General features: G+C 43.7%; 2 protein-coding genes across 4 annotated transcripts; one reads left to right on the top strand and one right to left on the bottom strand.

Moving 5' to 3' along the window:
- Positions 1-41,653: 41,653 nt before the first annotated feature.
- Positions 41,654-46,485, top strand: LOC147421238 (uncharacterized). 2 transcript variants are annotated; one of them, XM_086505117.1, is made up of 10 exons: positions 41,654-41,881; positions 42,713-42,768; positions 43,294-43,372; positions 43,485-43,552; positions 43,633-44,091; positions 44,213-44,773; positions 44,883-45,095; positions 45,263-45,406; positions 45,488-46,009; positions 46,330-46,485. In XM_086505117.1, the coding sequence occupies exons 1-10, from the start codon at positions 41,836-41,838 to the stop codon at positions 46,444-46,446; spliced, it is 2,265 nt and encodes a 754-aa protein (XP_086361243.1). In that variant the 5' UTR covers positions 41,654-41,835; the 3' UTR covers positions 46,447-46,485. The 2 variants fall into 2 exon arrangements, with proteins under 2 accessions (XP_086361243.1, XP_086361242.1); XM_086505116.1 differs by lacking the exon at positions 46,330-46,485 and having other exon boundaries at positions 41,698-41,893; positions 45,488-46,203.
- A 20,213-nt stretch (positions 46,486-66,698) lies between these two features.
- Positions 66,699-135,116, bottom strand: LOC147421237 (shaggy-related protein kinase epsilon-like). 2 transcript variants are annotated; one of them, XM_086504750.1, is made up of 14 exons: positions 134,648-135,116; positions 134,136-134,221; positions 133,978-134,021; positions 133,889-133,907; positions 133,758-133,817; positions 133,112-133,384; positions 98,709-98,783; positions 98,546-98,602; positions 77,100-77,240; positions 76,962-77,012; positions 76,788-76,883; positions 67,391-67,474; positions 67,205-67,307; positions 66,699-67,052 (listed from the first exon to the last, which is right to left on the bottom strand). In XM_086504750.1, the coding sequence occupies exons 2-14, from the start codon at positions 134,157-134,159 to the stop codon at positions 66,988-66,990; spliced, it is 1,092 nt and encodes a 363-aa protein (XP_086360876.1). In that variant the 5' UTR covers positions 134,160-134,221; positions 134,648-135,116; the 3' UTR covers positions 66,699-66,987. The 2 variants fall into 2 exon arrangements, with proteins under 2 accessions (XP_086360876.1, XP_086360875.1); XM_086504749.1 differs by having other exon boundaries at positions 133,889-134,021; positions 134,648-135,107.
- Positions 135,117-144,179: the final 9,063 nt, after the last annotated feature.

Raw genomic sequence — 144,179 nt, 5'->3', positions numbered from 1 at the left:
GTAGCCTTCCTCGCTTTGTTGTCGTCAAACTCAAAAGGACCTCTGACAACTACTCGTAAAGCACATTTCTTCTACTCTTTCTTTAAATCTATTTATTTCTACTATTGCTCGTTAATCTCCCTTCACTGCTCTTCTCCAGGAAGCAACCATCAAACTTACAAAACACTTCTTTGCTATATCCTGTCATAAAATCTATTATCTAACCAACCCAAATTATTTTCTCATATTAAACTAGTCACTTAATGTGGGAGAACAAACGGGAACAAGGGTTAGAATATAGACATGTGCTTATGGATCTATCTCAACATGGGGCCAAGGTTAAAGGGGTCCAAATGAGAGATGATATTTCAAAGAGTAAGGCTAGCTAATGGAGCTTAAAAGACCTCAGGGTTAGATTCATTAAAGACCTCCAATAGTTAGTGTAAAAAGCCTTGGACCTTAGGTAAGCTAGGGTTGTGCTTGAGATGGGAACCCAGCCCAAGCTTTTGTGCTTGTCGTGCTTGATGAGTGAGATACTTGAGGTGCTTGTCATGCTTGAGGTGCTAGGATTGCAGTTGAGGTGGGAACCCGGCCCAAGTTTGAGGGGCTTAAGGGCCGAGCTTGTGGTGGGAACAGGTCCAAGGTTGAGGGGCTTGAGGTGTCAAAAAGTCAACAAGTATCCCTACAAGGAGGAGGTGAGCCCTACAATTAGGGGCGTGAGATAGAACACACACACCCTCACACAAGGCAAGCCTAGACCAAGGAGGCAACAAGGACACATGTCAAGCTCCTCTCCATGTTGCCCTCATAAGGTGCCTAGAGTTGGCCTCTCAAGGGATCCAATGAGAAATTAGTTTATTTAATTAATTTTTAAAGCATTATTCAAACTCTCTCTCTCTCAAAGGGGTAAGAAGGACACTTGTCCTAATGCTACCCTTGTTGCTTGATATGCACTAAGCATGTTCCCCGCTGAGCTCCAATGGTGCTCCCAATCCCTAAGCTCTGATACCAGTTGAAGTGCGCGTGCAAGAGCGTGTGTGTATGTGCAACAATAGAAAATAGAGAAGAAGAGATGAGACACAAGTTTGGGTGGACTCCAAACACAACAATAGTATTAGGGCTATGAGTCCTTATTGTTTTATGTAGAATGAATGGTCAGTGTTAATTCCCGGTTAGCCTCTGATTGCCCAACACTCAGGTGCGACACATTGGGCTTTACCACCCCAACAGTTAACAGGCAAAGCAAGTGGCGGTTTTAGTGGAAAACAGGGTAGTGTTGCACAAAAAAAATGGAAGGAGGAGGTCAAGCCTGGGCGAAACAGTGAGGCCTTACAAGCACACGTCTTCAAGCAACGATTGCCACATCACCTAGAGAGTGTTCTCATGTTGCCTTGGGCGAGAAAAGCAAGTGCACATCAACGTTTATAGGGAACTGTAGGTGGCACAATAGAAGTGAGAGAAATCAACTCACGATGCTATTTTTAGGCTCTATCCTTGGTGTGTTTGGCACTACTCGCCTTCGGGTTGCCACATCATTGAAGTATGATTCCCATGCCGATCATCAATTTCAAAAACAAACAAAAGGAAAATTTCATTAAAAAACATTTAAAGGAGGTTACTTTTGAAGTAGATATATGAGAGGAAGTGAAGCTTCTCTCCTTTTCAGCCTCGAAAGGGATTTTTTTATCACACAAGGAGAGGAGGGTAGATTTTGGGGAGAACGAAAAATAAAAGCTTTATTTTTCCTTGTTGTGTACTCAGTAGAGAAAAAGTTATCAAAAACACCTTCAAAGGTGGAGAAAGCTAGCGGGGAATGAGGATTGGGCAGGGGAAGAAGAGACATTCATAGGAGAAAGAAATAGTTTCTCACTTATCATCACTCTTCTTGCTTAGTATACATAATAGCATGGTAATGAAGATATAGAAGATGGCAAGCTTAAGCATTGGAGCATGGCTCTTGGTTGGATTTGGATTCCATAGCCAAGAGTGTTGGTTTAACTTCTCTACAAGCTTGGAGAACGAGATGGAGCTCTTGCACTTTGCACCTCACACAATGAGAGAGAGAGAGAGAGAGAGAGAGAGAGAGAGAGAGAGTGGGAGAGTATACCCCCCAAGCTAGCTGCCTCCTTGCTTTGGTCAACACCCTCTTCTAACACTAGCCTGCACCTGATTGGACCTCCTCAAGCCTGGCCAATCAAGCAGGCAGAGAAGGAGCAAAAACTACAGTACATTTTTGCAAATTTGTTTTGGCCTATCAAAACGTCTTTGATTCAAGACAATTCTCTCGCTAGTTGACCGATTTTTTGTCCTCTTTAACTTTGCAGAAGAAAGTTTTCTCAAAATCTTCACCAATTTTGAGATATGTCACTCAGGTTGCCTGTAGGTCGTGAAGTACAAGCTGCAAATTTTTACAGATCTATTTTGACCTATAAAAATAGCTTATTTCATGTCCATTTCCTATGTTCCTACCTGTTCTTGCATGGTCTATAACTTTGCAGAAGGAAGTTTATGCAAATTTTGCACGGTTTGAGAGATATTCAGTTCAAACAATAGGGTGGTCTACCTTCGTCGGTTCTTTTGCGTACAGGTTTTCGTTGCAGACTCTTTCTACAATCTCTGTCACGTGCATATTTGATGTAAGATCTTGAGGGTCTATTGAATCAAACAAACCGCTACAGCGGTTACATAAAAGGGTTTGTGTGGTTGATGTAAGATCTTATGCGGTTTATGTATTGTGATGGAAATATGCGAAGCCTATTGTTGAGGGTCGTGGTAAGGTTTTATTGGGCTGGAGGATTCTCAAATGTGGAGATCCTTTCGGTGATACAGGTTTTAGAGCGAGCCTCGACATCCCCATAGTTTCGGCATCGACATAAGATGTATGTTTATGTGGTTAGTGCAGTATTGGTGTGCATCTGTTGACCCGCCATTGTTGGCATTGCTATCATCTTTATGGGTATGCATTTGACAGTGTTCAGTTGGTCGGAGACACTCTTCTAGAATTGGAGACACTGACACTGACAATTCTTTGAGATTCTATCTTGCCAGTTTAGCCACTTTGATCAGCTTTTCAGTCGTTGTACACATTTGTTTTGGGTTTAGAAGTCAGTTTTGCAGGGGAGACTCTGCCGAAATTTTTCAAACTTTCTATCATCTTCTTTAGTGCAACAGATCTATCACTTTTGTTCCTTGTCGAGTGATGGCTTCATCATTGGAGAACTCTTTGTTCAACATTGAGAAGTTAGATGGCACTAGCTTCCCATTTTGGAAGGAATAAATTTACAATGTCTTAGTACAGAAGAGGCAGATCCGATCGATAAAGATGAAGGGGATAAAGCTGATTGGCAGGAGTTGGATGAGCTTGCCAAGTCCACCATCATGCTGGCTTTGTCAAAGAATGTGTACTTCAATGTGAACACGGAAAGGACTAGTTATGAGCTATGGAAGAAGTTAAGTGAAATGTATGAGAAAGAGAGTGCAGCATCACAGGTCTATTGGCTGAAAAAGTTAGTTGATTTGAAGATGGATGAGGGCACACCCATGTGCAACCATCTCAATGAGTTCAACACAATTTTCAATCAGCTTTTTGCACAAGGAGTCACTATATAAAACAATAAGGACTCATAATCCTAGTACTATTGTTGTGTTTGGAGTCCACCCAAACATGTGTCTCATCTCTTCTTCTCTCTTTCTCCATTGCTGCACACACACACGCTCTCACATGCGCACTTCATTAACTACATGGGAATCTTCCCCTCTGATGACGTGGTGGCTTGCTCGTGAACTACATGAAGAGCTAAGCTTCCAGTGTTGTACACATTGTGAGGTCTTCTCCCCTTCTTATTGCTACAGATGGGAGCATGGAGGGCCCTGCAAATACCAAGAATAATGTACTGCAAACCATAAAAAAGACTAATCAACATACCTGGCAATCCCACAAGCGCATAATCGCGTGATACACAAACAGAGAGAGATAGAGAGTGAAAGAGAGCAAAAGAGCACGTGCAGATGCACCTCCTAGAGCAGAGTGCTACGTCGGCACGGCAAGAGAGGGGGGAGGGGAGGAGAGAAGAAAGACACGAACACTGGGTGCAATCTCCTCCCGTGCAAGAATGAGCATTTTCCTCTCGCATTATTTATAGTTTCTTCAATGCTCAAAATGAATACACATTGGCCGGCAGGCATAAAATGACCATAGCTCGTATAATGAGCACGTGAGTAATAAATGTACATATCCCTTATCCATAACAAACTTCGGGCTTGGAAAAGCAATTGCCCTCAGTTGTGAGGTACATAAGCGGTGGAGTTGAGTGCGAGGTACAAGACGGTAGGTACATGCCTGCATAGCACAATGAGCAACTAAAAACCAAAAGAGCAACAATAATTAGTAGAAAGCAATTTAAAAGTGGAAAAAATGTGTAACATGTGTATGGTGTGATGGGGTGCATAAAATGAAGTAAATGTGCATAGATATGGAGTGCAACATTGGTTAAAAATTTTGTTCCAAATAGACCACCAGCGGTCACCCTTCCACCTTGCCATACCAATCCATCATATCCTTTCATATCAAAACATACCTAATGTGGTGGGCGAGCTCCACATATAATGTAACCACGGAAAGTCCTACCTTACTAGGTGTAGGCACTCTAGTACACATGTATCGACATCCAGAAAATTTCCATAACAGTATTGCAAAGCGAAAAGTCCTACCTCACGAGACGTAGGCACTGTAATGCACGTGTCAATAACCATAAGTATCCATAACATGGTGTGGAGTGGAGAGTCCTGCCCTCTTCAGGCGTAGGAGCTCTAATATGTGTAGAAATTTTGCCATTCCCATTCTGCCTACCTGATAAGATCCTTGACATAACAATGTACAATGTCTCAACTAGTGTGCTGGGATAAAGTTCAAATCACTAGAAGGAAAATATTGTTGCTCATGTATGAAGCTTGTTAATACAAAGTGCAAAGAATAATGAGAGTTGTGAAGGCTAGTCATCATACAAGTTAACAATCTAATATTACATAAAAAGAGCTTACTAACCAGGGGTAATTGAAATGATTTTTCTAGAGGGATATAATCAACATGGATGAAGAAATTGCATACCGTAAGATTGTCGGATATGTAGCATTGTACTTATCTTTACCTGGAAAAGTATATCTCAAAGACAAAGCACTAAAACAATGTTAAATTTAAGAAAACGTTAATAATTGCACATCAAATGCATTAACATCGTAAACGCCATGAAGGACAAAATTGATGCAAAATTTGGTTGCCAAGAATGAAAGTAGACAACTTGAAGTACAGACGAGCGGATAAGAGGGGTGTTATCTAAATTTACAGGGTGGTTTGCAAGATTGGGATGGCCAGTGGATATTTGTCTTCAAATAAATTCAGGCCACACTCAATGTATAAATGTTAGTATAGGTCAAAAGCAGGTCTCCTAAAGTAGTGGGCTTCAAAGTCTGGTGTAGAGGTAAATATCCTTCAATAAACATAGTCCTCTGCAAAGGAGAATTGGAAACATTGGCAGGGATGTGATACAGAAGAAAATAAATGGAACAATATTGAGTAATATGCAACAACATTTTGACTGACATATAATGTAACATTTAAGACAAGTTGTAGAGCAATCAAAGCGAGAATCGAATTACAGTACATTATCTCTAATGGAGATAAACTTACATTATGGGGATAATGGCTCTTGAAATAATGATGAGAGAGGGATTTTCTTGTTTATGATTATTCACGGTGTTTACAATGTAAGGCATGAAAGTATCAAAATAAATTAAGAGACAACAGGACCAATGAGAAGCAAAATTATTGTTCTATAATTCCAGATGGTCACCATCTCCATCCTCTTTATCAGACAGATCAAGACCTCATATGAAATTTGAAGAGAAAGATGATAATGCTAACTGGATGGGCGTAAATGCCAATGCATGTATTTTAATAACAATAGCAAGAACTTATCAAGTGTATGAGTTTTTGCAGGGAAATTTGTGATTAGGCACTTTGGAAGTACCTAATTTTGGTTGAAAGTTTCATTTAAAAAACTGCTTTCAGCTCAGTGACCATGTGCAACTAGAATGAGCAAAGTTGCCCGGGATAAGCTTCAATTCTAAGGGTGGTTGTGTATGACACTAGTGTCCAAATTATATATGAGCCATGCCTTTTGCATTGTACAAGTACAAGGTAGATGTGTGTTCTGTAATGGTTTTTTTTATATGCAATTAGTGGATTATTATACATTGCATAATTGTCAAAAATATAACATGATTGACGTCAATTAACAAAACATAACAATAGGGGGGTGGCGGGGGGTTGTGAAGAGAGAGAGAGAAATGAAATGAAAGGTTATAGAAACTGTTTTTAAAATGCCAAAATTACCAAAGGAAACAAGGTGAGACAATCCTTGTGGATCTAATACAATGTTTGGGTACAAAAATAGACTAAAATCATCATCGTTGTCATCAATTCCCCTGGATGCCCGACAGCGGGCATTTGTCTAAGAAAGTATTCAATGGTCGTCGAAGAGCTTCCTCAATGTCCACGTCTGGAAGCAGTAGAACAAGGAGGAGGGGGGGGGGGAGAGAGAGAGAGAGAGAGAGAGAGAGAGAGAGAGAGAGAGAGAGAGAGAGAGAGAGAGAGAGAGAGAGAGAGAGAGAGAACCACCTGTGGCTACTGGCAGCAAGGCTCTATGTGAGGAACGAGCATGCAAGCATCACATGTGGTAGCTTAGAGTTGTGGCAAACTGTGTGAATGCGAGGTGAGGGTGCAGGGAGTCATTAGATTCAAAATAAAAATTGAAATGAAATATACTGAGTGGTTGGCAACTATGTGCCTGAGTTGCTATGGGTGAAAAAAAAAGTAATTGGTTGTTGAAAAGGGTAGGGAGCAGAGGAGGGCGAGCCACCATGCACTAAACTTGCACCAACGAAAGTCTCACCTTGAAGCGACCGTCGGTGAGGCTGCTTGATGTGCAAGCCGTCTACTACAGGTAGCTTTCCTCAGACCTTGACCTCTTCACTGCATGCAACTCATGAGGACACCCATCATCTCCTTGTTGCAGCTTAAGAGTATGTGTGTGGGTTAATTTGTATGCCTCTTTGTTTTTGAACAAGAGTATGTGGCCGTACAACAATAACCTTTTTCAACTCATTTTAGAAAGCATGCCAAGTGGAAACCACTTTTCTAAAAAGACAAAGATTTTTTAATCGAAGCCAACTTGCTCTATCAGTGCCCAATCTTGACTCTGTGATGCATCCAATCCCCGCTCGGAAGAAGTCAAATAGCGGTAATCGATTATATTATGTACCTCAAGAGTAAAGTCTATGGACCTATCCTTAAGTTCAATCCTCACAATGTCACTATCACTTTCGATGACTATGAGAAGCCTAGATGTGTATGGGATTTCGCTCAAGCATATCCAATGGTGGTGAACTCAAGTAGGTATACACCCATGTAAACTGCTTTCATGTATTACCACCAATAGATACCTCTCGAGGGGAAGAGTAGTATGAGAAAGAGGATGTAAATCTAACTGCACAAGTAGAAGTTATAAACTTTGAAAGCCGAGAAGTAAGCAAGTACAAGGGTAGAACCGCAATTGTAGGAACCAAGAATTGGTTCATTGGACCTTTTCGCATCTACATACCTTCTTCAAAGTAGCATGTAACCTTTTATCATTTTTAATTGGGAAATTTTTGATTTTTGATATGATTTAAATTGTGTTAAGGTCATAATCTTGAAGTTCCAGCATATGTTTTATCAGTTCTAAGTAACTTGAGCAATGGGTGTGTGTGTGTGTGTGTGTGTGTGTGTGTAGATGACTGGCATTCTACCTTAAAGGATATGGGTGGACTCTACTCTCTAGAGCACCTTCAGATGGGAGTGGAAGTGAAATGGTTTATCACGACCACGCGTGATGGAGCAGAGAATAAGAGGTTACTATCGACGGTTGTATTGTGCCAAATACATTTTGAGCATGGTACTATTACGTTGTGAAAAACCCGGAATTGAGACCGCCAAGGCATAAACCTTCACCTGTGGGGAGTATCAAATGGGTAAAATCCAAGCTAGGAAAGAAATCATTGTTACTAACCAATTGATGTATATAAATGCCCATGAACTTACCCTGAGACCAACAAAAGAGACGTGGATAGGTAGAAATGTACTTTTCTTTAGTAATGGCAACAAGATGCTTCAATATTGTCATGTGTAATGTATAGGATCAGAAGTGTCTAACCAATGACAAAAATTCCTTTAGCCCAGAACCCTAGAAATTATACTTTGACTTATTTCAAAATTCCATAATCCACAACCCACACAATGTAAAGATTTGTACAACGCCTACAACAACCCCCAGTGCATCCCAGATTGTGCAAGCATACAAAGCTGTAATGGAGGGCGAGTTTCCCAAGAACTCTACTTATTTTGATGATTACTTCAGTTACAAAACAGCAATGGTTCATAGTGAAATGGGAGTACCTATTACCAACCGTTCAGTCACGCAAGAGTACTAAGGCTCACATGCCAAAAAAGAGACGTTTCAACAAAATATCATGAAGGATTATTGGGACAATCCATCAAACATACTTCCAGAGTGGAACCACTATGATTCATTAGTCGAAGGATGTCACAATGGTTATTACAGAGTACATTAAGTGACATCAATTATGACTTATTAAAGTGAGATACATTGTAGATTTTTGAACCTCAATTTTCTTTCGATATATAATTGATTTAATTCATCCATTATTTCTTCTACTACTCTCTTGTCTTATTCTTAATTATCTGTCTTATTTTACTTCACTAAGAGGAAATTCAAGCGGAGTAGGATATATTGTACTTAGAATGATCTTGGTTGATATAGTGCAGTAAGTTACCATTACTCCTAGAGGAAATGCGGCAGCTGCTGTCAACGAGCCAATTGCACCTCAACAAACAATCATTGAAAGAGACATCGATGCGATGCGATGCGATGCTCTGCAAGTCTCAACCTGGGAACTTTAGCAGGGAAGGCAAAGATGACAAAGTTCTTGAAGATTGGATTGAGTGTATGAATGATTACTTTGATTTGGCCCATTCATATGCAGAGAACAAGGCTATCATTGCTAAGTTCAAACTAGAAAAGATGGCCAAGCATTGGTGGAGAGACCATTGTACTGAGAATAATGTTGACCCTAATGCAATGACCTGGGAGTATCTGAAGACTTAACTAAAGAAGAAATATCATAACAAAGTATATTACTCAAACCGCATGAATGAGGTTTTTGATTGCACTCAAGGAACTAGAGACCTGGAGTTGTATTATCAACATTTCTTGACTCTTCTCAAATATGCTCCAGCAGGAACGACTCCGAAAGTCAAAGTGGCACAATTTGTGTCAGGATTGCATCATCCTATGAAGACCAGACTTCAGATCCTACAACTTACCAACTTTGCGGATGACCTTCATGCGGGCAAACCTATTGAGCTTAAGTTATTAAACAGTGGGAAGCAAAAACCAGAGAATGCTCCTATTCGTGAAATCAAAAGACATCGTCGTCTTGAGGAAGAACAAAGGTCTGGGAACTCATAACAAAGAAGAGAGAACTTATTGCGTATGAAGGCTAGATGAGATCATCTATGTTATACTTGTTTTGATCTTGACCATCAATCCAGAGATTGCCCATTCAATAATTCAAGCTTCACAGGATTGGTGGATAATTATGAACCCAAATACTTCAATCCAAATCAAAACTTTAGTAAATTTAGACCTAGACTGCCTACAACTCAGTAGAACTTCAACCAAAATCAGAGACCTCCTCAAAATCAAGGGAACTTTAGACCAAGAAACCCGCCTTTTGCGCGAAATGGACCACGCAACAACAACAATGGGAATAATTTTAACACATCAACCTCGTCCAGGAGGAGGAGGAGGAGGAGGAGGAGGAAATCAAAGACCTCGGGGAAAATCCCAAGCCAGCATAGCTCAAGGTACTAGAGGTAGGGGAAATCAAGAAAATGCATATGTTCATGTTGCAATTGAACAAGGAGTGAATGAAAAATTTCCAGGAATTCAAACCTTAGCAGAATATCAAGGTAACCATTTTATCTTATTGACTGATTCTAGAAGTACACATTCTTTCATCTCTCCTAGATGCATTAGAAACCTCATTCTTCTTGAACACCTTGATTCAGACCTTACAGTGGAATTAGCTAGGGGTAGGAAAGTTAAGTCTTCTACTTTAGTGGGTAACTTGAATTTTGTTTTGGATGGTCACAATACTTCAGCTCACTTTAGAATCTTACCCATAGGAGTCTATGATGGAATTCTAGGAATCGATTGGCTTAAGGCCAATGATGCTCACATACATTGTAAAAATGTTTCATTGACTTTCGTAAATGAGCGAAAATCCAAAGTTACAGTTATCAAAACGCGGGCCCCATAGAAGAACATGAACAACATGTATGACAAGTACTTGAACTTCTAAGTCAGAATCAACTTTATGCTAAGCATAGCAAATGCACCTTTTTCAGTGAAAAAGTGGACTATTTGGGATTTATTGTATCCAAAGATGTTGTTTCTATTGATCCTAAATCTGTCAAAGAGGTACGTGAATTTCTTGGCTTAACAGAATGGTATTGTACCTTCATTGAAGGCTATGCTAAGGAAATAGGATATTGTATAAATTGGCTGGTAGTCCTAAGGCTAAACCTTTATCCTCATTGTGATCAAGATAAATAAAGTCATCCTTAGTGAGACCATGTAACCCATCAGTGAAATCATGTCATTAGATGCACATAGGTTCACTAAGAATGTCACTAGGCATGGATATTCATCATTCTCAAAAGAATAAGCTTGTGCAATCAAAGTAGGGATCAGTCGTGGTCAAGAGACGTATCAACCATTCTAATTCCTTTAAAAAATTTATCACACTAGTGTATCTACCAAATCACATTTAGAGGTAAGCACAGGGTAGACCATGTGAAACATTTGAGAAAAGTAAAGAGGGTACCTCTCACCCAAGGTAGGAGTGGATGACTCTGGTGTACTAGCCATATCTGTACACAGATTTTGGTTGGTTTGCAAATACCATAAGGGTTGTGTTATTGTGCATGATGTGTCATTATCAGTTATGGTTTATGGACCAGATCTTGTAGGTTTCAAGATTTTTGTTTGGTGGCTCTTGCTCTTTTACTCTTTTTTTATTATTAAACTATAGGCCTATATATATACATTCCCTAAGATTGGGAGGTTAAGAGGTCAGGGAGGAAGGTTAAGAGGGAAGCAAGCAAATGGTGGATGTTAGTAACACTCCCCCCCTTCCTTGGGTAGATCATACCTTTTGGAAGGATGTCTTCACCTTTTGAAACCACTTATTCCAAGGAGTACTTTCCCATGATCTTACTTGCAAAGCTGCTTTAGCTAATATATTCACAATGGGAAGTGCTAATTCTTTGTTGTTTTTTGGGATAATTCCAGTGGTAGGTGGATGTTGTGTAGAAGCTTGTATTTCTATGGATGAACTACATGAAGAGAAAGAAGCTTCATTTGACTTCCCTGTTCCTGAGCTAGGTGATACAAGTTCTCACTTTGGTACCCAAACTAGCTTTAGCATAGGTGTAGTAGTATTCCATGACTTTTGCCTTTCCACGATCTTCAATTGGCTCCATAGTTATAGGATTTGACTCACATGGATATGTAAGTGACAGGGAAGACACAATTTATGTTTAGGCACCCAGATTTGACCATTTCCATCATAGTAGCTTTGGGTTTCCAATAGTCATTGCTTCCAACGCAATGTTTTCTTACACTTCTTGGGGCGAGTGGGGCGTCTCTTACAACGCTTCTATTTTGATCCAGATTGAGCATCAAAAGTGGTCATTAACGAAGCTTTAGGGACCCGTTTGTATAAAGGGGCCTCATTAAACCCATTCCAAATCAAATCTGTTGTTGCTCTCAATTGAAGCACTAACGACCCATAATTAGTGACTTACAATATTATAGCCATATCAATAGCATTAAGGCTTTCTCCCATTTTGGATAAGATTATTCCTCCTCACCAAAATAGCTTCATCAAAGGGGGATCGATATACGATAACATCTTGGTAGCAATGGTTGGAATAGAATACGTATCATTCACCAAGCAAAAGTGTGTCTTGCTCCAGTTGGATTTAGACAAAGTCTATGACAGAATTACATGGTCGTTCATTGAGGATTTCATGAATGCTATGGAATTTGGGCCACAGGCATGTCGGTTAGCTCTCTCCCTTAGTGCTAGAAGTCATTCTGAGGTTTTTGTTTAATAATAAAATTGTGGACGCATTTGAAGTCAGCAGATCGATCAAGTAGGAATGCCCACTTGCCCCGTTGCTTTTTCCATTGGCTCCCATTTGCTAGTTGCAATGTTTGAAGATAGTGTTGCACGAGGGGAGATCCAAGGACTCTCCCTGCCGACCAACTTTGCAAATGAATCCCTTCTCTTCCTCAAAGCTTCCCCCTAGTTAGTTAGAAAGTCCCTAGAGGTTGTCCAAACGTTCACCTTAGCTCTGGGTCAAAGTGCAATATTAAAAAATCAAGATTGATCTTATTGTCAAAAAATAGCTTCTTCGATCCGTCCTTGTGGACCTGAGAGGTAGTTACCAAAGGTAATATTTTTCATCACCTTGGTGCTTCGCTGGGGGTCGAGGTTAAGCAGAAGCAAATATTCCAATGGGTCTTGGACAAGATAAGGAGCAAGGTGCGACTATGGGAGTATTTATTGCTTCCCTTCTCAAGCAGAGTGAAAGTGATAAATTTGTTTATGCTCCCTCACATAGCCTTCACTAGTCTGCTTCTCAAGCTAGCGAAGTGCAATTGAAAGGATTCCTTGAAATCAGTGAAAATATTCTTATGGAAAAAGAACACCAAAGATGTGCCAAATTTCTAATGGCAATCTCGAAGCAAGACTAGGCAGGGACTATAATGACAAAGGACATGATTGAAAAGGCAAAATTTTCCTCTCAAGGTGGCCAATGGAAAGGCCTTGAGGTGTACAACAAGTTGCTCGCTCCTCGATGGTCCAGACTTAGACTTGGAGGAACAATGGGAGAGTTAGTAGGAAAGTATAGTAGAGCATCGGAGGTGCTGGAGTGAGGAGAGCTAACAAGGTATTTCCAAAACTCCATCAATCGCTGGTCTCCTTGGATTTCTAAAGCAGGAAACATACCCTTCAATTCTTTTTGGAGAGATACAACCAAAAAGATTGAATAATAAAGGACTCATACATTTTGCTCATATATGGGACAAAGATAATAGGAGATGGAAAGTGATAGACCAAGTGGCTTCCCAGTTCAATCTCAGTGGGATAAACAGACTATTGGCCATTAGAGTTTTGGAAGGGTTGCACAACTATTGCATGTTGGTGCGTGAGTCCAAGGTTGTGTGGAAAAACTGGCACTGCCCAAGAGTAGACACTTTTGAAAATAAAAAACCAAGGATGTCTACCTCACTCTTATGGTCTCGTCTGATTGGTTCTCCCCCCTTAACAAACAATGGGGAAAACACTGGCTAGAGGCGAGATGGGTGGCAATTGTGAATAACATATGGATTCCATAATGGCCACTGGCAATGAAGTTCTTTATATGGAAGGTGTTATTGGGGGACTTTGCCAACTGAAGTGAAGATTCATGCCAAAGGGATTGGCTCAAACAGATGGCTGCAAAATGGCTTGTGAGGACCTCCCTCACCTTTTCAAGGAGTGCCCGACTATTAGCGGCCTCACAGGAAAAATGTGCAAGTGGGTTCAAAGGACATGGAGAATAGGGTTCTACAAGAATGAACTATTCCTTAGATGGATGGTGATAAGAAACCAAGCTCTTCTACTATGCACACAAATGGTTAGATTTTGCTACTTTAAGAATATCTGGAAGTCCAAAAATTGTCAGGTGTTTGAGAATGCTCTTGTAACTGCTAGCTTCACGAAGATCGTCCAACAAAGTAAGGAGTTGATTGTCTCCATTGGTAAAAGGAAGGACTCGGATGAGTAGTATATGGCCATCGACACCGTGTTGATGGACTAGAGCCGACCAAAAGATGGGTTGTTGGGTGTCTCTTAGTGAGGCTTGGTATCTGTTTGTTGTAATCTAATATCCCTCAAGGCTTGACACGAGCTTGAGGTTGCTTTGTACATTTATATTAGTGAATACAATACATCCACTCACTATTGTGAGTTTGGGGGGGAAAAAAGAGTGACTCGATCCTTCAAAGAAGTATTATGTGATGAACACGGTAAGCCAAGCCCATTTCCAACCTTTTCTTTGTTGCAAATCTCACATTATGTGAGAGATTATATTATAGAAAAAAATAGATGTGCATGCTCAATCCGAGGCATAGCCAAAAGAATACAGGTAGACATCGAGTTCACTGCCTTTTACACAGAAACATAATCGATAACACAAGTAGACAACAAGTTCACTGCCTTTCACATAGACGCATAACTGATACTTTACAACATCAAAGTAGAGCATAATGCCAAGGACTTTAAAAACCATAAAGAACTACCTAGGGGTGCCACCATGCAAGGTGGACTGCCACCCCGACCCTGCATGGCCACCGAGCAGAAAAAGAGACTGTCAAGCCAAGGGCATCCCAGGGGGGGTCATGGACCTAGGCCAAGCGGCTAATTACCAATGTGGATTGGGGACTCAAGCCAAGGGCTATATATACGGGAGGTTGGGTGGTGAATCCAAGCATGTAGTTTCCTGGGATTCATAGTGGTATCAGAGCTAAAATTAGCCAGGCAAGGGCATGATCTACTATTTTTTGCATGTGCATGCAAGGGATCCCTGGAGTTCATCTCTTGCCAGTAGGCCGGGAACGAAAACAAAGAGGGTAACCCGTGTGCAGGGCCTCTTGAGGCGAGGGAAGGTGGCGGGTCGATCGGCTCCAAACCTTGCGTTGTGGGGCTTGATGGGGTGAGAGGCTGCGAGCAGGAAAATTCGACACTGCAACTCACGCCGAGGAGCACTGCACTGTGCATGGTGTGCACCTTTACCCACTCGGCTGCCTATTGCCATAGCTATTGTGTCGAGCCTTTTCTTTCACACACGACGCCCAAAGGCCCTTGGCGTTAGGGAAAATTAAAGAGTGCCTCTCCTTAGGGCAGGTGCCCACCCCGACAAGGTGACAACAATTGCCAACCTCGGCAAGGTGTCGCATCTTGGAACATCCGACAACTGCCGCTGAGATTGCAGAGAATCCAAAAACTGTAGAGATTTGGTGACTATTGCTCATACGGTTTTCCACAAACTTCTACTTGCACAGTCATTTGAGTGGTACTATTTAAGGCTTGAACATCAATTGTGTTTAATGGAAAACTTGACAGAGCGCATTTGTACTGCAAATCAAACACGGTGATTTCACAACAAGCTTGATATCCCGAATTTGCAACTTTCGACGACCATACGACTGCGGGTATCATTAGCCCAACCACCTACCAACATCGGTGGTGCATACTACGGCTACGAGGATTTTTTTGGAATCAAGGTATTCTTCTTTCTTTTCCTAGCACTGCACAGTCGCCATGGATTCGGATATCAACATGACTTCCGATTTCGAGCACAATACGCTTGATCCTTCCAATGATGGCTCACGGCCAGATACTCTCATGGAGAATACCCGCGAATCTACAGGAGGAGATGACGCTTATGAATTGCTCGAAATCCAAGAATTTCGAGCACTTCAAGCATGCATACCAGTAATGGAAACGAATTTTGCATCTCTAAATGATAATGTCAGTAAATTATCACTTTAGTGATATAGTTTATGCAAAAGCAGGCCAAGGGTCATGTTGACACACATATGCATGAGCACGTAGCCGATCAGGGGCAAGGCCCTTCTGGTCATGGACAAGGTCCATCTCGAGATTCTTTGCACTCTCTCACTGCGAAGAAGGTGGACAATTTGTTGAAAAATACATAGCCACGAAATTTTAAGGGAGAGGACTGAGACCGCAATAAGGATGCAGTGAATATCTTTCTCAGCAAGTGGATGGAATTCACGCCTTACAGAGTACTCTAGATGCAATTAGAGCACTGCAGACAAGTCTGACTCTGGAAGGCAAGGCCTATAAATGGATGTCTCTCAAGGAGAAGAATATCATACCACAAAGTTGGACAGCCTTTGAGGCTATGTGTCGAAAAGAGTTTCTGCCCACGAATGAGGCAGATAGAAATTGGACGGCATGGGACACGGTTTCATGCGCCAACACCCATCATTGCTTGAATATTTCTCACTATCGTGATGTTATCCTCAAGTTGGAAGGGCTAGACACCTTTCAACAAGTACGTGGGTTTATATGTGGTCTGACGTCAGAGCTTAAGAAGCACGTCAAGACTCAGGACCCTAAAACCCTTGAGGAGGCCATAGTGAAAGCCCTTATTCATGATGGTCCAAATGAAAAGAAATCACATAATAATCACGTGCCTGCTAATATACCGGGTAATACACGCACACAACATGGGCACAATAAAAGAAAATTTCTAGTAGCCAATTTTGAAGCAGCTAAAAAACCCAAGGGTTCTCACGCGCCTCTCTCTTCTGAGGAATCTGAGAAGCGTAAAAAAGAGAAGTTATGCTTTCAATGCTTAGGAAGCGGCCATGGCAAAAAGGATTGTCCCAAGGGGAAATCTGTTGCTCAAAGCAAGGAGAAAGCAGTGCACATGGTGCAATTGTTGCCTCTTGAGTCTTCCTCACGTTTCTCCAAGGTGGAGGTAACACACACCAAGGTGGTGCATGAATGTTGTATCATAGCTTCCATGTGGCAACAGACCTTTGGTCCTCATGAGTTAATATGTATGCACGGATCTCTTCAAGGGCACAAGGTGCGTATCTTGGTAGATGACGGTGCTACTCACACAATTTCATTAACTACAAATTAGTGAAAAAACTCAAATTGCCCCAAACTCTGAGTTCCCACCGCTACAAGGTAGCAATGATGAACGGTTATAATGCCGAAGTATGGGATACTCAAGTCAGAGCTGGACCGTTGGAAATTCAAGGCTATTCCACATCCTTGGATTTCCAGGTTATGAATATGGAGCGGGCAGATGTGGTACTTGGTAGAAAATGGTTGCATAGCCTAGGATCATCATTGAAGTGTAGCTACGAGCACAACAGTCTGATGTTTGAATCCCATGCCGCACATGTGTTGTTGTTAGGAGAGAAGGATGTGCCTTTCTCACCACTGATATGTACAGCAGAGCTTATGAAGCTCACTTCTGAATGAAATAGAAGAAGTTTTCTTGTGTTACTCATTGTGTCATTTTCTTTCCAATGTCAAATCTATTGAACATTCCTCAACGCCGCATGCTTCTCTCTCATCTCTTCCAGCAATGGCTACTTCTCAACAAGTAAAGGTTGCTAGTCAACTTAAAAAATTATTAATGGAATTTCATGATTTTTTTCCTAATGATTTGCCATCAAGACTACCGCCGACACGATCTGTGCAACATGGCATCGACGTGGTTGTAGATAGTAAACCAGTCAGTAAACCACCCTACAGAATGAGTTATTCTGAAGTTGCTGAGGTGGAACGTCAGCTTGCTGACTATCTTAGCAGAGGGTTTATTCAACCAAGTTCTTCACCATGGGCTTCTCCTATCCTATTAGTGAAGAAAAAGGATTGTAGTATGCGCATGTGCGTAGACTACCGTGGATTAAATGCGGTCATTGTTAAAAGCAAGTACCCATTACCACGCGTGGATGAGTTGTTTGACAAGCTCACTCATGCTCGCATTTTTACAAAGATAGACTTGCAATCGGCGGGCTATCACCAAGTACGTATTCAACTTGCTGATATATACCCAAAACTGCATTCTGAACAAGGTTTGGACATTATGAGTTTTTGGTTATGCCTTTTGGGTTAACCAATGCGCCCGCAACATTCATGACACTCATGGATAGTGTCTTGAGACCGTACTTGGGCAAATTTGTTATCATTTTTCTCGATGATATTCTCGTATATAGTGCTTCTAAGGAAGAGCACTTGCAACATCTGAGGCAGGTGTTTGAATTGTTACAAACAAATAATTTATATGCCAAAGAATCAAAGTGTGATTTTCTCAAGGAGAAAATTCACTATCTAGGGCATGTTATCTCAGCTACTCGGTTGCACATGGATCAGTCCAAAGTGGATGCCATTCGAAGGTGGCCTTCTCCTAAAAATCTGGAAGAGTTACGAATTTTCTTGGGATTTGCAGGTTTTTATCGAAGGTTCGTTAAAAACTATGCTAATATTGTTGTTCCAATGATGGACCAACTGAAAGGCAAAGGAAAAACCTTCTAGTGGGGGGCCGCTCAACAGCACATTTTTTATACACTCATGGATACATTAGCTGCAACTCCTATTCTAGCTATTGTGGATCCTTTGAAGCCATTCCTTTTGGAAACAGATGCCAATAATCGTGCTATTGGAGCAGTCCTTCTACAGAAGGGGAGGCCAATTGCATTTGAAAGCAAGAAGCTTGATTCAGCGCAACATAATTATTTTGCTTATGAACGTGAACTCTACACAATAGTGTCTATCTTAAAGACATGCGGCATTATTTATATGGAGCTCAGTTTGAGATTGTGTTTGACCATGAAAGCATAAAATAGTTTACACAACAAACAAACTTGAAGGGTCAAAAGCCCAGCTGGGCTGAGATCCTTTAAGAGTATGGCGCCAAGCTCCAGTATCGTAAAGGACGATACAATGTGGTGGCTGATGCTCTTAGTTATATGCTTGAGATCAATCATCTTTTGTTCACGGAACTTCGCAATGAGTTTTTGGATTCTCTGAAGGGAAAATATGAGCATGATGACGCATACTCCAAAGTGTGGAGCCATGTGCAAATGAGAGATCCTTCTCACTCCAATGTTGATAGTGTGTCGTTAACCTCCACACATAGTTCTCCTCCGTCGAGTGATGAACTGCAATGATTGAAGAATTTTTCCATCGATAATGGGTACCTACTCCACAAGGGGAGAGTTTGTGTACCGACAGACACAGACATTCGGTGCCAAATTCTTTATGAATTTCATGACAATCCAAGTGCAAGGCACCCGGGTATTAAAAAAACTTATGCTCTCGTACGATGACAGTTTTACTGACCAGGTTTACTTGGCTTTGTTCAAGATTATTTCTTGCATTGCCAAAAATGTCAAGTTAACAAAGCAGAGCGCCTGAAGGCAGGAGGACTCTTACATCCTTTGGAGATTCCCAATGGGAAACGGGAAACTATCTCTATGGATTTTATTGTGGGTTTACCTGTACGTGGTCATGACTCAGTATGGGTGGTCGTCGATCGGTTGACCAAACTATGCAAGTTTATTCCAACCAAGTCGACCATAAAGACTCTAGAATTAGCTAAGTTATTTGTGGACAATCTGTACAAGTTGTATGGTTTGCCAAGTGACATTGTGAGTGATCATGATCCCAAGTTTAATACTCATTTTTGGAGGGTTGTGTTTAAACGATTGGGTACACAACTCAACCTCAATACAGCAGATCACCCGGCAAACTGAATGAGTTAACCAAGTGCTAGAGGATATGCTACGCGCATACGTTAGCAAGAAACAAATAGACTGGGAAGATATCTACCCGGGGCAGTCACTTATCAAAAGACCCCTATATCACGTGCATTCAAGAGTAATTAATAATACCCCAATATACATACTATACTTACATTGTGAGCCTATTTAAAAAACCCCCACCCCCCTCTGTATGTATACATTTTTATACATTTTGGTCTTTTAATAATCCTCTCCGGTTAACTCACGTGATATCATACACATTCTAAAAAGTGACCGCCCTAGGGATATCTATCTCTTCTCGAGTTTGCTTACAATAGTGCTAAGCATGTCACTACTGGATTTAGTCCTTTCATATCACGGGTTCCTTTGGCTTTTTAAGGTAGGAATCATGCTGTTGAATCCATTTTGAAGGGAATTGCCAAAAAGCTCAATAACAAAGGACTTCAAAGTCTGAGCCAGTTTTGGGATAGCAGCAACCAAAGATGAAAAGGAACATGTCAATTGGCCTCCCAATTCCACCTCTGTAAGACTGAAAGTCTAATGGCTAGTACAACTTTAGAATGACTAGACAGAGGTTGGCTGCCCCTTCTGCGAATCTAGGTTCGAGTGGAAGGCGCGACGATGACCCAAGAATGGACATCCCCTTAAACTGCAAACCAAGGATGTGTACAACACCCTAATGTTCTCGACAGATTGGATCCCCTCCCCCCCCCCCCCCCCCCCCGAACAAGCAGTGGGGCAAGCAATGGCTAGAATCAAGATGGGTGACAATCACAAAGAACATTTGGTCCCCTCTTTTGCTGCTTGGGAAGACGGTTTCCCTTTGGAAGGTTCTGTGGGGGGCCTCACCTACGGGTGTGAAGATACTAGCCAGAGGTATTGGTCCTGATAGATACTCGCAATGCAAAACGGCTAGTGAGGACCTCACTCACCTATTCAAGGAGTGCGCGATGATAAGTGGCATGGTAGGAAAGATTTGCAAGTGGTCAAAACACCTGGAAGATAGGGTTCTCAAGAACAACCTCTTCCTCGGCGGGATGCTTTTCAAGAGCCAAGCACTACTTTTCAGCATGCAAATTGTCAGGAACTGTTGAGTATTGAGAACACCCTAGAAACAACCATGTTCATGGAGATTTTACAAGAAAGCATAGAAGTGTTTGTCACCATAGGGAAACGAATGAACTCTGATGAGTAGAATAGGGCAATTGATGCCACAATGTTTGGATAGTTGTTTGGGTCCTTGCTTGGTTGAGGATAGATCGAACGGGCACCCAACTGGCCAAACACATAGCCAGACACCACATTTGTAGTTTATTATTTTGTCGAGCTAGTGTAGTGATACTCTGTGTAAATCCTAATTCTAGAGTAACAGTTAGTTCCCTGAGTTGTAATTCTGTCATGACAATTGTAAAGGTACATGTAAACGGCCATTGGCCATTTAGAATGCCCTAGGTATAAAGGTCAATAACCTTAATGTGAAAAGAGGCTTATCTTTAGAAGAAGAAGGGAGCTCTGAAAACATACGCTCAAGCTACGAGCTGCTCCAACTTGTAATCATCGCAGTTAATGAATGGGTAATCAGTTTTCAATTTCAAAACTTGCATTGTGTTCCTCTTTCTTTGATCTTTCATTCTAGTGTAAGCATTGCTAGTTTTGTTGTGGTTCGCAACTACGTGTTAGTGAGCCTTAATTGCAAATTTGAGTGCTTAAATCATTGTTTTTAGTCATTTTAACCATAGGAGAATGTTCTTACACCATAGGATGACATTTCTGGCATGTTCTGTTGCAGTTTTCAGGACCTTTTTCATAATGGATTGCGATTTTGATACCTTGTCAAATTGCGACCAAACTTGGTAGGATAGTGCCTCCCTAGGTGTCCTAGACCTCCTCCTAAAGTTTCGTTGCATTTCGAGTCCGCTCGATTACCGAAATGGCGTGATGACCTAGAGCTGTGGGAAAGGACATAGGCAGATTTTCCTGATCATTGAGTGTTGGTTTGCTTGTTGAGCTAGTGTGTTCGCTTGTTAAGGTTCACTTCGTGAGATTGATGATCTCATAGAGTCTCCTTGCCCAATCCGAGTCACTTCCTTGAGTATTGACATTATGTTAGTACCAAAAAGCTATGTTGCAGATGTCCATCTCGTAGTGACCCGCTAACATTGGCGCCGTTTCGGGGATATGATCCTTAGATGGTGAGTGACCTAGTGTGTATTTAGAGTGCTCTTTTCTAAGATTTGTCCTTCCATTCCATTTACACTTTAGCAGTGAAGCAACTAGACACGAGGTTTAGTGCTTGATAGAGTCTAGAAGTCGAGGACTTGCTAGCTCAAGTAAAGAGGGTTGTGAGTGAGATAGCCAAAAGCATTTCATTCTTCGATTTTCTCTATGCTTTTAGAGTGGTGTTCCATTTTCCATTGTGACTTTATTTCGTACCGTTTTGTTTGTTTTTATTTCATGTTTCATTTCAGTACATAGGAGTAGGATAAGTAGAAACTACTGCCATCAAATTTGGGCTAAAAGATTGAGGGAAAAAAAGGTGAAAACCATATCTTGGCAAAAATGACCATAACTCTGAAATTTTGAAAAGTGATCCAAATTCAAAACTTTGTGGATCAAAAACATCAACATACTCTCTAGAAGTAATCTGGAAAGTTTGGTTAGAATCTGTGGAGGAACATGGATCGCAATCCATGTACCCCAGAGACCATTTTTTGTGAAGAGTGATCAGTGACATTGTGCATCAGTGGGAAATTGCTCTGATCAAGTTTGCTTGAAAGAAAAACTCAATAATCACATCAGAATTGATTGTTAGGGCAAAAACAACGAAAACAAGGTTTCATACACAAAATTGGGCAAATCTTGAGATTTTGGGATCCAAATTCAAATGTCTCTCTACAGGGGATAGAGAACCAACAAAACAAAATTCATGAAAAAATGATGCCAAACATGGATCACGATCCATGTACCTTTTTGACATTTGGGGCTAATATTTGACAAGTACATTCCCGATAACTAGTGGAACAACTTTGCCACAAGGGACAATGTCAAAAATTTGAAAAAAAGTTGGTCAAAATAGCCAAATACAAAAACTAGCCAAAAACCGCAGGGTAGACAGAAAAACTCACTTTTGACTAGGAAAATTTTTTCCAAATTCAAAAAGATTTGGGGAAGAGTATCACCATAACATGGACTACAAGTTGACCAGGTTTCATGTGAAAATGAGGTCAAACATGGATCGCGATCCATGTACCTCATTTAAAAAAATTTGAAAAATTTTTGGCTGAGATTTTAGCAATAGGTAGCTGGTACTATTTGGAACAACTTTCCCAAAAGAACCATATGCAAAAAAGTTGTAAAAAGTGGTTAAAGAGCCAAAAATAGTTCATTGTCAAAACTGTCAACAGCAGACTGTAGAAGTCAGTTTTGGCTAGGCAAAACTGATCCACATTCAAAAATTTGTGGATGATCAAGCTACAAACATCATAAGCTATCAATACACCAAAAATTTAGTTCCAAAAGTGGTGGAACATGGATCGCGATCCATGTACCCTTGAGAAATTTTTGGACAAAAACTTTTCCAGGCTATAGCAGAGACCATTGTGAACAAAAGTCCCCAAAAAAAATTTGCCAAAAAAGTTTAAAAGTGGGTGAAAAGAGCCAAAAAAACTACAAAGAGGAAGACCCTAAAACAGACCTAGGGATTGACTTTTGCCTGACCTAAACAAGTCCAAATCACATTAAAACCATATAGCAAGGATCAGGAGACCAAGGGGAAGCTGTGTGCTAAGTTTTATTACCATTTGACACAAAGGTACATGGATCACGATCCATGTTCCTTTGTCACAAACTGATACCAAACTTGCACCATAGCTAGAGGACATCACAAGGAGTCTAGTGATCTTTTCAAAAGTGAATTTGGATACCAAAAACCAAACCAAAAGCCCTGAACTGCCAAGTACTCTGACAAAGTGACAGAACTGACCTAACTTTCAATCCAGAGGTCCATTTAAAAAAAAAAAATTGATACCATAGGATCTCCTAGTCATGCTGAATCTGATGATACCAAGAGAAGTCAATTTGGGCTCCAAACATGGATCGCGATCCATGTACCCATAGTGACACCTTGACCTAAAAATTTCTAGATCAGTAAAGCATACACAAGGAAACATATCCCCAAGTCCAAGTTTGGAAAAAAATTGAGGAAATTTGGGTCAAAAGGGAGCGAAACAGGTGACAGACAAAAAACCGTTGTGCAGGCCTAATGTTGGCTATTTGACCTATCAAACCAAGTCCAAATCCAAAAAGATTTGAGATTTATCTTGTGTACATAGAGTACAACAAGTTGCCAAGAGATCAAGTCCAGATGTGGGTGAACATGGATCGCGATCTATGTACCTCAACTTCAGAATTTGATGAAAATTGGTATATAGCATGCATATGACCTTGTCTACACACAGTCAAAATTTGGAAAAAAATTTATAATTTTTTTTTACTAAGGAACATGGATCGCGCACCGTAGCATAGTTGGGATATCTGACTTGATGAACTTGTAGATATACTTGAGTACATTCCAAATCTCAAGTTTGAGCTAAAAATACCTTCTGGAGACCAAGGTACGAGCCAAAGTTCCTGTGTTCTGGTCCTGAAACTGTTTTGAGTATTGTTTCAAGTGTAGTTCACCAAAATTGCTCTAACTTTTGATAGACAACTCCAAATTGAGTCAGGTATAGCTAGGAAGATAGCTTACGAGTGGAATTTTACCAAGTTTTCTAATTCCAAACTTTTAGGGTATCCCAAGACCAGTTTCCAAAAACCAAAAAAGTCACAAATTCTTGACTTTTGAGGGACATGATCAAGGGAAGCAAGGTATAGGTTGCACTAAGTCAAAGTGGGCTTATTAGGGACTATCTTGAGAGTTTTGAGTGAGCCTTGACAATGACAAATCATCCACCACCAGGGTTTTCTACTCCACTCAGAGACATGAAAACCGCAAGAAACATTGCAATGCCTTCAACAGTGGGATTGGGAGAATACATAGAGGAGAGGCATCCTCTAATCAACAAACCAAATTTGAGATTCATCAAAACCCATGAAGCAATGCAAGTTCTAACGGATTATGCTCATGATGGCTTATATAGATTCACAAAAGGGGATCCATACATCTTCTACAGGTGTGTAGAACCCTATGCTGGAGAGTCAACCACCCATAAAAACCTCTATGCATTTACATATACGGATGCTAATGGAGTACAAGTTTTGATGGTAGATAAGTATGGACGTGAGTACAAACTTGTCGATCCAATTGACTTAAAACGATACACATACAAGGGTACTCCGATCTCTACTTACTTTCATCCAAAAAGAATGCCAGAGTACACATCAAAGAGGATTTCACCGGGATTTTCTCCAAGACGAGAGAAGAGAGCGAAGACATCTTTCCAAAGACCATGAATTGGTTAGATTAGTGATTGAACCACAGCGATTAAGACCATATCAAGTGGCTCAATGTGCTAAAACAAAGTACAATGGGTCAGGGGATCCGTATGCTCATGTCTCACTCTTCAAACAAGTTTTGAGAGTTGAACAGATTGCAGATTTCCATACTCAATATAAGGGATTTGGGTTAACATTGGAAGGAACAGCTTTGACTTGGTTCCAACCATTGAATAAAGATGATTTTCCCAACATAGCACAACTCTTGCAAGAATTTACGGAGGAGTTCTCGAAAAGGGGAATCAAACATAACACGGTGTCCCAAATCTCTGCTTTCAAACAAAAAGCAAACAAAAACGTGAAGGAAGCTCTGCTTCGCTTCAAACAGTACATAGACAGATGTCCTGTGAGAGAGCTATCGCAAGATGAGAGATTATCAGTTCTCTTCATAGAGGGCTTGAGGAATGAAACTCTCAAAAAGGACCTACATTTGAAAGGATGCACGACGTTTGAGCAAGTCACTAGAGAAGCTCTTTATCTAGTTGACAATTGTCAGGCCTACAGAGAGGTGACTGAAGATACAGACAACGCGACTAGTAGTGCCTCATCTCTGAAGAGCATATCAACAACAAAGAGAGATGTTCAAACTCCTTGGGAACCAATCATTGATCGAGTGGTTTAGGGGGTAATTAGAAGAATAAACCAAGGCTACATCCAGAACCCGATTGTACGACAACCTCAATTGAAGAGATGTAATACTCGTGGAGGGGATCATCCCACTTCATGGTGTAGCACTCAACCAAAGCCACAACAAATGCTAGGGCAAAAACCCCATCTTTTGAACGATGGGAGAGTGATAATCAACTACACTCAACCAACGAATGCACCACAACCCGTGGAAAACCAGTACTCCATGGATGCAAATACACTCATGTTCATAGCCAATCAAGAGTATGGTTCAAAGAACATTCTTACCAGACAAGAACAACGATTGGTTGGATCACCAGCTATGAAACAAGAAGGTCCATGCTATGAGTGTGGAGGTGATCATTGGCACGAAGTTGTCCAAACAAGGGTCCACAAATCGAATTATTTGTATTTTGTGTTGTGGAAGAGATCATCTACACCAAAATTGTGCTAAGAATCCAAACTACAAAGGGAAAGCAATAATGAGTGTTGTAGGCGTGATGCCTTCTTCAAGTGGATTCGAGGTAGAACCCACCATTCCTTTAAACGTGATGACTCGAGCTCAAGCTCAAGAAGCTGCCAAAAATAAACCAGCTTAAAAAGCCACGTTTCCTGTTTAAACAGAAATTGAAAACTTATCGGTGAGAATAGGAAGAAAAACATGGAAAGCCAAACGAGACAAAATGAAAACGAAGAGGCTGAAGGAGAAAGCTGCTTTGGAAACTGAACTAAATCAAACAAAAGAACAACTTAGACAAAAGCAACAAAGCAAGAAAAACGCAAATGGACCTAAAGAGTCAAAGACTAACTCGGGAGGTTTAGTCTTGGTCGACAAAGTCTTTGAACCTTTGGATGCGATCTTGAAAGCTTATGATGCTAGGTTAAAGACCAACCAAACCCAAGAGGATAGATGGCTCGTATATCCTCATCCAAGGTATGAAAAAGAGAGGTTGCAAATGTGCAAGGAGCTCATCCACAAGGCCCAAGATCTTGTAGAACCAGTTCCAAATGCTCCGAAGACTGAGGTGCTAATACACGAAAAAATCCAGAAATTGTAAATTCGTGGTATTGTAAACAAAGAGGAAGAACGAGGAGTTGAGGCACCTTTAGATACAAGGGAAGTAGCCAATACCACAGATGGAGTGGGCTCACAAGTAGTGATGCTTATTCCGGAGGTAGAAGAACCGTGGCCACAATCCTTATGGAAATCAATCAAAAACCAAAAAGATGGTAGTGCTACTTTACAGTCAACACCTATCCCTAAGATAAACATGGATCACGAATTTTTCCTAGGAAATATACGATCTCTATACCGGGATGTCGGGTATGTCGCATTTGAAGAGAGCAAACCACATTCTCTACGGACTTTGCCATCTTTTATAGGAGAACTCGAAACAAAATCGGAGGTTAAAATGGTATCTTCTCAGTGGAAAGCCACACCAAAAATGATGGATACCAAGGGCTTGCACGAATTAATGTCTTCTCCTATACAATGCACACTTTATTTCTCAGAGTTGCTAAAAATTAGACCGCGTCTATGGGGCCAAATGGGCAAAAACCTGGAAAACATGGGGTTGAAAATCCCTTCACATGACCAACTTGCAAACAAAAACATGGATGATAGCTCGCCTAAGAAACCACAGACAAAGCCAGTACCAGTAAATAAGGTGGGTGACTACTGTGAAGGAGAAGAAGGAAACACCACTTTACCACTTGAGTACAAAGGCGTAAAGATGGTTGCTATATTAGATAGTGGGGCAGGAATTGCCATAGCAACCAAAGAGATATGGAAAAAATGGGGAAAATCTGCTCTTACGAAAACTCGAATGAAACTGCAATTAGCAGACGGATACGTGGAGAGATTGATATGAATATTAGAACAAATCATTGTTTCCTCGTGTGGAATAGAGTATGAGCATACCTCTGCCATAATGAATTTTGACAAGAGCAACAACTTTGACATCATATTGGGCAGACCATTCATGCGTCATCTCAAAATGGTACAAGATTGGGGCTATGACTATATCTACCTGAGACACAAAGAGGTCACTACGAAAATTAGTGTCAAAGATCATAGTTATAGACATGTAGAGAGAACCCCGGGGGAAAATTTGAACTCCACAATTGATTTCAAAAGCAAAGTGCATATTTGGATGTACGGAGCTCCTAAGAGTGGAAGTCTTAGAAAGGAAGGTTGCATCCTAGAGCGTTCAGTAGAAGATGAAGCTTACATTAAGGAACCATTTCCAGAGGAGTTATTTGAACCCTTTGGATGGGATCACATACCACTCTTGATGTGTGTGTGAATGAGGTGACCCTGACTAAATATTGCAATGAAGATGGGTATGATATAACTCCCTTATTTACAATAAAGGTGCTGAAGGAAGCTAATGAATTTTGTGAGTGTGAAAGAAAAAAGGTGAGACAGATAGCTACATCCTGGAGCATGGTTCCAAGGTGCAAACAAAGGAAGCGGAGCAACCACAAGAATATGTCATCATTGACATACTTGAAGAATCGACAAAAGCTGTTTCAAAGAAGTCGAATCCAGAAAAAGTGCAAATGAAAGCAGATGAAGGAGGAAAGTTTCCAAGTTCAACGACAAATCTTCAACAAACACAAGATCAAGACAAGAGCAGGGATAAGGAAGAAGATCAATTGTCTCCTACGACGATCAAATTCAGCATATGTGGAGAAACATGACTCAAAATCACATGTTCACCTATGATAGATCCAAAAACAACAAAGAATCTAATGTCTTATGATACATAGATAATGGTGGGAAAGCCGTCAATCACCGAGCTAGAGGAGATTGTATACAAAAGTTCAAAAATGTCAACTCCTAGCTTTGGCATGGCAAAAGCCATACTTAAGTTCAGTATTGGGGAGTATAAGGATACTTTCCACATAATTGACTCCCATCATATCAAAGAGAGTCTGATCTTGACAGAAAGCTAGAGCAACATCTTCTTTCGACAACAATCAAAATCTTCAACAACAACAACAGTAAGACTCCACGAAGCTTCTCAAATCCATGCAAAGAAGAAATCACCAACCATCGCGGAAAAAGGTAAATCAAAGGTAAACACTCAAGTATATCAACCTCGCAAGACGACTTTACCTTCAACGACCCTATCAAACTTCCAACTAAGCTTCTACATCAAGAGCCACACCATCAACAATGCAATGGAAACCAAAGCAAAAAGTCTATCAACCAAAGTTTCTATCACAAAAAAGCATACAAAAAAAACCGAAGAATGTTAACCAAGTGCTAGTATCCAAAGAGCACATCCAAGTCAAAGACCCCAGCTTGGATACACAATGCACAAGTTCAATCTCAACAACAAAAAGTGACAGGGTGGGTAGCATCAAATGAGTCAATCACTGCTCAGGGCTACTTCCAAGGAAACACTAATGTTTGGGCCAAAAAGCTTAAAGTAACAGCTTGGATGTACTCACCTCAAGAAAGAAGTTCTACAAGGAGCGATCCAAGCTAGCAACAAAATACAAACAACTCATGCAAACAAAAGAACAACAACAAAAGCCAGAAGAAAAGACCTTCCAAGCGGGCAACATGAAAAGTATGGGTACCAAAGTCAATCGCTAGTCAAATTACCCATGAAAGACAGGTGAAGCAGCGGATGATCCCAATTCAGCTACTCGAAGCACAAGGATTCTATGAAGATAACATTCAAATATGGTTACCAAAAATTGTAGCTCAATCTGGAACAACCAAGATAAATCATGCATCATAAACTTCTACCCCAAAGCAAGCAAAGACAACAAACATCCAACAGAAGCCAATTGCAACCAAGGCTGTTGCAATCTCTAGATGGATACCTCGTCATCAACTACAGAATCAAGGCTTCTACAATGGAAACAATCAGTTATGGATATCAAAGCCTAGTGTCCATCAAGTCATCGAGAAAAAGAAGGTAATGCAGAAGACGATCACACACAGACCAAAGACAAGGTGGGTTCCAAAATCACTCTGGAACAACCAAGATAAATCATGCATCATAAACTTCTACCCCAAAGCAAGCAAAGACAACAAACATCCAACAGAAGCCAATTGCAACCAAGGCTGTTGCAATCTCTAGATGGATACCTCGTCATCAACTACAGAATCAAGGCTTCTACAATGGAAACAATCAGTTATGGATATCAAAGCCTAGTGTCCATCAAGTCATCGAGAAAAAGAAGGTAATGCAGAAGACGATCACACACAGACCAAAGACAAGGTGGGTTCCAAAATCGCTCATGGAAACTCAATCACAAAAAATCCACACATCTCGACAACCACTTCTCATGCAAGATAAAGCAAAGGCTACATTAGTCCCTACACGAGCTGAAGGACTTGTTTCACAAAGCAATGTGAACATACAACAATCAAGTCAAGAGGAGCCAAAATTTGCCAACCTACTCGACAAAATGGTGGCATCCAAAGACCAACACAATGGAAGAGGCCTAAATTTCCAAAACTTATGGAATTGGGTTTCTGGCCTTGAACAAAAAAGTCCAAGTTGCCATTAAACATAAATGGTATAAAAGTCAGAGTCGAGAAGCTAAGACACTAAATAAGCGAGGCGTTAGTCCCAAAACTTCATGTAATATTCTATGTGGTCTAAGCGTCTTAGTTATTCTAGTATTGTTCAAGCTGGAAGAGTTGAGCATAATTATGTTGTGTCGCTCATGCTGGTATAAGTGAGCATAAAAGTTAAAGAAGCTTCAAGCACTAGACAAAACACTCTTAAAACACAACATCAATTCCCTCATGGTCTCAGACCCAAGACCTCACACACCTACGAAGATGGTGAGAGCTAGCGGGGTATGAGAGTAGATTGAGAAGAAGAAGGAGTAGTCTTACGAGAAAGATGTACATCTCCTCACATAATCACTCATATTAGCATAGAATAGCTTAGTAATTAGCATCGTAGAGGAGATGAGCATGCATTGAAGCTTGGCTCTTGGTTGGATTTGCATCACAAAGCCAAGGGTTATTGGTGTAGGCCTCCCTTCTGACAAGCTTGGAGTAGGTAATAAGCTTTTCATTAAAGCTTGAGAATGAGAGGGTGAGTCTTCTTGCTTCACACATGAGCTAGTGTGAGTGTGTGTGGACTAATGCCTTATAAAATTCAGCCCCCTCTCTCTCGTGGTCGACCCCTCTTGTTAATTACTCTTGCTAGCACCTCATTGGACCTCTCCAGGCTTAGCCAATGAAAATTGAAAGGTATAAGTGATCGCCTTCTGACATGTCCCCCATTCCTGTTACCATATACATGTGGTAGTGATGCGTGTGAACACACTAGGACCGCCGGGGCATTTTTTCCCTCTTTAGGAGGTTTTTTCCCCCGTGCATTGTATATACGCCCATCACTCTAGGGCTCTCTATCTTTCCATAGCACACTAAGTAACACACTCTCTATTGTGTGCCTTGAGCTTCCTTTGTCTTCTCCAAGCTGTGTGTGTTTCTCTGCAACCCTAATTCCAACAATTGGTATCAGAGCAGGTCACGTCCTCCCTGGCTTAGTCGCCAGCTGCTCCAGCACACGCCTGCTCACTTTCTCCGATTTCAGTGAGCTTTGGCGAGCGTTCGCAGGTCGACAAATTTTTTGGGATTGCTCAAAGAGCTTGGTCTGCTCAGAATTTTGATTTGGGCTCATTTCGGCCTCCGTTTCCACTACGGGCAGTACTGCACAGGCTATTTCGTCATTTTGTGCAGATTTTCTGTCAGTGCCGTTTTCTGCATAACAGGTGCCTTATAGTCTTCTACGGTTTGTGCTATATAGCACAAGTTGTTCCCACTCCATTTCTCCTATTTTCGGGCAGTTTTCACATCAGGTGCAGCATTTACCGTGGCTGACAACAACAACACAGATGTGTTCAAGATGTTTGCTGCTGAGGACAGGTTGGTTGGGGACAACTACCCTATGTGGGGTTATATGATGCAACATGTTCTTGTGTCAAAAGGTGTCTAGAACATTGTGCAGGGCATTGATCTACGTCCTGGTTCTGAAGATGTAGGCGATATTGAGGATGTTGCAGGTCTTGCTGCAAGGATTGCAGCTGTTAGAGTTGTTTTGCCTACGGCAGAACAAGCTCGTTGGGATGTTAAGGATGCACAGGCTCATGCATTGATTGCGTTGTCTGTGAAGCGCACCATTATTCCTCACATCCGTTCAGCAAAATCTGCAAAACAGGCTTGGGATATTCTAGCAGGTCTTTATGCAAGCCGCAATGAGGCTAAAATTGCTTTGCTGCGTAAAGAGCTAGAGTCGAAGATTATGCATGAGGAAGATGATATGGACACTTTCCTTGCTAGTGTCAAGGATATCATTGAGCAACTCATTTCTGCAGGTGAAGTCATTTCGGACAGTTCCCTTGTGCAGACAGTTCTTGCCTTACCAAATTCCTACCAGACTTTTGCTAGTACTTGGAGACTGATGACCCAAGGAAATCCTGAAGTTGTCAAGTTTGATGCATTATGCACATTGCTGTTGCAAGAGTCACTTTCTAGAAAAAACAGGACTGGGCAACGTGCAGTTGAACAGGCTTTTATTGCTTCTCAAAGAAAGGGTGGTAACAGTAATGCAGCCACTTCTTATGGTTCTGCTGCGAGTGGCAAAAATTCTGTTCCTAATGCTTCTGGTGGCAGCACTTCGTCTGGCAATTCTGGTGATAAGGGCAAAAAGAAGATGCGTTGCCATTATTGTAAAGCCAATGATCACTTGATCAAGTCGTGTCCTAAGTTGAAGGCCAAAGAGGCTAAGAAGAAAGAGGGTGGTTCCACTGCAAATGCTGGTTCCACTACAACAAATGCAGCCATTGTTGAGTCTTCTGTGAAAGGAGATTGTGATGCTGATGTTGATGCAGAATGGGCTTTTAGCACAGAGTGCACTTCCTCTCTGCTGTCCTGTTGCATAAGCCCATTCTGCATCAACATGTGCATCACAGTGGTCCTTCACAGAAGACTCAACAATCTGCATTTGTAGTGGAACCACATTTGCAGTGAACCACGCTCTTTCCATTCAGGTGCCTCTTTGGCCTCACCTTAGGACACACTTGATCAAGTGATCATTGCACTTACAATAATGGCAACGCATTCTTCTTTTGCCCTTATCACCAGAATTGCCAGACGAAGTCTGCCACCAGAAGCATTAGGAACAGAATTTTTGCCACTCGCAGCAGAACCATAAGATGCTGCATTACTGTTACCACCCTTTCTTTGAGAAGCAATAAAAGCCTGTTCAACTGCACGTGCCTAGTCCTGTTTTTTCTAGAAAGTGACTCTTGCAACAGCAATGTGCATAATGCATCAAACTTGACAACTTCAGGATTTCCTTGGGTCATCAGTCTCCCAAGTACTAGCAAAAGTCTGGTAGGAATTGGTAAGGCATCAGAACTGTCTGCACAAGGGAACTGTCCGAAATGACTTCACCTGCAGAAATGAGTTGCTCAATGATATCCTTGACACTAGCAAGGAAAGTGTCCATATCATCTTCCTCATGCATAATCTTCGACTCTAGCTCTTTACGCAGCAAAGCAATTTTAGCCTCATTGCGGCTTGCATAAAGACCTGCTAGAATATCCAAGCCTGTTTTGCAGATTTGCTGAACGGATGTGAGGAATAATGGTGCGCTTCACAGACAACGCAATCAATGCATGAGCCTGTGCATCCTTAACATCCCAACTGAGCTTGTTCTGCCGTAGGCAAAACAACTCTAACAGCTGCAATCCTTGCAGCAAACCTGCAACATCCTCAATATCGCCTACATCTTCAGAACCAGGACGTACATCAATGCCCTGCACAATGTTCTAGACACCTTTGACACAAGAACATGTTGCATCAAATAACCCCACATAGGTAGTTGTCCCAACCAACCTGTCCTCAGCAGCAAACATCTTGAACACATCTGTGTTGTTGTGTCAGCCATGGTAAATGCTGCACCTGATGTGAAAACTGCCCGAAAATAGGAGAAATGGAGTGGAACAACTTGTGCTATATAGCACAAACCGTAGAAGACTATAAGGCACCTGTTATGCAGAAAACGGCACTGACAAAATCTGCACAAAATGACGAAATAGGCCTGTGCAGTACTGCCTGTAGTGGAAACGGAGGCCGAAATGAGCCCAAATCAAAATTCTGAGCAGACCAAGCTCTTTGAGCACTCCCAAAATATTTGTCGACCTGCGAACGCTCGCCAAAGCTCACTGAAATCGAGAAAGTGAGCAGGCGTGTGCTGGAGCAGCTGGCGACTAAGCCAGGGAGGACGTGACCTGCTCTGATACCAATTGTTGGAATTAGGGTTGCAGAGAACACACACAGCTTGGAGAAGATGAAGGAAGCTAAGGCACACAATAGAGAGTGTGTTACTTAGTGTGCTTGGAAAGATAGAGAGCCCTAGAGTGATGGGCGTATATACAATGCACGGGGGAAAAAACCTCCTAAGAGGAAAAAATGCCCCCGGCGGTCCTAGTGTGTTCACACGCATCACTACCACATGTATATGGTAACGGAAAGGGGACATGTCAGAATCGATCACTTATACCTTTCAATTTTCATTGGCGTGTCTAGTTTACATGATGTTGAGGAGCCTCTGTCTTTTGATGAAGCACATAATTCAAAAAATTGGATTGCTGCCATGAAATCAGAATATGATGCACTTATAGAGAATGACACATGGACTTTATGTGATTTGCCTCCTGGCAAAAAGGCCATTGGTACGAAGTGGGTTTACAAGTTGAAACGCAAGCCGGATGGTGAGATCGATCGCCATAAGGCTCGACTTGTTGCAAAGGGTTATGCACAACAAAAAGGCGTAGATTATGAAGAGACTTTTGCTCCCACTTGTCGTATGACTACTGTGCGTTTTCTATGTGCATTGGCAGCTCATTTTGGTTGGGATGTACATCAATCAGATATTGTTACTACTTTCTTGAATGGTGACATATTTGAGGAAGTTTATGTAACGCAGCCTCGCGGTTTTGTCATAAAAGGACAAGAGGACAAAGTGTGCAAATGTAAGAAGGCTTTGTATGGGTTGAAGCAATCTCCTCGTGCTTGGTATGAGAAAGCTGACACTCATTTGGTTAAACGAGGCTTTCGTAACAGTCCAACAGAAAGCACATTGTATGTAAAGCGTGAGGATGATGTATTTCTCATTGTGGTTCTTTATGTTGATGATTTGCTGATCACTGGACCAAATGAGAGACATATTGCTGAATTTAAGGCTGATTTGAATGCTACTTTCAAGATGAAAGATTTGGGGCTGTTGCATCATTACTTGGGTATACAGTTTAAGCAGTGTGATGGTGGTATTGCCTTGTGTCAGAAAAGTTACATAGAGACATTGCTATGTAAGTTTGGACTTGAGGATTGCAAACCTGTTACCACTCCCTGGAAACAGGTTTGAAGTTGAGTCTACATGATGCTGGCGATCCTGCTGATGTCACTCTTTACCAAACTGCTGTTGGCTGCCTCATTTATGTATGCAACACGAGGCCAATATTCAGTTTGCAGTCTCGCAGGTCAGCACATTTATGCATCTCGCAGGTCAGCACATTTATGCATAGCCCAGGGTCTAAGGCATTGGCAGGCTGTCAAGAGGATCTTCCGCTACCTTAGTGGCACTTTACATCTTGTCTTGTTTATCCCAAGGGGGGATCATTGCCGCCAGACTTACATGCTTTTTCGGACTCAGATTGGCCTGGTTGTTTTGACACGCGAGTGTCCACATGGTTTTTGTTTCATGCTTGGCAGTTCATGTATATCATGTTGAGCAACAAGCAACCTACTGTGGCCACTTCGAGTTGTGAGGCTGAGTACAGGGCAGTCTTCACAGCTACGGTTGAGTGTGTAATGGCTCAGAAGCCTTATCAACTTGGGTGTTGGACCGACACTGCCAACACTATCTACACTGACAGTCAGAGCGCATTGGCATTGCGAGAACCCAGTTTTTCACATCTCGCACAAAGCACATTGAGGTGCATTACCACTATGTCAGAGAGGTTCTCAGCAGGAGAGATCAGCTTGGCTTATGTGCCAACACAGGACAACCTTGCAGATCTTTTCACAAAGGCATTTGTCTCGTGAGAAGCTTGAAGCTTTCCGCAAAGCTTTGGCTTACTCCCTTTGTGGACTGATCCTGTCCTCAGGGCATGGCACTTCCCTTTACTCATGTGCCAGCTCTCGTTCACCGCATCACTCCAAGGGGGATTTGTTACCATATACATGTGGTAGTGATGTGTGTGAACACACTAGGACCGCCGGGGCGTTTTTTCCCTCTTTAGGAGGTTTTTTCCCCTGTGCATTGTATATACGCCCATCACTCTAGGGCTCTCTATCTTTCCATAGCACACTAAGTAACACACTCTCTATTGTGTGCCTTGAGCTTCCTTCGTCTTTTCCAAGCTGTGTGTGTTTCTCTGCAACCCTAATTCCAACAATTCCCCTTTTGTGAGAGCTTTAGGTAATTAATTAATGCAACTAAACTATCATTGGACCCCTTTGTCTCCTGGCCAATAGGAATCAGGCAAGCCATTGGGCTGTTGAATGCTCATTGGACCCTTTGGGAGACTGTCCAATAGTCTTCTAGAGAGCTTAATTCTTACTGGTTCTTTTATTAAGTATTTTTAAATTAATTAAACTAGATTTACTCTAGCCTAATTCTCATTGGTCCACCTCCAAGGCCATCCAATAGGATTTGAGTACAACTTGTGGGCATCTGGGCTAGGGAGCTGACATGTGTCCCTCTTTTCCCTTGTGTACAAAGGGAGCTCTTGTGTGTGTGTATGAGTTTCTCTCTCATCCCCTACTTCAAGGGCTCTCCCCCTCCTATGTAGGAACCTTTGAAGACTTTTTGTACACACAAGCATCCAATTTTGCTAAGCTTTGACCATTGGACACAACCTTTGAATTTTGGAACCTTAGCATTTTGGAAGTCTTAATGGGCTAAACCTTAGGGTCTTTAAAGCCCATTGTTGCACATTGCTCTTCTGCAGATGCCCCTCCCTTTGGATCCCTACTGTGGCCGGTCTGCCAGCTTAACCAATATTCAAGCTTTTTCTCCCCTGGTTCTCCCCCATATTAAATGATCAGTTTAACATGAGAAAATCATTTAGGAGAATTAGATATATTCCTTCTACACCAGCAATAAAAAAATGGCTACCCAAAACAATCGACAACGACTTGGAGCAAAAAAATGCAGGTCTTCATATGCTTATCAAGAGCATCTTTTATCTTCAAGGGCAATAACAAACCTCCATAAAAAAATGGCAAGTCAAAGAATGGCCTACAACGACAAGCAATGACAAATTCCGCGAAAAGTGATCAACATCATTCAAAAGTAGCTCACACAGTGCTTCAACATTGGTGGCCTATTGCAAACAACTCAAATTACAGTGGACATGGAAAGCATACCCATCATAAAGTCCACGCCACAAAGAGGATTGGTTCTATAAACTCAAAAACATTAAACTCGTTCTTCATCGTGGCCAAGACTGGCCACAAAGACAAGACTGGCCACAAAGAGAGGAAAAGTTATTTAGATAATCAAAGATCAAGTCACGTATCAACAACATGGCATATATGAATCACTCAAGGAAGGGGGGAGTGTCATCAACACCAAAGCTCTTTGAATCTAAAGACCAAACTTAAGACAAAGATTCAACGATCAGTGGAAAGACGAAGAATGTCATACAAAGACAACGGACAAACAATGATAACTTCAGCAAAAAAGCTCCCAACAACAAAACATAAGGAGTTCCGTAGTGCTGAAGCTAGTGAAGTATTGCAAGTTAATGACAAAGATAGAAACATCAAAAGAACTCTTCACGGAAGATATGAATCACTCAAGGAAGGGGGGAGCGTCATCAACGACAAAGCACTTCCCAAGCTGAAGACCAACCTTGAAGACAAAGCTGAAGACAACCCTACAACAAGACTGCACAAGGTCGTGTCAAGGGATGACACGATTTAGGAAGGGGAGAATATTTTAGGACAGATTGAACGGGCGCCCAACTGGCCAAACACAAGCCGAACACCACATTTGTAGTTTATTATTTTGCCGAGTAAATCCTAATTCTAGAGTAACAGTCAGTTCCTTGAGTTGTAATTCTGTCATGACAATTATAAAGGTACACATGAACCGGCCACTGGCCATTTAGAATGCCCTAGGTATAAAGATCAATAACCTTAATGTGAAAGGAGGCTTATCTTTAGAAGAATAAGGGAGCCCTGAAAACATTCGCTCAAGCTACAAGCTGCTCCAACTTGTAATCATCGCAATTAATGAATGGGTAATCAGTTTTCAACTTCGAAACTTGCATTGTGTTCCTCTTTCTTTGATCTTTCATTCTAGTGTAAGCATTGTCAGTTTTGCTGTGGTTCGTGACTACGTGTTAGTGAGATTTAATTGCAAATTTGAGTGCTTAAATCACTATTTTTAGTCGTTTTAACCATAGGAGAGTGTTCTTAGACCATAGGACGACATTTTTGGCATGTTCTGTTGTACTTTTCAGGACCTTTTTCATGATGGATGGTGATTTTGGTACCTTGTCGGATTGTGACCAGACTTGGTAGGATAGTGTCCCTAGGTGTCCTAGACCTCCTCCTAAAGTTTCGTTGCATTTCGAGTCCGTTTAAGTGCTGAAATGGAGTGATGACCTAGAGCTGTGAGAAAGGACATGGACATATTTCCCTGATCATTGAGTGTTGGTTTGCCTGTTGAGCTAGTGTGTTTGATTTTTAAGGTTCACTTCGTGAGATTAACGATCTCATAGAGTCTCCGTGCCCCATCCGAGTCACTTCCCTGAGTATTGACATTATGTTAGTACCAAAAAGCTATGCTGCAGACGTCTGTCGCGGCGATCCACTAACATTGCTCAAGTAGAGGTCCTTCTCAAAGTGTCACAGGGTGGCTCCCTTGTCAACCGATGTATCTATGGGTGCTGGGAGACGTCATGGCTTGGATCGAGTATGATTATAATTTGTAACTTTTTTGGTCAAGCTAATATAATACACTCAACATTGTGAGTTTTGCCAAAAAAAACAAAGAATGAAATCAATGTGAGTCGTTTCTCCCATAGTGAATGCTCTTTCTAAAAATTATATTGTGAAATGAAGTCACTAGGCATCCAACTTGAAGGAAAGTAAAATGACTCATGTCTCCTGCAATAGCTCTCTCACAGTAGCTACTATAAAAGGGCATAACTAGAGGTGTGAAAGAATTAAAGACGAGCTTACCGCGAATAGTAGGTGGGCCAAAATGTCTCATTAAGTGGAATCTTGCCAAGATGTCTTGGATTTTGAAAGGGAAAAGTCAAGCTACTTGAGGAGAAAAAGGGAGATATGGCATGTGGAGGGGGGGAGAGAGAGGGGATCAGCATTACATGGGTTCTCTATCTCAAAGTGCAGCGTGAGACACACAAGAGAAATCCGCACAGGGGGGGGGGGGGGGAGGGGGGGGGGGGGGGGGAGGGGGTAGTCAGGGTATTGCAGACTGTCAACAAGTCGAGGGTGGGGTGGAAGAATAATCATCGCTCTCTCTCTCTCCTCTTGGCACGTGTGTGTAGTGTGATCAAGATATTTTTCTCTTTGATGTACACATCTCTAGTGAGAAACATCTATGTTTCTTTGTCTACGGTAGGTCCACAAGTGACGAGGGTGGTGGGAGGCCTTGGGGCCGACAATGAGGAAGGGGAGGGAATGCTGTGAGAGTTTGCACATGAAAATCTCTCTCTCTCTCTCTCTCTCTCTCTCTCTAGTCGCCATGGTGCACTGCATGCTAGGCAAGAAGTAGAGCTGCAAGTGCAGGTCCCTGAGAGAATACTCTCGCATTGTATGCGACCATGTTCGAGACAACAAATGTTGAGCAAGCAGGGATGGTGGAGCAGAGGAAGGAAAGGTGCATCCTTGAGAGTGACGGGGTGCAGAGGAGGACCCTGCAGGGGGTGGGAACATCTTCCAAGAGTTCCACAATCTATGGCATGGTATGTTCAAGCAATTCACAAAGGAAGAGCCACTTTGAAGCATCATAATAAATATAATCATGACAATCGAGGCTTGCTCTTTCATGATATATATGGTTAGTGCTCATTGTCATGTTGAAGATCCACATATAGGTAAGTTTTACATGTTTTGAGTTATTATCCATTTACGCTGGGCCACCTCTTTGTATGGCAATGAAGCTTTCCATCAACCACCCCCATCCCTTGACTTCACATTCTTGGATCAAGGAGGAACTTTGACTTTGGCTCGATTGGCCAATAATACTCGGTATTTGTTCTGTGTCTCCTCGCATGACAATACTTTGAGAAAAAAATGTGCTCGAAAGATTTTATTCTTTGGTGAGCACACAAAAAAAAGGCTTAACAATGTGATTGGCTCAAGTGAAAGAAAGAAAAGAACCTTGTGAGAAGAGTGTGGGGGGTAAGGACATTTGTTGAGACAACCTCTATTTATGTTATGTTTAAGTGTTTTTATCAATTACAAATGGGTTCAAAATTGTGAGCCCTCTCTTGTACAAAGTTCTAGGTCCCTTTGGTATCTTCACACATGTGGTAACTAAGTCAAGAGGGATGACTCAAAAGGTAGCTCATCCATCAGAGGAAAAAGATAAATTCTCTCTCTTTTCTTTTCCCTTTGGGTCATAGATAGCATCTCACAAAGGGAGGAGCTACATGTCCAACCTAATGACCAAGACTAGGGTTAGATTGGCTAGACTTAAAAGATTTGAGGCTTTGAGTCATGCAAGCATTTTGTCTCGAAAGATTTGAGGCTTTGAGGCATGCAAGCATTTTGTCTCGAAAGCTCGAACCAATGTAGCAGAAGGAATAATGCCATTCAAATGGAGGATATTCTTTGTTTTAGCTTTGGTGATCATGAAAAAGCTCCTTTGTAAGGAGAGCGCAAGGGGGGTTTATAAACCAAAACTCGAGCGGGAAGGGAAGGATCGTTGGACACACAAATTTTGCCTAGCCTAGCGCTTAGTTCGAACACACAAGAGATAACAAGCATAGTGGATCAAAGAATATAGAGTTTGTCATTGCTTTCATCATGAAATCTAATGTATGTCAAACACCCAATAAAACATGCCTTCTTAGAAGGAAAGAAACCCATATGTTCACACTTATGCTTTGCTCCAATCATCAAACCTAGCGTGTACCACACACTCAAATCAAGGAACGACTCGAGAACAAATATTTTACTATGATCAAAATCTCTCTAATGACTAGGCTCCTTTAAAGGAGCCCCACTATGGCAAGATGAAAGTGAAGGGAAGAATATGGACGTGCCAGGAGTGACACGTAATGGGCTTTTGGGAATAGGAATCAAAATTGTAAAGCTAGCCTAGAGCAATTGAAGAAGCGCGCGCGCGTGTGTGTGTGAGAGAGAGAGACACATAGAAAGGGAAAGTGTGAACGTTTTTGGCTTGAGGATACGGGAAGGCCTTGAGTATAGAGTGTGAGTGTGTGAGGCAAGGGATTCCTTCTCTATCTTATGTGAGTGTCTGGCATGGTGCCAACAAGGGAAGGAGAAAAATCTTGAGAGAGAAGAAGAGCACATACCTACATGATAGGGATCCTTGGGGCACATTTTCACGTCGAGAGAACAACTCACTTCGAAAGAAAACCCATGCATCTACACAATTTTTGGGTTTTAATGCCACTCGATCGTGGGGGCATACTAGAGGTTCCTCTAAGCCGGCTACTAGGGCTCTGTTCTCCGATTCCATACGATATCGAAACTTTGGTGCGAAAAACACGCAAGGAAGGGGGGTTTTTGAGTGACCTACAAATAAAAATCTGTACAATTATTGGATATGAAATTCCAAAAGGATTCTCATAGTCTTTGGGGTTTTAGACAATTCAAAAAAAAAAGAGATATAAAATTAAAAATCCTAATATATTGAATTTGTGCGGGAGAAAAAATGGGAAATGGCTACAATTTTTGTGAAGGGAGAGTTTTAAAGTAGGAGGGGTCTCCACTTGTACGCCCTTTTAGGTCGTCGTTGAGAGAGCGAGAGAGAAAGAGGGTTTTCTTCTTCCCGCTTCTCCACATACACTCACTCCCCCTCCCAGCGCGTGGCGGCCGCTTCTGCTCCTGAAGTCTGCAGCTTCCGGCTCCATTTTCGAGCTCGCCATTGTTCCTGTACCTTGCCCCTCTACAGAAATTCGGCTTATTGCGGCTTCCATGGCTCTGGCTGAAGTGGTGGCCGCGGCGCCTGACTCGGCTCACCGTATCCTTCCGGGCAAGCATTTCCTACTCTTTTTCCTTCTCCGCGTGTTCGGTTGTTGATTTTCCAGCTTTTTCCTGCAATGAGGCTCCAGATCTACTGCGTTTTGCTTCAGTCTCTGTCGTCGACGTGTTTCTTCTTCCAATTTCGTTTGTGGCTTTTCTTGCTGGCATGCTCCTTCATTTCAACTCGGTTTTTGATCCCCTCTGTATTTCGAATTTGTCTTTTCGCGCTCATTTTTGAGGCGCCATCCTAATTTTGTGCAATTTTTGAGGCTCAGAGTCCGAGTGTGCATCGTTACTATTTAATTTTCAAAATTTTCGTGCAGTCTATGGCATATGTTGTCTTTTTCTGCGTGCTATGGGAGATAGTTTTTTTACCCGTGGTTCTTTTACAAGAACATTTTGTTACAAGAAGACTATATTTTTTGTATGTGTGTTTATATTGTCGCAGTAAGTTTTTGACACCCATCCAGATGGAAGATTAGGATTATTTAAGTGGGAGGGGGAATGAATAAGGGCCCTGGTGAAAGGGTCAGAAATGGAGAAAAAGGGGTGCATGGACTATGTGTGAGCCGAAGTTCTTAAATGGGGTTGGTGAGATACTCACTGGAGTTGAATTTTGGATGTGATGGTTTGTCAATGGGAAGTGGGTGGACAGCTGTGTGAAGAATATCGTTTGAAGGATATTATTGTTCTGCCAGACAGCCCGTGCTTATTATTTTTTCATACATGTCCCCGAGTTTTGGATTTGTTGTTGGTTAGGGACTCTTATTGTGGGCATATACTTGGAAACTGTAAGTTTATGAGCTGGCAATTTTCTTAACTTTCTCAGATACAGGTGATCCGGTTCGGACTATGGGTGGTGGTTTCAAAGGGGACCTACCTCAGGTATAGTCTACTCGCTTCAGCTTAAGGGAGAACTAGGATGGATAGGCACTGAAAGTTCTTCCTCGCTGAAATGTACATATTTCTATTGTTCTGTAGTGCAGCAAGGATTTACGTGGTGCCTGAGGCTAGTCATTTTCATTCATGTGTGGGTCTCAGAATGGAAGGGTTCTGTACTTTGCTGTTTGAGCTTTCGGGACCTGAAACTTTGTAGTTCATGACTGTAGTCTAGAAGTACTCTGGAACTATAATAGGTTGGTGTGCTGGAAGAAAACAAGGCAGGCCTTTTTAACATTGACCATTATCAGCAGCACAATTGTTCACTTTTTTGGAGTATAATGAATAGCCTGAGCAGATTATGCCAGTATGAATTTTTACCATGAATTTTCTTACAGTGGGGAATTCTTACTTGTGAAGGCTATGCATGTTATTGGTTCCCACACGCCTAGTTTGACAAGATGGACCCTGCAATGTAGGCAGCGTTTGTTTGGTTGCAATATTTGAAGACCTGCATGTTTTGCTTTGCAGGAACATGTTTCCGACGACAAGAATGGGGATGCTACTCAGTTTAAAAGATTAGATGGAGCAGCTGAAGCGGCCAATGCTGGTAAGTCTACCTGAAAGTGAGGCTACTAGCTGTCTGCCAATAGTTAGCTCTAGTTGTCGCGCCTCTTCCATCGTTGTCATGGATTTAAAGGTGAAGGCTTCTTTCTATGCAGGCTATAGTATACCTGTCTTGGCAAGCTATGATGGAGGTGTGGGATGTGATACAAGACACGTATTCTCTGTAAGCGAGCCTTTCCAGTGTATCTTGTTATGTGCTGTCGTTTTGACCTTGACACAAAATCTCATAGGGGTCTAATGCAGGGCATGCTTGCTGAGAATGGGCAGTCTATGTACTATGCCCCTGGTTATGAGTTTCCACAGCAATCTCCTTATTGCTCACAGCCTCAAGGGGCTTACATGTCAAATATGGGATCTGGAACAACGGGGTACTGTGGACCGCAGTATGGGCCTTATTATCAGCAGGTGCCACCTGGGCTTATGCAGTATTACCCTGCAGAGCAAGAAGTGACGAAGGCTGGAGCCAAGAAGCTGAATGTAAAGGATTGTACCCAAAATGCTAAGGCCAAACCTGGAGTGCCAGGAAAGCCAGGCTATCAGGCTGGACACAAAAGCATACTGCCTGATGCTTCTAATCATTGGGGACTTTACCCAGCAACTGCTAATGGTGCATTTTATGGATCTACGATGGGGTATGACTGCTATGTGCCACAGCAATGGCACTCTTCTATGAGGGGTTTTCAGCCAATACCTTCTCCACAGGTCATTGTTATTTTGGACCTGTTTACAGTGTCTTCATGATGCGTATTGTTTTCTTAGCTGTCTTTGGCTTACGCTCCTTGTCTAATTTTGCCAATGGTTTGTGCAACTGTCATATGAACAGAACATTGGTGCGCATGGGAATGGTGCCCCACCGCTGCCTGGTAGTGGACCTGGACGCTTTCAGAACTTTCCAAGAGTGCATTCTGCTCCTAACATGTCTGGAAGAGTTTTAAAAGGGTGTTCAGTTAAAGGTGGCTCAACAGGGAGCAACTGGAGGGCTAAGGATGTCTCAAAAGGACAGAATAAGGGTGATGGGCCTGTCAACAGTGCTCTTCCAGAGGCCTGTGGTGACTCTTTTCTAAAACCATCAGTAATAGAATCCAAAGTGCTCCCTGTTCAGGAAGGTGGAGAGGTACGTAATCACTCATCGCTCATTCCAGAGCAGCTATGCAGCTCAGTCAACAGGAGTGATTACAACAAGGATGACTTTCAAGTATCGTATGAGGCAGCCAAGTTTTTCATAATTAAGTCGTATAGCGAAGATGATGTGCACAAAAGTATTAAATACAGTGTGTGGTCAAGTACGCCAAATGGAAACAAACGATTGGACGAAGCTTACAGGAAGGCTCAGGAGAAATCAGAGGCACCTTCAACCTTGTGTCCGGTCTTCTTCTTTTTCTCGGTTAGTTATGGTGCCCATGTCTTTGCGTTGAAGTTCTTCATTGACTCAGTGTATATCTGTCGCTAATACTTAGTTCTGGTCTTCACTGCTTAAAATGGACCATTTTCAGGTCAATTGCAGTGGCCAATTTTGCGGGGTGGCTGAGATGGTTGGGCCTGTTGACTTTGGTAAGAACATGGATTTCTGGCTACAAGGGAAGTGGAATGGTTGCTTGCCTGTCAAATGGCACATCATCAAGGATGTGCCTAATGGCCATTTCAGGCACATAATCCTGTCCAATAATGACAATAAGCCTGTGACACACAGTCGTGACACTCAAGAGGTAGCCTTTTGGAGATGTCTTATTCTGTGACTTTTTCTTACCGGATTCTGCGTCGAAAGTTTTATCTGATGGATGCACAGGCCTGCATGTTGAGTAGTTCACAGAACTTTGGTTTGTTTATCGCTTATTTGGGGTTTGAAGTTGTGGTTTACTCCATTTTTCGGCAGGTGCACTTCCATCAAGGCCTTGAAATGCTGAAAATATTCAAGTTTTTTCCCACAAGAACATCCTTACTCGACGACTTTGCATTCTACGATGGTCGACAAAGGGTGTTGCAGGAAAGGAAGTCAAGACAACAGTTGCGGCAGCAGGTATTTTCATCATACACTTGCAGCATTGCAATCGCCAATCTTGTCTAGTAATACAGGTTTGTGTCTCCTCTGTTTATGCAGGTGGTGAGGCAGATTAAAGAAAGAGCTTCTGAGAAGGCCAATATCGTGGTGGATGTGTCTTCAGAGTCTGGAAAAGAGAATAGCAGATCTCCTAATTCTATGGAGAGGACAAGCAATGGCGCTGCTGCTGTCCCAAATCAGGTGAAGGAGAACGGAGGATGCGTGGAAGTTGATAGTGAAAAAGGTACAGTGGATAGGTCCATTGAAGTCGGTAGTGTGAAACCTACAGCAGATAGTATAATTCATAAAGTGGCCGAGCTGAAGGTAGACAATGATACGGACTCCAACAAAACAGCCAAGAGCTGTCCTAAGGATGAGAACATCCAGGAAAGTGTCTCTACCTCTTACAAGCAACAGGAGAAGGTGTCTAAGACGAATGCCAGGGAAATTGTCTCTGATGAGAAAGAGTCCAGCAGCAAAGCTAAGACAGCTGAAGTGAGTTCTGGGGGGGATCAAAACAAGCCTAAGTCAGCTAATGGGGAGAGTGCGACGAATGCGGGGAAAGACGACGCGTCAAGAATGGTAATAAACTACAAGAAGGCCCTTCTAGAAGGCATACAAGGGAAGGTTATTGTATTGGACCAAACTATTGGGGTCTGATCTGCGTGCAGGTTTTCCATGTATGCTGGAGGATGAGAGGTAGTGATGGAAAAGTGAATGCAGATCTTTATATATGTAAAGTTGTAAATTACAGCAGTGAAATCCTGTTTGGTCTACTTGATGCATCAATCAATGCGTGTTGCAAATCCTGTAAGCCCATGATGGATTAACCTTCCTTCAGCTGAAAACCTGCGAGAATCCTAGCATTGCCACTTGCACATATCTTGCTTCTTGTTGTCCAGGCATCTGCCAGCAGTGTCCGGAATGTTGTGGTGAGGGCTCTTTTGACGCCTACTAGGCCTCTTTTTCAGCTTGGTAGCAAGTCTCAAAGCTTTTGTAGTTTAGGTGTCCAGTCCTGATCAATAAGTTTTTGATCCAAGATATACCTGTTTTGAGTACGTTTTGCCTCAAGTCTGTCGTACCTGTGTGCTTGCATGGTGTGCCAAGCCTTGTACTCTCCGGAGAGCATCTTTTGCCTGGATGTGGACTCGTGCTTCTTAATCTCAATTCATGTGTTTTCCTTCAACCATGTCTGACTCAAACTACTACTTTGAGAATGCCTGCGAGACTCCTCAGCTTATTGTCTTTGGAATTTACAAAATTTTATTTGTTTCTGCGGTCTGGCTATCAGCTGTGAAGACTGGTGCCTGCTCTCTGTCCTCCATGGTTAGTTGCTCTTTGTTGTCTGGACCAATTGACACTGATTTATTAGAGTAGTGACTGAGGGCAAATACAACTAATTTGGGTTTGTGTGGGGATATAATGGGTAAGAGTCCTCAAAAGAGCTAAAGCACAAAAGATCCATCGTTGGTAGCCAGTGAACAATCTCCTTCATGGGTGTTGTACATGGTAGGCCAAAGTGTTTTGAAACCTCTGATGCAGCCTCTGTCGATGCTGTGGAGTCCTTGGCAGTCGTGGGTGCCTGGATCTCCCTAGCTCATTCGCTGGACTGATCATCAGCGTGTCTCTTGTGTGAGGAGAATGTGAGCTTTGTTGTGGTAGCTGCTCCTCGTGCTGCCCAGTGTTTGCTTAGAAGTCTTATGATCCGGCTTTGAGATTGGTCGGCCTCTCCTCTCATCGTGCTCTCTCCGTGTCTGCGTGGCTTGAGCTAAAATAGTCCTAGACATCCTTGGTCCTCTTACCCCATGACTGTAGAGAGCGGTCAAAAGCCCTCTCTGAACAGGCAGTGTAAGTGACCTCGAATCTCATAGTAAGCTGGGCAGTGTCATGTGTAGTGCAACTTTGTCTCAGCTAAATTCTCTAATGGGCGGGGCGGGGTAAATGGTTAATGACATCAACAAGTAACATGTATGTGCATTGGCATTGCCTTGAAGAGTGGAAGAACCCAAACTCACTTGTTACGTGAGAGAAGTTGGTGTTATTTCCTACTATTTAAAAAAATGTGTTAACAAAGCGATGCATTTCCATTTCAGGGCACTGAACAAATCTTGTCCAGCCAACATAATAAGTGCTAAACATGACAGCTTAATAAGTATAACAACGTAGTGATGACCTTCGTAAGTACTAGACCGCTTAATAAGTATTAGATCAGCTTGATGATGGGGTAGGGAATGGCCCAGCAGGGACCATTTCCCATAATTCTTCGACCCCTTGGCGACTGGCCAATGCCGGGAGCCATGGGGGAGGAGAATTGTGGTGAAGGACCATTCTCGGCCGTCAAGGCTCGGGGGGAGGGAGGCCAAACGTATTGGACAAGGCAGGAGGACGGTAGGCGGCAGTGGCACAAGTGAGACAGTAGGCGGTGCAATTTATTGACAGCAGGCAGCACAGTTTATTTAGCTCCTGTTAGACGGCATCGGCGTAGATTCGCTGCAGAAGTTCTGATGCTGACAGTCGTACAGTGATTGTAATTCTGGCTGCTGAGCTGCACAGCACTGATTGGTCTGTTGATTGGCTCAGGCGATCGCTGCATAGGCGATGGTGCTCAGATTATGGCCGTTGAGTTGTCAGCACCAGGTTGCATTCCCCATGCTGATGCGCATGCCAGACATTGGCTGCCGGTACTACTGCACCCTGAATTACAGGAGCTGAGGTGGCATCCATCCACAGGTTGCATGGTTGATTCCGCTAAATAAGGTACAGGCGATGGACGGCCAGGATCTGCTGCCCCTTGACCCCCGACCTTGATGGTACCATGAAGTGTTTACTCTTAAGCTGTGGTCTGCTGTTTATCCCCCTCAATGACAGCTACGCCATTAAATCGCCTGGCTCGTTTCAAAGATTGATATAAACTCTTTTGTAACGTGATCATTATATTAGTTATAGTTTCTTTGACGGTACCTTGCTGCATCGACAACTATAGTAATTCTAGAGCTAATGCATGCACCAAATCCCCACTTTTGAAAGTCCTTGCCCATCTGCAGCTCATGTACAATGTGTTGTATGGGAAAATTACCACATTACCCTAGTTTTTTGGGGAATTCCAAAATCAGAGCGTGAAATGTAAAAAATCCCCCAAAAATATTGTACCAATTTTGGATGGATTGCTCCAACTTTGCATAACTTGCTCTTTTGGTCTTCTAAAAGAGGCCTTAGAGGAGAAGAGAGAAAGGGGTACATATTATATTTCAAAGTCTTTTTTGTCATATCTTTAATGAATTCAGGTCAAGCTATTCAGCCCACCATTTCCTAGTTATAATTTAGATCTATCTTTAAGCAATTTTGACTTTTTTTTTCCATCAATGAGTTCACAAATATCAGTGTTTGTGTTTGCAAACAGTCAATTATTTCATCTCATGAGCCCACAATCGCCGTAAAAATTCCTAGTGCTTTTATCTTCTATCAAGGGAGAACCCAAATTCCTTAAGGAGGGAGTCAAACACACCATCACCGATTGCCAAGAAGCCTTCACCAAAAAGAAAGCTTCAAATTCCACCACTTTTTTTAGCATTGGTGCCAACAGATTGCAAGACAGTGGTATACACATATTTCAATTGACTAAGAATTTTTTTTTATAAGCATCATTTGTTTCATTTAGCAATAAAATCGAAGGAATGAAGGATTGCTTATTTGTGTATGCATGAATGTAGGTTCTGTTGATGTGATTGATGGCCATGCCATTAGTGCAATCAATCTCTCATTTTTACACTTTTTCAACACAAAAACAAGTGACAAAATCTTATGTCTTGATACATCAATAAATTACCTTATTATGAATTTATCTTTGAGATTTATGAATATATAGGTTTTAGTTTTTTGTTCTGCATTGGAAGCCTTCAATCTCTTGTGGAAATCCTACTAAGTAGGAGGCATGGTTATTTGGTAAGCTTTTGAAAGTAGAGTCAATGTATAGAGAAAACTATGGCAAACTTTTTGACGATGACACAATCCGTACAAATGTTGTTAGAGACTTAAAACTTGTATAAATATTATGGAGGAGGTCAATTAGACTATTCAAAATATGTAGAAAGGGGGGTCTATGATTGCTTTAGCATTTATAGATAGAGGGTGTGTTAGTGCTACAAGATCTACAAATAGAGGGTTTTGCCTACATGGTTGCATGCAAGTGCCATAAGTGAATCCACAAGTTGAAAACTTGAAGTAAATATATCAATATGCCCTTGAAATTTGTGGAAATTCCTAAAATACCCCTCAATTTTCACCAATTCCCAAATATTCCTCATATTTGAGAGAATTTCCCAAAGTGCCCCTTAATTTTTCCAAAAATTCCAAAATACCCCTTGTCAACATCTCTCACGGTATTCTATCTAGCAACTTCTTGTTGCGGTTTGCTCTTAGATCTGTATTGGTGATCTTGCTTGGGTGGGGTCCTGCTTAGTGGCAGAGGGTGAGTCTCCAGTGGCATCTAAATAGGATGATGGTGGTGGTCTCTCTTATATCGAAGGTGGCTCCCTCATCCACCAACTTATCTTATTATAAGTGGTTTGCTCTTTTTGATTGTTTGTCTCAGGGTGGCTCCCCTGCTAGCAATATATAGTTGGTGATTTGTTATGTATTTGTGATGCCATGGCTCACTCTGAGTATGGCTAACATTGTTGTTACCATATACATGTGGTAGTGATGTGTGTAAACACATCACTAGGACCGCCGGGGCATTTTTTTCCTCTTTAGGAGTTTCTTTCCCCCATGCATTGTATATACGCCCATTCATTCTAGGGCTATCTATCTTTCCTAAGTAATACACTCTCTATTGTGTGCCTTAAGCTTCCTTCATCTTCTCCAAGCTGTGTGTGTTTTCCTGCAATCCTAATTCCAACAATTGGTATTAGAGTAGGTTACGTCCTCTTGGGCTTAGTCGCCAACAGCTCCAACACACACCTGCTCACTTTCTCCGATCTATGTGAGCTTTGGTGAGCGTTCGATTGTCGAAAAAATTTATGGGATTACTCGTAGAGCTCAGTTCGCTGAGATTTTTGATTCGGGCTCATTTCGGCCTCTGTTTTCACTACAGGCAGTACTACACAGGCTATTTCGTCATTTGTGCATAATTTTTTCAGTGCCGTTTTTTGCATAACAGGTCCCATACAGTCTTCTACGGTTTGTGCTATATAGCACATGTTGTTTCTGCTTCGTTTCTCCTCTTTTCGTGCAGTTTTCACATCAGGTGCAACATTTACCATGGCTGACACCAACACATATATGTTTGCTGCTGAGGACAGATTGGATGGAGACAATTATCCTATGTGGGCTTACATGATGCAACATGTTCTTGTGTCAAAGGGTGTCTAGAATATTGTGTAGGGCATTGTACATATTGTTTCTGACGATGTAGGCGATGTTGAGGATGTTGCAGGTCTTGCTGCAAGGATTGCTGCTGTTAGAGTTGTTTTGCCTACGACAGAACAAGCTCGTTGGGATGTAAAGATGCGCAGGGTCATGCGTTGATTGTGTTGTCTGTGAAGGGCACCATTACTCCTCACATTCGTTCAACAAAATCTGCAAAACAGCTTGGCATATTCTGGGTGGTCTTTATGCAAGCCGCAATGAGGCCAAAATTGCATTGCTGCGTAAAGAGCTGGAGTCGAAGATTATGCATGAGGAAGATGATATGGACACTTTCCTTCTGGTGTCAAGGATATCGATGAGCAACTCATTTCTAAAGGTAAAGTCATTTCAGACAGTTCCCTTGTGCAGACTTTTCTTGATGCCTTACCACACTTTTAATAGTACTTGGAGACTTATGACCCAAGGAAATCCTAAAGTTGTCAAGTTTGATGCATTGTGCACATTGCTGTTGCAAGAGTCACTTTCCAGAAAAAACAGGACTAGACAACGTCGTGCAGTTGAACATGCGTTTATTGCTGGTCAAAAAAAGGGTGGTATCAGCAATGCAGCCACTTCTTATGGTTCTTTTGTGAGTGGAAAATCACCTGTTCCTAATGCTTCTGTTGGCAACAATTTGCCTAAAAATTCTGGTGATAAGGGCAAAAAGAAGATGCATTTCCATTATTGTAAAGCTAATGATCACTTGATCAAGCAGTGTCCTAAGTTGAAGGCCAAAGAGGCTAAGAAGAAAGAGGGTGGTTCCACTGCATATGTTGGTTCCTGTGAAACAAGACTGTGATGCTGATGTTGATGCATAATGGGATTTTAGTACGGAGTGCACTTACAATCATGCTGTCCATGATGCATGCATGTCAATTGCTGCAGATTCACATGTGTGGTATTTCGATAGTGGTGCTACAAAGCACATTACCTCACATCGTGAATTGTTCACCTCTCTCAAGTCTGTCCCTCATGGGAATTCATTCACTTGCGCCAACAATGCCTCTTATCCGGTTCAAGGAGTTGGAAAGATTGTGCTTACTGCTGTAAATGGCAATTCTTTCACACTTGTTGATGCACTTTATGTACCTGGGATCAAGAAGCGTCTTTTGTCTGTATTTGCACTTGCTAGACTTGGTCTTGCAGTCAAATTTGTGGATGACAGATGTACTGTACATGATCTCAGTTTCGGTGATAAAATTGTTGCATCTGGCATTTTATGTCGTGGGCTATATAAGCTCATTTTGTATGCTTCAAGTGTGGGTTAAATTTTACAAATGCAGTTGTGGATTCAAAGGCTATTTCAGATGCAAAAATTTGGCATGCACGTTTCTATCATCTGAATTTTGCTAGTTTGCTGCGTTTGCAGAAATTTGATAGAGTTGCTTCTTTGCCACCTCTTGAAGCACCTGTCAAACATGTTTGTGAAGGCTGTACTTTGGATAAGATGATGCAGCATTCGAAGTTTTCAAAGGATGGTTCGGTTAGGGCCACAAACAGGTTGCAACTTGTGCATAGTGATGTTTGTGGACCCATGTAAACTCCATCCTTGGGAAATTACCTTTACTTCGTGACTTTCATTGATGATTACTCCAGGCATGCATGGTAGCGAAGTCCAAAGTATTTTTGTGCTTTAAACAATTTCTGGCTATGGCTGAAAATGTCTCAAAATGTACTATGAACACCCTCTGTTGTTCCGATCGAGGGGGGAGTATATGTCTCATGAATTTAATGCATTTCTGGCTATTGGTGGGATAAAACACCAATGTATAGTGCCTATATGCCTTGGCAAAATGGTGTTATTGAGAGGAAAAACAGGTCACTTACGAAAATGGCAGGATGTATGGTCAAAAGTCAAGCTTTGCCACATTCGTTTTGTCTTGAGGCCATCATGTGTGCCACTTATGTACTAAACAAGTGTCCTATGAAATCTTTGCAATCTATTACTCCATATGAAGCATGGCATGATAGAAAGCCTTCTAGTGAGCACATGCGTGTTTTTGGTTGTTTTGCATATGCTTTGGTGACACAAACACATCGCAGAAAATTGGATGATAAGGATGTCAAATGTATTTTTGTTGGTTATAATGCTGAAAGCAAAGGTTGTACAGGTTGTATCATCCACAAACAAAGCGTATTCTGGTTTCACAGGATGTTGTGTTTGTGGACGATTCTATTCAGGCCTTGCTGTCATGTACTAGAGACAATAATGTAAGCTCACAGGACATTTATGACACTTTCTTGCCTCTTTTCAGTGGTGGAAGTACGAATGTAAATTCCAATGAGGAAAATGTACGGCCTATGGGAGTTTCAAAAAATGTTACAGATCAACCTATTACTGCTGTAGATGTACATGATGTACTTGATGAAGAAAGGGCTGAAAATGAGTAGGCTAGAGGTATGCCAAAATGAGTAGGCTGAAAATGAGTAGGCTAGAGGTATGCCAAAATGGATGGTGCATACATTGTGTGACAGTAAATTGGATGCACCTTTGTCTAGTCGTACTCGTTTAGGCTCTCACCATGCATCATATGCATCGGATTGTTATGCTTTGGCTGTGTCTAGCTTACATGATGTTGAGGAACCTCTGTCTTTTGATGAAGCACAGAATTCAAAAAATTGGATGGCTGCATACAATCAAAATATAATGCACTTATAGAAAATGACACATGGACTTTATGTGATTTGTCTCCTGGAAAAAACGCTATTGGTACGAAGTGGGTTTACAAGTTTAAACGCAAGCCGGATGGTGAGATTGATCGTTATAAGGCTCGACTTGTTGCAAAGGACTATGCACAACAAAAAGCATAGATTATGAAGACTTTTTCTCCCACTTGTCGTATGACTACTATGCGTTTTCTATGTGCATTGGCATCTCATTTTGGTTGAGATGTACATCAATCAGACATTGTTACAGCTTTCTTGAATGTTGACATATTTGAGGAAGTTTATGTAACGCAGCCTCACGGTTTTGCCAAAAAAGGACAAGAGGATAAGGTGTGCAAATGTAACAAAGCTTTGTATGGGTTGAGGCAATCTCCTTGTGCTTGGTATGAAAAGGCTGACACTCATTTGATCAAATGAGGCTTTCGTAATAGTTCAACAGAAAGCACATTGTATGTAAAGCGTGAGGGTGATGTACTTCTCATTGTGGTTCTTTATGTAGATGATTTGCTGATCATTGGACCAAATGAGAGACATATTGCTAAATTTAAAGCTGATTTGAACGCTACTTTCAACTTGAAAGATTTGGGATTTTTGCATCATTACTTGGGTATAAAGTTTAAGCAATGTGATGGTGGTATTGTTTTGTGTCAGAAAAGTTACATAGAGACATTGCTATGTAAGTTTGAACTTGAGGATTGCAAACCTATTGCCAGTCCCATGGAAACAGGTTTGAAATTGAGTCTTCATGATGCTGGTGGTCCAATAGATGCCTCATTTATGTACGCAACACGAGGATGGATATTCAATTTGTAGTCTCACAGGTTAGCAGTTTTATGCATAGCCCAAGGTCTATGCATTGGCGGGCTATCAAGAGGATTTTCTGCTACCTAAGTGGCACTTTATATCTTGGCTTGTTTTATCCCAAGGGGGGGATCATTGCCGCCAGACTTACATGCTTTTTTGGACTCAGATCGGGCTGGTTGTTTTGACACGCGAGTGTCCACAAGTGGTTTTTGTTTCATGCTTGGCAGTTCATGTATATCATGGTTGAGCAAGAAACAACCTAATGTGGCCACTTCTAGTTGTGAGGCTGAGTACAGGGCAGTCTTCACAACTACGGTTGAGTGTGTATGGCTCAGATGCCTTATGGCTGATTTGGGTGTTGGATAGGACACTACCAACACTATCTACACTGACAGTCAGAGCGCATTGACAGTTTTGAGGAACCCAGTTTTTCATGCTTGCACATTGAGGTGCATTACCACTATGTTAGGGAGAGGCTCTCAGGAGGAGAGACTAGCTTGGCTTATGTGCCAACACAGGACAACCTTGCAGATCTTTTTACAAAGGCATTGTCTCATGAGAAGTTCGAAGCTTTCCGCAAAGCTTAGGGCTTACTCCCCTTTGTGGACTGATCATGTCCTCAGGGCATGGCACTTCCCTATACTTTATGTGCCAGCTCTCGCTCACTGCATCACTCCCAGGGAGGATTTGTTACCATATACATGTGGTAGTGATGTTTGTGAACACACTTAAGACCGTTGGGGAAATTTTTCCTTCACTAGGAGGTCTCCCCCCCCCCCCCGCGTGCATTTTATATTCGCCCATCACTCTAGGGCTATCTAATCTTTCCATTGCACACTAATTTATATACTCTCTGTTGTGTGCCTTGAGCTTCCTTCGTCTTCTCCAAGCTGTGTGTGTTTCCCGCAACCCCAATAGCAACAAATTAAATACATCAAAGGATGAAGAACCAAGTCAACATGAAGGAATATAGCCTAGGAGTTCATGCAAACAAACAAGAGACCTTAAAGATGTATCCGACGAGTCTTGAAGAAAAAGTGAGATTGAGAATGCATAGCAAGGGAGCACTATGCAGGAAATATGTGTCTTAGTTTACAATCGTGGCCCTTGAGGATTAAAGAATACCTCTTAGGAGCAAGGGAGAAAGGAAAAGTTTCGCCTAGAGTTTACAAAAAAGTGTAAAAATAACTTAAATTTTCAAAATTTCCTCTTTGAAAAAGCATAGAGAGAGATTGTGTATGGTTAGAAAAATGACTTTTCCCAAAGAGTGCAAGGGAGTTAAGAGGAAGGTAGAAAACCCAGGGGGGTTCACAATGTAGTTTTGATGGTATCACCTGAGTGCAAGGGGGGGGGGGGGTTTTGTGTCGTGTTGTGTTGTAGGGGGAGCATAAGCATATACAATGGGGGACGAGGATTGGGGCAAGAGGAGGGGAAGATGGAGAGGACAACCCTCAAATCTTGAAAATACCCTAAATAACTTATTTTGAATTTTAAAGGCCAAAAGACAATTAGTAATAATTTGAAGTTCCTCGTGTCAGTTTTTGTAAAAAGAAGGGGTCCTTGTGTTTTTAATATACTAAACTGCAATGCCTCCTAGATTCCGAGCTATTCTAGAAGAAAATTGATGATATTTTGCAAGTTTTATCGACAAACGCTTTAAATTCCCATCCCAAAATTGAGAGAATTTTAAGTGTGCCCTTTTTTACTTTGGTCGACATTAATCTGCAACAAGGGGTAGGAAAGAGCATTGCCATCAAATTCCTATTGGCCATCAATGCTACTACCAGCCATTCACAGCTCAAATTTAGTGCCTGCAGGGGCCCGTTCACACGTTACCAAGAAGAATGGCATGCTGAGGTTTATACAAGATATGCAAATAGTGAACAAGGTGACCATCAAAAATGTAGTTTAGATAGGTCCTGTGTTTGAAAAATTTGGAGAGACTTTTGCAAGTAGAGCTATCTATTTGATGGGAGAGTTGTAATCAAGCTACGATCAATTTCAACTAGCTATGGAAAGCAGAGACTTGGGAGTGCAAATCACATAACAAGGGAGTCAAGCATTTCATCACCGAATGCCAAGAAGCCTTCACCAAAAAGAAAGCTTCAACTTCAACAAGCACACGAGATGCACCCCAAAACTGAAGACAAAGGTTGCAGGCTGTTATGGGATCCATGCCCCATCGACAAGCCCCACATAACTGCTTGATTCTGCCACGTAATAACAGAGTCCGCGAGCAAAATTTGGCCAAGAACCGGCCTCCATTTTCATCCCAAGGGGAGGTGGAGGGACGACCACTTCCACAGCCAAAAAGTGTGAGCCTGCATAGTGCACATAGCTGTAAGGGAGGGTAACAAGGTCCCCCCCCCCCCCCCCCCCCCCCCCCTCCGGACCATCCCCCGCCCTCACGGCCATAGCCTCCGAGCAACCATTTCCCTCCATAGCACGCAATTACTCCCTGCCATAGGCGACCCTGCAAGCTCCTTAACTCTGACCCCTCGCAAGCTGAATGGTCAGCGCGTCGAGGATGGCGCAGAAAAGCATGAACCCTCCAGAAGAGCGAACTTTCTCCAATTTTTTTTTTTTTTGCCCAAGTAGAGGGTGGATTTAAGAAATCATCTTCTCTCTCTACCATTTTGAGAGTGATGGAAAAAAAAAAAAAAGAAGGTGCAGTGGCATTAACTCCCCATAGTCAATATCTACCCTTTTTCCTTGTCCACGCTACATCATCAAAAACGTGCATAACCAATAGCCCAAAAACGACTTAAAAATAAAAAACAAATCACTTTGATCCATTTTTAGTTTGAAACTTTTCCACAAGTCTTATATACATGAAAAAAATCTTTTATGGCTAATTTTCTACATTTACACATTTTAATAGTTTTATTTTTTTTTATCCATTTTAAAATGTCGAATTCAAATTTGAACACCTCCCCCTCCCCCCCTCCTCAGGAGTAAGTGGCACGGACATGAGAGGGTGAGATCTACGATCGGGGAATTGTGGGTCGTAGATTTTAGTGACGACACCGAAAGTAATCTAAGGTACTTTAGTTTATTTTTTATAATTAAAAAGTAAACTAGGATGCCCTAAATTACTTTCGATTGTCGCCCTTGTGCATACATGTTATAAGTAAATTAAAATCTTCACGTTTCACAACGCGCACATGACGTAGTGGTTAGGGTGTGCGTCTCTCATGAGTGAGGTCACGGGTTCAAAATCCACGTGGGTACCCTAGTTTACTTTCAAAACTCGGGTACCTTAGTTTACTTTCAAAAATCGGATACCCTAGTTTACTTTTTACAAAAATAATTTAAGGTACCCGCATTCCAGATCTACGACCCACAATCCCCCGGCCGTAGATCCCACCCTCTCATGCCCGTGCCACTTAGTCCTGAGTCCCCCCCCCCCCTTTCTCTCTCTCTCTCTCTCTCTCTCTCTCTCTCTCTCACGTGCCCCCTTTCCTTTCCTCTTAGAGCTTGCCTAACCTTCTATTCTTGGACGTAGTAGAGCTTATACACTACTTTGCCTCTATCAACCTTCTTTACTATACCTTGTAGGTTGATGCTTCAAATCCATGATTATGGGAGGTAAATGATCTAAGGATAATGTATATTTCCACATCTTTTCATCCAAATTGGATTAAAGTACGTGGAAATTAGTACAACATAAACTTAGAAGGCTTGTTTATTATAGAATTTTCAAATGTTGAACTCATACATGTTTTTGTTTTAGCAAAGTTGTAAAAGCAAGGCACGTGATGAGGTGGGTTCTTATGATGTTGGTTGAGTAGCCTTCATGTCAAAGGCTAAAGCTATTGGCATAATGTGACCCCGCCAAGGAATCATAAATCCCTTTTCAAGCAATGCCATTGTTTAGTGAAATGTACTTCCCACTACATCAAGAACCACCGTGCTAACATGGAGGGAGTCCTAGTAGGGAAATAAAAAGCTTCCCATGAGCAAGACACCCTTTCCTAGCATGGGGACACCCTTATCAACAATATTATAATGTGATAGGTCACCATGAGCACACCATATCATAGATTGGATGCCAGAACTATGACATCACTGCCTCTTGCAAACTCTTCATGGGTGTCTCTTGATCAAACTTATTGAGAAAAAAATCAGACTCTATTGTTTGTTGCAGTGCAAGAGCACTCTAGCTCTACCATATTTTGAGCTTTGTGGGAACTTTGATTAGATGTGTAAACATCTAAGTTAATCTCTGTTTTGGCAATATTTTACATGAAAAGACATGCTACAGTAGCGGCCAATCAATTTACTTCTATTTTGGAATAAGAAGACATGCTAGAGTAAAGGCCAATCTATAAATTATTTTTAAGGAGTAAACCTCGGTGAAATTCCCATTGTACACGTGGCATCAAAATAAAGCATCATGTTGTTGAAATAAATGTGTTGCTTGACCATAGATCAAGGTCCCATTTTCACAATTTCTCTCCTTGATTCCTTTGATTTTTGTCACCGGAGCCTGGGAAGGAAGGGGGGAGGGGGGGACAAATTTTGGAGCCCCCCTTGATTGGGTTGCTCGAGTGTGGTGCCCTCAAAGCCAAGTATTTGATACATATTTGTGTATAATTTCTATATAAATCTGCCCCAAATTTAGAGTAAACTCATTTTTTCTTGCATGAAACTTTTGGCAATTCTTTCAGAAGGTCTTCGGTTCACTTTTTATATTTGAGAGGAAATAATAACAATCATGGTGTGCTTTAATGAGGAAGGCTTATATGAGCATTGATCACACCAGATAACTATGCAAAAAACCCCACGGACTCTTTGAAACCGGGATCCATCATGCCCAAGCTTAGTTGTGCTAGCATCACGTGTGCTTGGACTGGTGCCAAGAAAAAGGCATGGCCACAAGGGAGTGCCAGATGGCTAAATAGGTGTTCTAGCCATGTAGGGATGCTTACATGGCCATGGATTTTTTAGCACCAGCTCCAAGCCCAGGTGATGCTAGCACAATAGAGCTTGAATATCAAGGATCCCAACTTCAAGGACTCCTTTCAAAAATTGAAAACACTCAAATATAACTGATCATGTGCCATGTCTTCATTTTGCTCAACCTAATCTCTTCTTTGGTGCTATAACAAAGCCCCTCACACCTAGACTTTGAGTGCATCTTCTCTTTCCCCCACTCAAGACTTCCTTCATAGGCGCTTCAATCCTTGTTAACATAGAGGTGTGTGAGTATCCATCCTCATCACTATCTAACACGATGTCCCTTAGAGGGAATCTAGGGCCCAAATTATGTGATGCATCGTAGGCTTCCACAAGGGAACCCATGAGGTCCCACATGTAATGCCATACAATGTGTGGACACAAAATTTGGGTAACCTACGGGTTGATTTCTACTTGAGAAAACCCTCATTCAAAAATAAATAAATAAATAGATATGTTTCAAACATGAATCGTTTCATGTGTAATTATAGCTGAACCAAACGACAAAAGAAAACTCATCAACCATTAATAACACAATTGGCAACAATCCAATTGGCACTAATGTTTGACAAACTAAGATTGAAGAGGTTCCAAAACACAAACTCACAAAACACGGACATTTTCATTTAACTGCCAAATGCAAAGGCATGCACCAACCATTGTTCAACCGTTATCATTGTCATGATAGCAACTAGCTAACGGTGTGCAAGAGATCAAGGGTGATGGCTCGCCTCTGTCTTGGACCAAGTAGCTTATTGATGTATCGTAGGATCCCTAAAGTCTCGACACAAGATTGAGGTTATGTTGTACACTTCTTTATGGATAATTTAATACATCCACTCACAATTGTGAGTTTGGCAAAAAAAAAAATGATGCATGCTTATAGAGATTTTTCAAAAGCTTTGCAAACCTACATATGAGAAATAGTAATAAGGACGCTTAGCCCCATTCAGGAGCTTAATGACAACAAATTTTGATGAAAAAATCCTCCTTAATGAAACAACATAGGCTCCTTTACCCTTGGCTTCCACTATCTTCTTTTCCTTTTTGGCTTTCCTCTCTTCCTGTGGAAACGATTATAACATCTTCTAGCCCTGGTCATGAATTTTACTCTTTTAGCACAATAACAATCTTATCATGAGCCTTTAATGGTATCTTAAGAGTGTCCTCATGTCTCTAGTGATTGTATGTGGTCCAACTCGATAGACACACTTTCAAGCCTATTATGAGGCTTGAGAGGTCTTCTCCTTTCTCGAATGTGACTTTATATAGCTTCATCTTCAAGGAAACCTTACCAAGCATTCAAGGCCAAAACATCTTATGGAAAAAGCACATAGTTGTCATATAAGGTAGTGAAAAACAGGGCTAGGGAACCTGAAACAATGCCTATAAGACTCTGATAGCTAGCGTGAAAAATTCTAGGAAAAGCCGAGGAAATTTAAGGGTAAAAATAGAGGTATATATTGATCTAATCACTCATGAAGTCAGTGAGGCTTCTTGATTTATTAGAAATTGGTGGTCCTAAGCCTAAATTGTAGGACGATAGAAGCTGATTGAGAATGTTATTAAATGGCATTAGGGTTAGGTTAGAGGGTTTAGTACCATAGGGATAACTTTGATATCAATTGAAAGTATTATCTTACTTGTAAGTCGGAGCAAGTCTAGCAATCTCAATATGCACATTTTAAAGTTTCACGTGCCTACAAAAATAATTTTCTATTTCTGCTTTCTGACAAAATTCTGATTGCAAACTTTGGCAACTTTATGCACTCTATCAATGTGAAAGCAATGTTTGCATGAAACACTTGCATCTATTTTTTCATGTAAGATGTCTATCTTATATCTACTCATAGTTAATCTCATTCTACGTTTTACAAATCACTTTTGTTATGAATCACGAGATACTCTTCAATGTCTACACTTGCAGTTTCTATCTCCAATGACTTGCGTCTCAGAAGTGCCAATTTTGGACCGGTCGCATTGGTCAAACATAGGGTATGCTACAATATCATTATGTTGAGTGGTGCACTTGTGAATGCAAGTAGTGACTTGAGGACGCTTGCTTACATTATCCTTCTTGTAGAAGATATGCAAGAAGGTGAAGTTGAGCAAGCCCTCAAATAGCTTGAATAGGATCATGAGAGCCTCTTTTTCTATGGAATTACACCTATACATACACCTTAAATAATTATTCAAGTTGATGCGGTATTTTGTTCCTTACATCTCTCACCCTCGTTTCTCACAAATGCCAATATTTTCTACTGTCTAAAGTGTCTTTGTAGAAGGCTACTATTTTGATCCCAACAACATAACTATTTACTTTTCTTCCGAGACGTGCACTAAGAATGCCCCAAAATGGTGGTTTTTTTTCCTTTTCAACACACCAGAGTGCACCTCCTCCTTGGGTGATCCACCCGAGGAGGAGGATGCACTTGAGTGTTCAAGGGCAAGATCCCTAACAACCAGGTGAGCCCAAGGTGTCCCTCTAGAGGGGGCCCAATATGGGACTTGAACCCATAGCCCGTAGGTTGAGAAGCCAAAGCCTTACTATTAGACCAACTCTTTGGGGACGCTATAGTGCAAGTATTACATCTTATGTCTCCACAAAAGTTATTTATTCTTGGGGATATTTAAGGTGGCTATATCCTATGTTTTTTGCACATAGCTTGGCAAGGTACATATGCAATATGTATCGGAAACTGAAGATAAAGTCTATGCTTTCATCAATGCCATGGTGCTCATTATAACTTGAAGGTTTGATAACATCTCTTTTACCGTATAATATTGTTATGTTATATACAAAACTTGGAGTTGTGCTGCAGTTATCAAAGGTGAAATGAGCAAATTCGAGACTATTAAATAAGATGTTTAGATGAGGTTACTTGGTGTAGATTCTACGCATACATACATGCATGCGCGTGCACACACACGTTAAAGTTTATGCATCTCAAGTGAATGACCCAATGCAAGCCCATTGGTTAGGTATTTATTTTAACTTTTTTGACATGATTCTGGGTAGGCAATTTCTTGAGGGGGGCGCTTAATGATCCCAGGTTAGTATATAGGGTAAAGGGGCCAGTTTAACAACTTTTAAAATGTAGGAGTCAATAGTGGGACATTTTAAATTGAAATGATTCAATCTTGGGATAGGATGAATTGTTTTGAACATAAGTGCCATGAAAAGATAGCTCATCTAATGTACTCCACGTTCCCAATGCTATTTGCATCATGATTATCCAGATTCTTAAAGATATTTGATGCTTAATTTGAAGGTGTTCCAATATTGGCTCCCGTCCCGTTATTAGCCCCTTTACCCTAAGAACACCTTGGGCCTCCATTGTTTAATCAATTAGATTGCCTAGTTGGTTGGTTCAACAAGCTCTCTCTCTCTCTCTCTCTCTCTCTCTCTCTCATTCATGCATTCTCTTTCTAGCTCTCCACTTTCGCATTGTCAACTTTGACATGGTATCAGAGCTCGGTGGGAGTAATAGCACGAGAGGAGTTGAGCAGAGGCAAGAGAATGGGCATTCTCAAGGTGGCATTTCTTGCTATCGGCGTTTTGAAACGCTACTGGCTAGGCAGGAGTGGCAATTGGTATGCTCTATCTCCTAAGTGTTTTGAAATGCTTCCAATTAAGACTTGAAGTAAGAAGTGGATAGCGCCGACTGGCATTATAAGATCTCTTTGCATTGAGCGTTTTGGAACGCTAGTGCCCAAGGCGTTGGAACACGCAATGGGCTTGGGGATGACTCTTGAAGCTAAAAGGTGTGCAAATTCCTTAAAGGCGTTTATACCCGTGTGACCATGCTCAAGCGCCAACGATAAACTGAACGGCTATGCTCATTATAATTTAATCATGCAACTCTAGTTTTCGTATAATGGCGTATGGGATATCGTCGATGACACAAAGGTCCAACCCACGAGGGACAACAACAATATGTACACCTAACTTTAGGATGAGAGTATCTTGCATCATGCATTGATTGGGATGCGAGTAATGAGAAAGCAATGTCGCCCATTGTAGAGTCGCTCATGAAGGAAATCTCTCCAACTATAGAGACTTTGAACACTTCCAATGGAATGTGGTCTAAGCTCGTTGGAATGTTTAATCGAAATTCTATGATGCGAGCGGTCACCCTTCTTGGATAGTTAATGCTCCATCAAATTTTCTGTAGTCTTTTCTAACGAAGGAAAAGGTAGTCCATGATACTCTTGGCTATGAAAAGTGCATTGACTAGTACTCGATTAACTGACTTGGTACTTAAAAAATTGCTTGAGGAGTACGAGGTAGTGTCAAGGACGCATGATAGTAAAAGAAGGAAAGATGATCTTAGCTCTTTTACAATTGAAGAGAAAGCCATCTTAATCACGTAAAGGCGGGAGAGAGGGGCAAAAGAATCTCCCAATCCTAGATTTGGACCCATGTGTCACAGTTCAAGTTATTGGTGCTTGAACCAGTGTGTCGGAGTCAAGGCACATGCATCTAGCAAGGAACCAACACGGCGTATACAAAACACTATGGATATGGATATACACACAATTCATGAATAGGATGTGTTCCAAAGTTCATTGTCTTCGAAATTTTGGACATGATGTGTGCACAATTCACGAACGAGGATTTTGGACGTATGTGGTCTACCGGTGCTCAAGATGGCATTCTTCTCAAGCGCGACAAGTTGCCTAGCATCAATGCTAGGGTGTCCATTGTAGTTTCTTCGTCGCTGGTCTTCGTGTATATGTCCACTATGAGCTATAGAGAGGGTGTTAAAGTTTATGCATCTCAAGTCAATGACCCAATGTAAGTCCATTGGTTATTTTGCCTTTAGGTATTTATTATAGTTAAATTGACATGATTTTGGGTAGGGCAATTTTCTAAGGGGGGTACTTAAGGACCCGACACTAGTATATAAGAACACCCTTAGCCTCCATTGTATAATCAGTTAATTCATTGCCAAGTTGGTTGGTTCAACAAGCTCTCTCTCACTTTCTGTCCCTCTCGTGCACTCTCCCTAGCTCTACGCTTCCACATTGTCGACTCTCTCTCTCTCTCTCTCTCTCTCACACACACACACACACACACACACACACACACACACACACACACACACACACACACGATAACTTGTCTCCAATTGTCATCCTTGAGAAGGCGCATGGAGATTTATAGAAGGGCAATCATGGTCTTCTAATTGTTTTGTTCATTATTTTCACCTCATTGCTTCTATGTGTTTGATTTTGAAGGCATCAACACTAATTAGACAAATCTTCTCCAAGCAAGAGGCCAACATCTAGTGCTTATCAATGAGATTTTGTTCACAGTTGCTCCATTTATTTGATGATTAAAAGTGGTTGAAGAGTGTATCATACTACCTGGTTTAACATATATGAGATTGTGCTTTCTTTTCCTCACAAATATTCACTGTGTTTTGGCATTCACTTTTCACAAATGTAATCAGAGGGGATTGTTTTAACCAAAATAATGCATTGTTAGAGAGTGGTGGGGTTTCTCAAAGACGGTCAAGAATGTAAATCTAGCAACCATATTGGAGTATGGTCAATCCTCTCTTTGAGCACACAGGGCTTTCGAGTAGTGACTGCTCCAATAATTACTCTATGCACAATAGAAAAAAGTTGTTTGTAGGGTCTCCTATAATGGGCACATAGAATGAAAGATTTCCAATTAAGCTTGTATTAACTTCACAAATCTTCTCTCTTGAAGGCGAGTATTGCACCAACACTTGTTCTACAGATGAGGCAAGTATGATTATTTTCGAAGATTTGTGCATGGATCCATATATTTGTGTAAGTTGAGTATGCTAGTTGCTGGCAAGATTTTTGAGGAGGTTATCTATAATATATGTACCAACCGTGTTAGTTCTATAGAAAGATAATTTTTAACACCATGTCCCAACTTCCTTAAAAATGACAAAGCATTTGAAGAGGAGATACAAGTACACAATTTGATTATGACTCTTCGTCTCTCATCGCATATTCTCGCATCCTACTTGTGGCCTCTTTTCCACATTTTATTTCTAAGAGATGTAAAATGAAAAATAGTATGTCTACAAAACACCCAAATGACCTATGGATAACATCCTCATCGAAGACCAACGAAGACATGACTTAAAAGCAGAACGGTATTGTGTACACATGAGGTGCAACAATAGGAATCTAATTTTAAAGGGAGGACCATACAATACAAGGATAAAACTTTGAAGGGGAGGATACAATACAAGGAGGGTGGGTCATTCTGAGGATTGTCACATTACAAACTGCGGTAAGACATCAATCTCCTCATCCTCGCCAAAATAAAGGTGAACAGGCCTCACTCAATATATGGTAATGATATCTTGCATCCTCCCCTATAATTGAGATTAATGCTTTCATCTTTCTAGGAGTCTAAGCACTCTTGATTGCTGTATTCCAATGACTATAAAAAGGATGGATTGTGTGAGAGCCTGGAGTAAACCTCACCACTTTGCATGAAACTTTTTTAGTATCTTTTACTTTTTCGTACGGGCTACTAGTGAAAAACATTCTAGAGACTATAAGCAAAGACACCTCTAGTCCCATGACTTTGAAAATGAATAGTGTAAACGTCCTCACCTTGGAATCAGTGAGACACTATCCAGTGAAATGCTCATCAATCCTTGAAGCCAACCTAAAACCTCAGCACATGCACTAGTTTGGACGTTAGAGAAGGGGAAGAAGAACAAAACCCAAAACATACCCCATCAAGCCCAAGAATGATTTACATTTTTTTCCCCTTTTTTAGATCACAACCTCCAACCATTGCTTTTTGTCCAACTTCCTCAAGCCTAATGGCTAATGGCTACCCACGGGACAAATGGGTCGGTGCGAACAAAACCCCCAACCACCACCACCACCACCATCAACACAGATGGCCACCAAAACCAACCGATGAGGGCCCAGCAGCACCGCCACATGTGCACTCAGCGACAAATGTGGGTATAGAACGCCTACACAAAAGGGTGCTGAAAAAAAAGCAAGCAAAAAATGCCTAGAGACCGTTGCCAAAGGTGGTGGAATGAACCAGACCAGGTTTGCCTCTAGAGTTTTTAGAAAAGACGAAAGGGTTTCTCTGCACTCGACAATCTTCATCTTGTCAAAAATGGGTGGTGAAATCATCAAAACCACGGAGTGCAGCCATTCATCTTTCTATCTACAAACCGTTGCCGAAGGAGGTGCCATCCATCTCTCTATCTACAAACAAGTAGCAGAGTGGGCCAGGTCGGGCCTGGACAGCTGGACCTCTATTGCATTTTTTTGGAAAGACCTCTTTTAAGGGTTTCTCTGCATTCAACAGTCTTCACCATTTGATCGCTTAAAGATGCTTCTTACCCAAACAGGAGACAAAAATGCGCACTACACCGGATTAAACTTGGGATAAATTCTTACATCGTTCAGTTAGGCATTCTGCAAAAAAATATTCTTTCCATCCATATCTTGCAGGGAACAAATTAACCAAAATGTTTAAAAAAAAAGAGAGACTAATGTATTATTGGGAGTGTTTTATACAATTGCTCAGTGCACCAGAATATGACTGCCTAAAGAAAACATTGCCACTACAAAATATTTTCTCTCAAACATACACAGACGAAAGTCCCTGACGACAACTATTTATCAGCTTCGTGCTGCTTGCAGTGCCGACTGCCAGACACTCTCATGATAAATATGCCCTGTATGACCACCCAGAGAAAAGACTACTGTCTCCGCACATGCTCGGGAATAAGCCTTTCAAGGAGTTCAGGACTTGCACCTTTCAATTCTAGATAGAAAAAGACAGAAACATCAAGAAATTCCATCGCAGGCAAAGCAAGACCAGAGAAAATCACAAAGCAAAGCTTCTTAAAGATAGGCTTTTCATGTAATCCCATGAGTACAAATTAAATAATCAACAAAAATTAAAGAGCAACATACCTTGGGACTTGAAATTGAACAGAGGAGGTAGAGGCCGCCCATTAGGTAGACGAGTGTTTGCATCTCGCAATTCATCAAAGAAGGGATGCACACATGCTTCCAACTGCATGCAGGCAAAGTACACAAGCTCTTCCTCATCATCATGGGGGGAAAGCAAGCATGCAGCTTGAAGAACAGAAATCTTACAGCTGTGCAGCGGAAATTTGGAGAGTATTGCAATAACCGCGAGACCAGATCAACAGCCTCTGGAGGCAGGCGCTTTTGGAAAACCTGGGAGCAAGACACAAGGTGCATACACTTTCAGATCCTTCTGTAACCTTTATGCCCCGTGTTTAACTCTCCCAACAAAAAGAAAGCCATATGTGCAGCAGATTTGAAAGCCACGTGTGGCTGAAATTCAATTCAAAATATGTTTTTTTTCGAGAAAAAGATCCTTCTCTTAGTTAATGAAACTGCCCATAGGGCTACAACCTCCTCTACAAGAGAGGACTACAACAATCATGATGGGGAGACTCCCAATGAAAAAACAACATATGTACAATGAGGCTATATCAGGGAATGGGAGGAGGGAAGAGCCACACAGGTGAACGGTAGGGCCATCTAAGCACACCCTGATCCATGGTGAAAAATGGCCCAGGACGCCAAAGTCGCAAGAAAGCCTCTCTGCGCTCCCTCATGCGGTCGGAACTGCCCTGGAGTCTCTCGAACTGTCCTCTGAGAGTATGGACCAGCTAAAGCCAAAGGTCCCGAACAGTCTCTGCTGGTGGTACAAGGCGAGCCTCGAAGATGCGGAAGCAACGGGCCCGCCAGATGAATCAGAGTGTCAGGGCACTGATGAGCTCCCAACACACCTCCCTCTCACTGCACCACTCCTGTGGAGTAAACTCTGTGGCAGAATGGAGTGTAGGTCGCTACCCCTGCATCACTATAATCCTGCTGGTGGATGATAGCTCAAACTGAAGTGCCGGGCCCGTGAGAGTGGACCAAGAAGCTGCCCCCCAAGTGTACTGCCGAGCCGTGGAAAGAGCGGGCATCAACCGGAGAACATGCAGCCACACCTGCTGTGCCAAGGGACAGTCCCAAAGACAGTGACGCTGACTCTCCACAAGATGGTCACAAGTTGTGCATGCGGACGAGAGACCACTATGCACAAGCCAGCTCCCAACTGCTGTAGCTCTGTGTGCAACCAGCCACTAAAACAAAGTGACTCGCCTTGGCAGTCTGGAGTCCCACAACCTCTCCCAAAAAGCTGCCAAGAACTCAGCTGTGAGACCCTCCTCCTGCCAATGAGGTGCTGCAGCAGGGCGAGCCTCTCTCTGTGCTGCCAGTATGTGACGTCCCAATCGAACAGTATACTGAAAGAAAGGGACACCTGGGTGGTCTGCAAAAGAGACGGGGTCCCTCCAAAGCCACTCTCCAGGATCCCACTGTACTCCTGCCAGTAGATAGCACTCCCAAGCCCACAGTCTCCAATGTCAAGTCTCAAGAGTAGCTGGGTCGGGATCGATGACACAAGTCCTGCCGCAGATGCCCACCACTCGGATCCTTTGAAAACAGCACTCTACCACCTGCGGGGCCTCTACTGCAACTCGCTGTAAGCGTCCCTCACCCTGTAGCTTGAAAAATAGGGAAGGAATAGTCTCTGAGCAAGCCTGTACAGAGACGAGGACCTCCAGTCGCGTGAAGGCTCCCATCCATCTGAGCGCTGCTGACTCGAGAGGCGTGAGCCACTCAGCTGGTACTGCCTCTGAGATGTCCTGGCACATGCTCTGCACCCCTCTCATGCCCTATAGTAGCTGAAGGCCCTGTAGCTCCTCTGAAAGGCCTGAATAATGTAACCAGTCACCTAAAGAGCGTGCTGGACCCGCTGCCATAGCACCCCAGGAAACATGAGGCCGACTACCAACCAAGTGACCTCTCTGAGTGCAAACCATGGGGTTCCAAACAAGAGGCTGTCGTAGATGCTCCTCCGTGCAAGTAGGCTGACGCTGCTCGAGGCCTCGCCGCAGGTGCTCCCAAGATCGAAGCAACCCCACAGCGAAGCGATCCTCCAGTCTCTTGCTCAAACCAACTCTGCGCATCTCTGTGAAGATTCATCTGGTCGAAGGTTGCAAGGGGCCTCTGCCTGAGGCACCCTAGCACGAAGCCGCTGTAACAAGAACTCCTTCCAAAGCTCCTCACCTAGCAGAAGACCTCGGACAATGAACTTTCCCAAAAGGGCTCTGCTTTGATGTGCTGGGTCTATGATCCCTAGCCCTCCCTATGAACAAGGAAGAGTGATGACCTGCCAAGCCACTTTGGCCTGGGCTGTCAATGTGTCTCGCCCTAACCAAAGGAAATTCTTGATCAGCTGCTCTACCTGGCCGATACAAGAACTCGAGAAGATCCAGCAAGAAGTGATGTACCACATAGTAGCCAACAACACTTGGTTGGCCACTACAACTCTGCCAGCCAAAGAAAGTCGTGCGGAGCTCCAATGTAGCAACTTCCTCCTGATAGCCAGGAGGAGGGGAGCAATCTGTTGCTCGGGAGACAAGTCCAAACCAACCTGATAGCCCAAGTACCAAACTACAGTCCCTGGGGGAATCCACCTCAAACCCTCACCAGGCATCCAATCGGGCATAGGAGCACTACCAACCGAGAAAACCACTGTCTTTCTCCAGTTGATCAATGCGCCAGATGCACAACAGAAGGTCTCAAGAGCCTGCTCACGCCTGTGAAGGTTGGCATCCTGGCCATCCAAGTACAAGGCTGAGTCATTAGCAAACTCAACGTCCAGTAGCTCATCCCCCCGAATAGGGAGTGCTAAGCCTCGTAAATCAACCTGCAGTGACACCAAAAACTTGCTGATCGCCCTGTCTGACCGAACGTGTGAGCATGAAACGATCACCTCTACCTACTGGCAAAAGTACCTGACTATGTGCCCGTCTGTACAAAGCTGACACCCCTCTGATCCAAGCAGCTGAGAAGCCCATCCTGCGTAGAGTGCCCTCCAGAAAGTCCCAGTCAACTATGTCGTAGGCCTTCTCAAAATCGAGAAGAAGAATCACCAGATCCTCACCACGGAGCCGCGCTAAGGCAGAAGCCTCCCAAAATGTAAAGATGTTGTCAAGGATACTGCGCTCCTTGACAAAACCTGTCTGAGTCCCATATATAAGGCTCTCTAGAAGTGGCTGGATCCTCAAACTCAGAGCCTTGGCAAGAATTTTGTAGGCTGGGTTGAGGATGGTGATGGGGCGCCGCTGTCGAATCTCATCCAAGGATCCACCCTCCTTGGGAATGAGGTAGATCAAACCCTCACTCAAGCTATCACGCATCTCTCCTGTGTGCAAGATGTACTGGAAAGCACTACAGAGATCTGGGCCAAGCAAGTCCCAGTACTCCAAGAGAAATCTGGGAGTCAAGCCATCCTCACCTGGATAGCTACCACGGGGGTGTACACTAAGAGCCGCGTGCAACTCCTCAAGCTGAAGTGGCAGCTCAAGCCTCTGACGCATCTCCTCAGTCACAAGGCAAGGCATTTGTGCCCACACCTGCTCCCTGCATGCATCCTGACGCTCTGACTGAGGCTTTGTTGACAGTAACTCACGACAAAAGTCTGTAGCAACTGCACGCATGTCCTCTGGCTCAGCAGCAACTGACCCATCGGGCCTCCTCAATTGACTGACCTTGGCATGCGCATGCCGAGGTCCCACTGCCTCGAAGAAAGCACCAGTCACTTTGTCACCCACCTGTGTCCACTGAGATGCCTGTCGATGGAAAGCAAACTCATGGAGCCGCTCCTCTGTGCTAACAAGCTCCTGGCGAGCCTGCTGTAGCTGCTCCTCCAACCAAGGACTGTCTGGATGTTGCTCCTGCATCCTTTGCAAGGAAGCAACGCCCCGTCTGAGACGCTGCTCCTCCTGTCTCGCTGCAGCCAGGCGAGCCAAAGACTCCTGGAGAAAGAAACAACTAATCTGAGCTAGTCCTGAGGCCACTCTGTCAGCAGGGGAATCATGCATGTCCAAGCTCTCTGTCCAGAGAGCCTCTACTCACTCTCTGAGTGCAGAGTCTAACAAGACCCTCTCAGGGATGCGAAGCATCGTGCTCCCCCTCCTTTGTCTGTCTGCCACAGTGAGGATCACTGGTGCATGGTCCGAGAAGGAAGTCCCTGCTAGAATGCCAACTGTTCCACCCAAGTCACTGAAATGGTCACTAGTGTAGAAGCGATCTCTTCGCGATAGATTCACTTCTCCCACTCTGCGGTCCGAACAAGAGAAGGCTAGGCTGTTTGGGGGCCTCACAAAACTAGAGTGTTGCCACGCATCCGAGTCCCTCAAAGTCATACAAAACCTCTCCCAAGCTGCCAGCTCAACTCCATGTACGGTAGAATGGCTACCACCAATCCTGTCAGAAGGGTCCTTCAACGTGTTGAAATCCCCCCCTCTGCACCAGTGTTCTGCCTGCGGCAGAGACTCAACTATCTGTGACCAAAACTCTGCTCGTGCACTCGCTACATTGGGCCCATAGATGTTCAGGAAGCCCACAAGGCAACCCTGAACCTACATAGTGATCCACTGAGCCCTGCCTGGCACAATAATCCCTCTGCCCACAATGGCCTGCTGCAAAGAATCCGCAATAGTCATACATACCCCACCCTGGATGCCTCCAGGTCCAAAAGCAACTGACCAAAAAGAATCATATCGACCACGCAAAAGCTGACCACAACGTCTAATGCGGCTCTCACACAAATGGTGCTCCTGTAGCATAAGGAGATCAATGTCTCCTCCCAAAGGCAACGCTGGAGCTCCTGACGCAATCGGCCCCACTGACGCTGAAACTGGGGCCCACCAAGTCCTTGCCTTGTGCTTGGGCCAGGCACTCGTTGCATTGAATTGAATTGTTAATGAATATTGCAATTAGCTAGCCTAGTCGCACGCTCGCTGCTGTTGCTCCCGCACCTCGCCTGCTTTGCCCGCTATTGCCAGCCCAGCCCAGCCCCCCTCCCCCCCCACCCTCCCTCGCTGCCCTCCTCTATCGCATCGCTGACTCCTCCCCCGCTGTCCCCCTGCCCCCTCCCACACTCTCCCGTTGCCTCCTCCCCCGTTGTCCCCCTGCCCCCTCTCTCACTCTCCCGCTGCCCCTCCCACGCTGTCCCCTCCCGCCCTGTTCGCGCTGCTTATTTCCCTTCCCGTCATCTCACTCCCTCCCCTCGCTCGCAGGATTCTGTCCCCACGGCCTCCTGGGAGCTTCGCATCCTTCTCGCCTTCTTCGACTCAACAGCAGATACAGATGGAGGCTCCAGCTCCGCCACAGAGGGACTCTTCCGAAGCCTCCTCGCCCGACCTCGCTGAGCTCACCGTTCGACTTGCTCTTTCACCGATAGAGCAGGCGAGCCTAGCCATAGAGGTAGAGCGCTTGCAGACGACTTCTGTCATCTGCAAGATTCTCGGTACCCGACCCAGCAGAGGAGAGTTGCGTGACCTTCTCCAGGTCCGCCTTCTCGCAAAGGTGGGCAAGATCTTGGACGTACAAATACGCGAACGAGGCTACTATCAGATCGAGTTTGAGACCTTTGAGATGGCGTCCAAGGTCATCGCCATAAGTCCATTGACCATCCGAGCAGCTCGAGCCCACTTTTGACAGTGGAGACATGGTTTTGACCCTGCTTCGGATGTTCTGGTAGAGGAGGCAGGGCCATCTCCGACTGCTAGGAGATCTCTTGGCAACGCCTTTGCCACGAGTCGCTTGGCGAGAGAGGGACAGCCTTTCTTGTGACCCCCTCTCCAGGTACACACGTCTCCCCTTGCAGCTATCCCTCGTGGTCTGACGAGCATCGACATTCGGCGCCGATGGGACTTCTTCGACTACGATTTTACTCGTGTTCTCGGCGACCCCTCAGCAGACTATGAGACAGCCTGCTTCAGGGTCATGTTCTGTTCCTTGCAACTAGGGGGATAGAAGCCTTGCACTCAGCGGTTGGCTTCTCTTTTCCCCTTTGCGGCAGGGACCAGACTGAGCGTACTCTTGACTCAGTGTTGGGGTGGTTGCACACACAGGTCCTAGAGTTCTCTCACCACATGGGAGAACTAGGAGTTACAGACATGCTTCAGACTTTGTGGCCATTGGACAAGTTTGCGGTGACCCTTCCAGATACAGCAGGATGTAGACACGTTGTGCTTTACTTCTTTGCCGATACGTAGTGCTTGCCATGCTATGTATACATTCATGAGGACTCCTGGACAGAAAAGGTTGCTTTACGTACGGCTTGCTCTACTTGGACTGCAACGAGTGCCTGGCCCAAGCCCAAGTAGAGCGAGCCATACGTAAAGCAACCTCCTCTGTCCAAGAGTCCTCATGAATGTGTACATAGCATGGCAAGCACTGCGTATTGGCAAAGAAGTAAACCACAACGTGTCTACATCCTGCTGTATGTATCTGGAGGTGTCACCGCAAACTTGGCCAATGGCCACAAAGTCTGAAGCATGTCTGTAACTCCTAGTTCTCCCATGTGGTGAGAGAACTCTAGGACATGTGTGTGCAACCACCCCAACACTGAGTTGAGAGTCCACTCAGTCTGGTCCTTGCCACAGAGGGGAAAAGAGAAGCCAACCGCTGAGTCCAAGGCTTCTATCCCCCTAGCTGCAAGGAACAGAACATGGACCCTAAAGCAGGCTGCCTCATGGTCTGCCGAGGAGTCGTCGAGAAAACGAGTAAAGTCGTAGTCGAAGAAGTCCCATCGGCGCCGAATGTTGATGCTCGTCAGACCACGAGGGATAGCTGCAAGGGGAGACGCCTGTATCTGTAGAGGGGGTCGCAAGGAAGGCTGTCCCTCTCTCGCCAAGCAACTCGTGGCAAAGGTGCTGCCAAGAGATCTCCTAACAGCCGGAGATGGCCCTATCCCCTTGGGCGACTGTGGAACCAGAGTGGGAGGGGGGGGGAGTAGGAGCAGGGGGAAGAGGTGGAGAGGAGAGGGGGGGGGGGGGGGGTGGCAAAGGTAGAGGGGCGGGGGAGGGAAGAGGCGGCGGGAGTAGGAGGTGGGGGGAGGATGATGAGGAAGGGGGGAACTCTTGGGTGGGAGGGGCTGTTGAGGGTGAAGCTCAGGTGGGGGCTGGAGCAGGGACCTCATCCTGCTCAAGAGGACCAAAACGGTTCCCCGTGGGAACCCACTACTGCTGGGTAGGCGCCTGAGGACCACTCTGAGTGCTAGGCTGTCGCTATGGCCGTTGTCGTCGTCGACCACGGACCTGCTGCCATCCCTCCTCCGCTGGAGCCCCATGCTCGAAGGGTGTCTCTACATGTGTGCGTTGTGCCTCTGTCTGTGGCTGCTGGCCAGCCCTTGCAGGCTGGGGCTGAGTCTGTGATGTAGTGGAGGCCTCCTCCGTGGACAGGCCTTCGCAAGATGGCCCATCTGTCGACAAATGAAGCATTGGTTCGGGAGGCCCAAATACTCCACGCTCTGTCTAAACCAACCCCCACTCACCCGAGGGAGAAGAATGACCTTCGGGAGCGTGTGAGTATCCCTAACCAGAACGCGAACTAAGGGAATGCCGGCCGCCTTGGCAGCTACTGAGGTTGCAGTGCGAGGTGTCTCCAAGGCAGTCCCAATCGCTGAGCCTATCCTGGACAAAAGTGGTAAGTACTCCCTCCGCAAACTAGGAAAGCAGACGGAGATGGGGATGTCTGCCTCCTCTACCAGAACGTCCGAAGCAGGGTCAAAACCATGCCTCCACTGTCGAAAGTCAGCTCGAGCTGCTCGGATGGTCAATGGACTCATGGCGATGACCTTGGACGCCATCTCGGAGGTCTCAAACTCGACCTAATAGTAGCCTCGTCCGAATATCTGTACGTCAAAGATCTTGCCCACCTCTGCGAGAAGGCGGGCCTGGAGAAGGTCACGCAACTCTCCTCTGCTGGGTCGGGTATCGAGAATCTTGCAGATGACAGAAGTCGCCTGTAAGCGTTCTACCTCTGCGGCTAGGCTCGCTTGCTCTGTCCGTGAAAGAGCAAGTCGAATGGTGGGCTCAGCGGGGTCGGGCGAGGGGGCTTCGGAAGAGTCCCTCTCTGGCGGAGCTGGAGCCTCCATCTGTATCTGCTGCTGAGTCAAAGAAGGCGAGAAGGATGCGAAGCTCCCAGAAGGCCGTGGGGACATACTCCTGCGAGCGAGGGGAGGGAGTGAGATGACAGGGAGGGGCAGCGGGAAATGACGGGAAGGGAAAGGGGCAGCGCGAAAAGGGCGAGAGGGGACAGCGTGGGAGGGGCAGCGGGAGAGTGAGGGAGGGGGCAGCGTGGCGGGCAGGGGCAGGGGGGCAGCGGGGGAGGAGGCAATCGGAGAGTGTGGGAGGGGGCAGCGAGGCGGGAGAGGAGGCAGCTGGACAGCGGGGGAGGAGGCAGCGGGAGAGTTTGGGAGGGGGCAATGTGGCGGGCAGGGGCAGGGGGAGGAGTCAGCGTGGCGGGGCGATAGAGGAGGGCAGCGAGGCATGGGGGAGCGCTTGGGGGGGGGGGGGGGGGGGCTGGGCTGGCGATAGCGGGCAAAGCAGGCGAGGTGCGGGAGCAGCAGCAGCGAGCGTGCGACTAGGCTAGCTAATTGCAATATTCATTATCAATTCAATTCAAATTAAAGTCATGCTACATGGATAAGCATCACAAACTGTACTGTTACCCGTTCGTAAGAAATCTGTGTATGTGTATGTAAGAACGCACACAATTCTATATGTGCATATACGTGTTTCTGTTAGAAATGGAAATGCATGCATGCATGATTCTGCAATCAGAAAATAGTAAATTTTTTACTTAATTTCATATCTACATGTTCATGAAATGTTTGGATCTATAAATGTGGGATTGCACCTAGTACAAATGTAGGTATGTCATATGTCATGCGTGTCTATGTACGAAAAGATGCATTGATGTATTGTCGCATCCATCCACAGACACATAGTACATGCATACATTAAGCAGATTCCAGATTGAAGAGTGTAGACACACACACACATGCATATGCCATACAGACGGGAAGCTTCCAGAGTCGCCTCTTGATGCACTGGCCATCCTCACGAAAAATTAGCTAGTGGGATTTCCAATTCAGTGCATCAAAGGAGTCTTGATACTGTACGCTGATGCACATGTTACAGTAGGAGGATAGGTCCTAGGATGAGAGGATCTCTGAGCAGATCAGTCCTACAAGCGCCCACTTTATTTATGGCATGATACTAGTAAGACTGCAATACGGAATTTACCAGTCCATCTATGCCATTCTTCTCAGTTTGTCTACATTACCAACCCCAAAAGCAACAGTCACCCCCTTGAGCAACAAGGGGTCCAAGATCTTCAAAAATTCACATTGCAATCAAGTCCAGTAAATTCAGGATCATGGTAACTAAGAAAGTACTGTTACAAGTTATGCATTAGCATGCGGGATGAATATGAATGGACACAACATTTCACAGTCAATCATGGGTCCTTCGGCTCCAATGCCTACCTCAGTCAGCAGCCAGATTCATCAGAAGAGAGATTGCTCACATCCATAGCCCACAGATGCCTGCCTAATGAGCTTCCAGGTATGGAAAGAGGAGCATAAACTAATAAAAGAACGCATATATACCTTGTGCCATGGATGCGCTTTAACTTGAGGGAGATTAAAACTCGTATTCTGAGGGTTCATGCACTTCAGCTCCTCTCTTGTCGGAGTACCAAGAACCTATGTTTCCAATTCAAAAATAATCTGTCTACATTTCCATCACTGAAAAGATTACATGGAAGGACAAATATAAGATACCCGAATGATCTCCACCAGTTGATCTACACTGCTCTCTCCAGGAAACAACGGCTGAATGGATCAATGCAAAGATGTAAATGGGCGATTTAAATTGCTGCAACTGACCTTCAAAACAAAACAATCCATGCCAAAACTTACATGGCCAAGGAGGAGTTCAGCCATAACACAGCCCGTGGACCACATATCAATTGCAGTTGTATACTCTGTTGCTCCAAATATAAGCTCAGGAGCACGATAATACCGAGAACAAATGTATGCTATATTCGCTTCCCCCTTCACCTACATAATAATTGACAAATAGAGTTAACACATACCAAGGTTAACAGCAACTGATGTGATCAAATTCTCAACTGAACAACTTTTGAATCTATGAAAAACCATCCTACCAAACCGTCTAATCACCCAGTCTTGCCGCCATCCTAACAGCTTAACCAGTCCAAAAATACAATAATTACAACATGAAACCACTCCATGGCCTATAGATCTCTTGAAATAGTGAACCACAGATGCACGAGAAAAAAAAGCATCTTCCACACTCAGCACACCAACACATTGTCAGAGTGCACAATAGAGCCGGTCCAAAGAGAATAAAGATGGCGAGACAATATACCAAAACAGCTACTCGTAAAGCTCAAGGTCATGGACATATGAAAGACACAATGGTGAGATAGAAGCATGAGGAGGTAAATAGCTCCAAAGGTGCTCCACGGTGCTCAGAAGAGAGGGAGGGGGGGGGCGGCGCTTTGGTAAAGATGAAAAAGGGGAGACTAAACATAATTGTCTGGGGTCTTCTTTTCTTCACAAACTTCTCATAATAATTATTCAAGGAAAGGAACAGACGACAGGTGATTTAGGAAAGAGGAAAAGAGAGGACTGATCTCTCCTTTCTATCATCTGATCACATGGAGTGGCTCATGGATCAACTACTTCAACCACCACCATGTTGAGCGATGATATTCTCTTCATCTGTCATTTCTTTGATGCCAAGATAATCAGCATACAAGCTATTTTGTGCATAGATACGGCATTGACCTTTTCAATAGTCCAGCTAGTTTGGCACAGAATATTAAGATTAGTGCAGAGGATCTGAGCTTTGTAGCAACTTTACCTAGAGGGAGAGAATGGTGATCCACTAAGCTAATTATGCTACACCTCAAGCTGCAGGAAATAAGCTGGGGAGGATTGCAGCCAATACAAGCTACACAAACCACCACCACCTAAAACTAAAGATGCTATGGCATTCATTCTAAATACATTGACTTAAATGGTTGACAGATAACAGTGAATCGCTATTGGTAGATCGACCCTCCGATAAGACAACTATATTTTACACACACACACCTCTCTATTTTTGTAATCTCTCTTGAAATAATAAATAGGTTCACATGTGGGTGGGAGTAACATTGGTCCTAGTCCTCTCTCTCTCTCTTCCCCCCCCCCCCCTTAGAGCAACCGTTTTTTGACCTAGTAGACAACAATTCACTCTTTTGGTCATAACTTCTTCATCCGAACCCGATTTGGGTGATCTATAGCCTCAATCGAAGAGCACGAACCCCTCTACGCATTGATGTAAAGATAGAAATTTTTAGAGTTATGAAAGGCGTTTTTGTAGGAGCGTTTCTGAAGTGAACAGGTTCAAGAAAGTTGACTCTCATCTCTTATTTTACATACAATGTCTTCCGGCACTCGCAAGGGTTCTTCAACAAAGCCCACGACCATTATGAAAAATGATCCGAAATCTAGTAAGTGTGGAGATAGGAACACAACCACCCAACCAATGACATCAGAAACCATGATCATGGCATACTTGGTATCGTTGCAAGAGACCGTAAACAAACAAGGCGAAGACTTATAGGCACTTGCAATGGAGAATGGCACACTAAAGGTACTTGTGGTTGAGAATGAGAATCTCAAGAGGACACTTGAGATGCAAACAACACGTTTGATGCAACTTAAAGAGGAAGTCAAGGAATGTAAATGCTCTCTTGTTGACTTGAATGCTTTGAAGGAGTGCATGAGCGAAGTAGAGCATAACCATGTATTGCAAGAGGAGAAATTTGACACCATGAGCCGGGATGTATGCGACACGAAAAATGTATGCACAAACAAGTCTTGAGCTGATGTATGTGGTAACAATGTGGTTCCTAATTCCTCACTCATGCAAGCTATGTTTCAAACAAAGAATGTTGAGAATGTGGATGAGGAGGAGTTGAAGGAACGGGAGCGATGTTCCAAGAACATTGTTATTTGTGGAAATTCCGAAGAGAAGTTAGAGGCACCTCCTTCTCTTGCCATTGTTATCAAAGATTTCTTCAAAACCCACTTTGGCATGTCCGAAGTTATGGTCTATCGAGCACATAGAGTGGGTAAGCAAGGAGCTCCTTGCTCGGGAGAACGGCCAATTGTATACACTATGCCGGACGAGACAAAACGAAAGATTATCCTTGATAATAGTTGGATCTATTTGAGAGATACAAAATGTTTTGTATGTGAAGATCGCACTATTAAGCAACAAAATATGCGTCGCAAAGCATAGGAGGAAAAGAATAAGAAAAACAATGGGATCTCTCACGAAGAAAATGTGCGCAAGGAGGAGGCAAGTCCCTCGAGCAAATAGGGATGCGTGACCTCTGAGACCGAGTTACAATTAAAAATATGTTTTTAGAACTGTAATGGATACCCATGGAATACGGAGGTTTGCATTGATGAACTAACAAGCAAAGCCGATGTTGTACTTCTTGTTGAAACTTGGGAGCATAATATACAAAAGATTAACGGCTTGGAGGATTACAATGTACATTCATTGATGTGGTCAACGAATTTCAAGCAACTAAGAAAGCAAGGAGGGGTAGCATGTATGGTTAAGAAAAAATTGAAAGATTTTGTATCAATTGTGAAAGATGATAAGTACAAATGTTATGTATGGCTGAAATTGTGACACCAAGAAGAGCACTCATTTTTGTAGCCGGTTGCTACATTTCTCATCTTTCCTTCTTTTATGCTTGCATGGATAGAGATCATCCATTTTTTTATTTAGAAGAGGACATTGCTTATTTCAAGGAGAAGATGATGCTATTGTATTTGGGGATATGAATGCTCACACAAAAACATTGCAACATGATACTCAACAATTTGATATGCCATACATTACGAGGGAGTTGGAGGAAGTTCACTTGTATGATCGTATTTCAATGGATGAAAAAGAGCCGGTCACTATGGAAAGTTACTTTTACGCATGTGTAATAGCACGGGTATGCTCATTGCCAATGGTGTTATCTTTGTGGAGTGGAACCAATGGATTTACATCTAGAAAACATGATGGGGATAGTGTGATTGACTATATGCTACTCTCCGAAGCCATCATGTATCGCATAAAAAGTTTTATGTTTGGCCAATAGACCCTGGAATCCAACCATTGGACCTTATGTATTGACCTTTCATGTGGAGAAGCAATTAAGGATGATAATATCAACCAAAATGAAGAGAAATTATCACTATGTATGGATTTCAAACGGGCACCAATGTACATTGAAATGGTTGAGCAATAGTTATGGATGACGAAGCTTCAATATGACACACCATTCAAAACTAAATGGAAAGCTTTCAAGAAAGTTATTTGTTCTTGTGCCGAAGAATGCTTTGCCATAAAACATCTCCATGGTATCAACAAAGATAGATCACGCAAAAGGTGGTTTGATAAAGAATGTCAAGATGCTCGAAAGTCCTTGATAAAGCTTGATGCAACTATGGACAAAGATAACTATCAAAGTCATTTGCATACATACAAGGCATTCATTCAAAAGAAGAGAAGAAGATGGGAAGTAAAGCGACAAGGTTTTCAAGTCCAAGAAAAAGCACACGTATGTGGAAGATTTTGGAGAAACTTGAGGGGCAAGCGGGTTGAGAATTTTGGTAACTTCAGTCTTGTGGATATGTACACACATTGTAGGCAATTATATAAGCAAACAAATGCTGAAAAAATTCCATTTTATGGTTCACACCTATGTATGCTCTCTTTTTTTACTATTGAGAATGAATATGGTGGGCTTGAAAAGTTGACCACTCGCAAAGCGAGAGATCTTCAAGGTATCAAGCTGGAGATGATCAAATGGACGAGAGATTTTATCCATGAGTGGATGTCTGACATGTTCAACCTTGCACTTCAACATGGTATGCCTTATGATTGGAGTACTAATTGGGTTAAGCCTTTGCAAAAGGAGGGGATGTAAAGAATGTTCTCATGGAGAAAAGTCGGTTCAAAGGCAAGTGATTGTATTGCAAAAGGACTAAGCGGGTTTTCCTCGATGCCATAGCACCATTGATCATCTTGTCATCTTCGTGTTCTCATGGAGGAGAGTTAGTTGAAAGGCAAGCGATTGTATTGTTGTTTTGTGGACTTTAAGAAAGCCTTTGATATAATTTCACGTAACAATTTGTGGAAAATGATGGAAGAACTCCAAGTGCCAAGTGAGTTTATGCTTGCGGTTTCTCGAATATATGAGAAGGTGACTTGTCAATTGCACATGGGAAGAGAAATTTCAGAAATTTTTATAAACACTATTGGGGTTAAACAAGGATGTCCATTGTCACCAAGTCTCTTTGGTCTATGCGTCGATCAATTGGAACAAATGGTACTTGCTTTTTCCAAGAAGGCATTGAAGAAGTCACTATTTGCAATGCGGTAATCATGTTTTTGTTGTATGCGGATGATGTAGTGCTTCTAGCACACAGTTTAGAAGATGCACAAAAGCTTATGATTGTCCTTGAGAACTTTTGCTTGCATAGTGAGCTGATTGTGAATGAATCCAAAACAAAGGTTATGCTTGTGAAAACCAACCATAAGGAGAAGCCATGCATTGTGTACAACAATGAGCCACTTGAAGTTATTGAGAGCTTTAAGTACCTTGGCCTTCACGTTCCATCCAATCACAAGTGGCATGAATGTGCTATGCGTCGTTTGGAAGCGGGAAAGAGAGCATGTTATGCATTTGAGACCATGTGTAATGCGGGAAAAATCAAGTGTTGGGTTCTCAAGAAGTACCTTTTTTATGCATTGGTGACACCGATTCTTCTTTATGGAGTTTAAGTGTGGGACGAGAGCATCTCAAAATCTACTTGGAAAGTTTGAGAATGTCCAAAAGCGTTTTCTTACAAACTTTCTCCAAGTTAAGACACAAACACCATATATGCTCCTACTTCTTGGAGCGGGATCTCTTCCAATTGAGGTTATGGACATGGAAAGGGTTGTGGAGTATATGATAAAGATGCGTCAAAACCCCTCACTTCGACTTCTTACAATTGCATGGAAAGCAAGCAAAAAAGTTCAAAAGACGCATAAAAGCAAGATCTTGAGCACGGGATGGATGCAAGACATACAGAAGTGGTTTGTGAGATGGGATGCATTACACTTGCTACATGATGCTTCAATTGACTCCCAAGTGAATGAAGCTTTTCTACAACGCCAATGTATTACGACTTGGGAGAAATCCGGTGAGTCACGCTTCACACATTACACCACCCATATTGCTCCCAACTACAAAACCATGTTCTTCGCTGCAAGAGGAAACCGTCTCTCGCTTAAATGCTTGAGCCTGTCTCCTTGTCGGCGATACGCACTATCGCAGCCATTCGACTTAGCTCCCATTTCCTTCGATGCGAGACAAGGCGTTGGGGCAATGGAGAAAAGTCAAATCGACTGTGCACATTATGCTCACTGCAAGTTCGAGAGTCTGAGTACCACACACTACTATAGTGCTCAGCTTTTGGTCACATCCGAACTTGCTTTTTCACATTTTCAACCATGACTTAGACCTACACACTTTTGTCACGATTGTGACTATGTTAACAGCAATACATCTACTCCTAGTTGCAGATACGCGAAGTGCCATGCCAAGGAGGAACCCTGCACTTGGATGGTCACACCCCTTCGCCCGAGAGACGTGCCTCTTCGCCAAAAGCCACACTCCTCCGACGACTGGTCACACCCCTTTTTTTTTTTGGAAAAATCAGGGCTGTATATTACTGAGTACAATATAATCCCCAGCGGATGCCAAAAAGGCCTATCACGTGGGGTGTACAAGCTGAATGTAAGGGTGATAGTCACTATAGTGACAACTCTACTAGAACAATCTCATGGTGGTCTATATGATGAGTGGAGGAGAAACCATTGAGGAGGTGCATAATGCCATGTAATCTGTCCACCTGTAAGCGTGAAGAAGAGTGGAGATCGAGCCCAACGCCGAAGGAAGTCAAATCGACGAGCCTCGGCTGCTCTAGATGTACCCGAGGAAGAATCCCACTGCCAAATGAGGGTGTGAATGATGTCCAGCCAAATGGCAGTGAGGGTATCCGGAAGGAGCTGTGGAGCCGCACTGAGAATGTGAAGACAACGAGCTCTCCAAACATTCCATAGTGCAATGCTAGTGATAACTGAGAAGATTTCATCACGCGTCTGAGGATCCCCCTGCCAAGCAAGCTACACTCCTTCACTCTACGTGTGCGACTCTTCGCCCAATGGTTGCAACTCTTCGCCGAAAGGATGTGTCTTTACGTCTAAAGTCATGTCTCTTCACCAAGATACATGTCTTTTCATTTGTGTCTCTTCGTATCCTATATCAAGAGCCTATTGTACTCAGTTTCGATAAGTCATCAATCAATCAAACACAGAGTCTTCTAAGTATTTCTTTGAGTTCAGTTTAGTTTCTTAAGTCTTAATCATGAGTTTAAGTACTTAATAAAGGATTAGTACCTAGAATCGTCACAGTGGAATAAGCGCAAATTTTTTTCTTCCTCCCATGGGTTATGCAGACCACTTAGCCTCTTCGCTCAGCGTACCCCCCTCGACAACCCGCACGTGTGTTGTATGGAAGAAGGAGAAATGAAATCCCCAAGATTTTTCCCTCTTTTCCCCCCACACGTGTTAAATTACCACTTTCGGGCAAGACTAGTGCAATGCAAGATGCTCTCTTAAAGTCTCGGAGGTTCGACATGGCAGTGATGGCGGTGCCCTGTCCCGCGTGACGCGTGGAGGTACTCAAACTAGCCCTACATGCCCTTTCACATGGAAATGATCTTTTTCTTTAAAAAAAAGTGACCTTGGACTTTCTTTAAAAACCTAACCATTGGGCACCCTCTCCTACCTCAAAAAACGGGAAAAAAAATTAATATTTTTTTTAGCCCCACTCTTTGACGCGCGAGCATATCAGCCCCCCCCCCCCCCCCAATTGCGCGCAAGAAACCAACCCCTCGTCCCTTCCTTGGGTGCGCCTCATCACCAGCCAGCCCCCCTCCCCCCCCCCCCCCCCCCCCCCCCCTGCGCATGATGTGGGCTCGCGGTGTGCTCTCGAAGGCGGATTTTGCATGGCTGTCCAAAAATTACAGCAACAAAATACTTCAACTTTCAGCACCGAAAGATCTTCTTCTTCGCCACTTTTACCTCCCAGGAGTGATGGTTATCAATCTCCCTTTCTAATGCTTGAGTACTACATGCTTTTTCAGCCCCCTCTGTGGTGAACAACTTTCATTCCCCTCAACAAGAAGGAACCCCTTTCATTGGCGTCCGAGCAAAGTCTTCCTTTTCATCCACGGTTCATGCTCGAGTATGGACTCTCACCTCTCATTGTGGAAGCAGCGGGTAGCCGCCTTGGAACAAGACATCTCCTCACTTACAGTGATATTGGAGGCTCTCCGGCGACAATTGCAACAACCTTTTGGTATCAAACAGTTTTCAACGATTTCTCAGCAATCTATGTCTCACCCTCAGCATGTTTCTTCAGAGACAACCCAACACAAACTCACTTTGCTTGAGCAACAACGTGCTCAGAAGCAACATTCTTTGCAACATCACTGCTATAACAAGCCTCAACCTCAAAATGATCATCGGCAAAGCAGCAACATGAAGATTTCAGAAGATCTCCCCTTGAAGAGCATTCAACCGCTTCGAAGTGGGCTCACATAGTGGCACATATTTCCGACCCTAGTCAAGTACTCGGTCGTGAACGCCGCGACGCTGGACAGGTTCCCCCTTGCGAGCCATGCCATGCTCCTCCTACTCTGGAAGCCTTAATACCCGCTGATAAAGCTGAAGATTCAAGAGATTTTGGTTTATGTGTGGCATCCCAAACGCGCACAACTTCTTTGCTTGTGGTACAGGCAAAAACAAAAGCCTCGTCACCGCCCTTGCAGAATGAAGTCTTTATTTCTGATGAGATAACTGATGTTGTGGTGAATGATAATTCTTCAAACTTCAAGATACCAATTCTTACCTTCAATGATACAAAGGATAAAACAGATACAGAATCTTGCAGCACGACTTCAGTCACTGCAATTGAATATTTGGACACAACTTGTTTCACAGAAAAACCTTTACAGATGGATGTACCTCCAAACACTACTCTGTCTCAGTCTAGGACATCCCTTCAAGAGGATTTTATTGTTCCAAACAAACCAATGGAATACCTTACAGATTTCCAACCAGTGGTCATAACTCAACAGAAAACTCAAGTCAGTTTATCAATAATTTCACTCGAAGCAGATACAGATTCAATCTTTTATTGGACAAAGCTCAAAGTTACAAATAACTCTGTCGAAGGCACTCATCAAGTTGAAAATATGATCAGTTTTCAGTTTGGCAAAATAGTCATGGTCATAACAGTGCCATGACATGGGACTTAACAGAAAGAGCTTTGGATGTAGAAGCCCTGCAACAATACATTTCCTTCTCTCGAAGTTTCTACAACTATCCTAGGCTTTATTTAAAGAGGGAGGGAATGTCACGATTGTGACTATGTTAACAGCAATACATCTACTCCTAGTTGCAAATACACGAAGTGCCATGCCAAGGAGGAACCCTGCACTTGGATGGTCACACCCCTTCGCCCAAGAGACGTGCCTCTTCGCCAAAAGCCACACTCCTTCGACGACTGGTCACGGCCCTTCACTCTACGGGTGCGACTCTTCACCCAATGGTTGCAGCTCTTCGCCGAAAGGATGTGTCTTTACGACTAAAGTCATGTCTCTTCACCAAGAGACACGTCTTTTCATTTGAGTCTCTTCGTCTCCTATACAAGAAGCCTATTGTACTCAATTTCGATAAGCCATCAATCAATCAAACACAGAGTCTTCTGAGTATTTCTTTGAGTTCAGTTCAGTTTCTTAAGTCTTAATCATGAGTTTAAGTACTTAATAAAGGACTAGTACCTAGAATCCTCACAACTTTCCTCTCCAAGCCACGCTGTGGGCTCTCCATTGCGACTCTCATCACCACAATTTTGGAGCATCGAGAGTCACTCATCAGTCATACACATACTACATCACATGTAACTTTGGTCCCATAGGTCATATTTGATCATCCGAGGATGATAATAAAATCTCTCTCTCTCTCTCTCTCTCTCTCTCTCTCTCTCTCTCTCTCTCTCTCTCTCTCTCTCTCTCTCTCTCTCTCTCTCTCTCTCTCTGTGATGGGACAAAGGTGCGGAAGAAGAAGTTTTACTGTTGCTTTGTGAACTCTTACAAAGCGTTTGACATAGTCCCATGAGAGAGGCTCTTTCGGAGACTTCAAAGTCTGGGGATACCATTGGAGATGATATGGGCCATCTATGCTCTCTATGAGAGAGTGCCTGGGAGAGTTCGTTGCCTAGGCGGCCTGTCAGAGTCCATTCCTAGCCCCATTGGTGTTAAGCAAGGATGCTCCCTCTCCCCGACCCTCTTTGGAGCCTACATCGACGAGATCTCCGACTACATCTTACGAGCAAGAGAAGCAGGAGCTAACCTAACAGGTACTCCAGTCCACATTATGCTATATGTTGATGACATTGTTTTGATTTCAAAGTCACCAAAGGGGCTACGAAGCCATTTGAACCCCGTGGATGCACAGAGAACTGACAGTGAAGCTTGGGAAGACCAAGGTCATGATCTTCCACACTTCCAAGTCAGTTTAGCGAGCAACGATAGGAGGTACAATCGGATGGTCACCTCCTATGTCTATCTAGGAGTCACCTTCGCTAGCAGATAGGGCCCCTTCTCCATGGCTCAGGACGCCACTAACAGACTCACCTCTGGATATGCAGCTTTGGCCATGTTAGAGCACAAATGTCATCAGGTAGACTTTCAGGAGCCCCACACGAAGGGGTGACTATTCGATACATTAGTCACCCCAGCCCTAATGTATGCAGCAACAGTGTGGGCACCCGGGTTGACAGATAGCCAGTGGGCACGGATCGAGAGATCACAAGTATATATGATCTCCCGCTTGTTTCGAGGCAAGCACACAGTGCCACAAGACATCATCAAGACAAAGCTTGCAACCCCCCCCCCCCCCCCCCCCAAAAAAAAAACACTAAGCGATGATGTGGCGTACCGAACTGCAAAGAAATGGACAAGAGGACAAGAGAAACTGAACCTAAAGAACCAGAGTATCAGGTGCAACGAAAGTGTTTAAGGATTCAGCTCAGATCTAGTACTCCGCACAAACACAAGGTTACTTCACTTGAAAAGAGAAACTGAACTGAACACAATGAGAGAGAGAGAGAGAGAGAGAGAGAGAGAGAGAGAGAGAGAGAGAGAGAGAGAAATGAAATGAAATGTTATATTAACGTCTTTGAAAGGCCAAAATGACCTATGAGACCAGAAAGTTACAATTGGTGAATCTGATACCATGATTGAGTACGGAAAGTATAAAGAACTAAAACGTAAACACTAAGGAAATGAATCTGAAGCTGATCCGGGACTGGAACGAAAAAGAGGGAGGGGGATAGTGGGTTCAAATGAGATCATTCATCGGTCGTTGTCGAATCTCATCAATATCCTCCGTGGTCAGTACTTTGACTAGGCGTCTTGCATGTCGAGCTAGAGTGATCCGGATCTTCTGCTGCAGCCTTCGTCGATGATGGGAGACCCCCCGAGGTCGTGGGCATCTGGATCTACCTAGCTCAATGGCTCGATCAATCAACGCACCTCTAGTGTGGGTGGGCTCTGAGATCTGCTTTGATGACTGCTCCTCTGGTTCTCCCCTGGCTGGTGTAAAGAAATCTGTGATCTGTCTCTGGGATTGTCTTTGTCTTGATGTCCTCAGCAAGCTCTCCCCAAGTCTGCGCAGCTCTAGTAGAAACAATCCGAGACATCTCTTATCCTCGTATCTCATGCCTCTAGAAAATGGTCCAAAACCCTCTCTGAACAGACAATGGAAGCGGCCTCGTATCTCATAGTACGCGGTATGTTGGGTTCCACCCATCCTCAAGAGGATAAAAAAAACTGAGACAAGTTCTTGGTTCTGCTTGGGTTCTTAGTGGTTCTTCCCTTGAGTTCGCAAAGCCGAAGCACGAAGAGAGCTCTAATACCAATGTCAAGTGCAACGGAAGTGTTTAAGGATGTAGCTCGGATCTAGTACTCCGCAAAAACACAAGGTTACTTTACTTCAATTGAAAAGAGAAATTGAATTGAACATAATGAAGGAGAGAGACGCACAGAGAGAGAGAGAGAGCGCTAATCCGCTATCGTCGGTGGCGGGGATAGGCTGAAAACTGAAAAATGCTGAATTTCAAGAGTGGCCAGCAAGTAAGAATCGCAAAGCGAGACGTCTACAAGACCGTCTTCAGGACTGAGAGTAGGCATTACAAGTTCATCGTTATGCCATTTGGTCTGACGAGTGCACCAGGTATGTTTAATTATATGATAATACATATCTTCATTGACTTGGTCGGTAAGTACGTGTTTATTTTTCTAAACGACATCATTTTCTCCACTTCTTAGGAGCTCAACATGCCATAGATGTAGAGAAAGTTTTGGCACGGTTGGATGTTAGCCATCTTTATATTGCAATAAAGAAGGTGGAATTTTCTCTGACTACTGAGTCTCGTCCTTGCCTCTTGGGAGGAGCCTATTGATGTTTGGACTAACGCTAGTAACATTGTCATTGGTGCAATGTTACAACAAAACAATCATCCAATGGCATTTCTCTCTCGTAAACTAAATATTCCTGAGAAAGATCATTATGTCCACGATAACAAACTTCTCTCTATCATTCATACATTAAAACATTGGAAGCATTTCATTTATGGGCGAGCGTTTGTCGTTCACACAAATCATCAAGCCCTTAGATGGCTTCAATCTATGCATTGGAGTGATAGACAAACACAATACGATGGTCTCAATTTTTTGAGCAATTTGGTGGTATGATTGAGTATGTCCCTTGCAAAGCTAACCTTGTTGTTGATGCATTGAGTAGTTAGTAAAGGTCAAGTTCTCTCATTAGTCATTCTTTTCTCTCTATTCAAGGTGTTAGTTTTGATGATCTAAAAGACAATTACATGGGTTCTGAAGCATTGGTTACAAGCACTAAATGCACAAGGTCCGTGTAATTATGTCATTCGTGATGATTGGCTTTTCTTTAGGAACCCTTTGTGTGAGGATTAGTGATGCTAATCCTATAATAAGACTTAAAACTTCATACTTAAGATCAAACTGAGACTCAGGAGACTTGAATGTGGTTTGATTGATTGAATAAATGCTTGAAAACTGAGTACAATAGACTCCTTATATAGGAGACGAAGAGACACAAATGAAAAGATACGTCTCATGGTGAAGAGACGCGACTTTAGACGTAAAGACACATCCTTTTGGCGAAAAGCTGCAACCATTGGACGAAGAGTTGCAACCTCAAATTAGACGGATTTGGTTTCTTTGGACATTGATACCATCTATGGTCACCACCACAAATTGTATATAATCCATCCTTCTTTGAAATCGAAGAAGCATTTGACGAAGAGCCTTGCTAAGGATTAGAACGCCGATCTTAAGAAAAATCACGTCCTTTACCACGATCAAGTGGAGCATTTGAAGAAGATATGCTTTGAGATTGTCGATCTTGAGAGTAGAACTTTGAAGTTGAATATAAGGCTCCGTTGCTTGCTGTCTGAACTGAGATTGTTGCTGTTGACTTTGACTATAGCTTTCTCTGCGATCGCGCTGTGAAAAGCGAGCGCTATTTGAAGATCTATCACCAGGGAAAAAATTCAGTATAGGGCACCGATTATCGCCAAGATGCTCCACATAGGAAATTGGCATCCAAGGTGGTAGAGTTGTATTTGTGCACATCGTCCTTCAAGGTTGGTTCAAGCCTGTCAATAAAACTGTGTAGTTTATCAGAAGGGCTGAGATCCTCTATCTCTAGAGTAACTATGAAACTCTGTAATATACGCTGATATACGCGGCCAAGGAACCTGTCTGGCTCACGCGACGAAGAGAGGATCGGACATGAAAATTCGCATTGGCAGGTTCGAACGCCTTGCGAATAGCACGCCGGAATTTATCCCAAGAAGGCGTGCTTTTACCACCGGCAACCCGTCTTTGCCACCAAACAAATGTTATGTCCTTGAGCAGAGAACTAGCAAGCGTAACTTTTTTACTCTCTACGAAGTCCGTGTTGGACAAGTAGACCTCCATTTTGAATAGCCATTGGTCCAGCACACGCTTGTTGCGGCGACCATTATACCGTTCCGGCAGTTTAACATCAAGTTTCTTCTTCAGTGCAGCATTAAAAATTTTATAAAGTAATTGAAGTTTACGATTGTCTACCTCATCAGTTGGATCGGGTTCGTTTTGTTCGTCCACTGGGGCTTCGATAGAAGGTGGCAGAGAAGCAGCATTAGTCGTCCGAGAAGTCGTAGGACGACTCCGAGATGTGTTTTGCATCTGCATATGATCTAAACAAGTGTGAAGTGATGCGAGAATTGTGGAAAGTGTGGCCATCTACTCCTTGATAAGAGTAAGGGCATCGTCAGATTGACCACCTCCGTCGTGGGAGGTGGTCAATCTGACGATGCCCTTACTCAAATGGCCACACTTTCCACAATTCTCGCATCGCCTCAAAGGGAACTCTCGAACAGGTGCAGGAGCAGGTTTTGGGACGGGTACTTCGAAAGCTGAAACTATGTTGAGAACGGTTTCGAACTCTGGAGTCAGAGAATCAGAAAGAGCTACCACTTCGGATGTAGGGGGTTTCTCTAGGAGAACAATGTTCGGAATCCCGTCTACATACGAGAGAAATGGGACAAATATATTGAATTCGTCGTCACCCATGTGCTCGCGTGCAGAGAAGACCCAAAAATCCAGCGTTGAGAAGAGAAGTAGCGTGCAGTTTTGGGAATCCCTGGCTTGCAAGCATTATTGATTGAAGAGGTGTGTTCACAATTTTGGATAAATTTTGGGGTAGGCCAACCAAGTTTGGCCGGCCACTTTGGGTTTTAATAAATTTGGGGGTTTTTTATAACTCTTGCGTTGCTGGTTGTATACGTAAAAAAAACCAGCGAAGCCAGTGATTCAACCAGCTTGCAACGTTTGGGCAAAGGGTGCGCAAAACAGCCAGCAGATAAACGTCAAACGCTGCCGCTTGGAGAGGGATTCGATGCCAGAGATATTTGCTACCCAAGGGATGCGACCATTCACAAGAGAAGTGGCCGATTGCGATGACCTTTCGTTAGAAAGGGTGCGAGCACAGAGAAGCAAAAGGGTGCATAAGTTTGCTGGGTACCTTGCACACACTCATGGCTGTCTCATTCTGTTTATGTTGCTTTTATATGCATAGAATTAAATCAGTTACCTCATACGCGTAGTCAAAGTGCACCATCTTTCTACTGTTGCCATTCCGGGAGGGGGTAGAGTGTAGCGGCGAGGGTGAGAGGCTCACAACCTTCAGATCTCCGAATTTTTTTTTGGCTTTGATACCACTATGAGGATTAGTGGTGCTAATCCTATAATTAAGACTTTAAACTTCATACTTAAGATCAAAAAACTTCATACTCAAGATCAAACTGAGACTCAAGAGACTCAATGTGTGTTTGATTGATTGAATGAATGCTTGAAAACTAAGTACAATAGGCTCCTTATATAGGAGACGAAGAGACACAAATGAAAAGACACCTCTCATGGTGAAGAGACGGGACTTTAGACGTAAAGACACTTCCTTTCCGCGAAGAGCTGCAACCATTGGACGAAGAGTCGCAACCGTAGAGCGAAGGGGTGTGAGCAGTCGTCAAAGGAGTGTGGCTTTTGGCGAAGAGGCACGTCTCTTGAGCGAAGGGTCATGACCATCCAAGCGTAGGGATTCTCCATGGCATGGCACTTTGCCTATCTGCAACTAGGAGAGATATGTAATACTGTAACATAGTCACAATCGTGATAATTTGTGTGTGCTATCTTCTCACAAAGCACCAACTTTGCATGACATGCATGATGCATTAACGGGTGGCATAGAGATATTCACGCTACATTGGAAAAAGTTGAACGATTTTTCTATCGACTAGAGATGTGTAAGGATGTCTACAAGTATTTTACTAAGCGTGTTGTATGTCAAATAGTTACTCCCTCATGGTAAGCAATAAGGGCTACTCATGCCGTTGCCTATTCCTGACGAACCATTTAAGGACATAAGTATGGATTTTGTAACTAATTTACCTCCTTCCACATCTGCACGGAACACGCAATGTCTAACTATCGTTGTTAGATTTAACAAAATTTGCATGTTAATCCCTGTAAGGCCAATGTTACTACGCAAGACATTGCATGGTTGTTCATAAAGAATTGGTATCCATTGTGTGGTCTACTACCAAGTTCACATCCCATTTTTGGCATGCTTTGTTTGAAAATTTTGACACTAAGTTAAATTTCTCTTCACCATTTCATACACAATCTGATGGGCAAACTGAAATTTACAACCAATTGGTCGTTCTCAAATCGTACGTTCATGATAAACCATCTAAGTGGAAACAATATTTGCCATTAGTTCAGGCTGTCTCTCATACAATTGGTTGTACTCCACATGAGGTGGAGTTTGGCCTACCTTTTGAATTGTTGTTGACTAGGTCCACTTCCAAATTTAATGATGCTAATTGTGTTAGTCAAACCTATACGGAGGTACTCGAGAGTGTCAAGCTTCCGCTTAGCAAGGCTCAAGAGGGTGGTTGGGTGTTTTTAAGGATCATGAAGCAACGTCTCAAGCAAGTTGGTAAGAGGTGTCCTAAACTCTCATTTCGTATGTATGGTCCATTTCTATGGTCCATTTCCGATCAACAAAGATGTAAATGATGTTTTCACGCAATTACATTTGCCACCTTCTTGGACAATGCATAATGTTTTCCATGTTTCTTGGCTTAAATTGTTTCAAGGTGAACCTCCAAGGAGCGTTCCATACGAGGAACAACCGGAGATTATTCATGAAGCCGAAGTTATGGAGCCGGAACAGATTCTTTTGCATCGATTCAAGCACGAAACAAAAGAAGCAAGCAAGGCAATACTTCCTGAAGTTAAAGGAGCAAGGGACACATGAAGCTGCCTGGGTGGACAAGGATTTTTTTATCGACTATCCGAATTTGCTAGCCTCATACAAGGAGGCCATGGAGCTCGGTATCCATACCTCACCTTAAGCAGGAGGGGATGTCAAGTGCACATGGGTGACATATGTGTGACACTTTCACCTAGAAACTAACCCCCCAGTCAAACTTATTTATTATAATTATTTATTTGTAGGAATTTGAAAGAGGTTTTGCCCTACCTCAACCTAAGAGAGTTTATAACATGTAATCCTCAAAGATGCATCAAATCAGCCCCGGAGCTGCCCTATCTTGAGAGTTACCGCGGCCCCATTTCCCATTCGAGTTAGTAGAGTCTGCACTTGAGGAATTGCATGTGTACACATTCCATTTACGCAACCTAAAGAAAATACCACATCGGCAACGGTGTGGGGGGCCCTTGAGAGGGTTGGTTGGGACCCCATCGGGTGTCATTCTCCTCTCTCTCTCTCTCTCTCTCTCTCTCTCTCTCTCTCTCTCTCTCTCTCTCTCTCTCTCTCTCTCTCTCTCTCTCTCTCTCTCTCTCTCTCTTCAAGGAAAGTAAAAGGAACCACCATTCATGCTAAAGCAATCACTAACGCAAGGAAAAGAAGTAAAGGATTTGTGGAAGTGTAAAATCTAGATCTTCACCATTTCAATTCCGCTGCGCCCGACACTGACATCCTAACGGGAGCAGATGCGGAGCGAAGCCACCGCCAATGTACTGAGTTGAAGCAATACAAAGAAATACCGAAAGGGGCACCATGGTTTGGAGCAAGTTCTCTCTTGGGGTGGAGCTCCGCCACTCTGCGTCTGATGTGACGTGGATCTCTTTCAGTTCAAAGTGCTTAAAACTTTGTTCCGTCTGTTCTTTTTCCGTTTGTTCTTTTTCGTTGGCACGTGGTGCCCTTTTGTTACATTGGTATCACAGCTCCAATCGTGTGCTTTATTGAAAGCATACCGATCCTACCAAGCATAGACGCACAATGGCGTTCATGGATTCGGTCGAGTACCTGCAGTTTCTTCTCGATGAGCTTAGCGACATCCTCAGCCAACAGTTTCTGAACTACATGTTACCCCCTCTCATGCCCCAAGTGGTACCCCCTCCTCCAACACCATTAAGTGCAAAAGCCTCTCACCGACAACCTTCTCAACCGCCTGTTCTGATTGGGGGAATCTTTAGGACCATGGTGCAGCCGTCTAACCGTGATCGAGTGCAACCGCCTCTGCTCCCCCCCCCCCCCCCCCCCTCGTCACCACGGTACAATGGTTGGAGCCCATATGGATATCCTTACTATCCCTAGCCGGGTTTGCATCTAACCAACCAAAGGATTTGAAGGATGGCGGCACGACAATCGAATTTTTCACCTTTTCTAGAGTGAAAGATCGGAAGAAAGCCTTGCAATTCCTCCAACAATATCGACAACATCTATGCATTGGGGTCGAGCTGCGGGATTTCTCAAGGATAATGCTATAAGGACTTGGCAAGCTTTCAAGACAATTTTTGCATGAAGTTATATGACCCCCCTGTTTAAAGTCCAGATTTTGTTAGAATGGGGCAACTTGAAAATGCTTGCCACGAAGACAATGGAAGACTACAACCAAAGGTTTCTCAACATCTACCTTCCGGTGTCTTTCTTCAAGTTGATTCCCTTTGAGGACCAATGCGAGCGATATACAATTGGATTGCCATCACCTTTCCAGGAATGTTACAAACGAGAATGCACACAAATAATCAATAAGCTCAAACAAATAGACTTTTAACCAAAAGAGATGAGGGAGAAGATTGACATTGTACGAGAGGAGCACCACGTGCCAACGGAAAAGAACACATTGAACAACTTTAAGCACTTCAAATAACAACTGAACTGAAAGAGATGCACAATACACAAGATGGGGAGTGGCAGAGTTCCACCCCAAGAGAGCAGTGGCCTCAAACCTTGGCGCCCCTTCCGGTATTTGTTTATATTGCTTCAACAAGGTACAACTCCCATGGCTCTACTTTGCATCTTGCGCGGGTAGAATGCAAGAGTGAGAGCCCATGGGTCTTATTTAAAGGCCCTAGGCCCAAAAGCAATTTACATGAAAATTGCATTCAAGCTTGAAAAGCATATCGTCTCAAAAACACTTTCGCCAAAAGCTGTCCAACACAAAAACAAGAATTCGGTACAGCTCTGCCAGAGCGTTTAGTTAAATGCTTGAAACCTCCAAGCGACACAGGCTACGGTCTAGGAAGTGTTTAGTTGTATCACTCCTCTAAGCTCATGGATCGGACCTTTTTAGGTTATTTGTGGGCGGAGTGAGGAGGTAGTCGTTAGCTTCATGCCTAAGATCGTCTGTCTGGGAGGAGTGCTCAGCGACGCTGCTCGTTGTGTCTTGTAACATGCATATGTGAGTCCGATTGCAGCATGGTCCATAAGTTCTTGCATTGTTGATACTTGTTTAGCAAGATATTTCTTGTTATTGTGATGGCAGTCCAATTGTATATCGCTCGCATTGGTCCTCCGAGGGAATCAGCTTGAAGAAAGACATCGGAAGGTGAACATCGAGGAGCCTTTGGTTGTAGTCTTCTATGGTTTTCGTGGCAAGCATTTTCAAGTTTCCCCATTCTGATAAAGTCTTGAGTTCGAATAGAGAGGGCAAAAATAGTCTTGAAAGCCTACCAAGTCCTCGGAGCATGCGGTTGGGTAGAGATTGAACTCCACCACTGCATAGCATTATCTTTGAGAAAACCCACAGCTCGAGAGATCTTTGATTCTTCTGTGTAGTTCCCCAATGCATAGATGTTGTCAAACTCTTGTAGGAACAGCAAGGCTTTCTTTCTATCTTTCACTCCAGAAAAGGTGAAAAATTCTACTATTGTTCCACCATCCTAGAAATCCTTTGGTTGATTTGGTGCAAACCCTGGATGTGGATAGTAGGGATATCCATATGGGCTCCAACCATTGTACCCAAGAGATGATGGTGGTGGGGAAGGTGGTGGCAACGACAATTGCACCAGATCAATATCAGACGGTTGTACCATGTCCATGAAAACTCTCCCAATTGGAACAAAAGGCTGAGTAGGTTGCCGATTAGAGACTCTTGTACTTTCTCGTGCTGCAGGAGGCAGTACTGCCTGTGGCATCAGATGAGGCAACATGTAATTCAAAAACTGCTAAAAAGTTTGCAGCATCACGAGATTCTTTGAGGGTGTCACGGAGGGTGTCATGGAGCTCATTGAGGGGAAACTGTAAGTACTTTGTAGAATCCAAAAAACCAATCTTGCTCTGTCTATCACACTTTGTCTCCTTCAACTCCAACTCAAACATTTTGTAGCTTACATATGATTATCTCTACTTGACTTGTTGATCACTTTGAAGATAGCCAAGGAGTTCTTTGTCTCGGTTGTGATCATGAGCTTGAGAGGAGGGTTCTTTATAAGCAAGGCATGTTTGGAAGCATCCGAAGCATCGGCTTTCCCACAGCAAAGTTTCTCTTTGCTTTGCAGTGAGCTTCAAAATCTATGTTGTCGGGTTCTACTGATCTCGAGGGTGAAATGATTTTGATTGACTGCTTTGGTCAGCAAAAGATTCTTTTGTCTTTTCAGGCTTGAAAATGAATCTCCCTTGCATTAACTCATAGGTGACCATTGCATGGTCCAAAAGTTCTTCCTTCATTGTCACCCTTGTAGTGGTGAAGGCAGCTCAATAGTGTACCTCTCAAACTGGTCCTACAAAGTTAAATTACAAAGTTAAACTAATGAAGAAAGAAACTGGCAAATACATAACGGATAATATACCTAGATGAATCCAGGATAAGCCCAGATTCACCCTTATGAAGGAAAGTGCAAGGTATAGATCCATGGTAGTCACCCACAAGACAATATAACCATCAGCTCCATCATGCATAGGATTGACTAAATACCACGACATCCCCACTAACATCGTCAGTGCCCAATAGTGGGTGTAGAACTAGGTACCAACATATGCTCCCAAACACAACACACCACACGCACGCACACATGAGCATACATCAACACAAAGTTCAGCGTACTGAGTTTCTGTCATGACTCCGGAGATCAAGGGCAGACTCAGCCATAATGAAGCCTAGCACTAAAAGAAGCATTAAATCGAAAAAATTAGCACAAAAATGAGGTAGTTGATAGGGCATATGCACCACGAAAGATGGAAAGAATTAGCACAATACATAACGGATAATCTCTGGTTACAATATGCATGCTGCTCAACCTAATAAGAGGGACAAAAGCCCCACATTAACCAGTTTTATCAGCACCTACCTACTCTAATGAGCCCCACACTTACACTAGGGGGTTGGTGGACGCACACACGCAACTTATGCATAGCACTTACAAAGGGGGCCTTGTTGGTCACCTGAAATTATCACACTTTTGAAATTTTTAGCCTTGCAAGTTGTACCTAAAAGTTGCACTCCAATACCAAATAAAAAACAAAATCTATGTCTTTAGAAACTAAGATACTTAGATTCAATTTCGTGATTCACGTTTACAATCCAAAAAACACTCAGTTTATTTGTCCTACTCAATTTTAGCGTTGATACTCTCTATTCCTTGATATACTAGCCAAATTTGCAAGTATATTAATAATCGGAAAATGTTCCCCACGTGCTCGAGTAGGGGTACCAGCTGGGTTTAATTGAAAAAAAGCCAAGAATCAAGCGAGATGCCCTGGAAATGAGTAGGGCATGTGGCGTGCGCAGGGAGAGTCAAGAGCAGGTGGATGCTGGGGAAGGGAGGAGACGTGCAGCTTGGCATGTAGAGGACCTGCGTGGCTGCAGGTGAGCAGTTGGGGAGGGAACACTGAGAGAGGTTTTCTTTTTCATAAGAAAATGGGCACACAGCAGTCATCGGAAGTGGGTGGGCGAGCTGGTTATCTCAGCAAGAGTCGAATTGAACTCTCGGCTGTTTAAGTTCAAGCCTTTCTTGAAGCCTTGGAGTTTTTGCTTAGCATGGACAAAGGTGAGTCATACACCAGAACAGAATCTGCAAAGGTTCCGCCTAATGATTGAATAAAATATGGATGCGGCCAGTAGTAGGAGCTGCCAGTAGGTGGTACCGAAAAGGGTTATCAAGGCAAAAAAAATACCCCTTATTTAAGACTTCAAATCGTTCAATTATATGCTCTTTACAAATTACGATAGGCAATATCAAAATCTTTAAAATGTGAAGAGCACAAATTGTGGGGTGTCCGCTGCAATACATGAACCAAGGGTACCAAAATCAGATTACTTTGTTGTACTTACCAGAACTTTCGCACTGCCAAAATCACAAATCTTTAACTGATGAGTGTGTGGGTTCACCTACAAAGGTGTTAAAAAAAGGTACATTGCTCAGTCATTTTTTCAAATAGTAGTCTTTCATAAACTTCCATTAGCAATAATATTTGCAGTTATTTATCAATCTTACCAGTAAATTTTGAGGCTTTATATCACGATGACAAACACCAAAAGCTCCATGAATAAATGACAAAGATCGGCATATCTACTAAAACAAAACATCCAAATCTCTCTCTCTCTCTCTCTCTCTCTCTCTCTCTCTCTCTCTCTCTCTCTCTCTCTCTCTCTCTCTCTCTCTCTCTCTCTCTCTCTCTCTCTCTCTCTCTCTCTCTCTCTTTTTATTTTTATAAAAGAACAGTTGCTATATATTGAATACAGAGAGACTTCTAGAGATGCTCAAGAGAGCTTGTCTTCTAGAAGAAGTACAAACTGTGGATGATCAGTGGCAGGGCTGTATGTACATCAAGGTGGAAACTGAGAAGAATGATGAATAAACGACCGTGGAGGGGCATAATGCCACGTGATCGTGCCTCTATCCATACAGAAAAGAACTGTATTATGTGCCCAGAGTCGAAGAAACTGATGTCTCCTCTCTGCTGCCCTAGAGAGGCATGCCATTGGCTGTGCAAGGTATGCAAAAGCTCAGACCAAACTGCACCCAGAGTAGTGGTCACATGGGAAGGGCGACCACCAAGAACCTGAGCACAGCGAGCCTTCCATATAATCCACAATACTATGTTGCATATCGTAGCAAATAGAATATCACAAGGCTGTATGTCAAACTCATGTACTAAAGCAGGAACCATTTCCAGTGTGCCCCGTCTGTATCCCAAGGCTGTCAGCAAAAATACTGGATTTGTGGAAGATCCCTCATACATGGTACGTGAGCCCGGATGTCGCAAAAGCCAGGTAACAGCCCCCCAAGTCACAAAACCCTCCTGAATTCCAAGTCTACCAAAAAGGTAGCTAATAGCACGCCATACATAATGTGCACGTGGGCAGATCCAGAAACAATGGTGGAGCGTCTCCTCCACCTGTATCAACCAACACAGACAAGCATCATGTCCTGCCCAAGCAGCCCACGTCCCAACCGGGAGACCTGCATGCACTAGCATCCAGAGGAATACGAAATACAACGGCTGACATGAAGGCTCCAAATGCAAGACCAATACTGATACATGAATGCTTGAGAGAGCTTCTGCTCCAACCAATGTTGTAGCTGGTGTGATGACGAACAATCTGGTGGCGAAGAATGATATCTCTGCCAATGCGTGCGCTGTACTCAAAAAATGACACCGTCTCCTCTGCAATATGTCTCGACCACATCCACTCTCTCAAATCCCAGACAAGATGTGCCAGTGGTAAACCTTCCCAAACCCACAACCTCCATAACGCTGCCTCCTCTAAAGAAAACAAAGGGTCTACACATAAGTGCTTGCCAAACACACCTACCACACGAATTGGCTCATAATGCAAATCAGGCTGCTCATCCAAAGGAGAAGAGCCCTGAAATGTCAGGCGCATGTGGCCTCTACTATGTCCGTGATTTGCAAGCGAGAAGACACAAGCGCCTCTGCGCACGAAGCGTGGATGCCTGTCATTATAAAAAAAAAGCCCACCAGCCCTCATGCATGGGTAGATCCGAGTCACCCAAGATAGCTTGTTGCCAATTCGGAGGAAGAGCATCCTCAAACTCTAGCAAAAGCCAGGTGACAGCCCCCCACGTCACAAAACCCTCCTGAATTCAAGTCTACCAAAAAGGCAGCAAACACCACTTCATACATAATGTGCATGTGGGCAGATCCACAAACAATGGTGGAGCGTCTCCTCCACCTATGTCGAACAACACTAACAAGCAGGATCATGTCCTACCCGAGCAGCCCATGTCCCAACCAGGAGACTGCATGCGCTAGCATCCAAAGGAAATACGAAATACGACGGCTGACATGAAGGCTCCAAATGCAAGACCAATACTGATACATGAATGCATGAGAGAGCTTCTGCTCCAACCAATGTTGTAGCTGGCATGGTTGATGACGGACAATCTGGTGGCGAAAAATGATATCCCTACCAATGCGCACGCTGCATTCAAAAAATAACACCGTCTCCTCTGCAATGTCCCGGTCACAGCTACTCTCCCAGATCCCAGACAAGTTGTGCCAGTAGTAAACCTTTCCAAACCCATAACCTCCACAACGCTGCCTCCTCTAAAGAAAACACAGGGTCTACACATAAGCGCTTGCCAAACGCACCTACCACACAAACTGGCTCATAATGCAAATCCGGCTGCTCATCCAAAGGAGAAGAGCCCTGAAATGTCAAGCGCATGTGCGTCACGTGCACATCTAACCCTATGTGCATGTGGACAAGCTACTTCAGGTCTAGGGTTCATGTCAGCTTAGGAAGTGTTCTAGCACCTATGTGAGCCTATGCACAAGCCGTGCATGTCCAAGCACTTAGAGTAGTTGCATATCCTCTGGTTGCACACAGCATGATCATCAGCATAACAATCAGTACCAATCATGAGCATTTAACAGTGCACAGAACCCATTTCCCTATTTTATCCATTTTTCACTTATTATTAATAAGTGACTTTGTTGGGAAGCTGGGTAGGGCAATTTTAATAAGTTGATATATAAGAAAGCTAGCGCTAGCACTTCTTGACAGGAGAGGCAAAAGAAGTGCCTACATTTACAGTGCACCTTCTCAGCAAGACTGGCAGATTTCCTTAGCGTTTTCAGCCATCAAGACCAGCTAGCGTTTTCTTCAGCAGATCAGCCTTGGCGTTTTTGCAACTTGCAAATCAACATCAGCGTTTTGCAGATTCCCGGCGACAAAAATCAGCCCTAGCATCAGCGTTTCCTATTTTCTGCACTTGGACTCCGCAGTAGCAGCCCCAAACCTCGCAGATCTCACCTACCCGCAGCAGATCCTCGCCGCACGGTCAAATCAGCCATCGTTTTCAGTTTCAGCCCGCTTCAGCATCTACGTTTTCAACGCATCATCATCGCGTCGTTGTCATCGCCGTCCTCGCCGACATAGTGTCAAAATTCAGTAAATTTGCAGATTTCAGCAGTTACCGTTTTCAGTGTCACGTGACACATCCAACCCTCTGTGTCCGTGGACAAGCTGCAGCATGACCAGGGTTCAGTTCAGTCAGTCTAGAATAGGAAGTGATATGGCACTTTTGTGAGTCTGTTCGCAAGCCATGCATGTCCAGACACTTAGATTAGATGCATATCCTCCGGTTGCACACAACATGATCATCAGCATTCCCATCAGAATCCATGAGGTCAATTTTCTAGTGCATTAAACCTATTTTCCCTATTTTTGACATTTTTCACTTATTTATTAAGTGACTTTTATTGAGAACTGGGTAGGGCAATTTTGCTAAGATAATATATAAGCAAACCAGAGTTAGCACTTTCTGGCAGAAGAGGCAACAGGAGCTCTCGTTCAACAGGCAACTTCTCAGCAGAACCCCCAAGAGGCCCTAGCATTTTTGCTCCACAGCAAAAGGCTAGTGTTTTTGGACAAAACCTCAAATCAACCAACGTTTTTGCTTTGACAACAGCCTAGCGACAGCAAGAAGCAGCAGACTCCCCAGCGTAGCAGATTCTCCACAACAAGACCATTTTCAGCCCTAGCGTTTTTGCATCTACAAGACACTTCAGCGTTTTTGCAGATCTTCGCGACGGAATTCCCACAAGCATCAGCGTTTTCAGTTTTCAGCAGTCACACTCCGCAGTAGAACCCCCAAACCTCGCAGATCTCACGTTCCCGCAGCATCCTCGCCGCACGGTCAGATCCCACATAGTTTGCAAATTCATCCCCGCAAACGCAAATTTCAGCATCTGCATTTTCAGCGCGTCGTCGTCGCATCGTCATCATCGATATCGTCACCGACAGAGTCTGAATTTCAGCCATTAGCATTCTCAGATTTCAGCCCGTCTCGTCGTCGTCGTCTGCAAGTCCAAGCATTGTAGAGATTGTGCAATCATAAGTAGACCGCTCTCGCCATAGAAAGTGAGGCCTTCGAAGGAGGGTTTGACGACATTTTGGTGTCGTAGTCTCTTCTCTCTCTATCTCTCAGTCTTATGCACTTTCACGCACAGTGTCCATTCACTTTGTTTGTGTCCATTGCACTCTCTCATCAAAGAACGGAAGGCTCTCCCTTCCATAAGTAAAAGGAACCCTTGAGCACACTTCGGAGCACTCATCTTGAGCAAAGTTCAACATTCACTTCCACTACACCTAACATTCAGATTTCAGCCCGTCTCGTCGTCGTCGTCATTGTCGTCCACATCGTCGGCAAGTCCATTGCATCTAGACCATTGAACCAGATTTGTGCAATCAATAGCATAGACCTCTCTCGCCATAGAGTGGGGCCCTTGGAGGAGGGTTTGACAACATTATGGTGTCCTATTCTTCTCTCTCTCTCTCTCTCTCTCTCTCTCTCTCTCTCTCTCTCTCTCTCTCTCTCTCTCTCTCTCTCTCTCTCTCTGCGTGTGTGTTTGTGTGTGTGTGTGTGTGTCTCAGCACCTTCATTCACAGTGTTATTCACTTTGTTTGTGATCATTTGCACTCTCACTAAAGGAACGGAAGGCTCTCCCTTCCATAAGTAAAAGGAACCCTTGAGCACAGTTCAGAGCACTCATCTTTAGCAAAGTTCAACATTCACTTCCGCTGCACCTTACATACTATGTCCGTGATTTGCAAGCGAGAAGACAAGAGTGCCTCTGCGCACCAAGCGGGGATGCCTGTCATTATCAAAAAAAGCCCACGAGCCCTCATGCATGGGCAGATCCGAGTCGCCCAAGATAGCATGCCGCCAATCCGGAGGAAGAGCATCCTCAAACTCTACAGTCCCCTGCGTATGCCGAACTCAATGCTAATGAAATCCGCATCAAGCAAACCTGCCTCTAACCAGATCCGTACAGAAGCTGCTGGCCCAGTCAATATGAGTTCGCTCCCCTAACTGACGTCCCTCATGATCACGAACATATGCATTCCAAACCAAGGGCTGTCTCTCAATCTCCTCGATGCATCGCAACCTTCGGCGAATCATACCCTGATGTACAGACAGCCATATCTATAAAAGTGATCTCATAGAAGGAGATAACCGAGTATAATTCAAAGGAGCATCACTGAAGATGAAACGGATAGTCGTGCCCCAAGGCCCCTTTGCATCTAATGATCCAAAACGTGGCACTGCACGGGACAAAGCATGATACAAAAATTGTTTCCAAGGCTCGACCCCAAGAAATAAACCTCTAACTGTAAATTTGGACAGCAGAGCACCACTCTGCATCTCTGGATCAATGATGCCCAACCCTCCCTCTTCGCGAGGCAATATAACGGTACGCCAGCTAACTCTGGAACGAGTATCGTGCATGCGATCCCAACCTCCCCACAAATAGTTGCGCACCAAACGCCGAATACCCCAGAATGCTTAGTAGAAGCAGTGTACCAAACAGTTGCTAGGAGAACCTGGTTCACAATCCAGGCTCTGCCCAAAAGAGAGAGATGCACAGACGACCAATGACAAAGCTTCCTCCTGACTAACTGTAGAATTGGCTCAATTGTTGTTCCGGCGATACATCAATGCCAACCTGAAAGCCCAAGTAACGGCATGACTGTCAGAGGGCTAACCAAGTAAACCCATTATGCACACCCCATTGTGCAATTAGAAAACCTCGATATATTCCAATTGATAAGAGCCCCGCTAGCAATGCAAAACAAAACATCCGAGGGCTAACCAAGTAAACCCATTCTGCACACCCCATTGTGCAATTAGAAAACCAATCGATATACTCCAATTGATAAGAGCCCCGCTAGCAATGCAAAACAAAACATCCGAAATCTCTCTCTCTCTCTCTCTCTCTCTCTCTCTCTCTCTCTCTCTCTCTCTCTCTCTCTCTCTCTCTCTCTCTCTCTCTCTCTCTCTCTCTCTCTCTCTCACGCGCGCACACATGCACCCCATAGAAGATGGATGTATCTGTTTTGTCCTATAGGTCGAGTTCGGCCTCCTAAAGGACGTTAATAGATATTTCTTTCTTTCTTTCTTTCTCTCTCTCTCTCTCGCACGCGCGCACACACGCAGGGCTTGTACCCTTTGATATTACAAAAGAGGGTGAATTTGCCAGTATTGAAATACACTTAAAGCTACATAACATAGGTGAAAATTCACGAAACCCTCAAGATCTCCAAGGAACACAACGCATGTATTAACACGTGCAAACAGGGAGGGTAGGAAGCTGAAGAGGCGGATAACCCCATTGCAGTGCTTCACAAATCTGCCCAAAACATATAGCAGCACCAAGTTGTGCAACTCTGCCAAGACATCCTCAATAATTCCCCCGACTAATTAGTCTCACTCAACCCCAAGCTAGCCGCCATCCACACCAATAGCAACCCATTCTAAAGATATATTGAGTACCAAATGTTGAATTGTCACATGCACCTCTAACCCTATGTGCATGTTGACAAGCTAACTCCTATTTCTAGGGTTTAGGACAGCAGAGAAGTGATATGGCACTCTTGCGAGCTTGTACTGTCACGATATGTTACATCTACTCCTAGTTGCACATATGCAAAGTGCCAGGCCAAGGAGAACCCCTACGCTTGAATGGTCACAACCCTTCGCTCAGGAGACGTGCCTCTTCGCCAAAAGCCACACTCCTTCGACGACTGGTCACACCCCTTCGCTCTACGGTTGCGACTCTTTGTCTGATGGTTGCCGCTCTTCGCCGAAAGGATGTGTCTTTACGTCTAAAGTCGCGTCTATTCACCATGAGACATTTCTTTTCATTTGTGTCTCTTCGTCTCCTATATAAGGAGCCTATTGTACTTAGTTTTCAAGCATTCATTCAATCAATCAAACACACATTCAGTCTCTTGAGTCTCAGTTTGATCTTAAGTATGAAGTTTTAAGTCTTAATTATAGGATTAGCACCACTAATCCTCACAGTGGTATCAGAGCAATTTTTTTCCCGCGACCCGAAGGTTGTGAGCTTCTCACCCTCGCCGCTACGCACTTACCCTTTCGGGAGTTGTATGGAAGCAGACGAAAGGTGGTACACGTACACATACGTGAGCATGAGGTAACACGTATTTTTCTGTTTCACTTATATAAATAAAGAACAGAACGCAAATGTGTGTCGGCTGCGTACCCGGTGCATTTGTGAACCCGTTTGTTGGTGCCTCTTCGTGTGCCCTTTCATCAAGTTATGCCCCTTCGCACCCATGAGAGGTTACTGACCCGGCTTGCAACCACACCTTCTCTCCCTTGCTCGCACCCTCTCCCAAGGAGACGTGCCCCTTCGCAAACCCCTTCGCACACCTGCTCGCAGCCATGCCCCTTAGTGCTGAATCGCTGGCCTGAATAATGGAAACGCTGGGCTGAAACGTTGGCTGAATTTCCGCACTGGATGATTTTCTAAATTCTCACGCTGGTTGAAGTGTTACGATGCACAGTTTTTTTTAACGTTGGTTGACAATTTAGACTTAGAAACTTAATTTTTTAAGTTGTCCGTTGCCCCTAATTAAGTGACCAGCGAAAGAACCCCTTATTTTTAATAGCATGTGAACTCACCCCCCAAATAAACTAACTAAAAAAAAACAAAAGAGAAAACCCACCATATCAAAATGAATTCAAGCATTCGTTTACGGCCAGCGTCACTCTCTCTCCCACTCTCCTGCGCTGGCCTTGTGTGCACTTTGTGCGCGCGAGACTTTTTGCCATCATAGCCGGCGACGACTTCCATATTCCAGTCCTATTGCTCTCATATGTAGACGGGATTCCAAACACTGTTCTCCCAGAAAAACCCCTTGCACCCGAAGTGGTAATAATTCCCAATTCGTTAGAGCCGGACGTAATAATTATTCTCGATTCCCCACATCCAGAGCGCAAACTCATTCCAGAAGGACTTTTCACTCGGCACAGCACCCGTCCTAGAACCTATTCTCGAACAAGAACCTGCACCTGTTAAGGTTCCCTTTGAGGCGTAACCATGCCGAATTCTTAGGACGGAGGTGGTCAATCTGATGATGCCCTTACTCTTATCAAGGAACAAATGGCCACACTTTCCACAAGCCTCGCATCACTTCACAGTCGTTTGGATCAGATGCAAACACAAAACTCATCACGGACTGATCATATTGTTTCTCGGACTACACATGCTGCTTCGATACCTCCTTCCGAAGCTTCAGTGGACGAACAAAACGAGCCAGATCCAACAAATGAGGTAGACAATCGCGAACTCAAGTTACTTTATAAAATTCTTAATGATGCACAGAAGAAGAAACTGGATGTTAAACTATCTGAGTCGTATAATGGCCGCCGTGACAAGCACGTCCTGGACCAATGGCTATTCAAATTGGAGGTTTACTTATCAAACACAGATTTGGTCGAGAGTAAAAAAGTTGCACTTGCTAGTTCTCTGCTCAAGGACACAACATTTCTTTGGTGGCAACGACGGATTGTTGATGGTAAACACACCTTCTTGGGATAAATTCCGGCGTGCTATTCGCAAGGCATTCGAGCCTGCCAATGCGGATTTTCATGCCCAGTCCTCTCTTCGCCGCCTGAGCCAGACAGGTTCCTTGGCCGAATACATCACAGAGTTCCAAAGTCTAACTCTAGAGATAGAGACCCTTAGTCCCTCTGATAAACTTCACAGCTTTATCGACGGACTCAAACCCAACCTGAAGGACGATCTGCACATAAACAAACCTACCACCTTGGATGCTGCAATCGCCTATGTGGAGCGACTTGGCAATAACGGGGCCCTACACGGAATTTTTTCCCTGGTGACAGATCTTCAAATAACGCTCACTTTTCACAGCGTGATGGCAGAGAAAGTTATAGCCAAAGTCAACAGCATCAATCTCAGTTCAGACAGCAAGCAACGCAACCTTATTCAACTTCAAGGTTCTACTCTCAAGATCGACAATCTCAAGGCAGATCTTCCTCAAATGTTCCTCCACTTGATCGTGGTAAAGGCTTCTTCGACTTCAAAGAAGGAAGGATTATGTACAATTTGCGGTGGTGACCATAGATGGTATCAATGTCCAAAGAGACCAAATCCATCTAATTTGAAAAGAAATTCCAATGCGGAAACGTCATCGAATACTGAACAACCAGCTTCTGCTCAAAATGAAGGAAAATCAGTGGTCAATGCAATTCATGTCTCCGCGGATATGACTATTCTTATGAAGCATGCTCAATACAATTCTTCAGTTTTGGGGCCTCTTTCAAAGCAAGCTTTGAATCTTCTTGGAACTTTCAACGGTCGTTCCATCAACATTTTGGTGGACAGTGGATGCTTGAATAATTTCATCAGCAGATAGTTCAACAGCTTGGCTGGCCAACTCAGAAGACATCTCACTTATATGATGTGGAATTTGCAGATGGATCAATTTTGACTTGTGATTAGACAGTTCGACAGTTGCAGTTCGAGATTCAGACTTATGCAGATCAATTGGATTTCGAAGTCATGCTTCTATCTTATTACGACATGATTTTTGGTCAGCATTGGTTATTTCAATATAATCGAGTGTCACGTGACACATCCAACCCTATGTGTCCGTGGACAAGCTACAGCATGATCAGGGTTCGGTTCAGTTTAGTCAATCTAGAATAAGAAGTGATCTGGCACTTTTGTGAGTCTGTTCGCAGACCGTGCATGCCCAGACACTTAGTGTAGATGCATATCCTCTGGTTGCACACAGCATGATCATAAGCATTCCCATCAGAATCCTTCAGGGGAATTTTCCAGTGCATTTAGCCTATTTTCCCTATTTTTGTCATTTTTCACTTATTATTTTTAAGTGACTTTTGTTGGAAAGTAGATAGGGCAATTTTGCTATGTTTGTATATAAGCAAACTAGAGCTAGCACTTTCTGGCAGAAGAGGCAGCAGGAGCACCTTGCTCAACAGGCAACTTCTCAGCAAGACCAACCCCCGCGACAACTCTGGCGTTTTCTCTCAACAAAAGGCCTAGCGTTTTTGCACCAGATCAGCCAGCGTTTTTGCACTTGCAAATTCCCGACGACAGTAGACAACAGATCAGCCCTAGCATTAGCAGATTCCCACAGCAATACAACAGATTTCCTAGCGTTAGCAGATTCCCCCGCAAGGTCAGTTTTCAGCCCTAGCGTTGTTCATTTGCAAATCAACCTCAGCGTTTTTGCAGATCTTCACGACAGATTCAGCCCTAGAACCAACGTTTTCAGTTTTCAGCAGTCAGACATCGCAGAAGAAGTCCCAAACCTCGCAGATCTCACCTTCCTTCAGCAGATCCTCGCCGCACGGTCAGATTCCGCAAAGTTTACAGTTTCAACCCGGAAAACGCAGATTTCAGCATCTGGTTTTTCAACGCATCGTCATCGTACCGTTGTCATCGACATCGTCACCGACATAGAGTCAGAATTCAGCAGATAGAAGATTTGCAGATTTCAGCCCTTAGCGTTTTCAGATTTCAGTCGTCTCGTCGTCGTCTTCATCGTAGTCGACATCATCGGCAAGTCCAAGCATTGTAGAGATTTGTGCAATCATAAGTAGATCGCTCTCGCCATAGAGAGTGGGGCCTTCGGAGGAGGGTTTTACATCATCCTTGGTGTCGTATTTCTCTTCTCTCTCTATCTCTCAGTCTCATTCACTTGCACGCACAGTGTCCATTCACTTTGTTATGATCATTGCACTCTCTCATTAAGAACGGAAGGCTCCCCCTTCCATAAGAACAAAAAGGAACCTTGAGCACAGTTCGGAGCACTCATCTTGAGCAAAGTTCAAACATTCATTCCGCTGCACATAACATTGGTATCAGAGCTTTGGCAGTGTTCTGTATCACTCAAGGAAAGAACCACAAGAATCACAAGAATTTTTTTTGCTTGTTGAGGTCGCACGAACCCAAGTTCATTTGGGCATGTCGATTCCTAATCGTGTTTTTGAAGAATGACAGGAATCCCAGGAAAGAAGGGCTTGTCCAACCTCCCCTTGTGCCTCTTTTCACTCATTGAGAGCGGACCGTGTACCGGCCAATCGACATGAGGTGGTAAAAAGCAACCTCGGTGTGAGCGCAAGGCCACCAAGGGGTGCGCTCACGGAAAAGAGCAGAACTCGGGTGAAGAGAAGATCCTTCTCAAACACAGATTGCAAGCGAAAGAAAACCCTCAAGAACCTCAAGACCCCCAAGAACCCAAGTTCCTCGTGAACTTAAGAACCCAAGACCACAAGAACCCAAGACTTCAGAATGGTCATCACTCGAAGCGGAATGGCTACTTCGCTTGAAAGTGATGAGCATGAGAGAGACGAAGAAGAATTTTCCCCACCAAGAGGTTTTTCTGACCCTCCTCTCCCCCTTCCCCATCTACATCAAGGATTACACTAACTCCTATGGAGGCCTTGGAGCAGATGTTTATGGACAGGAAGTTAGAACGCGAAGCAAGAAATGCAGAAAGAAAAGCAAAAATGCATCGTAGACACACAGAAAGAAAAGCAGAAATGGATCGCAGACACGCAGAAAGCAAAGCAGAAAGAGAAGCAGAATGAAAGGCAATGAACGACCCGACACATGGAAGAGATGTTGCGACTTTTTTCTCAAGTGCAGGCGCACTTTGCACAGAATCAGGAGAAGGAGACTCTCTCAGTCTCTTCTTCTCCAAAGCAAGACACACATGATTTGCATGATGATGATTTGAATGACAATGATAAGCATGATGAATTGGATGATAATGATGAGCATGATGATTTGCATGATCAAGATGTGATTTCTCACAAGCATGATGATTTGCATCATCAAGATGTAATTTCTCACAAGCATGATGAGTTGCATGAAAAGGATGTGATTGTTCACAAGAAGGATGATGTGTAACCCGTTGCAGATTCGATCAACCACGAAGGATCGATCTTGGCTCTCGAGCCTAGGTCCAAAGAACCCCCTCAGGAAGAACCGATCTTGGCTCTCGCGCCTAGGTCCAAAGAACCCTCACAGCAAGTAGCATGTGTTCGCATGATTGATACACACGCATTGTTCGAGTGTTTCATTCGTGATCGTTTCCTATATTTTAGTCAGCGTCTTTATGTGATCCCCTAGGCATGACATATTGTACGTTGAGCATATCTCACTTATGAATGAGCACGGATGTATGCGGATTGTTCATGAAAAGCTGAAAAGTATGCATTCAAGGAAGTCACATTCCATGTCTCTCCCTTGGCACGACACAATTGTAGAAAAAGCACATGAAAGTATGAGCACGAAGCATGGGCATTTCCGTAGTAAATTGCCACAGTTGATTGCTTTAGACCATAAGAGAAAGATTCGATCTCATTGTTTGCGTGTGTGTGGTGAACGGTTTGGCACTCCGTCTATTTGTTCATCTACATTGCATGCACAGTCTTTTAGGAAGACAAGATTTGTTTCAGTTACTTTACATGGAATAGGTAATGGATTGCTTATCTTTATGTTTATGAACCCTACTTTTTGTATTGCGGTGATTTATGGGTTTGGAGACTAGAATGTTATGGCTCTTCAATGTTCACTTATGACTTGGTCACTTTTTGGTACATTGAGTAGTATCATGTACGGCTATCTTTTTATGACGTTAAAAACCGTCTTTGAATTGAATGTCTCTTGAGTCTTGGTTTGAACTTTGCAGACCTTCAAAGTTCGAAGTGGTCATTGGTAGACCCTAGGTTGAAGGTTCTAAGTTTTTGTCATATAAAGTCTAAAGTTTTGTATAATATGATCAATGACTTATCTTTCTAGGCTTCTTGTTTTAAGTATTATATTGGTTTTTTTAATAAATAAAAAACCTTATTTCTTAACCGTTTCGACCTTGGTCGAAACTCCGAAACTCCGGTTTTTTGTTTCCCTTTGGTAGACCCTAGGTTGAAGGTTCTATTTGCTTCATGCTATCACCAGGAATCTGCAAGATCAAAAACGTTGGCTGATCTGGTCCAAAAACGCTAGGTGTTGCAGTCTCTTGCAAAACGCTAGGCCTCTGTGGAGTTTTGCTGAGAAGTTGCCTATTGAGCAAGGTGCTCCGACTGCCTCTTCTACCAGAAAGTGCTAGCTCTGGTTTGCTTATATATTATCTTAGCAAAATTGCCTTACCTAGTTTCCAACAAAAGTCACTTAAAAATAAGGGAAAATTACCAAAATACCCCTCTAATTTGTGGAAATTCCCAAAATACCCCTCAAATTTCAAAAATTACCCAAATACCTTTTTATCTATTTTGGTAGATTATTCAAGCTGACCAGTTCTTTATTCTTTTCTGACAATCAAAATCGGTTTTTGAGTGCTTAGCACGTAATTTGTCACAAATTACCTCGCAAAAAAGGGCAATTATACCTAAAAATAAAGAAGCAATTCATCTCCAAAGCCTACATAACCTACTCAAATTCTAGTTTTAGTATCTTGGATTGATAGACAATCAATCTTCTTATGAAAGGTACAAGTTTTTTTATCTTTGGAAAAATTTAATCTCACAACCAGGGATATTTTGGGAATTTTGGAAAATTTGAGGGGCATTTTGGAACATTATGACAAAATATCGGAGGTATTTTGAGAATTTTTTAAATTTGAGGGATATTTTGAGAATTTCCACAAATTAGAGGGGTATTTTGGTAATTTTTCCTAAAAATAATAAGTGAAAAATATCAAAAATAGGGAAAATAGGTCTATGCACTATAAAAAATGCTCCTGATGGGTTCTGATGGAAATCTGATGATCATGCTATGTGCAACCAGAGGATATGCATCTATTCTAAGTATCTAGACATGCACGGTCTGCGAACAGACTCACAAAAGAGTCAGATCACTTCCTATTATAGACTGACTTAACGAAACTGAACCTTGGTCATGTTGTAGCTTGTCCACGAACACATAGGGTTGGATGTGTCACGTCAGAGGATATGCATCTATTCTAAGCGTCTGGACATGCACGGTCTGCGAACAGACTCACAAAAGTGCCAGATCACTTTCTATTCTAGACTGACTTGACGGAACTGAACCCTGGTCATGCTCTAGCTTGTCCACGGACACATAGGGTTGGATGTGTCACGTGACATCCCCTCCTTTTCAAAGTGAGGTACTGGTACCGAACTATATGGCATCGAGGGAGATCGCCAACAACATCCAGAGTCCTCGAAAGGACTCTTCGCCAGCCCACTCTGTTGCATGGGTCGTGTGATACTTGAACTTCATAAAGGTCTGCAACGCTTGCTTCTTTGGGCCGCGCCGAAAGCGACACAGTCTTTTGTGGCTCCTTCCATGCTTCAACTTTGTCTAGAGTCCTGCTTCTGCCTTCTTCAAGAATCTCCATGGTTGAAAATTCCTGAAACCACTTCCAACACAAAGCCAAAAGCGACACAAAGTCTTATGTGGCTCCTTCCATGCTTCAACTTCGTCTAGAGTCCTGCTTCTGTCTTCTTCAAGAATCTCCATGGTTGAAAATTCTTGAAACCACTTCTAACACAAAAACATGAACATACCTATTTCATGTAAAGTGACTGGAAAAAATCTGGTCTTCCTAAAAGACTGCATGCAATGCAGATGAACATATAGATGGAGTGTCAAACCGTTCATCAAACATACACAAACAATGGAATCGAATCTCAACTTTCTAATCTAAATCAATCAATTGTGCCCATGCTTGGTGCTCATACTTTCTTGTGCTCTTTCTACAATTGTGTCGTGCCAAGGGAGAGACATGGAATGTGACTTCCTTGAATGCATACTTTTTAGCTTTTTATGAACAATCCGCATACATCTGTGCTCATCCATGAGTAAAACGTGCTCAACGTACAATATGTCATGCCTAGGAAAAGAGATCACATAAAGACGCCGACTAAAATACAAGAAACGATCACGAATGAAACACTCGAACAATGTGTGATGACTAATCATACGAACAAATAGTACTTCCTGTGAGGGTTCTTTGGACCTAGACTCGAGAGCCAAGATCGGTTCGTCGTGTTTGATCAAATTGGGGGGGGGGGGGTGCTGTGGAAAACTCTTGTTCGCCACTCCCATGCTCACCACCTCCAAGCAAAATATCCATTCCGCTTCGAGTGATGACCATCCACTGAAGTTTTGGGTTCTTAAGTTCACGAGAAACTTGGATTCTTGTGGGTCTTGGGTTCTTGAGGGTCTTGAGGCTCTTGGGGGTCTTGAGGTTCTTGGGTTCTTAAGGTTCTTGAGTTCTTGAGATTCTTGAGTTCTTGAGGTTCTTCTTTTGCTTGCAATCTGTGTTAGAGAAGTATCTTCTCTTCACCCGAGTTCTCTTGGCGGCCTTGCGCTCACACCAAGGTTTCTTTTTCCCATCTCACGTCGATTGGCCGGCCGCTAAGTGCACGGTCCGCTCTCAATGAGTGAAAAGAGGCACAAGGGGAGGCTGGACAAGCCCTTCTTTTCTTGCGTTTCCTGTCACTCTTCAAAAACACGATTAGGAATCGACACGCCCAAGAGGACTTGGGTTATGTGCGACCGCAACAAGCAAAAGAAATTATGTGGTTCTTGTGGTTGTTTCCTTGAGTGATACAGAACACTGCCAAAGCTCTGATACCAATGTAAGGTGGAGCGGAAGTGAATGTTGAACTTTGCTCAAGATGAGTGCTCCGAACTGTGCTCAAGGGTTCCTTTTACTTACGAAAGGGAGAGCCTTCCGTTCCTTTAGTGAGAGAGTGCAATGGACACAAACAAAGTGGTGAACACTGTGAATGAAGGTACATGAGACTGAGAGATAGAGAGAGAAGAATACGACACCAAGGATGTTGTAAAACCCTCCTCCAAGGGCTCCACTCTCAATGGCGAGAGTGGTCTACTATTGATTTCACAAATCTCTACAATGCTTGGACTTGCCGACGATATCGACGACGATGCGGACGACGACGAGACAGGCCGAAACCTGAAAATGCTAAGGGCTGAAATCTGCAAATCTTTATCTGTTGAATTTTGACTCTGTGTCGGTGACAATGTCGATGACGACGATGCAACGACGACGCACTAAAAACGCAGATGCTGAAATCTGCGTTTTCCGGGCTGAATCTGTAAACCTTGAGGAATCTGACCGTGCAAGAAGGTGAGATTTGCGAGGTTCGGGGTTTCTATTGTGTAGTCTGACTGCTGAAAACTGAAAACGCTGAGTCTAATGGAGGTTCTGTCGCGAAGGTTTGCAAAAACACTGATGGCTTCAGGTTGAGGCAAAAACACTAGGCTGAAAATGGTCCTGTTGCGGTGAATCTGCTAACGCTAGGGCTTCTGCTTCTTGCTATCGCCAGGAATATGCAAGATCAAAAACACTTGCTGATCTAGTCCAAAAACGCTAGGTGTTGCAGTCTCTTGCAAAACGCTAGGCCTCTGTGGAGTTCGGCTAAGAAGTTGACTGTTGAGCAAGGTGCTCGGCTAAGAAGTTGACTGTTGAGCAAGGTGCTCCTGCTGCCTCTTCTGCCAAAAAGTGCTAGCTCTGGTTTGCTTATATATTATCTTAGCAAAATTGCCCTACCTAGTTTCCAAAAAAAGTCACTTAAAAATAATAAGTGAAAAATGTCAAAAATAGGGAAAATAGGTCTATGCACTATAAAAATGCTCCTGATGGGATCTGATGGAAATCTGATGATCATGTTATGTGCAACTAGAGGATATGCATCTATTCTAAGTGTCTGGACATGCACGGTCTGCAAACACTCACAAAAGTGCCAGATCGCTTCCTATTCTAGAGTGACTTGACGGAACTAAACCCTGGTCATGCTGTAGCTTGTCTACGGACACATAGGGTTGGATGTGTCACGTGACAGAAAGAAGAACCTCAAGACGCAAGACCCTCAAGAACCCAAGAACCGAAGACTCACAAGAACCCAAGTTCCTCGTGAACTTAAGAACCCAAGACTTCAGTGTATGGTCATCACCCGAAGCGGAATGGATACTTCGCATAGAGGTGGTGAGCATGGAAGTGGCGAAGAAGAATTTTCCCCACCAGGAGGTTTTTCTGACCCTCCTCCTTCCCCAACTATGCCAAGGATTGCACCAAATCCTACGGAGGCTTCGGTCAAGACGATGATGGATATGAAGTTACGACAAGAAGCGCAACACGTTGCCTTGGAGCGCGAGCGCGAAGAAAGAAAGGCAGAATTTGATCGTGAACACGAAGAAAGAAAAGCAGAATTTGATGGTGAACACAAAGAAAGAATGGCAGCCATAAAGCGTGAGCGCGAGCAAGCACGCTTGGCGGCCGAAGAAAGAAAAGCAGAATTGGATCGTGAGCACAAAGAAAGGAAAGCAGAATTGGATTGCGAGCACAAAGAAAGAAAAGCCGAATTGGATCGCGAGCGCGAAGAGCGTGAAGCGCAGAGAGACAACCGCATGCAACAGTTGGTTCTACTATTTTCTAATGTGCAGCACACATTGAAAAGAATCAGGAGAAAGAGATTCTCAGTCTTGTCTTCTCCAAAGCACGACACACATGATTTGCATGATCAAGATGTGATTATTTACGAGCATGATGATTTGCATTATCAAGATGTGATTATTCACGAGCATGATGATTTGCTGGATAAAGACGTCATTGTTCACAAGGATGATGGTTTAGTTGATACTTTGTCTAGTGAAGCTAACCTCATTGTAGATTCGATCAATCACGAAGAACCGATCTTGGCTCTCGAGTCAATTCCAAGAACCCCCACAAGAAGTATTGTGTATGCGCATGCTCAGTCAGTACGGATTGTTGGAGTGTTTCATTCGTGATGGTTTCCTGTATTTTAGTCACCGTCTTTATGTGATCCCTTTTCATAGGCATGTCATATTGTACGTTGAACACTATTCACTCATGAATGAGCATGGATGTATGCAGATTACTCATGAAAAGATGAAATGTTTACATCCAAGGAATTCACATTCCATTGTCTCTTCCTTGGCATGACACAGTATCGGAAAGAGCACAAGAGGGATTGAGCATCAAGCATCGGCATTTCCATTGTGAATTGCCATAGTTGATAGATTTAGATCAGAAAGACAAGTTTAGAATCCATTGTTTGCGTGTTTTTGATGAACGGTTTGGCACTCCGTCTCTATGTTCATCTACATTGCAGCACATTGCACAGTCTTCAAAGAAGACTAGAATTTTTCCAGATGTCGTGCACATCTAACCCTATGTGTACGTGAACAAGCTACTGCATGACTAGGGTTCAATTCAGTTCAGTTAGCTTAAGAAGTGTTCTAGCACTTTTGTGAGTCTGTTCGCAGACCGTGCATGATGTCCAGGCACTTAGAGTAGATGCATATCCTCTGGTTGTGCACAGCATGATCATCAGATTACCATCAGAACCCATCAGGAGCATTTTTACAGTGCACAGACCTATTTTCCCTATTTTGACCATTTTTCACTTGTTATTAATAAGTAACTTTGTTGGAAAACTCGGTAGGGCAATTTGACCAAGCAAGTATATAAGAAAACCTAGCGCTAGCACTTTCTGGCAGAAGAGGCAGCAGGGACCAGGCGTCTGACAGTGCACCTTCTCAGCAAGACTCCCCCCGACAAGTAACCTAGCGTTTTCAGCCAACAAGGACCAGCGTTTTTCAGCATTGCAGATCAGCCCCAACGTTTGCTTTTGCAGATCAGCCTGACGACAGCAAAACATTGCAGATTCCCTAGTGTTTTTGCAACAGGACAACAGATCAGCCCTAGCGTTTTGGGAGTTGCAGATCATCTAGCGTTTTGCAGTTCCTCAGCAACAAGTACCATAACTGCATCAGCGTTTTGACAGATAGACTCCGTACTGCAACCCCCAAACCTCGCAGATCTCACCTTCCCGCAGCAAATCCTCGCCGCACGGTTAGATCCGCCAGCATTTGCAGATTCAGCCCGCTATTCGCAGATTTCAGCATCTGCGTTTTCAGCGCATCGTCGTCGCGTCGTCGTCATCGCCGTCGTCACCGACATAGAGTCAAAATTCAGCAGATACAAGATTTGCAGATTTCAGCTCCTTGATGTTTTCAGATTTCAGCCCATCTCGTCGTCATCCTCATTGTCGTCGACCTCGTCGACAAGTCCATTGCATTGTAGAGATTTGTTCAATCAATAGTAGACCGCTCTCGCCATAGAGAGTGGGGCCTTCGGAGGAGGGTTTGACAACATTCTGGTGTCATATTCTCTTCTCTCTGTATCTCTCAGTCTCAGCACCTTTATTCACAGTGTTTACCACTTTGTTTGTGATCATTTGCACTCTCTCACTGAAGGAACGGAAGGCTCTCCCTTCAGTAAGTAAAAGGAACCCTTGAGCACAGTTCGGAGCACTCGTCTTGAGCAAAGTTCAACATTCACTTCCGCTACACCTTACACAGCTTCTGCTCAAGATAAAGGAAAACATGTGGTCAATACAATTCATGTCTTGACGGATACGACTATTCTTATGAAGCATGCTCAATGTGGTTCTTCACTTTTGGAGCCTCTCTCAAAGCAAGTTTTGAGCCTTCTCCACTGTTCCATCGCGTGTCTGGCTTTTGCAAAACACTGACAGATCTGCAGATAACGCTGGCTGATTTGATCCCTTGGAAGGAGAACCTGATGCGGAAGCACCCAGATCATGGAGAGCCTAAAGCTGCCCATACCATGTGATGTCTGAGCTCTGATATCATGTGAGAGTGCGTGTGTGCGGAAGAGAGAGAGAGAGAGAGAGAGAGAGAGAGAGAGAGTCGAGAACACAAACGCAAGGTATGGTGGAAGAGGGAACGATCAGCCCCCCATGACTACCATGAGTAGAAGACCCAATATAACAACCAAAAGTGAGTCTATGACTGAGAAGTGAGTACCCCCTTGCCCCCATATATAGGTGTCCAAGGTGGACGCCCAACTCAAGTGGACGGCCGGCCCCAAACTCGGGTGGTCGCACAATGTACAACCTATGCTATGGGTGGCCAGCTCCGAGACACTGACCGTACAAGGAAGTGCCCTAGACCTGTGTGAAGCAGCAGAGTGGTGTAAATTTAACACTATGGAACACATCCTGTCCATGACCCGATTAACAACAATGAATTAGTGCACTCATCCATAGTGTTTTCGATACGTCTGATTGGTTCCTTACCAGATGCATCATGCATGTGCCTTGAACTCCGCCCTACGAGTTCAAACACCGATAACTTGAACTCCAACACAAGGGTCCAAATTAATTATACGGAACACTATTTGTCCAAAACTACCACTCACAAGCCTCTCTCTTGCTGAAGCTAGTGGCGGCACCAATCTCTATGTGACTAGAAGGTGGGAGTCCGTGCGAGTGTAGTCACCACCACACCAACAACCTCTCTGTTGTCCTTCCCTGAGTCACTATCACTGCTTTCCTCGTGATGCTTGCTTTTACCTTTGTCCTTCGTAGAATCTCTATCTTTGCCTTTGGATCTACGATCCTTTGCTAAATGACCACGCTTTCCACAATTGCAACAACGGTTTTGGTCCTCTTTCTGGAATCCGAAGCAGCAAGTGCTTCCCCACCTATCTCAGAAATCTGAATTTTGCCTTGACTTATCAACACGGCTTCCTTCTCAATGAGAAAAGAGCTAAGATCCTCAAATTCCAGCTTTTTCTTCGTGACTTGTAGCCGAAGTGTCCTACACACCGTTTCATACTCCTTAGGCAACTTCGTGAGAACCAAAGCAGCTAACTGAGTACTCGTCGGTGCACTTTTCATAGCCAATAGTTGATCATGAATAACTTCATCCTTCATAAGAAATGATTGCATGGAACTTCCTCATGGAAACTGGATGGCAAAATAACTGGCCAAGAAGGGCGACTGCTCGCATCCTAGAATCCCAATCAAACATTCCAATGAGCTTGAACCACATATCCTTAGCAATCTTCAAAGCCTGAATAGCTAGAGAAAGGTCCTTTGTAAGAGATTCCGCAATGGCCGACATAGCCTTCGCATTAGCCGCATCTCAATCGACACGATTTGAGATATTCGTCATCTTGAAGGCATGTACCTATTGTTGGGATCCCTTGTGGGACGGGGCTCCGAGCCGTAGACAGTAACCCATAAGCCTTTCCGTGAGAACCAGAGTCACAGGAAGCCTTCTCCCACTCCAAGGGAAGCCACACGAACCAAGGTGAAAAATTTCCAGGTATTTCCCCAAATTTGTCCTCAAGCCACTTTTCAAAGTCTGATGGCCTTCGAGAACCTCTTTCACACCTCCCAAAATGTTCACCAAAGATCTCCACTACACTTTGCTCACTAAGGGCCTCTTCCAAAAACTAGCCTTCCAAACTGCTCCTAAATTCTCTATGGCAAGCATTTCAAAACGCTAGGCCTCAAGAGGGAGGGCATTGTTCGGTACCAGAGAGGGAGTCTCTACTACAAGGTGGCGTTTTGAGACGCACGACCAAAAAGGTGGCAAGAAAGGACGACACCGACAGTGAAACTACGACAAGTGGTTTAAAACGCAGAGCCGAGAAATACACGCTACGGGTGTTGCTGACCACGGTCGTGTAGGCTTGCCGACTAGCATTTTAAAACTCGTTGCTTGAGAACCTGCGACAATGGCAGAGCAGAGGGGAGAGGCTAAGCGGCACCGAGAGAGAGGATATACTTAGTATTCCAAAACGCTATCTGCAGAGGACGCTGGCAACAAGGGTTCTTCTCAACTTGCTCCTCCACCAAGGGCTCTGATACCATGTCAAGGTCGACCATGCAGAAGCGTATAGACCAGGGGGGGGAGGGAGGAGAGAGAGAGAGAGAGAGAGAGAGAGAGAGAGAGAGAGAGAGAGAGAGTCTCCTGAACCAACCAACCTTGGTAATCATTAACTGATACTTGTACAATGGGGGCAATGGGTGCCAATTATACCCACCTAAGTAAATTGCCCTATCGAGACTTTGACAAAGTAAAATAAATACCTAAAAGCCAAAATATATAATGGGACCACATTGGGCAATTCACTTGAGATGCCAAAACTCTAACAGGGGACTCGTTGAGTCGTTGCATTGCTTGCATAATTTTTTGCTTGCTACAATGTCACAATTACTACTATGTTACAATATTACATCTACTCCTAGTTGTAGATACGCAAAATGTCATGCCAAGGAGAACCCCTACGCTTGGATGGTCACGACCCTTCACTCAAAAGGCATGCCTCTTCGCCAAAAGCCACACTCCTTCGAAGACTGGTCACACCCCTTCGCTCTACAGTTGCGACTCTTCGTCCAATGGTTGTAGCTCTTCGCCAAAAGGATGTGTCTTTATGTCTAAAGTCATGTCTCTTCACCATCACACGTTGTGAGCGGGATGGAAACACACACAACGCCTCTATAATGACCCGACACACACTCTTGGGATGATACACACACACATTATGGGGCACCACTCGGCTTACACAACCAGCCTGGCCGAGACAGGAAACACACAAACGGAGTGAGAAGAGAGAGATTTCCCACTTGCCCACTCAACACTCACACATACACACTCACACACACACTCTCAATTCAGCTCAAAGGAGGCAAATTGCTGTTGTTTAGACTCAATGAAGCTCAGTCCAACACCAATGGGGCAAATAGTTTACACAGTATTGAGGAAATACACCAGATACGACCACAAAGTTAAGCAGAGGCTTTACTCACCGGAGAAGATTACACAAAAAAACAGCAGAAAATCTGTGAGGAATTTGGCAAAATGGACAGCGCCATTGCGTCCGGAACGCCCAAAAACCCCACCCTACAATGTCACAGTGCTCAAATCCGACCTCGGATGAGCAGTTTAGGGCCAAAAAATGCTCCAAAAACAGCAAAAAAACACTTGCGGCTGTTCCTCTTCTTTTCTCCACGTTTTTTCTGGTCTTCTCTCGGTTTTTCCAGTTCCCACACTTAGCTTTATTACTTGGGCACCCTTGGCCTTTTAGATGACCTCAAACGGACCCCGAACAGGTCAAAAACTGACCTCGCAGTGCATAGTTGTCACCTTTTTGCATCATCCACACACCTGGCACTCAGTTTTTTCCAATAATGCATCCCGCAACCACGTGAAGTGGCCCCAAAAAGTGGTCCTCATGATGACCTTTCTGCATAAGTATCACAAGAAAACACCAACGTCGTGTCCGTACTTCTCCGCGTGCAAGTATTGACCCCGTTCGACCTCCTGACGCCACTCGATGCCATCTGACGCACCTGCTTACCTCATGTCATCTGCCCGCGGATAGCTTCCTCGAGAAGTTTTACGCGCTACCAACTCCTCCTTAATGTAGAAAAAACACACTGGTACTAATAATAGTGAAAATCGCTGCACTATGTCCAAATGAAATGGAGTAAACCCTGTACCTGTCTTCACCGAAGTACGGTAAGTCCATAATGCACTAGGCAATTCCAAATCCCAATTCTTTCCTTGGTGCTCTGTCACTTTCGAAAGAATCTGTACCAACTCACCATTGAATCTTTCATTTAAGCCATTACACTGTGGGTAATAAGGAGTGGTATGCTGGTGCCTAATCTTCATCTTTGCACATAAAAAATCTAGCAATTTAGCTCTAAAGCCAGGCCCCTTATCTGAAAGTAGCTCCAGTGGCACCCCAAACTTACAACATATTTCATCATACACAGATTTTGCCACATCCTTTGCAGTGATCTGTTTTACTGCTATAGCCTCTGCCCATCTAGAGAGATAGTCCACTGCAGTCAAAATATAGCTTTTGCCCCTGCTTGTGATAGGTAACGGGCCTATTGCATCAATCCCCCACTTTTCAAACACATCAAACGCCATAATGGTTTTTCATAGCTCTGGCTTCAACACTCTCTTCCCAAATGCTTGACACCTATTGCAAGACCTACACCAATGGTGAACATCCTTGTGCAAACTAGGCCATACATACCCCTCTTGCAAAATCTTATGCAAGGTGATCTTTAGAGCAAAATGTCCACCACATGCGCCTTCATGATTCTCTTCCAACACTCTATAAAGCTCCTCCCGCCAAGGTACACGTCTCAACACGAGATCAGCCCCTTTCATGTATAAGACATCACCAATCAATTTGTACCTGTATGCTCTACACACAAAACCATACTTCTTAAACTTCTGAATCTCCTTTGGAATGATTCCTGTTAGCAAAAACTCCTCTTCTTGAGCCAAACTTTCCCGGCCATGATAAAGAGGTAAAGTGGTCCTCAACACAAATAGCTCAATAGCTCCCCAATCATGCCTTGAGCTGCTTCATGTGCCTCTCCATTTAGAGCACGTTCAATGTGTCTGATGCTCCATGCTTCGAACTTTTTTAACAGGCCTTTAATTCTGAAGCACATTTCCTTCAATGAGGTGTTCTTGCTCAATCATCCCCTACTGAGGGATTTACATAAAAAACTTTCTCCCAATCAGGAGCCTGCATGGCTGACAACCCCCCTAACACCTCTTTCACCTCTTGAAACACTTCTTCACACTTGTCATCCCATTGCAATGGATCATGCTTTGCCACTTGTTGTAATGGATAAAGAATCTGAGAAGACAATGGAATAAACCTTGCCATGTACTTCACTTTGTGTATAAAAGTTGTCAATTGCTTCGTACTCATAGGTGATGGAAGAAGAATAATAGACTTAACCTTGTCTGGATCAGCCTCAATGCCATTTTCTGACACCAGTGGCCCAATAACTTCACCCTTGGCTGTGCTAGATGACATTTCTTTGGATTTAGTTGTCCTCCACATTCATCATATCGAGCCAATACCATCTGCAGCTTCTCATGGTGTTCAGCCCTACTGCTATAAACACAGAAGTCATCCATAAAAGCTTTAACACAACTACCAATGAATGGTTCCAACACCCAATTTGCTCTCTCTTGATAGAAGGAAGGTCCATTTGACAACCCAAATGGCAATACTGTGTAGCAATAGCAGCCCCATGGCGTAATAAAAGTGGTCTTTGTGAGATCTTTAAGAGCAATCTTCAATTGAAAATAGCCTGAAAAACCATCACACACACTGTACCTCTCATATCCTGCCACTGAATCCAAGATCTGATCGATGAATAGAAGAGGATATGGGTTCTTCTTAGTGGCTGCGTTTAAGGGTTTAAAATCTACACAAATTCTCCACTTCCCATCCTTCTTTGGACTGACTACAATTGGACTCACCCATTCTGTGGTCTCCACAGGGACTATAAACCCTGCCTTCAATAACTTGTCCACCTCTTCTCGCAAGGCTTCCATTTGCTCTTGACCCATCCTTCTTAGCCTTTGCCGCACTGGCTTAGCACCTTCTTTTAGCTCTATATGCATCTCTTCGCCCTTGAACCCTCTGATCTCTTCATATGAAGTAATGAACAAATCAGGAAAACTAGCCAGCATGTGCAAATATATATCCTTCTCCATAGCTGAGAGGTCTCCACTGATCATTTGTGTCATCAATTCTTGCTTCTTTGACAACTCAACCTTGGTTTGCATCAGCCGTTCAATCACTTCATAAGGCCCTTCACTTTCATCTTTAACCTCATTCGCAAATGCAACTAAACCAAACTCCTGGATTTCTTTGTCCATCAAAAGAAATGCAACATCAGCATCCTCATCACTGTTGGTAGTGCTATCACTGTCCTCATCTGTCACCGTGGAAGAGTCTTCATCACTAGACTCATCCTCATCTTCATAAAGCTCCTCTAATCGTTTCCTTGTGTCCATATTATAAAGATTCTTGGTATCTGTCTTTCCATAGAGGCTAATCGTACCATGTCGCCAATCTTGAACAGCTCCCACTGCACGTAACCATGGTCTGCCCAGTATAATAGGATATGCTCCCAACCCTGCTGGCATCACATGAAAATCAACCACTGCCTTTGCATCATATGCCTCCACTTCTAAGCTCTTTACAACACCCAAGCATTCTACTTTTTGATGGTTTGCCAATCTGATCCGAAAACCTGACACCCCAGCCACTGTGAGACCCATCTTCTCAACGCATAAGTGTGTTATGACGCATATTTGGGCTCCGCCATCCACATAACCTTGTCCCAAATTTTTCCTTTTATGCCACACATCTACTATTGGACAAATGTCTGGTAGCTCATCCATTGCCAACATCTTTACTGAACCTCTCTCTGGCTCTTTATCCATTGGGTTAACCATCCTCTTCCACTATCGCTTTAGCTTAGGCACCATCTCTATAAGCTGCCCAAAAGTAACATCTGCCTTCCTGCTCGTCAGATCTTCCTTCAAGTCATAGCTTAATTGCCCATCCCCTAGTGGAAAATCTGAAACATGAAACTTTCAACGAGCCCTCCTTTTTCTCTTGGCCTTGACAACTTCACCTTCATGACTCTTTCACTTCTTCTTACTAGGACCCGGGACACTTCTTCCTTCCTTTTCCTCTGTGGTCCTCTTCCCAATAGGCATCACTAATGTATCCTCTAGCTTTGATGCCTTCTCCAAGGTGACTACACTTAACACTTTTGTCTTTCCCTTTTCCTCTTGGGTTAATCCATTGGTTCCTTCATCTCCCTTAATTTCGATGCTATAATCATTTGACCTAGTTAACACCTGTCTTGGCAATGGATACATGTCTCCCCCCATCCTTGGTGGCTTATCACATTGCGGGCTGATGTGACCCAACTCTCCACAATTGTAACATGTGGGCGTCTGCCTCCAAAACCTACCATTGCTTTGTCCAACACCATTCCTAGGCCTTTCTTCACCTCCTGGCTGATTTGCAAACCTCCCTCGACCTCAATTATTTCCCACTTGACCTAGCATGTTTAGGCTGAGATTCTTCATTAAATCTACCATTTGCCTCATGTCTTGCCTTAGCCCATCATCTTACACTGCTGTAGTGACCACTGCTGGCATAACCTGAGTAGTAACAGGAACCACTGGTTCGTGATGAACCCCTGGCATGCGACCTTGTAAAGAGTCCATAGGCTGAAATTCAGACCTCATGGACAAAGACTTCACCCCTAACTGGCTCATTTTCCTCAGCTTCCACTCTTTGTTCCTTGCTACCTCTAGTGCATCTTCATATGTCCTAAGCTTCTTTAGCTCCACTCTCCAACGTATATTCTCCCAAAGACCAGCCAAGAACCAGTCCTTCTTCATCATGTCAGACGGGGGTACCTGTGGTGCTAAGGCCTTGCACATTCGCTCCCATGCCAATGAAAACTTACGTATGTACGCATCTACTGGCTCACCTTCCTTTTGCACAAAAGCCTGTACTTCTTTCCACACTTTGTCAGGATCTTCTATCTTCACAAACTCCACTTCCAACCCATGTCGTAGATTGTCCCAACTCAACCTTACAGGTGGATCAGCCACACGCAACTCCTCTTCAAATACTTTAGACCAAACTCGAGCATCACTCTTCAAACAAATTTGGAGAAGGCGTAACATCTGCGCAGGGTCATGAATCTGGTTGCTAATGCAGGCAACCTCCATCTTTTCCAAAAATTCTTCCACATCTTCATCACTTCTTCCATGAAACTCCGGATAAGAGAAAGCCATGGCTACCCAAGTTATAATGCTTTGAGAACCCCTTCGAACACACGTGCAAGAACCCAAAACTTCTCACTACCCAATCCCCAGAAACTTCAATGGAGCTCAACTTTAGATAAGGACAAACACATGCACATCAAATGAGTTTTCATAGTTAATCATTGGAATTACAACAAGCAAAGGACATTCCAAGATCTCTCTCAATCTTCTTGGCCCGAACATAAAGACTATGCGCTGCTAGAAAAAGATCTTCCTGGACACATGAACATTTATCTGGATTCTTTGAGTTAAATGAAAAGGAGTCAATTGAGGGCCATTTTGATCATCCATTAAAATTAAAGCCAACCATGAAGCTTGCAAGAAGGCACACCTGACTTAACCTCTGATTTTTGCCAAAATTTCAACAGCATATATATATATATATATATATATATTTCAACAGCATAACAACATAAATGGCTCAAAAGACCAAAAAACCAACCATCATAACTTGAAAAAATTTTGGCAGAGTTTCCCCAGAAATAGAGCAGTAGGAACCCAAAATATAGACAGTATATGTATGCATAAACTGTCAACAATAAAACCCGAGCATCAAGTAGGACTCACTAGTACATAGCCTATGGCGAGGTCACAAAAAGGGTGCTCCAGCTACCTGTATCACCGAAAGGATCTCCACATTTGAGAATCCCCCAGCTCAATAAAAACCTCACGCTATCGACCCTAACACGAAGGCTAATGCAAATCGCGTATAGTCAAGTCTCATAAATGACTATCTTCCAGACCAAGCCTCAGAAATGGCTGGGACTGCCAAATACAACCAAGTATGGCTCCACAAATGCGTACAATAGCAGTTTCCACAAGTAACGTACAATCCAGCAAACAATGCGCTCAAATAGGCGCCAAGTGATGCATACCCACAACAACTGCAAGTGACACCACTGCTAGTATATCACTGTACTCCAGCTACTTGTACCTGTGTGAATCACCTGTACCTGTAACCTGTAGTCTGCAACTTGTAACCTGTAATCCCAAATCTCGAAGCTTGAAGCTCGACGCAGAAGGTACTCGAAGAAGATTCTCCGTGGGGGCGCCAAAAGAATGTGAGCGGGATGGAAACACACACAACGCCTCTATAATGACCCGACACACACTCTTGGGATGATATACACACACACATTATGGGGCACCACTCGGCTTACACAACCAGCCTGGCCGAGACAGGAAACACACAAACGGAGTGAGAAGAGAGAGATTTCCCACTTGCCCACTCAACACTCACACATACACACTCACACACACACTCTCAATTCAGCTCAAAGGAGGCAAATTGCTGTTGTTTAGACTCAATGAAGCTCAGTCCAACACCAATGGGGCAAATAGTTTACACAGTATTGAGGAAATACACCAGATACGACCACAAAGTTAAGCAGAGGCTTTACTCACCGGAGAAGATTACACAGAACAACAGCAGAAAATCTGTGAGGAATTTGGCAAAATGGACAGCGTCATTGCGTCCGGAACGCCCAAAAACCCCACCCTACAATGTCACAATGCTCAAATCCGACCTCGGATGAGCAGTTTAGGGCCAAAAAATGCTCCAAAAACAGCAAAAAAACACTTGCGGCTGTTCCTCCTCTCTTCTCCACGTTTTTTCTGGTCTTCTCTTAGTTTTTTCAGTTCCCACACTTAGCTTTATTACTTGGGCACCCTTGGCCTTTTAGATGACCTCAAACGGACCCCGAACAGGCCAAAAACTTACCTCGCAGTGCATAGTTGTCACCTTTTTGCATCATCCGCACACCTAGCACTCAGTTTTTCCCAATAATGCATCCCGCAACCACGTGAAGTGGCCCCAAAAAGTGGTCCTCATGATGACCTTTCTGCATAAGTATCACAAGAAAACACCCACGTCGTGTTCGTGCTTCTCCGCGTGCAAGTATTGAACCCGTTCGACCTCCTGACGCCACTCGATGCCATCTGACGCACTTGCTTACCTCATGTCATCGGCCTGCGGATAGCTTCCTCGAGAAGTTTTACGCGCTACCAACTCCTCCTTATTGTAGAAAAAACACACTGGTACTAATAATAGTAAAAATCGTTGCACTATGTACACCCTGTCCTACCTGTACGCACGTGGGCCTCACGTAACCACCTGGCTATGGAAATTGGGCAATCCTTTATTCGATGCACCATGCATGTGTATGTACATATGCGCAATCCCTTGCTCCAAAAAACTCCTGACAACGTGTCTTTTCATGTGTGTCCTCTTCGTCTCCTATATAAGGAGCCTATTGTACTCAGTTTTCAAGCAATCATTCGAGGGATGTAAATCTACCAACCCTCCCTCCCCCCCCCCCCCCCAAAAAAAAAAAAAAAAACCCAAAAGAGTTAAACCCCCATGTGAAACCACATTTTCAAGTAACAAGTAAAAAGGCATTAAAAGAGGCTTACATTAAAACAAATAAGGCACAACCAAAGTTTTCAGCCATCAGGCAGTTGGTTCTCAGTACTGCGATTATTGGAGGTTTCTTCTCACGCCCACACAACATGTCGAACTATCTGAGTGCTGGCCAACTGAGCATCCACTGTCCACCAAAATATTGATGAAGCCGTGGCGTTTTTTTTGTCGCGGAGGACCCTACCTCCACCTGCCTTTTTGGCTCCCACACCTGGCGATCACCTTCTAGCAACCAGCGCTGGCTTTTTTGGGCATTTTCGTCGCCGGAAAACCCCTCCCTACAACCTGCGTTTTCAGCCAAATCTGCGTTTTTGGACAGCATGGCAATGTTTTCAGCAGAGGGGGGCAACGTCAACCTTGGTCCACTTGATCTTGCCTCCTACACAGCTCGGCATCCGGTGCCTTGCCGGCGAGATTCCTCTGATTCTACTACAATTTTCACCATAAACACCTACTGTGTTTTCAGCCCACTTTGGATTGCTACATTGATTCCCCACCCTCCCTACACCCTCTCCACTGCTCCGGACCCTGCAGGGCGTGTATAAGCACGCTGAAAATGGCTGGACAGCAGCATTTTCATCACCTCGCAGTTGCGTTTTTGGGTGGACAGTAGCCACTTGGCTTGTGTTTTTCACAGAGGATGAAGTTACCTCCTGCCAAGACACCATCCGGTGGTGGTCCATGCGGTCTCTCACTAACTGTTGCAGTACACGGTAGTTTCGACATCCGCTTGATCATCAACGGACGTACGATCCTTGGGAGATCCATTCATTCCAACCATCATTCGGCGTTTGCGCACTCCAAAGGGGGTGGTGACTTGTGGTTTGCTATGGACACACCTATGCACTCATCAGAGGAGTTCACATGAGATATGGCCATGCTCATGGCATATGGGATCACGACATTCCCAGAGAGGACACCACCATCTTGGCTGGACACAAGCTTACCACTTAACGTCGACACGTCAGATCACTTGCTTACACAGGAGCATCTACATGGCCTTAGGGAGAGGATCTTGGATCTCTTCTTGGACAGGTTCATTGCTTGGATCTACAGACTGGAGTGGGACTTCAATGCTTTGGACTCTCTTGGAGAGTTTACCCGCGAGATGCCGAAGATCAGGCATCATTCTGCGACTACATCCGGAGTCACCCGGAGACTGGCTTGGATGGTAGTGTAGTTGCTCTTCTACACTCCTAATCATTTGGATTGCTACATTCAAAGTTGCTTACACTCACCCTCAGTAACCTTCCAACAGACTTATCCCCCGACCTGGACAATAGGCCACTCCCAACTCATTCACATTGAGAGCCACACCAAGTCGCAGTTTGGTGGCGTTGGTGATGCGGATTTTGTTTTGGTTGACATCGGAGGATTGGAGGCAGGAGATACAAGCAAGACTGCGCAGACAGATTGGTTTGGCCTTTCCTCCTTCACAGCGTAGACTACTCAGTCTGGCTTCCCTTCTTCATACAAGTTGATCACGGTGCAGACAGCTTGGTCTGACCAGACCTCTTCTCAGAGGCCCTTCACAACGCAGACTATTCAATTTGGCTTTCCCCTTGTCTTGGATTACCCTACCTACTGACAAGACACCATCCGGTGGTGGTCCGTGTGGTCTATCGATGATTGCTATAGCTTCCGGTAGCTTCTACACTGTAGATTGTTTAGTTTGGCTTTCCTTGTTTCGGAGGGAGTTTACGACGGAGATTGCTACATCTGGCCTTCCTGGCGTTGTTCACAGCTTAGCCACCTGGCCACCCTGGGTTACAGCATGCGTCGACAGGCTTTTGGTCATTCTCATGACAGTTCCTGGGCTTTCCTACTTCTCCAGACAGTTTGACTACAAACACCACATATCCTATTGGGCAGGACACGTGCAGGTCTATTGACAAGGAGTTGTTTTCACACTCAGTTTGGGACCTTCACGCAGTATCTTCACCCTGTATCGACGAAGTACAGCAGTTTGCTACACTGCTCACGACGGCAATTTACCATGGAAATCTCTCGGAGGTTGGGAAACCCCACACTGTTGCTACACTCATGGAGTCTCCTTCGGTGGACATCGCAGCAGACATCTTCATTATTTGCCTCACATCTGCGTCTTCATGCGGTTTGTTCAACATCAGGTGCTGAGAGGGGGTGTTAGATTTCCACCACTCTGTTGCTTCACACAGATCTAGGGCATTTCCTTGTACGGCTAGTGTCTCCAGGCTGGCCACCCATAGCATAGGTTGTACCTTGTCCGATCGCTCGAGTTTGGGGTCGGCCGCCCACTTGAGTTGGACGCCCACCTTGGGCACCTATATATGGGGTCAAGGGGGTACTCACTTCTCAGTCATGGACTCACACATCTGGTTGTTGTATTGGATCTTTTGCTCATGGTAGTCATGGGGGACTGATCGCCCCCTCTTCTACCATACCTTGCGTTTGTGTTCCTCTCTCTCTCTCTCTCTCTCTCTCTCTCTCTCTCTCTCTCTCTCTCTCTCTTCCGCACATGCCTACTCTCACACAGTTCATTATCTTGGAGTATTATATTTTGAACGTGATGTGTTCACAGTTCATGAATGGGGATTCTTGGACGTAGTGTGGTCTACAATTCAAATTTTCTAAAAAGGCAACCGATGCTCAAAATGGCATTCTTCTCAGGTACAAAGTTGAGGGTAGCAAAATCGAGGTGTATCCAGTAGTCCAAGGCCTTCTATTGGGGTGTCCATGGTAGCTTCTTCATCAACTTGGTCTCACTATTGATGTCCACTATGAGCTACAAAGCGGGTGTTAAGAGTTTTGGCATCTAAAGTGAACTACCCAATGTGGTCCCATTATTTATTTTGGCTTTTAAGTATTTATTTTACTTATTTGTCAAAGTCTGGGTAGGGCAATTTACAGAGGTTACTATATAAGCAACCCCTTGCCTCCGTTATAAACACATTCTGTTATTCATTGCCAAGGTTGATTGGTTCAGGAGACTCGCTCTCTAGGCCTTCTACTGGGGTGTCCATGGTAGCTTCTTCATCGACTTGGTCTCACTATTGATGTCCACTGTGAGCTACAAAGAGGGCGTTAGTGTTTTCGCATCTCAAGTGAACTACCCAATATGGTCCCATTATTTATTTTGGCTTTTAGGTATTTATTTTACTTATTTGTCAAAGTCTTGGTAGGGCAATTTATTGAGGTTGCTATATAAGCAACCCCTTGTATACGCATTCAGTTATTCATTGCCAAGGTTGATTGGTTTGTGAATGAGACTGAGAGAAGGAGAGAGGAGATATGACACCCGAGAGTTGTAAAACCCTCCTCCGACGGCCCCACTCTCGTCGGCGAGAGTGGTCTACTTTGATTGCACAAAGGTGTACAATGCGTATGCAATGGACTGATGCAATGGTACTATGCCGATGACAACGACGGTGATGACGACGACGACTTGATGGCTGAAATCTGAGATCTTCTAACTGCTGAATTTCGGGACTGTTCGGTGGCTGAAAATGACTGTTTTGGCTGCGTTTTTATGGCTGAAAATGGGGGAACACCTGCTACCAACTTGGGGGGAAATCTGCTACAGTGTATGAGGCTGAAAACTGTGTGCTTCTGCTGCGGTATGGCTGAGAATCAAAAACAGAGGTTACTTGCTGCTGTCCAAAAACGCTAGGCTGATTTGAAGTTGCAAAGCAAAACGCTGAAGTGCCTGATCTGCAAAGAAAAAACGCTAATGGTCCTTGTCAAAATCGCTACTGCTGATCTGGATCTGCAAAGCAAAAACGCTGATTTGGCTGCTTGGGGAAAATGCTAGCAATGCTGGTGGATTCTGTTGGCGATGGCAGTTATCTGCTAGCGCTAGGGTACTTGGGGTGTCGGCGATCCAGGCTAGGCTGAAAACGCCAGATCTTGCGGGTCAGCGAGGATGGGATCTCCAAAAACGCCAAGGTGCTTGGGGGGGTACTGCTGAGAAGTTGCCTGTTGAGCGGGAAGCTCTTGCTGCCTCTTCTACCAGAGAGTGCTAACTTGGGTTTGCTTATATATTAACTTAGCAAAATTGCCCTACCTACTTTTGTTGGAAAGTCACTTAAAAATAATAAGTGAAAATACAAATAAATAGGAAAATAGGCTAAATGCACTGGAAAATTCCCCTAACTGATGCTAATGGATTCTGATGGGAATTCCGATGATCATGCTATGTACAACCGGAGGATATGCATCTATGCTAAGTGACTGGGCATGCACGGTCTACGAATAGACTCACAAAAGTGCCAGATCACTGCTAAATCTAGACTGATGGACTGACTGAACCCTGCTGTGGTGTAGCTTGTCCACGGACACAGGGTTGGAATGTGTCACGTGACACGCCACATCCTTAAAAACCTGCACACCCTAAACTATACTGCGTAAACTTCTACCAATGCATCCAACCACCTAAAGACTACATAAAATAACTGAGTGCACACTCCAGAAGAGATGGACTTCTTAAGGACAGCTGCAAGTTGATGATTGAGTGTACAAGGTGATCGCATCTTCAGGTCACACTAAAGCCAGAATTAGAAACCCACACACATGATAAACTACATTAGGTCAAATTCATCTTAATGGAAACATAAATAGTCATAGAAAACAGAGAAGCATCCCAAGAATTCAGCAAACCTGGTAAATATAAAGCTTCACCAAAAGAAGGGGCATCTTTTGTGACACATCGCTGTAATGCTTTCCGATACGATAGACCGTCTCTGGCACATATTCCAGCACTAAGTTGAGGTACACCTCATCCTTGCCTTTTGTGGAGTAGAAGCAATGCTTTAACGCGACAATATTTGGGTGATCAAGATGAAGCATAATTTGCATTTCCCGATTCTTGTATCTTTTGTCTTGTAAGACCTTCTTGATAGCAACAGTTTCTCCAGTTTCTATGCATTTGGCCTGCCAACGCGTGTGTTGCATGATGTTAGCAACATATTCTAATGCTAAGCAAAGGTTGAGCTGAACAGCTGGAAGAGCAAAAACACACATAAACGACCACCGTCTAATTGTGTGTATTTGTAAAACATACATCTTAATTTTGGGTCGTAAGTATGTTAGAGATGCATGTATGAGTCTGAAACGACAAGGTTGTCCATGATCGTTTCAGTGTGCATGAACACAAGCATACATCATACATGCAAGCACACGCATGCACATTACTTAAACACATGTTACCAAAAAAATCCATACAGGCAAAATGTTGCATACATAAAATATAGAATCATCAGGCTCGTGTGAGCATTTAGGACATAAAAAGTATAAAAGAAAGCACCTGGAACACAACACCGAATGAGCCAGTACCAACTATTCTCTCTGGGGCATAGCTGATGGTCTGCATGAAGCAAAGAGCATAAGCCATCATGCAGAGCAGGTAACTGCACAAGGTTAAGTTCACAAAATCACCTGCTTTGGTTGGTTATTCCTTCCACCAATGGTCGTAGTGATGATGTGTCCTGTTTCCGGGCTGTTGTTATCAACCATTGCAGAATTACGTGCTCGAGTCTGCTCCATTTATGATTAATATCACATTAAGTCCCTGTGCATGAAGCAGGTCACAGATGTGAGATGCAAAATTGAGTGAAAACTACTTTGTGACAGGAGCAACTGCCTGCGATCCACATTCACTGGCATTAAAAGCTGGGCCACTAACCACGCTTGCTGCAAGACTGTTCATTTCCAGCAGAATGCAGGGAGCATGACGAGTTAACTCCTGGGAGGAAGGGAGCCCTCTACAACCTGCAGCAGAGCAGCAGAGCAGCAGATCAGCACACATAAGAGGATACAGAAAAGAAACTGAGATCTCTCTCTCTCTCTCTCTCTCTCTCTCTCTCTCTCTCTCTCTCTCGTAAGAATCCAAACAATAGCGAGTAAAGCACAATTGAGCTGAAGAACGGCCATCTGCAACAATTAGATGGGAGCAATTAGAAGAGAGGTTAACTGGAAGATCCGAAGCGAACTATTGGGAGAGAAGAACAAGAGAGATGCAGAGGGCTGCTGTCTGTACTCCGTGTCTCTTCCACACACCCCCACCCCCCCCCTTCCCCCCCCTCTCTCTCTCTCTCTCTCTCTCTTTAGGCGACTCTCTCTCTCTCTCTAAATTTCTGAAATACTGGCGGCGAAGGGAGTACAATGCAGCTAGTTCGCTCTTTTCGGAAAACGTACCCTCTTATCCTCTCCTGCGCTAGGTCCCGAATGGTCGTCGTCTTCTTGTTTCTGCTCGCTCGAAAGGGCTCGTTCTGTTCCCTTGTTCCATTAGAGGGGCTATGGCGAACCCACAGCTCCGCGACCTGCGCGTCCTGACAATGTAAGGACTCACCCGTCCCTTCCTTCCTCACTTGGGGTGTGGACAGAAAGGGTAGAGAGAGAAGGCCGGGAAGACAGAAGAGAGAGAGAGAGAGAGAATTTGGGGCCTTCGGGGACTTGGAAGTTGGGGGCCTGGGGTCTTGGGCGGACTGAATGAATCGAAAGAAGCTGAAGAGCTCTGACAACCCCAAGGCCTACGCAAGGTGGACTGATGGCGTCGTGGCTACTGCCATCGATGATCGCAACCAGAAAGAGAGAGAGGCTGAGAGAGAGCTGTTGAACCTGCGCTGCAAAAGGACGAACCTGCGGCTTCTGCGTCTTCTCTCACTCCAGTGGGTCCTTGACTTGGACTTTGGACTGCCCACCGAACGTTGGTTGAGTTAGAACTTGTTCCCTGGTCCCGTTTTTGTTTGCATCATAAAACATGTTAATTTAGAAAAGAGACACCATATATGAACTTGTTCCTAGGTACCATTTTTGTTTGCATCATAAAACATGTTAATTGAGAAAAGAGAGCATATATGAGTGCAAGAAATAGAGGTGGGATGCTACTACCATCTTGATTATGAATATTTTAGCCCACTCCGAATTTCCCAGGGATGCACATAGGTCTCCTCACTTTGCCTCCTATTCTAAACTGTTAGTCCAAATCAGCCACTGACCGGTTTGTCACACTACGATAGAGAGAGAGAGAGAGAGAGAGAGAGAGTTCTTTTATTGTGGTTTTCAGATGTGGACACCGAAAATGAAGGCTTAACTGTTGAAGGAGGGGCACCTCAATGTCAAAGTACCCACAAGCAGGGTAAGGGAGAGTTTCGAGGGACAATAAGGACAAATCTTGAAAATGCCATCGCTAGGGGGTGCTCATAGCCGATATCGCTTAATGCTTATTCCTTTGTCCTACTGCTATTTAGGAGCATTTACCATTCCAACCATCATCAAATATGAATTACAACACTTTATGTGTAAATATCTCTATCTCTGCAACCATGGCCTCTCTATCTCGCAGCCCTTGTGCTTTGCATACCACTGCCTCAATCTCACCATCTTCTCGCTCTGTGTACCACCTCAAAAATTTGAAGATAAGATCGAGCTCTCAAGGGGTCAACGTGATGATGGCGGACAATTTTGGCACTTTAATTCATGAGCGTCGCTCAATGTCATTATTGTGCTTTGATGCTATTGGCAGTCCTCTCCTCTTTCTTGCACCATCATCACTCATCCCTACCTCTTACATCTCAACTGGGCATCATTCGTTATTCAGGTGTATAGTTGTGCAATTAGGTCACTAAGATGGCGTAGCTCAATTGGCTGCACGGCTAGCATCTTCACCACCGCAATAACACCTCTTCCTTATCGAGCACCTTGAAGACTTCTCACACCGTCTATACTCCTTCCATCGTCCTCCAACCCTGTCCACTTCTAGCTCCCACCACGAAGAGTAACAAGTAAATAGTGGTGTTGTTTTGCAGTGGGATGTCATAGCTCAATTGGCTATGCATTCATCAAGAGTTGCAAACTGTTGGGTAGTTGACTAGATGGGGCGGTGGCAATGTGCGCTTGTGGAGCTATGAAACTGATTTGAGGAGATGGATTTGAAGGCGGCAGAATTAAGGAGGCAATTGGTGGTAGCAAAACACATGAGAAGAGGGTAGATCGGGCAATGTTGGAACAGGCATGACGATTTGTGACATTGGTGGATACCGGTACCTACGATGTTGTTCTGAGGCTAAGGCAAGTGGGTGTGCATCGAGGAGTTCTCATAGCAAAGCTAGAAATTGACAACATGGGGCTTTTTACCTTTGACTGAACTCGAGAATCGATTGGGGCGTCTACAAGAAGATCTCTCTTCTCTCTCTCTCTCTCTCTCTCTCTCTCTCTCTCTCTCTCTCTCTCTCTCTCTCTCTCTCTCTCTACATTTCTATCAAGTTTTGCAAGCTATTTGCTCCACTCTTAGTTATGAAATATTGATTGTATTGTTTCATTGAGCCCTTTTCTTTTTTATTTAGGACTGTCTGACACCTACATCAAAGAAGAATCGAAATTCAAGTGTGTAATCATTTGCCTTGAGTATCTGTACTCAACCATGATGCATATTCATGCTAATCTCTTTCTTGCCTTTTTGCCTCTTGTTATTTGAATAAAGCAATAAACAAAGTTTGTTTGAGTAATGAACAAGGGCAACAAAAGGGTCGATTAGTGGTTGTCAAATCTATCTTCAAATTACAAGCGAGACATTGAAAGAAACCTAGCTTTAGTGTAATCCCACCTATCATCTTGAGATTTTATTGTATAAACGCTCAAATATAGTCAATCTATCTTTAATATTTCTCATATGTGGTTTCCCACGTTTTTGGATTATTTTTTTTTTCAAGCACTGCGCCAAGTGTTTGTATATGTGGAGGTTACTAACCCATAGAGAAGTAAAAGTAGGCAATGCTGCAAGTGCTTGTATATGTCGAAGGTTACTAACCTGTAGAGAGATTGATAAAGAAGTTTTTTAGAAGTTGAAGTGCTCTTGATATTATTGACAACCTTTGACAACCTAGATTTGTTTGCAAAAGCATAACCAAGAGAGCCATCTGGCTTCACCATTTCCTTGGCTATTGCACCATGCTTAAGTCATAAAAAATGAAGTGCTGAAGAGGTTGTGCTAATTTTAACATGAATGTTTAAAGTTTTATTTTCAATTTTCAAGTCATTTGGATAGTTAAAACTCATTTTCTCAGCTGATATGGAAAAAACGCTAACTTCGGACTACTGAGTGCAACAGGATCTATGGCAGTCACAAAATCACCGGCAAAGAAGAAGAGGATGACCATAAAAGACTATTTAGAAGAAGTGGAGCCGTTTGTCATCCCAGAAGGAACTCTAAAGCCAACCAGCATGTGGATTCAAGAGGACTTGCTAGAGTCTAATGATCTGAAAATCTACCAAGGTGTGTTCAAAGATACCGAAGGAAATGTTTAATAAAGCTACCCATGCTACCTTGGGAGCTCAATGAGTTTGTCAGAAGCAAAATGGCAGAGTACCAGGAGAAAATAGATCTCCATAACTATTTTGAAGCTGTGCCAGCTGGAATTGACATAAAAAGAGTATGGGAGTTTGTGACTACAATCAAAGAAGATGGAGTGGCCAGAGTTACGGATCTGCAGGGCAAGCTACACACTGTGATTGTAATCATAGAGAGTGGTGGCAGCCGCACTAGACCTCTCCAACAAAGGGGATAGTGTGACAAAGCGCCGAGATGAAGTCAAGGTGTACACAGAAAAGAAGAGCAACTACACCTTTGAAGACATTGCAAACCCTAAAGTGGCAATCATGGGCCAGCTTTACAACCAGTATTTCCACATGTGTACAAAGCGGCCACAGAAGTACAGAATGCCGCCTGGAGCAATTGCCACAACCTTCATATGGGCAATGCAGAAGAGCAAGCCGAAGGTGATCAACTATGCTGCCTATATCCATGATAATCTGGTGAAGATGGGCAACAAGAACGTGTGCCGGGTGAGCTGATAACGAAAGTGGTTTATGGGGCATTGCATGCCAAAGGAAGATGGCATGACCCTAAATCACAGAATGACTGGCTAAGGCTCAAAGAAGATAAAGAGGATGAACAACCCAAAGCACCCAGAGTTGCCACAAGGTTGAAGCGCCGGTTAGAGACCGTGCAAGAGGAGCAGCCAGAGTTGAAGAAAGGAAAGAAAGAGAGTGTACAAGTGCCGATCAAAGAGAGAATATCACAGAAAGCGGCACGGCTAGAGCAGCTAATGGAAAGCTTCAGAGCCGAAAGAGCCCTCAAGGGAGATTTGAGCGAGCTATGGAAGCCATCACTAGAGGCCATGTCGGGATCATCCTGAAGGGTGCATAGAGATAGGTTTGAAGATTACATCAAAAATTTTGAGATCCTGGATGCTACCGCAGAAAACATCCCTAACATCCCATTTACAGAAGAAGAAGTGGATGAAGTAAGACGGCAACTGCTAGAAGAGCAGGAAGGCCAGGAAAGAGAGCGGAAGACCAAGGCGGACCGGGACTTCAAGAAGAAGCCACCAACTCCACCGTCAAGCCCGGAGTCTAGCCCACCGCCATCACCACCTCCTCGTAGCCCTCCACAAACCCAACAAAAGGAGGAGGAACAAGAAGATTTTCAGCAAGAAAAGAGCCAAGAGCAAGAGCAGCAAGAAGAAGATGAACAGAAAGAGGAAAAGATAGATCCAAAGGAAAGAAGGTTTAGCACATTTCGTGATCTACTAGCTGCGGGATATTCAAGAGAAGAGGCAGCGATAGTAGCATTTGACTTGGCAAGCACAGGGCCCAAAGAAGAAATGCAGAGCCTACAGTTAGTGGAACTAAAAGAGATGGCCACTGATACAGTGGACCTGTAGCCACCCACCAATGATTGGTACGTGGTGATGAACAAGCTAACCGGGCTCAGGGCACTATCAATGGCCACGGAAAGTGAGATGGCTAATCTCAAAGCCAATGAAGTTATGATCAAATCTGAAGTTGACTCTCTCCAAAAACAAAGACAAGGGCATATAGAGAAGGAAGCAGAGCTGCAAGCCAGTCTAGCCACAGCATTGCAAAGATGCCAGGAGATGGAAAGAGAAAATCAGGTGCACCTCAAAGACTGCAAGGAGCTGAAGACGAATACAGAAAACTTAGCAAATCATTGACAGATGCAGAGAGGGAAAGGGACAACCTAACCCTACAACTTGTTGAAGAATCCAAGGAAGTGGAAGTCATGCGGAATGCCAAAGAGAAGGTAGAGATAGAGCAGGAAGCTAGCCAGGCTCAGGTAATCGAGCTAAAATACCAGATTAAAGTCAAAGATCAAACCATCCAACGGCTACGGGCATCTCCTGCCAGAGTCAGAGCTACTAGCTCGACTCACACCGCTTCAGAGAGTCAGCTTTATGAAGAACAAATGAAAGAGCTCCAAAAGGAGTTAACCTTAGAGAAAAAGCAGAGGCTGATGATGGCCGAGAGCTCAGTGGTCATGCAAACCCGCATGGAAGAAGAGCACAAAGCAATGCAGAATGAGCTAGAAACCATCAAGAGAAAGCTCGAAGAGGCGGAAAAAATAAATGCCAATCTAAACGACCTACTTGTGAATATGGGAGAACAAGCGGAAGCAAAAAAGAAGACCTTTCAGAAGCAAATAGAAGAGCTGAGAGGCCAACAACAAACAGAAGAGCAGTTTAGCACAGGGCCAGCAGCCATGGAAGGAATAGACTTAGAGAACGAGGCAGATCCTGTGGACACACCCATGCAAGAGGAAATCCTTGTAGGACCCTCTCAAGAGCCACAAGATTTGACACAAGAAGAAGAAGAGAAGCTGCGAAAGGCCATAGAAGCGGAAATTAGAGACACGGCCAAAGAAGCCTTGGGATGGGAGCAGAGGGTCTTTAAATCAATGACTATTCAGAAGATAGACGCTAGCAACCTTCGGCGTGAATGGCTACAGCCCTCTCTCCCATATCCTCTACTAAAGTACGAAGCTGCCATAATCAACAAAAGAATCAGAGAGGAGCCAACAATGCCACTGTACAAAGCAGACATCTCCAAGCCCTGAAGGGGTAAAGTTGATAGTCGACTCTCAACCCAGGTGGAGAAAGGCATGGCTGACAAGGTATCCACAGTATCTAATCCATCTGGGAGAGGCACCAAAAGTCATCAGAGATAACCTAAGTTTCTGCCCTCTACCAAGGATGCGGACATGGAAGGCCCATGAGCTATTGCAAAGAAGCCAACCTACTTGGCTAAATTACCCGAAGCTGCTAGGCTTGAAGGCAAGCGAGAGAATAAGTGTTCAATACATGGTGAAAACTCTAATGGGTGCCATCAAATTGTTCACTGGCTCGCCTGACCTATCTTGCATTATGATGAGAAAGATTTGCAAAACACTTTTGGCAGTTTTCGAGACGTTCAAACCAGGCCAGGCGACAGACAGTATCTTCTACTTTCAAGATACATACAGATGTGCATACGATCTGTCTGGTCAGCCATCCCATGAGGTGATACATGCATTGTATCAAAGGATCATGTTTTTGCCATCCTATCACCTCCAGGCCTTTGAAGAAGCCTTCTACACCGGCTTCTTCACAATCAGCACTGACATATTCGGCCTGACGCTACTAGCTCCACATGCAAGATATGAGTCACTGCTCAAGATGAGAGAAAGCCTACGATGAAGAAGCAGCTCAATAGCCATGTCGGGGACAACATGAGCAAGGAGGGGGGGAGTGTTAAAAGTTGGACACACCCTACGGAAAATGACTACTCGACGGATTATTATTTTTTGTAATTATTCATTTATTGAGAAAACCCGACATTTCACCTTTGTAAATATTGTGGCTTACAGAAGTTTCCAGATTGTATCCCAGTTTTGACACTTAGATTGAGTAGATGGTTAAATTGGAACATTAGGGTTTGAGAATTGTAAGGTATTTATACCACTTTTTGACCTTAATGAAAGAACCCTTTTGTCATTTTAAAAAGTTTGAAGTCTGTGAGTGAGCGTACTGTGTACGAGAGAGAGTGAGAACTTCATCTTGACACTACGGTGCACCGGTGGTCGGAATCAAGTGCAGAGAAGTGTAGCGTGTTGTCCTCAACAAGAGCTATGCACCAATACCTACATTGCGCGCGTACGGTCCGGTTTTGCGAGCTCCATCTACGAGCTTCATCTGGTGATTCGATGAGCATACGTTGTCCGATTTTGCATTGCAGCATATCCACGTGTTCGCATTGAGTAGAGCTACACATTAGGCACTTTAGTTTTCGAAAACGACGACCTGCAAATTTCGGCCAGACATCCTACGTGATTTTGCACCAGGTATTTTGGGTTGGGGTTTTGGTTCATAGACCTTAGGGAGAGCGACCTATCGGTGTTAGTAGGGTCTCCTTCAAGTTCTGTGGAGTTTCGAGATCGTTTGATGGATATTTGGCTCTAGAAAGCGTTGTAGGAAATCTCCTCTTATGCACTCTTGAAGGCTGTAGCTTAGACATTGGGTAGAGACCTCTGTAGGAATTAGTTAGGAGTTGGGTAGAGACCTCTGTAGGAATTAGTTACGAGTGTAGGTTGACACCCTATGCTTGCTTCCACGCGCGTGCGGGTCGAGCTTCGTCCTTAGCTAACAAATCTTGTTAGGTGAGTTCTCGCTGTGCTGACGTCCTTCGCGGCGTATCCGTCGGCAAGCAATAAAAGACAAGGGGAAAAAATTGATAATGAGGGTTTTGGTGGTTTTTGGGAATTTTGGAGGCCTTTAGAGGACCAGGGATGTGGAATAGTGCCGCATGACGACACTAAATGAACCCATATGCGAGAAGCTCAACCAGTCTATTGGGGTATAAGGCCTATAGGGGCACCCCATTTGAAGGCATCAAAGGAGAGGGCTCTTTGAGAGCTCTCATCATGTGTGGCCATTGGGGAGCATGCTGCGGCACTGCGTTGACCCTTCGGGTGGCATTGCCAAGTGGTGCATGGGCCGGTTTTGGCTTTTGATGACATGGCAATGTGCAGATTCCCTCACGTAAGCTTTTATTGAGGGCACCTGATGATGCTACTTGGGGATTAGTAGCATCGGCGCTACAACTCCCATGGAGAGTGTGTTCCCGCGGTTCGATGGCATGCAAGGAATCTTGCAAAGCAGTAGTTCCTGTGGAAGTTTGTTTGAGAAATCTTTTTATGTGTTTTCATTGCCTAGTTCTTGTCCATTGTAAGAAAGTATTGTGGTGAGAGATGTCCCACAACCCTAAGACAATGTGTGTGTGACTGTGATGTTTATCATTCACTAAGCATTGGTTTAGTTTTGTGCAAGCTCCGTGATAGCGTCATAACAAACATCACCTTGAAGTTGAAGATGAGGTATTATGCAAGCTCCATTTCTCCCTCTCTCCCTTTTGCTCTACATCCTCCTAGCTCTACTTGATGCATGTCTTTGTGTGAGATTTCTTGTGTGTGTTTTGTTGTGCCTCTTCTTGTTCTTGGTAAAATATCTCTTGAGTCCTAGTTCACATCCCACAACTAGGTGGTGCCCTTTAACTTTCCTAGTTGTGGGTTTATTATTCTTTTTCTTGCTTGTGGTTACCCCAACCCCAATTGAGCAGTGCAAGAGACTTGAGGAGTGTTTAGAGGTCTCTTCGTGTGCTGCTCGCCTTGCCCCAACACGTAGTCGCAAACCACAACGAAATTTGCAATGCTTACACTTAATTGAAAGAGCATGGAAAGAGGAACACAATGCAAGTTTTAGAACTGAAATCAGATTACCCAATCACATGATATGTTGATTACAAGTGGATCTATTTGGCTCCTTGAGCGCACGTAAAGCAGAGTTCTTCTTTTTCCAAAAGATAAGCCTCTCTTTAACAATAACAATATTATCTTTTATACCTAGGGCTTTGTAAATGGTCAGTGACCGGCTCACATGGGCCTTTACACATATCATGATGGAATTACAACTGATCAGGGAATTGATCTGCTACTCTGGAATCAGGATTTATACACAGTGTAGCTAGCACGAAAAAATAATAGAGTACAAATGTGATTTTTGGCTAAGTATCCGGCTAGGTGGGAACCCGTGTACTGAATCCACCAAACAGGGGAGGAGCAAAGTTGATGAAATTTTTTATTCCGATCTCACACCTTCTTTGGTTAAAGCGAGAAAGATAGCAATAGAGAAATCCTCTTGCTTCCACTATCTTGCTTATCTTTTTCTTCTACTACTACTGCTTAAAACTCACTCTTCCACTTTTTCCATGCTTACTTCTTGCTCAGAGTTCAATTTTTTTCCCTTTCTCTTGCTCAAAGCACACTTCCTCTTTCTCTTACTTGAAAACACCTCTACTTGCTCAAAGCTACTTCCTCCAAGCTTGACCAAAGTTCCCCTTTTCTTTCTTTATTCTCCCAAAACACAAATGCCAAAAACCACCCCCAAACTTATGCAAAATTGCTTCTTTTTATTGCCCATAGTCTCACCTACATAATATCTCAAAAAGCATGGCTTTCATTTTTGTTTTTAGCCCTTGACTCTTCTTCATTCAATCCCCTTGGAGTGATCCTTTTCACTAAATGATGGATTTTTATTGCATGGTTCATGACTATGCATAACAAAGAATTTGTGTGAGAAGGTTATGTACAAATCACATGCACCTCCTTACGCAAGACATCGTGGAATGCAAGCCACAATCCAAGCAATAGAAACTTAATTCTATTGGCATACTATGTGACATGACATCCAAGACTATGTAGAGAAATACATTGTATGTCAAAAGATCAAGTATTACAGACACAAGACCCAAGATCAAGGAAGTTATAAAGATCCATAACAAAAGTAAAAGATTATTGCTAGACTCTTAAAAAAAACTTTCAAAAAAATGGAAGGAA

This window comes from Adiantum capillus-veneris, chromosome 28 (genome assembly GCF_014529385.1).
Source record: "Adiantum capillus-veneris isolate H3 chromosome 28, ASM1452938v2, whole genome shotgun sequence".
Classification (NCBI taxonomy): domain Eukaryota; kingdom Viridiplantae; phylum Streptophyta; class Polypodiopsida; order Polypodiales; family Pteridaceae; genus Adiantum; species Adiantum capillus-veneris.
This window is presented reverse-complemented; position numbering and strand designations above follow the sequence as displayed.

Coding starts and splice junctions, on each gene's coding strand:
- LOC147421238 (XM_086505117.1), top strand. CDS start 41,836: ATGGCTCTGGCTGAAGTGGTGGCCGCGGCGCCTGACTCGGCTCACC. Junction 41,882..42,712: donor GGCGCCTGACTCGGCTCACC/GTATCCTTCCGG, acceptor TAACTTTCTCAG/ATACAGGTGATCCGGTTCGG. Junction 43,373..43,484: donor AGCTGAAGCGGCCAATGCTG/GTAAGTCTACCT, acceptor CTTTCTATGCAG/GCTATAGTATACCTGTCTTG.
- LOC147421237 (XM_086504749.1), bottom strand. CDS start 133,996: ATGGAGCAGACTCGAGCACGTAATTCTGCAATGGTTGATAACAACAGC. Junction 77,241..98,545: donor TTGGCAGTGCGAAAGTTCTG/GTAAGTACAACA, acceptor ATTATTATGTAG/GTGAAGGGGGAAGCGAATAT. Junction 67,308..67,390: donor CAAATTTCCGCTGCACAGCT/GTAAGATTTCTG, acceptor GCCTGCATGCAG/TTGGAAGCATGTGTGCATCC.